Raw genomic sequence first — 144,179 nt, 5'->3', positions numbered from 1 at the left:
CAATGAGCACACATGTCAAGAACGCTATCACTCATTGTAGTCACACAATGAGGTACAAGCATCAAAGTAAGAGTACAGGTTCGTGATGCTTATCACTATCTGTTTGAGAACCTCAGTGAGAACTGTAATCAGTAAGTGGTGGAACTACAGTACATTTGGCAAAAGTAGACCTGTCAATCTTGATTTGAAGCTTTCATGACTCTTTGGTTCTTTCGGTAGAGTCACGTAGGTAGAAAAATAATAGATCACGACGTTTCGATAGCAACACAAGCAATCGTCCTCAGGGGAACAATGCAGCAAGCAGACTGCTGAGACAAGAGGACATGTCAAATCCAGATTTCATGACTGATACACATATCTCCCATTTGCAATTTCCCACATACGAAAAAAAAAAATTTTCTTCAGAGATATCCTTATGCTGAGTTTAATGGTGAGGGCAGTGGTGATAGTGAAAAGAAGATAATTTAAAAGCTGACAATGTATTTCTCAACTGGAGTTCCTTTAATAAATATTTTATTTCTAAAGGTTTGCAGAACGCAAATAATAACCTGAATGCAATTTAAGGCAGCCAAAATAAACTCGTTTAGTAGAATAGCAGACTACCCATTGTAGAGTTTACATTTTAAGTCCCAGCCACACTTCTAGCATGAGTAAAATATGCATCATCCTAGTGAGCACCATATCAAGTGTGGCACATTAGGAATGGACCACTCTTTTAGTGTGGTTTTGTGAAAGTCCTTATGTGCTGTGCAGTACATCAATGCACGTGTGCACACCAGCATGCGATAACTGAGTTGGGCCTGTGGGTGGCTGGCAGGGTTATTGAGTGACCTGACTTGTACACCAGTCACGTGGTTAACGGCGACTCGGTTGAGGATTGCTGTGTGTGACACACGTGCTGTTGCATTTTACAGATTTACCACAATAAATGTGTTTGCCCTCGATTTGGAGCACCTTCCCACGTCCTTCATTTCGAGTGTGCAACACAAGGACGGTGCAGAGTCCTATAGATACTGGTCCCTTGCAATGCAATGTGGAATGTATATAATTTACTCATAAATGCCAACGGAGGCGAACAAGTGTTATTACTGAAATGTAGGTATGCAAAATATATGATCGTGATTCTTTCTTGACTTTTTTACTATTTTATTAACCCAAGAAGCATGTGTGCTAATTAGCCAGCCTTTCTGAGATGACGCTTTTGGCTGCAGACATACAGCAATGGTACAGTGGTTGGGGTGCTGTTCTGTGAACCGGGTCGCCTGAGTTTTATTCCCAGCAATGATAAAAAGCAGACCTCCTTCAGAAATCCACACTGACCCGCATGGTGAATTTACAAAGGGTAGTAGAATGACATTCTTATTCGTATTAGTTCAAACGAAGTGTCAATGTTTATCTTGTGCTTCATAAAAAGCTATGAGCAGCATGGTTCAGCGCTAAGTTACAATAAAACTGTGAAAATTTGAAGACACTGAGCATGACCTCAAGACAGTGCATCGAAACTGTACTGTCTCACAAACTACTTTATTCCAATTATATTTCACCTTAGTTTACTTTGAAATAAATTAATTTATAATTGTTTATTTGAACATTTCTACATTTAATTTATTACAAAATCAGCTAAATTAAAATTACAATTACCATGATTTTAGATAAAAATTATGTTCATCATGAAATCGGATTGTTCTCGCTCTCTATTTGTATTAGCATTTTCATCTATTATAATGTCATGTTTGGAATCTATTTGAATGAAAACAATATGTACAGAATAACCTGTAATGAATTACTTGCAACTAGGTTACACATTTTTTTTGCAATATGTAAAAAAAAAGTGAATATTTACCAAAAATATAAACCAGAAGCTGTAAATAATACACATTCATATTTTAAGATAACGTTATTTGGTTATCTACAAAAATCTGTTGAATAAAATAGAAAACGTTTAACACCTTTCATAAATGAGGGGCATATCAAATATTGGTGTACAGGCATTTCCAATATTTTCTGGAAATGAGATGAGATAAAATATGACATATATGATTTGTCACTAACAATTTTATATTCATAATTACAGTTTCAAAATCATTACGGCGTTTGAGAGCAATGTTAGATTTTAATTTAAGCATAATTCCGTAAAATGTTTACACTAGGAGGATGCTTTTGTGGTTATTAAATTAGAATACCACTGTTAAAGTATTGTGTTAACAAACAACCACGATAATGCTTATATATATCAAACATTTGTTTGCAGGTTTATCTGAAATATGTTATTGATGTCATGTCATCAGGCGAAGGATTATTATGTAACTAATAATAATAATCTATACTTATAAAGCGTGTCTCACCCAGAGGTTTCAAGGCGCTGCACAGAGCTAAAAGCAATAAATAAATAAATTTCACAGAGCTGTAAATTACCGCATATTAGAAAATTGTCCCGCTGAAGGAGATATCACAGACCTGCTTCTGAAACCTCTTCTAGTGACCTCTCATCCACATCAAGGATCGGCACTTTGCCACCTACCCAACTACAGAATTAAAGGTTCAGCACATTATAATGAAACTGATTTGTGCAAAACCAAATTGTATGTGATTTTTTTTTGCACAGCCATTGGTGATGACTGAGAATATCAACTCACTATGTACACTTGAAAAACGAGTATGCACATTAGTTACAAAAAATGTGAACAGTAAATCAGATTATCCACATTGGCAAGTAATTAATATTCAACTGGAAGAGCTCTACATCGGGGTAAATATGGCCTTAACATTACCTAAGGCATTTTCATAGTCTGCCCTACTTTTTGCCTTCACTGTATTTGAAGTGATCACAGCCTGTATTGTTGTATGTGTATGTTCAACTATAAAATAGAGTGTACAGTAATCATTTTGAGGAACAAGCAGGATCTGAATAACCCCCCATTCACCAACTCATACTGACCAACATGGTGAAGTATGGTTAAACACCCCCGATGACTCACATGGCATGAAGAGGCTTTCATCCAACAACGGTGGATTGACAAATGCGCCGTAATACAGGATGAGAAACCCTATGCTGCAAGGAGCCTCATCTGTTTCCAATATAATTATATATTCCATTTCGTTATATTTCTGATCAAAAGTGATAACTCGTGGCCCCACAGATCATGGTGGGAAGATTGTTTTAGCCACATAGTGTGTGTCAAGAGGTCAGTATTTGAGAAACAGAACTCTCTCACGTGAATTTTGTGCAATCCCAAAAACATTTCAGATAACCCATTTATGTCACGGTGATAGCTGAAGCTATGTTTGTTTCTTTCCTCCAAGCTATTGTCAGATAGATGCACCACTGGGTGTTGACAAAGATTTTTTTGTGTTTTCGGGTTGTACCAGAATAGGCTTAAGAAGAAGCTTCGAGCACTCGGGGTGAATCACCAACACCATGCCGAACAATAACACACGCGGTGCACCGTGTAAGCACATCAGAGAGCCATTCATCATCTGCCATGGTCAATCCACTTGAGGTTGAAGGCCTCCCCAAACCGCAGCCATTTCTCATGATCCTGCCATGTGGGTGATCCACTTAGCACATCCGCTTGAGCTAATTTCATTGCTCCATCTCCTTTCTGGACATCCTCTCAGACACATTTTATAATCGTATACACAATATTGACATACAAAAATGCTAATTGCAATTAAGCATATTCATTTATTGTTGTGGTTTCATCCAGCTGACGTGTACACGTATTGGATCACGTGCGATAGTTTATTCGTAAAACGCTCGTGTAGTATGGGCTATTTCTCATGGAGTCTCAAGTGACCCCTAATATTGGATAGTTAATGCCACCCACAGCAGCAAACAAACAATAAATCGACTCCAAAGGACAGATTTGTGCAGATGTTTTTTGTTGTTGTGAGCCTCGTAACAAATCACCAGAAATGTGCACGATCTTTTACACCATTGGAACCTCCTTTGCCAGTAGCAAAATATGATAATTGGTTTTTTACCCTTTTATCTGGCAACAAAACTGACACATTTTTTGCGCCTTTTGGCGTCATCTGGTCCAACACCATGTGAGACGATGCTCTAAGAAAAGCTGTCTCGGGTGTGGACCAATCAATTTGAAGGACAGTGCATACATTATCAGAGTTATGTTTTTTGTTTGCATTCCGACCGCAGGTATTGTGGTCAATGCAAACATGACTCCTTGTAAAAAAAGGTGTCAGTTTTGCTGCCAGATAAAAGGGTAAAAAAAAATTATCGTGCACAATCTTGTCAGGTCTTGGAAGCTAAGCAGTTTTGAGCGTGCTTAGTGCGTGGATAGGAAAACCGCCAGGCACAATACATTTATAATAGGCTGCGAGACTATGTTGAGGACAGTGCAACAAAACCATTGTTGTACTGTACCTCTATCCTCCCATGTCTATGCTCCCCGCCCTCAACAACCTGCACTGATCAGTGTGGCAAAGTATGGTCAAACAAATCCTACAACTTGTAAAGTAAACATTTTTTTTATTTTACGAGGTAAGGCCCACTGAGCCACACAGCTTTTTTTCAGAATCAACCTGGCCACAAATGATAGGTCAACGAAGTGGTTTATGTGGAAATGTATAGCAAAAAAAAACCGCTAAAGGGCATGTTGATTCTAAATGTGGAGGGAAAAGCCAGAGGATCCGGAGAAACATCCACACCACCATGGGGAGAATATGCAAACTCCAAATATACAGACGTCAGGGTTGAGATCGAATCCACGACCTCATGTATAGCAGGCAAGGGAGTTAACATCTCGCCTCCGTGGGGTCCCTGCACGGTATGGGATTGAAAAATGGTTCGACATTTTTTTTGCGCATGTTTGCATATGCATTATGCTTTGTATTGTGCCGTGTGTTGTGTATCATGTGTATTGTGTTGTTGGAGCGGTCGTGTAGCAGTTAGCGCGCTGCTCTTCGAACTCAGCGACCAGAGTTCGATTCCCACTCATGGTCAACACCAGTGACGATTATCTGAACCGGTCCTGTGCCTCCCCTAGGTTGACTCAGCCTCAAATGAGTACTTGGTGCAGTGTGTAAACATCCCCACTGGGGAGACAAAGGCGGCCGTGCGTAGTGCTGGCCACCCACCCCTCTTGTGTGCCGTGCCGGCCTTCAAAGGTGCTCGCTAACAGCACTTGCCCCAACAGTCTATTAAAGCTATACGGGGGTCTCTGTCTTTGTCAATAAATGCATGTTTAAATAAAAACTTGATTTGAAGCTTTCGTGACTGCAGGAATTAATCTTTGGTTGTCTGTCTCTCAAATTTAGTTCGACCTGATGACGATTGCTTGTGTTGCAATCGAAACGTTGTATTCTATTATTGAATTTCTTTTCTTTCTACGTGGCTTTACCGAAAGAACCAAAGAGCATGCGTAAGTGGTTGAGGTGTCTGTTCATATTTTATGCAATCATTGCACGATTTTGATGTGTGTGTAGGTACATTTCCGGCTTCATGAGCCACATGAATATTGGGATTGAATGCCATTTAATATATATATTCAATGATGTTGGGATATTATGGCGGGTGGGGTGGAGAAAGGGAGCGGGGGTGCAAGTGGTTTGCACAATCCTCTCTGAACACGGTGGCCTGAGTTAAGATTCCCAGCCACCGTTACCATCATCAGTGGCGAGTGATATATGCACCGATTTTGCACTCCCCCCTTCACCTCCCCAAACCCCCCTCCCCTCCTGCCTCTCTCCTCCTGCCTCTCCCCCTCAACCAATCCACACTCCCATGACTGACACAGAGTTTACATAGTCGTGGAATGATGCAATAGGCTGAAATTTGTTTGGAGTGTCTAGACCAGGGGTCGGCAACCAAAATAACAAGAAGAGCCATTTCTTTCCAATTCGGTACAAAATTCAGTATTTCAAGAGCCGCAATGCATCTGAGTACATACGTACTCATCGTCAAGAAGCAGCCCGTAAAGAGCCGCATGCGGCTCCGGAGCCGTAGGTTGCCGACCCCTGGTCTAGACATGAACGTGTGCTCTTCTGATAACGCTTTTTTGTTGTCAAAATGTGATAACCACTGGCATGCTGCAGAGTCGCTTCAACTTGTCCTTTTACTCGGGCTTAAAACATAACTTTAAGTTGCAGTAGTCATGTTAGAAGGATATACTCTGGTGAACAATTTACATTGAAAATTAGTTACACGAAAAGTGCCATGCTTTCCTGAGCCCTCAAGTATACAGCAACCAACATAACCACTTACAGCGCTAACATGTATTTTTCTTTTGCAAGATGCTGTTTAGAGCAAAGTAGTTAGTCAAAACTAAAAGCCAACAAAATGCAATGTTTAATCAAAGCAAGACATACCGTTTTTGCGATCATTCATGAACCGTGATTGATTCTTTTTGGGATATCAAAGTCACTCAAAGCAGAAAATTGTGCTTGTGTTACTACATCAATTATATTAATGCTGAAGTAAAAAGTGAGAGGAATATTGAGATGTAAAGACTGCAGCTTTTAAGTTACTGCATTCTGGCTTGCAAGCAATTGGAAAAAACAATATCCTACCCTACGTTATGCATTTTCTCCTACATTAAAATGCACAAGGGAATGCAATGTTATCAAGTTCAAGTTAATTTATTAGGTATAGCCCTGTGAGCCGTTCAGCTCTTGAATCGGGTGCAACCGCAACAAACAAAAAACAAAAACATGAACAAGAAAACATCTTAAAGTGACTATGTGCAAACAGAAAATCCAAGAAAAGACAGCAAAATATTGCAGAAAAAGCACCGTACACCAACACTGTGTGCAAAAATCCCAGTGGGATGCAAGTCAAACAACAACAATCACAAGACAACTTAGATTAAGGCCATCAGTCTAACAGAGCATGTACACGTAAAATAGATTATATTTAAAGACATACAAGTTTTAATGTGTTCTGAATTTGGGAGATAATAACACGGCAAGTCTATTGGCATCCAAAAACATCTGGGGCTGACAACACAATGAGTTGCTCTGACATCTGCGGACCAGAGATCTTCTCCATCAGGCATTTCCAAGAGGGTTAGTAATGAATATTTCTGGTGTTTGTCTCTGAACTGTGATTCTTAAATGTGTTATTTTGTTCGTTTTTTTTTAGATAATTTTGGGCAGCTGGTTCAAAAACGTAATAAATAAATTCATTTGAAGAGGAAACGGTTTCCTATATTCACATTAGAATTGCTGCCCGTGCCTAGCGTAAAGAATTCACCAATCCCATGGAGAACCAATCTGTTTCAAAAACTTGGATTCTTCAGATGACCTGGGACAGCACACATTTCCATACTATACACATATATCGTTGAAAAAAAATCCATATATACAGTATATACAACAGCATTATGGAAATATATTTTTATATGGATCCATGTGAATAAAATGATAATGTTTTAAGCGACAAGCTTTTAAGGAACATATTTCATTTGAAATTTGTGCAACACAACGGACTTGGATTGATATCATTAATGTCCTTAGAATTCATCAGCAAATTGTAATTAATTACGTGGCATAGACATCGTTTTACAGCTAGGAAAATAAACTACAGTATGTAACACGATTTTTGGCCCTGGGTAGTAAGTGTTATTCTTTAATTGCTTATGCCTAAAAAATATAGAAAATGGCTATTATTCCCCACAAACTTTGCTTTTGTGACCAGGACTTTTAGTGAAGGAATGACACAAATGCACACCACGTTTTCTCATAGAAAATAAGTCAATTTCAAAATATCACTGTCCTGGTCACAAAAGCAAAGTTTGTGGGGAATAATAGCCATTTTCTGTACTTTTGAAGCATAAGCAATTAGGAAATAACACTTACTACCCAGGAACAACAAAGTTTTTGTTACACAGTGCTGTCAACGCGGGGATCGCGTTTACAAAAAGAAAATGAATCCGGTATACAGTATACGCTGTTGAATTTATTTTCTCGCAGTACATCTACAGTATATGAATATGTAATGCAATAAAAGATGCTGCCCTGGTGTGAAGGTCAGCGCACTGGACTTGCAATCCAGAGGTGGCCAGTTAAATTCGACCTCCTGGCACAGCAGTTGAAACAATGGGGCAATTTTTTGAAATACCCCCACCTCTGGTCCACCCAGCAGTATAAATAGATTCATCACAATTAGTCTACCGGCATGTCACGTGTGGTGGGGTAAAGTGAGGGTATCACACATCTTCAAAGACATTTGGCCAGCATTAAAACAAAATAGGCCAAACACCTTCTAGAGGGGCTCTCTAGAGAGCTACCCCTCTTGGAGGTTCTTTCGCCAGCAGTGGCATGCACAAGCAATTTCAGGGCAGGTCCTGTATCTAAAAAGTACAATCAAAATGCTCTTCTCTGTGGTCATCTTGGGTTGGGGGGTGCTATTGATGGAAACTATGTTCTCGGCACCCAGACGATTGTCCGAAGATAAACACAAATAATAAGATGAGTTTGTCACCTGCGTAGAAGGTTTGGATAATAATAGGATGAATTCAATACGTTTGGGTATAAGAGTAGTTTCACTGTTGTATCATAGCTAAATTATTTCATACATGAAGTATTATATATGTAGAGGAGAATTGTGGGTATTTCATGAGGGTTCGAACGGAAGGAGGTGCGAACAGGTTGAGAGTCATGTGGGGCCAAGGATGACGTAACGTTACGGGTTACGTAAGGGGCTTTCGGATGGAACTTGCGAGAAGGTGGGCGGTGCCAGGCTGGGGGGAGGAGCCGCCCAAAGGGGTTCTTAAGGGGGACCCCGTGACGGGGGTGGGGTCGTCGTGGGAAGCCAGGGTAAGGACTGGCTGAAAGAGGGACTCTCTCCTCGTCGCAGGAGCGGTGTTGGCTGATCCCCCGCTCCAGGCAGACGAGTGAGAGAGCCCAAGGGATAGCCGAGGGTATGATCCAAAGATACACTGGTGTGAGTGTCGGATGCCGAGTGTGAGAGTGTTTTAATAAACGGCAACAGCCCTTCTAGTATTCCTCGTCTCCACGTGGTTCTATTGCACAACATATAAAGTATGATATTATACAGTAGCTGGATTGTGGACTAATGTTCACGTCCTAGCAAAAATGTAAAGTGTCCTGCACAACTTTCAAAATTATTCACCTACGACCTTCTGTAAACCTGGTGAGGTAGTTAACATCTCACCACCATGGCACCACTGTGATATAATGACAAAGGCGTTATTTGATGTGTAAAATTGCCAATCCAAATGCACGACATTGTAGATCATAATCTATGGCATTTCGAACTGAAATTATGCCACAATAACCCTAAAGTGTGATTTTAAACAATCATGGAAGAACAACAAGGCATGGGGTAGGATAAATTCAATGCCCGTGGAAATTGTGCGAGGAAAAAATATATTTCTTCGATTCAAATTAAATCTTTAATTTTCCAAACCTTCGGCAAATATTATTATTATTGTGCGGATTTTGGTAAACTGCATAATGACATTAATTGTCTGTATTTACCAAAATAATCATCACTAGAGGTGTTAGCTCAGCCAATATAGGTCAGTAAATCAGTATACAATACTATGACGTATTTCCTTCTTCCATTTTTCTTCAAATTAACTTTAGTAATTCTAAATATAATACCACATAGACATGTCCAGTCGTCAGTGATGGATATCACACCATGCAGAACGGTGAAGTTATGAACAATCAAAGATTTTAGTGAGCAATTGAAATGAAACGTAAATGTTTTAACTGCATTTTTTTATATTCTTGGTTCTTTCGGTAGAGTCACGTAGAAGGGAAATAATAAAATAATATAAGTATAAAACCATAATTTTTACTTGGTGAACAAAATCGATACCGTGCCTTGTCTTGTATGTTTGTGTGTTTGCATGTGTCAAATGTGGAATGGCATTGCAATGTTGTGCATAAAGCAAACGTGTATGGTATTAGCGCGGGTTTCTAATCATTAGCAACAGTACACGTGTGCATGAAATAAAATTGTTTAAATAATTCCACATACACTGTGTATGTATGACGCAGTAGCTTAAAAGAGTGTTATGCTCACGTTGGTGAGAGGCAAGGGCATTCAAATTCCAGGCGTGGAGCTTTGCAGCCAGTAAAATGCTACGAGTTCCCACTTACACTGATACATTTTCACTATCTTGAGAGACATTTTATGTATGTGTCGCTTTATTCGAGATCTCGATCGAACCAATGCACCCGATTGGTGAAATACGTTTGCCCTATATACATTGTATATTATTTATAATTATTTGTGGATTGCGTTTGCTAATATTTCATTATTTCCGGTATAATCAAGTGCTTATTAAGCACATCAGAATATTCACGAAACAAAATTTGGATTTTTTTCGCGTGAAAACTAACCGATTCTAAGGCTTTTTTTGCTTGTTTTTGTTGAAGCAGGTACAAAATTGCCGCATTGCATCCAATTGGGTGAACGAGAATGTCCTCAATTCAACCCTTTTAATCCATCGTGAGCACGAGTAGGCCAGAAGGGATGAAAAGGCATTACCCTTGTTGTGCTAAATATGAATGCAATTTAAGCTTCAAATCTCTGTACGAAAAAAACATGTCTGAGTCTTCGGTATTCCTTGAGTGACAGCTATAAATGTGGAAATCCATATGAAACGTGATGAAAGGATTAAAGTACACTGGATTATTGCAGTCGGTAATGGATTAATTTGCCGTCCTTCAACTGATGTCAACTACTACAGCCTACACCAGAGATTCTCAACCTTTTTTGGCGACTGTGCCCCCTTGTTGAATTTTGTTTAAACCGAGTACCTCCTTGCTTGACCCAACGTGGTTCTGAGAAATAAATGTATGAACAATGAACATCAATATTTTAACCAACTGTCCATTTTGTGAGGTATCCTCACTTAGCGAGTAACTGCAAGCGAATAAAAACAAATTCAACGAACGCTCTCTGCGTGCGTGAGGTCATTTGTTCTCGCTCGCAGATCACTCTTGTATACCACATTATACACCATCAATGAGTTTAGAAAGGTATTTAATATCGTTCTAGGTTACCATATGGATGTAAATGTTATCGTAGTTAATTTATATTGGCAGAGTCGTACGTAACTATTCACCAATGGCTCTCAGTATGAAACAATTCCACACCTTACAAATCAGCTCCCATAACCGTCGTACATTGCAATATATCCTCGGTTGCGAACCACTGGCCTACACCATTTGCAGCAGCAACTAAAAGGTCGAATTTTAAATAGCAATTTTCATTATGGAATTTGTTTACTTAAATCTCACCATAACACATCTCTGAATATGCACCATTAAGATATATTCCATCCACAACGAAAAGGTGTATAGATTTTCTCGTGAACGATGCAACTTAAGATGTTTTCCCTCACCATGTGCTTATTCACGATCGAATTTGAACCAAGTATTTGGAAGAGCAAATTTAACAAGTGAAAAGTGTGCAAAAATGCGTGAAGAGGTGCATGATTGGGATAAAAACATGAAGAGATGTAAAGAGAAACACAAGGTTTAGAGACATGTGCAAATTAAAGACATCATTCGAACTGTTAATGAAAAGTAAGTATACTTGGGCCAGACATGTTACATGAAGGGGGCGAGATGTTAACTATCTCGCCTGGTATACAGGGGGTTGTGGGTTTCGATCCTGACCCTGACGCCTGCTGGTGTATATCTGGAGTTTGCGGTGTCTTTCTCCCTGTGGTCGCTTGGATTTTTCGCAGGGTTCGTCGGGTTTCTTCCTCCACATTTAAAAACATGCGTTGATAGTATTTGGTTGCTATAAATGTCCACGTGATAAGGCACTTCTCGTTTGTGGCCAGGTCACTTCTGAAACAAAGCTATACAGTATAGCCGCTCAGTGGGCCTAACCTGGTAAAATAAATAAAAAATAGTTCAATAGTTTCAAGAGTGGAAGAGTGGTAGCCAATGCGGTTTCCACCAAGGAGATTGGGTAATTATATCAGCTTGCAAGGTGGATTGTTACATCGCAGATGGCAACGACTTTGGGATGCCTTTACCCATCAGTAAATTGATTATGGCTGATGGTGGTGGTGGTGGTGATTGGAGGTAGCCCCTTTAGCGAGACACGTCAACACAAACAAAGTTGCGCGTTTGCACACAACCACTCAAGCCGTGCAGTGTGAAATATGCAGTACATTAATCTGTCCCCTTACACTCACACTACATGTATAAATAAGTACAGGAATTTTAACACTCAGGTTTTGTTGGCATGGTAGATGGTGTGGATTTGTCTGCAGAGCAAACAGCTGAACACATGTTGACCTTTTCGAATCTGCAACATGTACGGAAAAGCCCGTTTTTCTTTATCCACTGCTCGATGAGGTTCTTGCCCATGCTTTTCCAGCATTAAAGGAAACTTCAGCATGTTGGTCAGTAAGGGTTGGTGAAGGTGGGGGTGGAGTACAGATCCACCATGGATTTTGCGGCGATGCCTTCTACTGCCCACAACGCCCACTACACCCCTCTTTTGTGAATGGTGGTCACATCCATCCAGCCTAGCACTATCCAGGCTCAGCCCTGCTTAACTTCCCACGGTTTGACGAGATCGGAGGCATTCTGGTCGATTGGGTCATTGGCTACAATGGGGCATAGTCTCCAGAACAGCTCAAATTGAAGCACGCTGTCGTCTTAACTTTGTAACACGAGTTTAGTTTATCTGGATCATGAGGAAATATGCATGGCCGTTGTGTATATATTTGTCTTTGCAAATGTGTGTGCGCGTGTATGTATGTGAGCGGTGGCGTGGAGGTTAGTGTGCTGCGCGACCCTGGCTAGATTATCTGAAGTGGTCCTAGACCTCCCCTAGGTCGACTCAGCTTCAAATAAGTACCTGGTGCGGTGTGTAAACATCGCCATGAGGGAGACAAAGGCGGTCGGCCGCAGTGTTGACCACACACCCCCTCGTGTACCGTGCCGGCTTTCATAGGTGCTCTCCAACAGCACTTGCCCCCACAGTCTGTTAAGGCTATATGGGGGATATTTGTCTTTGTTTGCCCAAGTGTGCAAATCATATGCAGGAATTATGTTTTTGTCACACGTGCACATAAAAATGCAATAAAGACGTCAGCTTAATGCAAATGTATATTTCCTGCAATGTTAAGACTGACATTTCTGTTTAATGTTCTGAAATGCTGTGCTATAGATGGATGTCGTTAGCTCGGCTATAATCACCTGTTGTCAAAGAAAGGGAATGTGTGTGTGTGTACACGGCATTGCAAAAACAGTTTGAGAGGCAGCATTTGTTTTCGTTTACTATTCCATTATAGTGAGGCCCAACTATTACAGTGGTTACATTATCTTTAATATATTCTTATGAGTTCTACTGTTACCTACATTGCAACAATTTCAAGCGCTGCTCTGCTATACATCTCATTGCGTGACCATTTCTAGAATCAGAATGTTATACGATTTACAGCGTATGTGATATGCTAAACAATATGCCGCAATGCACTTGGATGACACAGCACAAAGCATTATAAGAAAATACATCTTCTTGGTTCTTTCGGTAAAGTCACGTAGAAGGGAAGTAATAAAATAATAAAAATAAAACATAATAAAATAAAATAATTCTCACGACGTTTCGGCTACAACGCAAGCAGCCGTCTTCAGGTGACTTTACCGAAAGAACCAATGGCGCTCACACACGCGCCCCCCTTGTCAGCGCGTACCGCCACTACATATGTATAGTATAGTGGTTCATAATCTACGTGACTTTACCGAAAGAACCAAGAAGATGAATCCCTGCAGTCACGAAAGCTTTAAATCGAAAAGAAAATACATATTACATAGATGTAGCACGCGTAAAGCTGGAACGATCAGTTGACTCAGTTGATTTATTTTAAATAATATAATATATCAATCGACGATTTTTATGTCATCGATTATTCGGAACCCTTTTAAAAACCCCAGACTGCTTCCCGAAGGTGGGAAACCCCCACACAAGGCACGCCCAGCGTGACATGGCCGATTATGCAAATGGCGTCATATAACATCGTGCCTATAACCTCACGTCCACCAGCACATGTGGGGAACAGAGATGATGCTTGTATATGTGTAATGTGGTAACTTGGCGGGAGACGACTTAACGGGTAACACACTTTTATTAACACCAAACTTATTTACACGTATGGCCAACTGTGACCTAAGCTGCGCGGTTCCCCCGGCTACACACCCACGGGCTCTTCCGCCCCGTAGCTTCTCGGGAACCCACCCCGGCTGGGGTATGAGTCTCCCACAGCCTTGCCCCACATGGACGTCAGACCGCGGGTCCCACAGTCTCGCCTCTGAGCCGCACAGGGCCCCGGCCCTTACAAAGACAGCGGGACTAGGGGTCTTCAGGGCCTATCTCTCCAACTCCGTCTTCGATCTTCACTGGTTAACAACTCCCCGAGTGCTCCTGCGCGTCCCCCTTTATAGTCCTCCGCTCCCGGGGAGGCGGAGCCAATGCGGACGTCGCTGAGAGCACCCACCCCAGTTGACCAATCACCACGCGCTGCCCCACGATCCTTTTTCCCATCTTGTGTCAGCGCACACAACCACGCACCACGCGCTGCCACGTGATCCATCACTGTCAGCGCGCGTCACCACTATACCACGCGATGTGGCCACACCCGGCGCGCTCACACACGCGCCCCCCTTGTCAGCGCGTACTGCCACTACATATGTATAGTATAGTGGTTCATAATCGATGTTTTTTTTGGGTTATATCGCGTAAATATGTGTCGTTAAAACCCACCACCACCCAACACAGCCAACTAGTAAGGGTTGTCACGTAAACAGAACATGCCAATTCGTCACTAGTACAGCACACTGGTGTGTTGGAGAGCCAAGCCACAACATTTACAATTTGAGTACGACGTTTCGCCAGTAATTACAACTAGCTTCATCAGGCGACAGCCAGATTTACTAGTTGGCTGTGTCGGATGGTGGCGGGTTTTAACGACACATTTATATATTTACGCGATCTAACCCACAAAAAAATCCTCTATTATGGATGATATTGGTCGCGAAAGCCTACTCCGTTTTAAACAGTATAGTGTTTCTCCACCGGGGTTACACGGACCCCTGGGGAAACGTGGCAATCTCCCAGGGAGGTACGTGATGTCATTGTTGAATAATAATGTATGAATCTGCCAATATAGAATAACTAAGAATTTTTTTTGCTCCACATGGTAACCTAGAACGATATAAATACCTTTCTAAAGTCATTGATCGTAAACAATGTGGTTTCCAAGAGTAACCAGCGAATGCGAACAAATTACATCAGGCATGCAGAGGCTCCGTTGAAAAAATGTATTCGTTTGCAGTTACACGCTCGTTAGGATACCTCACAAAATGGACAATTGGTTAAAATATTGATGTTCATTATTCATACATTGTTTTCTCAGAACCAGGCAAGGGGGGAGAGGGTACTCGGTTGAATCAAAATTTAACAAGGGGGTACAGGAGGAGCCAACAAAGGTTGAGAACCACGAGTATAGTACATACATGTAACAAGCAAAAGATTCTTGGTTCTTTCGGTAAAGTCACACAGAAGGGAAATAATAAAATAATTTAATTATATTATTATAATATACGTTTAATATAATTTTATTATATGATTATAATTATTATAATAAATTTATATTTTTATTATATTATAAAATTATAATAATATAATAAAATTATATAAAAATAATAAAATGTTATTATTATTTTATTATTTCCCTTCTACGTGACTTTACCTAAAGAACCAAGAATATGAATCCCTGCAGTCACGAAAGCTTTAAATCAAAAGCAAAAGGATAACAAGTGTATAAGATGAGGAAAACATCGAAGAGTTATCTGAATATGTAGCACGTTATGTAAATTTCAGGGCGAAATGAATGATGCGTAATTACAATCACTAATTAGAAATGCACGGCTATTACAAAAAATGCTCAAACCCACAATCCTGAAACAATTACTGCAATGATTACTTATCATGGTCAAATTCTTCTGTTTTTTACATCATTGGAGCAAAATCCTCCATTACATATTAGCGATGAACCTTTCCCATTTTTTTCAAAGTGCTTGATTTTAATTGGGCTATGCTAATAACAAAAAATACGAATAACATTTCATGTTGAGACACAATCTGGTTATTTTCATGCTGCTAACGAGAGCACTGTGCCACGCAGGCTGTTGCAGAGCATTCGCTTGCTGAGAATTCACTTGACAACATCACTGGCTAAATATTACATCGCATTTACATTTGCAAATTTCATACATTGTCTGTACAATTTAGTAAAGGTAATGGTGCAGCTGGTAAAAGGTTCAGAAGCTTATAAGCTTATATTTCGCCCCGCTCTTCTATGCTGGCCAGACGTTTTGGAAGATACATTTTAGTAATTTAAAGATGTATGAAAATTCATAAAAACACAATTTTGTGTAAATACATTCATAGAGCTGAATGGAAGAAGGGTAGTGGTGCTTCTTCTTGGTTCTTTCGGTAAAGTCACATAGAAGGGAAGTAATAGAAAGAAGAACCAAGAAGATAGAAAAAAGAACCAAGAAGATGAATCCCTGCAGTCACGAAAGCTTTAAATCGAAAGGTAGTGGTGCTGTTAATGCACTGCGCTATGAACCCAGAAGCCTGTGCTCTCTCTGTTTTGCACCTCCGATTAGCACGGTTGGCTATGTATGGTGCAAAAGAAGTTCAACATATGTAACAATATATCATAGACTTTCAACTTGTATTCACTCGCTCTCGTCGAGTGAAAACAACCCAGAAGTGTGACGAACCACATACAGGCAGGAAGACAGCCATGCGATGAGCCAGTGCCAACAGTTGCCCAAGTTCTGTGGTCCACTATATATTGCAACGTATTATCGGTCAACTAATGATTGTTTCACATCTTAACCTCGCCTGAGCACCCCTTCACTAACCTATGCTGACCATTGTGTGGTGAAGCATGATAAAATAAACTCAATGACCAACAGGTCATGGGAAGCCTTTATCTAGAAATGGTTTGACAAAGAGCTGGAAACTATTATTACGATATAGCTTCATGCATCCCACCTTATTGGCCATTTGAGATATTTTTATTTAATGACAGTGCAATTTTCTGCCACGTCCAGATGTAGATTATTTTAAACGTAATGTACATATTGTAACGGTTGCTATTTTAGTAAGAGATGCAAGGACTACAATCACATTTTAGAATTTTACTTATGTTTCAGGAAATAGCATGGATAATTTAACTTCCTTGGAAAATACAATGTCACATTGGAATATAACACAAGGCAGCAATGCCAAGGCAAACCGCCGAAAAGACTGAGTGTCCTTTCTGTTTATACTTTTTTTACAGTTCCTGCCACTTTGTATCCAGTGATCTCAAATGCAAAGGGAGTATTTTCTGAAAAGGGCACCGTATTTTAACTCAATGCATCAATGCATTTCTCTTTTGCCTTTTGGCAATACTACTATTATTACATGACATTTACACTTCTGTGTTTTGCCAAGTAAGAGATACTGATCCAACAATATACATTAATATTTTCCATAATAGGTCTTTACAAGTATTGGCCAAAACTGCCTACATATACTATACATTATTTAAATTAATAAGTGGAACGATATGCAAGGAAGAAAAAGCATGCATAAGCATACATTCTCTAAAGCTTTCGAACATGCATATGTGAAGCATTTCATTGTCACATCTGCTGGCTTTGGTATTCCTTGAAGACACTGGTATAACTATCAACCGTATGAGAACACCAACAAGCAGATGCACTCATCTCCTTCATGAATGGAAAATTTAAGTCAACCCACAGTGCTACTTGGGCCATGCATCCCAAACTACTGACCATAAAGTAAAAACACTTCAGTCTGCGTTCTTTCAATGGAGGATCAGCAAAACTACACAACATCTCTCCTGAAGCTCTCTCGTGGCTAGCAGACCTTAGTTCCTGAATATTTTGCCATTGGAAAGAATAGAATGTCGGAAAGATGTTACTTTCCGAGCCACTAACAAGATGGTACAGCAGGCCATGTGATGTGTAGCCGTTTCTATATAGGGCAAATACCTAATAGAAAAACTTCAGATTACAAATTAATTCATAATGCATTATCCTCCTGGGGTTTATAGTGGTCCCATTTTATAGACTGGCAGATGGACTGAGCTCATGCTTTCAACCTCGGATGAAAATTATTAATTAAAAAACAATAAATTAAGCACTTCAGTTGTATTGTGTATTACATTATTGTGCATTATACTTATAATAATCAACGGTAGTTATTAATACTAACGATAATTGGCACAGAAAACAATTACAATTATCAGTTATATATATCACAAAATACAGCCACATATATTACTTTCAGTGTATAGTACTAACATGTAGTACAGGTTAACTGTAATTTCAAATCATATTACCTCAAAAAATGTTCCAGTCTACCTGTAAAATAGTTATGGGGTAATAAAGTGTTTAATGGCCACACTAATTACTTTACGGCTGACTCTCCAGCTGGTGGAGGTATTTGGTTGCAGTCGGAGTAGATTGGTGCAAGCAGTGCCATGGCACAGTACGGAACTGCATGACATCCGATAATAAATGATGTGCTGAGATGGCGTCCAACGAAATTTATGGGCTGGGCACAAAATAGGTGATGTGAGCATCTGAATTATGACGCAAGGAGGTTATTGGACGGAACATTCTGTGCTCGACAATTGCGGTTGGACCAGGCAGTCAAGGCAGGCAAGGACAGCCTTGCTGGAATAACATTGATATCTGAAGCTCTGAAAAAAAATTTATGCACAAGGAGGCATTCATGATAAAACTGGAATTGTGTACCTTTTATTACAAACATATCTGATAATAGCTGCAGTGGTATGTGGCATTCCCTCGTCATTATTATTTCTGTAAGATGTATAACAAAATATTTACATGATTCGCAGACTTTATTCTGGTAAATGAAAAATACATGTTTTGTTCGAGGGGGAAATGTAAATTCACATTTACGTTAGACTCGCTACAATATGTATACGTAGATTAAATGCCTCTAAGAGATGTGTAAAACTGCTTAAGTATTACAAACATGAACACGTACCAGATTCCATTCGCCACGAATCACATTGTGTAAGTGAAAATATTCGTGGTTTTGTTGAATATGCATTATTATTATTATTACATAGGGAATCCTAAAAAAGTAATCTCAAAGGTTTACTCAAGGTAAAATAACAAATGCACACGGTGTACGGATCCTTGACATTTTAGTTGTATTAAGGCATAGATATCTGATCTTTTAAGATGTAACACTAAGATTATGGTTATTTACTGCCAGTGAGTATAACATCGGTCTTAGATGAAGGATCTGTACGGCTTGTATTGGTGCTGCCTTGATGTCTTGTCTGCCCTTGATACAACTGTACCTTACAATCTACGTGTGGCATTTTGATCAAAGATAAGAGACAAGAATTCGTGGTCTGGAGAAGTCACTGTAAAAATGTAATCTATGAGAAAATGAACACATCCAAAACCGTGGGTGTTTTTTTTGCATTTTAATGTTACTAATTAGATACTAAGTTGTTCTGTAATCACATATTTTTGGGGGGAAAAAACAATTGTCATTTTGTAATGATATCTTACAAATGTAAAAATTAAATAGCATGATTATTTTAAACATGTGAGCATATTGAATAAGTTACAAATGTCCACATTACTTAAAATAAACACAATGTTACGAATATTTGTAAAGGATCATGTTGGATAACATTTTTCATTAACAGTTTCACATACAGAGCATTAATTTAGAGGTTAATGGTAAAAACATATCCTGTATGTTACTACACAATAGCACAACAATTTACAAACAGTATGTTGTAAAACATATACATTCTTTAACGTACACCAAACTTTTTCAACATAAGCTCCCTCATTACTCTCTCAAAACAAGTTGTTCACTTGATGAATTTGCAGCGATTTCTTTATTGGCATATAAATCCGAGTGTCGGAGTTGGCGTCACTGACAATCCCGTGTGGAGTAAAGTCATGATATACACTGTGTTCGTTTCTGACGGGAACTACCATTTTAGGCACAAATTGCAGCCATTTGCTTTTGGTTTATGATAATTAAACATTCGTAGCATCAGTTCAGTATTTTATTTCTGCACGATAGATTATTTTTTCTATCACAATTTGTATGATTTCATATATACGGAGAACCGTGCTCTGTGTCGTCACATAAAAAAATAAAGATGTGTTTTTGCCCCTCAGCCTATTGGCTTTCCTCACAAATATTATCCAGCAGCATTTGCTTAAGCAAGCAAACTCTGGATCGGTTTGGAACCTCTGGGACAACTCAACACAATCAGGCTCGTTAAACAAAGGCAGTTTCCACATGTTATTGACAAAGCATTCCATCTAAACGACGTGGCCCTCCTGTATATTGGGAGCTTGCATGTTCTCCCCATGATCACGTGGATTTTTATCTGGGTCCTCCAGTTTTCCCTCCACATTTAGGAACATGCATTTAAAGCATTTTGCTGATATACATTTCCACATGGTAAGCCACTTCGTTGAGCTATCATTTGTGGCCAGGTCGTTTTAGAAAAAGAGCTCTATAGCTCAGTGGGCCTTACCTGGTAAAATAAAAAGTGTTATTTTAGTTTACCACAAAAAGCTATTCTTAAGTATAAAACTCAATAGTTCGTTGTTGTGGAGCATTATTGGTTGAAGCTTATATCGTACATGCGAAACTAAGTTCTGTCTCCGCATATAAATAACACATTGTTTTAGTCCATCAGCTTATTCACTTTAAGCAATCTTAAAGTCGCTACTTTGCAGCTATCACTTCACTCACAATCCAGGGGTCCCTGCTGTCAATATTCAAAGGAACCAAGCTGAGGGTAGACCGTGCCAGATTTGACTCTTCGTTCAGTCTGGAATTAAACATCTGTTGTATAAGACATGGCCCGCAATGGTGTAAGGGACCATCTGTGTTGATTACTCGTGCTTGTATGGCTTACAGTGTGCGAGCAGTTTCTGTGTGAGCAAGTGATACAGTAGATGTGTTTCCATTAAAAGTAAATGCCTAAATCAATAGCCGAATATATGTCCCTGCCGAATTTGTCGTTTGGTCGATTGTCCACTGACTAATGCATTCTTAGAGCACTTTCTCTCAAAACAAGTGAAAAAAAAGCCCGATCCTTCTTCTTTCTGCTTCATGTATGGCATTTTAAATATTACATTTCATGACATAAGAGAGGGTGAAATATTTATTACATTACATTGTTGGATCACTATAATTGGAAAAGTCTGTACAGTATTTAACTTTGGATTTTCTTTATCGTACTTGATAATAAAAGACCGTTTCATTAAACGAAAACTCATCACAGTATAGCCACAGCACTGCAGAAAAATACAGCCTCAGGAGAGCAATACATTTGGTGGGCTTATCCCAGTAGCCTGTGGACATTAGCTCACTGCATGAAATGCTCTTAGAGCGAGGGACTATAACTAAAACCCTAGTCTTCTTAAGGCTCTGAATTCAAATTGCAACGGTGTATTTTCTTCATAATCAACGTTTTTGGGTTTAGATCGCGTTTATTTATAAATGTGTCGTAACCCTCCACCACCCGACACGGCCAATCAGTAAAAATGTGTCACGTTGACAAAGACAAATAGTTCACTGCTTTAGCCCACCGGTGTGTTGAAGCCACAACATTTACAATTTGAGTACGACGTTTCGCTGGTAATTGCAACCAGCATCATCGGGCAATTCGCCAGAATGGTGAGGCTCTGCTGTGTCTCCCGTTCTTATATAGAGCAGCAGCAGGGTGACGTCATCATTAACTCATCAACTCATCAGGTGCAAAGATTCAAGGGGGGAGTGATTGTAATTATATACTAGATTATTTTCTCCAACAGAAACTCGTTTCTATTGGGATGTTTTAAGGCAGTGGAAGCTTCTGTAAATTCACTGCTTTAAAGCAGTTAAATGCACAAGCAACGCTTCTCTTTTTAGTTGGAAGTTTTTATTCTCGTTTTCCATGTAAATTGCATCCTCACATTCACGCTCGATGCAAAAACAAAATTTATGTTGATCACATTTTAAAGCTCCTGCTCCTTTGTGCTTAGCATTGCAGAATGAGTATACAATTTTCCTTGGGAAACAAAACGCATCTGATGGATGTTTCGTTGGTGAATAACCTGGTGTGTTGCAACTATTCAGGACATTAAAATAAAACCACTGAATTACCTTTTACCTTATTTTGAAAAACGCATACAGTGTATACAAAAACGTAAGTGTTAAACAATGATGTTTCATCATTTATTTAGTGATGTATATTGAATAATCATGTATTAAAGACCAGTGGTTCTGGTCAATTCTAGCTTCAAAGTGTAATATGATTAATTCATGCGAGGTTGCAACAGCAATATTTCTGGAATGACTATTTGAGTCAGCTTTGCTTTTTTTGGCAGGGGTCATTTGTTGAGCATGGATTCACTCCTAATTAATGAATATTTAACTGACTTGAGACCAGTTCTCAGATCAAAGGTGTGTGTGTGGGCTCTCGAGTAAATTCAGTTGGCAGAGCTTTTCCAAATGAGTGCCATTCAAATGTTTTATGTTCCCAATAATTACATGTGTGGTACACTTGATTTGACTTGATTTATTAGATAATTGAGACGTTCCCTCTGATGTTCCATATATTATTGCGTGAGCATGTTAAATTGTTAAACACATTACATAACAAAACATTTTAAAACTGAAATTACATTATCAGATATAATCTAATCTAAACACTACGGGATGAAGCAACGTAGAGCTATAGTGATGCAGTTAGCGTTCGTGTTATCCCAATCCAAGCGTTTCGTTAACTGTAACCATTAACTTGTCCAACTGGTGCCGTCTCGACCAAAGTTGTCGTAAAGCTCTCCTTCAGCTCTTCAAGTGCAGATTAGTTGCATTCTGTGAGTTCGTAAGGTCTGCAAACATGCCCCGAATGCTCATTTGTATTGGAGGAACATTTTCCAAGGTCACACACATCAATTTCTCATTGAACAGGATTGTCCTCACTGCACCGCAACCTATCCCAAATTATTTATTTCTGTTCACTGACTAATGTGACCCCATGGATCCCTCTATTTGGCATCATATAGACAGTCAACATAGCAACATTGCTATCACTGAATTAATGCACTAAGTGGCGTCTGTGTTGACCTATTGCAGAGTTCACTGTATGAAACATGGTCCTCCTATTTGATCTTTAAAACCCTACCAATACCCATGAGTAACAAGGCTTCTGATGCTTTTCATCTTCATGATTTGTAGCAAGTGGCCAATATTCTTCTACTACTGTACCACATCTTTAAAACTCTCAAACTATAGTTGCAGACTTTTATTAGTCTTAACACTAATGCACATATGCAGATGTCCACGGGCACTTACATTTTCAAGCCATTATAATTTGTTCCATTCCGTCAAAGCAAACTTTGCCATCTCATTATACATGTTGAATTTAATGTAGTCTTCCGAGCAAGAAGAACGTAGGGTTGCATTTAAATAATTTAGGATATACAAAACCATTGCTGCTCCAAGGAATCTATACTAAACTAAACTGTATTATTTAGCAGGTAAAATCCCATTGAGCTGTTAGCTATTTTTCAGAAATGACCTGGTCACACATGAGAGCTCATCAAAGTCCCTTATATCATATGTGGGTATTCATAATAGCAAAATAATCTAAACGCATGTTTCTAAATGTAGAGGGCAAATCCGGAGGACCTGGAGAAAAATCCATGCGATCACGGGGAGAAGAAAGTCCAAATATACAGCAGGCGTCAGGGTCAGGATCGAACCCACGTCCTCCTGCATACCAATCATATGACCAAATCACACAAAATACGATTGATATCATTCGACTCGGACGGTTATCAGAGTATGAGCCTAGATAGGGCTTGGATGGGCGAGCACCTTGCTCTTGATACAGATATTTTGGACATTGAGTAGAGGGCAGTGGAGCAAAATGCATTTCTGTTCTGCGCTCCCCCTTGCCACCTTCACCAACTCTAACTAACCAGCGTGGTGAAGTATAGTCAAACATCTATTACTGGTAGGAACCTCCTGGTTACACCAGCCCACAGGGGATTATTGTGTCCGTCCGTCCGTTGTGCATCCAAAAATGGGAGGGGTGGGGCTGGGTGGAGAGGGGAGGGTGGGGAGGGGCTGGGTGGGGAGGGTGGAGAGGGGCTGGGTGGGGAGAGGAGGGTGGGGAGGGGCTGGGTGGGGAAGGTATGGCTGGGTGGGGGGTGGGAGGGGTGGGGCTGGGTGGGGAGGGGCTGGTCACCCCGTGGTGCCCTTATAAAACTCAACGTTTAACCTACTCACGCTGGCTTGTGCCCACCCTCACAGTCGGCCATATTTGCGGAATACACCACGCTGCCGTTGACCCTGGCCATTGACCCTGGCCATTGACCGAGCAACCCAACGTTCCTACCAGCTCCCTCCGCAGGAATGTGTTAAGGCTCATACGGTATGGGGAGGCCATCATCCAGTAGTGGAGTGACAAAAACAGATGTCTATATAGCAATATGTTTCACCTACAGTATTGTGCTGACATAATCCAAAGATACATGCTGTCATATATTTGGACTTTGAGTGAATTTGTGAGCTTGTGCTCAGGCCCCTGACTGTTAAAGATCCACATAAACCCTTTGAGCCCGCACATGTATAAAATAAGAATGCCAGGTTAACCATGCATTTGAGATCCAGCCTTTGAAATGATGTTGGCGGTATAACTATGGTTGCCTCTTCTGAGGAACATAAAAAAACATCCCAGGAAATATCATGGGAAGAGGAATATCTCAGAATACCAGAAGAATAGAGAACTACGTGTAATTCAATTGTCTTGAGTGGTGTATTATTTTTACGCAAACTGAAAAAAACAGGACGTTTAATGTTCTGGGAAGATTTTACAGTTGCTTAGGACAGATAGATTAACAATAGGATGATCTTGGGAAAACCAGCACACGTGGCAACCCATAAACTAGCCGGTCTGTTGTTATTCTCCTCCACTGTAGTGCCCATACAATAAGTGAAACCTCGTTTTGTACAATGTAAAAAAAAAACTTTAATGTTATAAATATTACCACAATTTTCACATTGCTTTACATTTCGTGAATGTTTTTTAATGTTATAATTGCCATAAGAGTTATCATGAAAATGTTCCAACTTAACAGCTTTAAACAATCATTCGACAATGTTGATTATGGAATAAGAATATAAAGCACAGCCGAGTAACTGGCTGATTGATGTATTTTATGAACTCCATGCAGAACGGACTTATTAAATTATGACTCCAAGGTGATACGGGGAAAATAGAGGACAACAGTCCCCAACAACAGCAGCTGCCCCCATTATTTTTTTACATTGACCCAAGCCATATGCATAGGATGCCACTAAACCCCATGGGCCCCCTTAGCTCCTCGACATGGGTCCCGCGTGGCTACTTGCTGCATCAACTTAAAAAATGTTCCAGGAAACCACGACAGTCACTATCATAACCACCAGAAATATATCAGCCACTACTGCCACAACAACAACCACCATCTCCAACACCATCATATCCATCTCTTTGACCACCGCTATCACGTCACAACTGCCACCATCAGCACCACCATCCCCACAACCATCATCATTAGCACTACCTCCAGCAGCGCCACTATCCGGTGTGGTGAAAGGCTGGGGCCCCAGGTTCAATACTTTAAAGGCCATCAACAATCTTCAAGGAGCCCCTTTGGCTTCTTGACACGTGTTTACGTGGCTACTCACTCTGCAACTTCAAAGCCATTCCTAAAATAGATATCCAGATGGTTCAAGGATCGCATCACTGAACTAGGACTGCTGAAATCCAAGTTTCAAATCTAGACAGGCATCCTTGATTATACTAGATTCTCAAGTCTAGTAAATTGATGGTCTCAATCTTGTCACCAATGGCTACACAAACAATCCCATAACATTAAATGTGTTTTTTTTTTCATTTAATTTGGTTTAAAAAAAAGCTCAGCTCTGAGAGAGAAAAATAAAAGTGAGCTTGACTGTCAAGTGACGAACATCTTAACAACAGGGCGTGTAGCATCCCTCGTCTGGATAAAGGAATTCAGGAGTAGTTCTGTGATATCACCTTCCGTGGTCCATACCCTTAACATGGGGTGGAGCGCTGCTTCGCGAGAGCTCTAAATGAAAATGTCTTCGTCTCACGACAAACAGTTAGACACACAACTGCAATAAAATTTGGTGGAGAGACAAGCAAAACATTTTCCAAGCCTCTACGAAGGCGGGGCATGTGTAAGGAGGGGGGGGGGGTAAAATAAGGTTATAGTTTAAAAGAGAGGATGATGGTAAATTGTGCAACATTTTTTTATCCAAACCTTTTGTCTGTGGAGGACATTACTCAATAGGGAGTATGGGTAGTGATCAACCTCTTACCCGGCACACAGACAGCCAGGTAGATACCCGAAGCATCTTATAAACATTAATCTCTAAAACCTAGCCCCATGAAACATTCACCCAATGCAACACTAAGCTTGTTTTTCTTTCTCAGGCATAAATAATACACAGTACATAAGCTTTTCACGAAGGACATAAATTTAACCAACACTCTCCAAGCCAGGTCTTGCAGCCACTAAGCCTGCAAATATGTTTCCATGCGTCTTGTCTGAAGCAGCAATGCCAATGAGAATTTGACTCGTGTGAAAATAATCGACACCAGGGTTGGTGGGCAATTTGTCAGTCAATGTATAACCAAGTGTGCATAGAGATATCACAGGAGAAGAACATTTCCCTAGAGAGAAATAAAAGGACATTAATGCTGTGATTGCAACATTGAAGAGATACGCTATAAATATAAATTCAATATTGTGTAATTACGTTAAAATATGTAACCATTAGTGGATATGTGCTGTAAACGTAATGTGGAAAGAGAAATATTGGTCGCTCGGAGGCTTTTCAATTTGGGCATAAGCATAATTCAACTTGAATGCAATGATTGCAAGTTAAATTAGTGTAATTTGCAAACAGACTTTTTTTGGCTTTTTGAACACGAGAAAAAAACTCAGATGTGAAAATGTAAATAAAATCCTGTTAAGGTTTCTAGTTTCGATTTGATCTCCTGGTTAGCAGTTCAAACAACGGGTAAGTCTCAAATCCCCTAGCCTCTGTTGAAGCAGCAACATAAATTGGTACAGTACGTGAGGAAATGTATGAGTACGTGAGAAAATGTATGAGTACGTGAGAAAATGTATGAGTACGTGAGAAAATGTATGAGTACTCCCACTTCTTTTGAGATGTCTGGATCAGCGTGGAATAGTCCAAATGCCCTCTAGAGCAGATGGAGCTACTTCTTAGTGGAGAGCCTTCTTGGCAGGAGGGCCATGTATGAGCAGGTATTTTCAAGGCTGCACTTTTACTTTTTTCCCATTGTTAAGATGTTTTCCAGTACTAGTGTAATGTGAGGATATATCCGGCTCATTGACGTATCACAACTCGTCATGATGATTGGCTCTGCCGGTCCTGGTTTATAGCCAATGGAGGGAAGCATAGGGGCGTGGCCCTGACGTAATGACAAGGTGACAGCTGTAAGTAGGGGATTGGTTCTGCTGGCTTTGGTCACAGCCAATGGGGAGACGGGTCAGGGGCGTGGTCCCGGGAGCCTACGAGGGAGCCTGGAATATTCTATGGAGGCTAACCAGGATTGGTGGAAATGTACCACGTGACCCGGGTATTAAATAGGGGTGGAGATGAACGACACGTGGTCAGAACGGGAACGAACGGAGGAAGGGGCCACGCGTGAGCGGGGCTCCGGGTTGCCACGTGGCAGTGCGTCTCTCTCTATCCCTCTCACGCTGCCCGTCAGCAGCGTGAAGGAAAGCTGTAATGCAAGTTGAATAAAAGACCGGATTCCAGAAGTCGCCTCAACGACCTTTATTACACTAGAATAGACGTCTGCTTGTTGCTGATGGTGCTATGCCGCAGTGTTGCTCTCTCGTTCCTCTCTTCCCGTGTTTACACACCCCTGTGTAAATCCTTCTGCGATGTTGTTGCATTTATCGTTGTCAAGCTGTGCACCATATCTAATAGACCAATAACACATGTTAAAAGTTCCCAATAACCGCTAGCAGCGATGGTTTACTCAAATGAGTATAAACAAAATAAAAAGTGTCTTTATAAATTACTAATGCCGACTACATTTGTTGTAGATATCGCATGAATCATGTGACAACGCCAAACACGGTGCATGAGTGGAAATGCATTAGAAAATATGCATTCATAAAGTTCGTGCGAAAATAGTATAATCCTTGACAATAAAGTGAGAAGACATTCATTAAAGAATCCACTATTCAGTCTAAGCACAATTATACGTGTCTCCACAATTTTAGTTTTCATACAATTCATAGTGTTGCCAATAACCAAATGACCAGGAATGTGCCCCTGTCGCATATCAGACGCTAATCAGGGCTGTGTCCAGATAGTACTTGGATAGGTGACCATCGTGCGTAAAACAGGCTGCGTGCCTCGGTGATGGACAGTAATAGATGGTGCAGAATAATCCATTGCTGTACTTTACTTCTATTTTGCCACATCTATGCTCCCCACCTTCACCAACCCAAACCGACTAGCATGGTTAAAAGTATAGTCTAATAACCCCCACGACCCGCAAAAACAGTGGGAAGGCCCCCATCAAAAGAGGGTTCACAAAAATGGCTGTAGATGTGTTCTATCCACTGCTGGATGAATACATACCGAACATTGTCAACATCCCTTGTGTATGTATGTAGAATTTATTTTACACCGTACGCAGCCAGCCGTGCTAATATGAGTCAATGATGCCACAATCCATCTCACTTTTGCTCATGAGCTGATCTCATCACTATCACCGGTAGTGGTCCTCTGCCGCGTTTTCTCCTTTGGTTGGTGTTCCGTTACCACTCCTGCCCATCTATTATTCCTTCTAGCTGTGTGCATGGAATCTGCTTTTGTTCTTTGATCCGTGTCCCTCTTTCTCTCTGTGTCATTTCCCCCATGCTTCTTTGCATACTTTTCAGATTTAGAAAATGATCTTATTTAGGCACATTGATAAGTTGATATTCATTATTAAATATAACATTTCAACAAGCACCTCCGGCCTGCTCTCACTTCTGTATTCAGTAATCGCCCTTTGTATACATACAATACGGTGTTATGTTCCAGTTTTGTCCCTTCAAAAAGTGTATTTTTGTTCATAAATATTGTTGTATGCGACTGAAGTTGCCTAAATGTGTCCTTCGGATCCACGTTGCAGGTATTCTTTGTCACATTCTTCAATTTATTTATTTTCTGAAATTTGGATTGGAGAAATAAACGCATGAAGATACATGGTAAAGTATTTAAAATCAACAGACAATATAACATACAATGGTAATGAAGTATAAGAAATTATTAAATTACTTGGAAAAACGATAATATATTCCTAAAATTAGCAACATATACACTTTTACATCTAGATTAAAATCTAATTTATTTTAACTGCTTTTTCTATTTAGTTTGTTGTCCTCTCCCCACAGCTCCGATTAACATTGTTGACTACGTACGGTGCAAAAGTTCAACATACATACAAATATCCTATAGATATCCAAGTGCCAAATGCACTACTTGTTTTACTTATAGGAGCATGGGTTGAGGCCTTGGTGAAGTAAAAGGTTTTTGTGTCCTGGTGCTCACACATGCTTTGTCTGTTGGGTTGCAGACACAAGCTGCCTCTCGAGGGGGGCACCAACCCACACCTCAACCTGATGACTGATGACATCATTTGTTACCACCTGGAAAAAATAAGCCTAAACCTAAACCTCTTGTCCCATCCTATCCTGTTTTTACAAAAAAAAATGAATTTTTTAAAAGCTACATTTTGACTAATATTTTGATGTTTTGGAATTGCCGTTATTTTTATGACATGTCTTTCGGCAGTAGAAATATATTGAATGATAAACAAAATTAGGCTTTAATATCGGTGTTAAGAAGTGCAAATACCAAATAGACAACAATTCAAGGTATCGTCTGCATTGACCACATATACTGTACTAGTGTTGTGCATTTGAACATTTTAATACCTGTATTTACACCAGAATGGGTAAAGCTTTTTATCATTCAAGATGCATTCCTTTAATTGCTTTTTAAGCTGTCTGCAAACGCATGCATTTCCACGACCATTAAAATTGTGTCGATGACATTGCGTTTTTTAAATGCAGCAGTCAGGCTGATTGTACACACAGACTCTTGAGTACATCATCACAGACGTTGAGTGTCATCCAGCATTCTCAACAACTCAGATTAAATTGATAGCGAATATAAAAGCACCATAAATATAAGGTGGCGTATGGACCCTTTGAACTGTTATAGTGCAAATAGGAATTTTTACTTAGAGAGGTCAAGATGCAAACCACTGCCACAGGGGCTCACATCTGCAGAATTCTGCTGCCCGTCATGATCACTCCTAAGTATAACACTTTCCAATATTATTCTCCTTATTGCAGTGGTGAAGCAGTTGTCGGAAATTCCTGAAGGGTAGCGCTCATTTAGAACAGCTTTTGCGGTGGCACGCACACACACACTCCTGCATGCTACCACTCGTGCTACAAAATGGGAATACTGTGGTAGCGAGGTGCTTCAAAGAGAATATATCATGAGGGTCTGACAACCAACGTCAGTCGAGATTACTTAGGATAAGGTAGCACCACTTCCTGGCTGCTGGTGATGTTTGAGATATTCATGAATGACTGTTTTTGATCTCGATTTCTTTCATGGTTGAGATAGGCTATTTTTAGATAGCATTCCTAATGAGGCCAAACAGATGAAGACACAAGGACTATTCCAAAACAAACACAAATATATTTAGACACCATTAATCTAATTGCATTATTGTATTGTAGTATATAATAAAGAAGTGAAAATGTAATTCAAACTAAAATGCATGTTTTCAGAAATACTAATCTTGGTGTTAATATTTGTATTTGCTTCTTATATATTAAGCAATTACATTTTAGAACGTTTATAGTATCTAATCAGTGTGCATATATAAAATAATGTTTACATTCGCTTCAGAAATACTAATCTTGGTGTTAATATTTGTATTTGCTTCTTATATATTAAGCAATTACATTTTAGAACGTTTATAGTATCTAATCAGTGTGCATATATAAAATAATGTTTACATTCGCTCTGAAAATGTATAGAAAAATAAGCGTACACCTCTTGGAATAATTAAAAATCTGCTAAAACATCTAAGGCGTGTAAGCATTTCAATATACTGTATAATACACGATTTATGTATCAGCTTACAATACTTGGATGTCTGTAGCTTTGCCATAAGAGCACTGCAGGCCTCATCAGTAGTCACTGTATGATTGAGCCAGCCATCGTATCGAGGGATAATATCTTGACTTGTTTGCAATAAGCTCCCAAAGGTTTACCTACTTGGAATTGATATTCTGTGACCATGAAGACTAGTTTATCAAGCACATTCATTAATGTTTACCCAGACTGCAAGTATATTGTAGAAGTCTACATGCCAGGAAACATGACACACCGTTTCTAGGTAAACAAATTTGAGAAAGACAGTCTTCGTACATTTAAAAGGCCAATAGTACTCCTGCTTAAACAAGCAATGAAGCTGAATTTATCTACATTCATCCCTGAACCAGAAGCGGGCGGCTTCAGTATTTTCACAAATACTGAAGTCAATAGAAAAACATATTTAAGTATCTATAAACTTCCCAGTTATCGACAATCACATCCTAAGCCATTACTGAAAAAAATATGAATTACACAATTATAAATCTTACTGCCTTGACAAATTTATTTTTTTAAATCCATTTAAAATAATATTAAATTTTCAGATGACTGCAAATATTTGTATTTCCATATTGTGAAACACAATGAAGTGAATTTGTATTTTCCAAAGTAATCGATGTTCATATGTGTAGTGTTCACTGGGGGTGACGGTCGATACATATTTCAATCCTACATCTATTTGTGCTGGCATTATAGTCGACTATTTTAATGCTTAATCGTATTCTTTAAAAACAAGTGTTTAAATTTGACAAATATTGGAACGCACAGCTTCATTGAATATGCAAATTATTGCACTTTCAATAACGGCGTCAGTTTTCTGCATATTGTGTTGGCTACATAAAAGTTCAACAAATATAAATGTGGATAAACATGAAAAAAATGGTTTCAACCAAATTATACATTTCCCACTAAATCCTGGGTTAGGGTATACAGTAGTAAAACACTAAACTATCCCGGAAATATCTCTAAAAATATATATATATAATAGCATAATTTTTCAAACGGTAATTTTCATGTCACAACAAACTAAAATTGCGTTGAAAAACTATACAGACTGCACGTTCAGGGAAGTAGTTACATTAAATAAACAAAACATATCGATGTCGACTCGTATTTTAGAATCGAGCAGCTCTTATTTGCTTTCAACTATTATTTCAAATTGGCGATGAATGCACTCTGAAACCGCGTATGTCAGTGATGAGTTAATTGCTTAATCGTGCATGATGGAATATTTAAATTCTGCATTTGGAGCCACAAAGCCCTTCGGTGTCAGTGAATTGTGTCCTCATTTTCCAAAATTATAATAAACCTATTTCGGCATCCATCTGTGCAAAGTTGTTCCACTACAAAGCATTAGTAATTAGTTAATGGCTCAGATTGCATCTTTTAAGGTCGTGCAATTGCATCATCAGCCATGATCAATTCATGGTCTTGCAATGCAATATAATCCATGCACACAAGATAATTTTAGAATACCATCTCTATGGTGGTCTCTTGGATATGTTCCCTACCATCCCTTCTGACCAAAACCACTTTTTATTATTATTAATGTCTCTGGTTTGTATGTCCTGGAATTAATGTGTTCCTTTCTCTGTCATTCCAAGCAGTGTAATAAAATCAGTGTATATCCAAGCTGCACTTTTCAGGTATGTTCAATTGTATTTGTCAATGTCCATGCTTCTGTTCGATATGTCAAAAGCAGGTAATATACACTGATTAAACACTTCCTCGTGAGGCACATTGGTCTGTTTCTTTTTATTATTAAATTAGTAATCCAAAATAAATCCAACCTGCTCTTGTCCACTTTTATTTTGTTAAGGTGATGTTTGTGTGCCTTTAATAACCGTTCTAGATACCTGCCCAAGGCATAAATACTGTGATGCATTTACTTGCTGGTTATTGCTTTAGATATCTTCAATTGTTAAGCAAACGTGTACAACTGCTTAAAACTGAACCAACACTGTGTAAAAAAATTAAATTGCTAAATTATGTTATAGTAATACATGCAACTTTTCTTTAGATATTTAACTTTGAATTATAGTAATGATATTGCCATGGATTACACACACATCGTAAGCCCATTTTTATTTTTTACAGAAGATTGTTGTGGTAATGTGTGCTTTTAAATAAGCAACTTTTTTCCATCATCATATGGTAATAATCTACATTAAGACGACAATCACACGGAGAACTATGACATTAAAGCAATACATCTTACAAAAAACATTCTTTTAAAGATATGCTTTACTTGAAACCATAAATAAAGGAATCATGTAAAACTAAGATTTATGTAAACGTATATTTTATGCCGTAAAACTGTCAACATTCTCAGGGTGCCTTTACTAGCAAATACATTATTTAATAAATTGACAAATAAATATACGTTTGTTGGTTGTTATTGTCTTGTAATGGCTCTTCGGTGCACTGAATGGAAACGTGGACTTCCCTACAGATAAGTCTGTTGGGGACTAGAATGCTATAAACATTTCCCTATTGATCGTGTGCACTGTATTCTTCAGATTACCGCCAAACAAATGTTAATCTACAAATTATACAGTTGCTTTAAAAGGCAAGTGGGCGCATTTCCATAAGCTGCATGCTAACATCACTGAAAATACCTTAACCCCTTTTAAAGGGATTAAACCTAAACATCCGATTGTAATGTTTACAAAGTTTACCTGAAAAACTATAAAAACACGTAAAATTTCGATTGAAAGCTTTCGTGACTGCAGGGATTCATCTTCTTGGTTCTTTCGGTAAAGTCACGTAGAATGGAAATAATAAAATAATAAAAATAAAACATAACAAAATAATTCTCACGACGTTTCGGCCACAACGCAAGCACGTTTCACAAGTGTAAAATCTCATTTTGATTTTGTAAACGGGCAACTGACCCAATACTGTGCGCACTGAAACATATAATACAGCACATTGCCAACACTTTTACCTAATCTTAACTGTGTGAGAGTATGAAGTAATAACACTGTAGAATGTTCCACGTGCAATATAGCTGATTGCTCGTTTCAGATTTGATGTCTAAATTCTCATAGACTTAAACATACAAAATGTTGCTACAGTAGTCGTATGTTATTGTATGCACTGCACCATGACGAAGATTTTTCGATTTAAAGCTTTCGTGACTGCAGGGATTCATCTTCTTGGTTCTTTCGGTAAAGTCACGTAGAATGGAAATAATAAAAATAAAACATAATAATTATGTTTTATTATGTTTTATTTCTTTCGGTAAAGTCACGTAGAATGGAAATAATAAAATAATAAAAATAAAACATAATAATTGTTTTCTTTGTATTTTTTTTATTATTTCCATTCTACGTGACTTTACCGAAAGAACCAAGAACATGAAGAAGATGTTGTGCTAAATGCAATCAAAACAATCGGTTTCATGGTAGCAATGTGTAGTCAAAAACAACGACTGAAGAGAGGGGGATTGTTTAAAATAAAGTCCCCGATAATATTAGAGGAAATGTTGTTGACCGAAAATAGACAATGTTCATGATTGCTATTTACTTACAGGGTACTGCAAACTATATTGCAGTTTGCATTGTAAAAGTTAATGCGGACCATCATGGCATTCCCATTCATAAGGATATTTCTAAACCTAAACATTTGTTTCTATTTCCCCGGGTAAGGCCCACTGAGCTTTATAGCTATTTCGCAGAAGCGACCTCGCTATCACAAATGACAGCTCAACTTAGTGGCTTATCACCTGGAAATGTATGGCAGCTAATAACACTTGAAACGCAAGTTGATTTTAAATGTGGAGGGGAAAAACCACGCGACCACGGGGAGAGAAACACGCAAACTTCAAATATACAAGCGTCAGGGTCGGGATCGAACCCACACTCTCCTGTATACATCATTTTTGAAATGTCAATATACACAATGCAATGCTATAGGATAGTACACATAGCATACGGGTGACGGTGTGCCTGTAGCCTTTTAGAAATTCAGTACAGAAATCTTGACATATGCCACTACAATACAGTGCATCAACGTTTGCATAGCACTGTCACAGTATGCCACATTAAGTCGTGTGAAACATTTGACGTAGCAGCCACCCGATGACGGAGGCTTGTGTTGCCTTCAAAACGTCGTGATTTGTTTTAATTCAATTGTTTTCATTTTAATTAATTGTATTTAGTTTTTTACCTACGTGACTTTACCGAAAAAAACAAAGAGTATGGATCCTTGCAGTCACGAAAACTTCAAATCTAGAACTGACGTATAAAATATAATCGGAGTACAAACGTGTGGGTCTTCAGGCTAAGCCGCTAATGCGTTAACTGTAGCTGGTTTTAACACTGGATTCCCACATCGTACAAACAGCTAAAATAAGTCGTCAGTTTTTACAGACGTGCTCGCATTTTTTTAGACGCCAATCATAGCTGTGATATTTTAATATGATTATACAGATGTGCTAATCGGAGGATTTTTACTTCGGCGTGGCTGGGCTCTGCAGGCTGATGTTGTGCTCCATCTACTGTCAAAAGCAGTTACTGCGCTGCAATCAGGAACCGGCGCTCTTTAAAGAGTTTTACAGCACAAATCACAATGCAGAGCATCTGGTTATTTCCTTTTTATACACCGATCCGAGAATCCTAAACAAAATAGATTTACGACAATTACTAATAGAAAAATTGTATGTTTGAAAGAAACGCATTATTATGAAAAATATGTTCGAAGCAATAAATACAAAACACATGAACCGTGTCAAATGCGCTGTCGGAAATCATTCCATACTGTTTTATTTATGAACACAAATTGGAAATGCATCGTAGCAGTCCAACACACAGAGATGATGAATATTTCTGAGCTTCAGGTCAAGCTGAGCAGCAAAGTGTAAAATGAATGTTGCTTCTGACCAAAAAACTGGCATTTTATGAAACCTACCTGATGATCCTAAGTTAATCATTGATTACAATATAATTATTATTAATACAAAACTTTAGTATTAATGAGAATGTACATGCTAGACACTTTCATTCATCTAATTCGTTTATTTTAATGGAACTAGAATTATTTTCTCTATTTCCTTTGACTCCCATTTGAATAAATCCTTGTTACAATCATAAAATAAACCTGGCCAACAACGGTTCAATTATTATTAACCATAAGGAGACACTAGAGAGCAGATGGGAATAAACACAGTAACTTCCATTTGAGTACAACGCCCACAAATTCTTCAAGAGGCAAAGACAACATTTAAAAGTATCGTTACAAATTAATATAGATGTATGCACTGCACTCTTACAAACCTTAATATTTAACTTATTTCACGTAACTTTAACACGTAGGCTTTCGCGACCAATATCATCCATAAGAGGTTTTTGGGTGAGATCGCGTAAATGTGTCGTTAAAACCCGCCACCACCCGACACAGCCAACTAGTAAGGGTTGTCACGTAAACAGAACATGCCAATTCGTCACTAGTACAGCACACCGGTGTGTTGGAGAGCCAAGCCACAACATTTACAATCGGAGTACGACGTTTTGCCAGCTATTACAACTAGCTTCATCAAGCGACAGCCAGATTTGTGGTATTGTAAGTGGAATCGGTGAAAATCCATGCAGCATCCAAGCTCTTCTTTTTAATGTCAAAACATTGGCGCAAATAACATCTCCAAAGCTGTTTCTCAGTTCAAAATTAATCACGACATTAGCTAAAATTGGCGTTTCCTCAACATTTTCAAAGAGAGCTTAAAATATAAGAATTGTTCTGTATTACCCAAGACAAAACAGAATGATAACCATTAAGTCACATCTACTTGCTCCAGATAAGCCAAAGGACAATACATATTGACTCATGAGGGTTGCATAATATCACCCATTACAATCGGTTTAAGGAATATAACACTCTAACACATCGGGTGAATTATACAGGTAATCATGCATTTTTACAAGTGGGGATTTGACTGTTAGTGGTTGCATTTTCACCAATATATTTTACAATGAAATGACTTGCGCTTTCTTTTACCAGTTTTTCAGACAATTGACTCGTAAATAGTATGCATATTATAGATGAATTTATACCATAAAACAAAACTGTTCTTTTAATGTAAAACAAATTTAGACTGGCAGTTTTTCAAACTCAACATACATTACACGAAATAATATTACATGGGAAATGTATCATTTGCTATGATCAGGTTTCTTTGTTTTTATCTGAAATCAAATATGTTACATTAAAAGCATGGAGAGGTGCATGCTGGTATTTACAGAGAAAGGAAGCCGAAAGCCTGCACCAGTGAACATAGGCAGGTTAGACATCTTGACGGTAAAGAAAAACAAGGGCAATGCAAGAAGGAATGATGGCCAGTAGCCAAGACTCACAACGGAGTGGCAGCAAAAGCAAAAAACACGGCGGTGCAGATGACATCAGATCATGTGCAGGTGCTATATGGCATGCTGCGATTGTAGGACTATGAGAGATAGTGGTGGCTTGGGGAGAATTTAATCCAGTAGTGAAATGATAATGGCAGATGATGATGATAATGCATTACTATCATTCCTACTTCTACTGCATCTGTGCTTGACCAGCAATGGGCTTGTGGCACCCTCCACCCCAGCCAGTCACTTGCAACTGTTCCTGCCACCACAGCAGAGAGACCCGAGTCAATCTTGATCTGGCACAGCCAAGCATGACGAGGCTGGCCAGCATTCTTCTACCACTGTCTCACATCTTTTTGAACTTTTTACGTTGCCTTTGTCCAAACATAGGTGGAGATGCTGTTGCGATGCTGTCCGGTGTGGGACACAAGTGGCTGCCATCTGAAGCAGTGGTATTGGGTGTCAGTGCAATGCCACCTTCACTCAGAGCTGACATTGGCTCATCAAAGCCACCTTCACAGCCAACCAACATGCCTGGAGGAGGCTCATCTGACTCCTGAGGCTCTGCCTTCACCTGCACCAGGCTCCATATAGGCGACACATCCCCTCCACTGTCTGTGCCTGTTATGTAAAACAAAATATTACGGTAAGTTATTTTTGCAAGTACATTAATAAAAGATGTCAAATATGGAACGTATTCATGTGACAGGTACAAGGCGTTATGCTAAAAGTATTAAGGACAAAGTATGAAAACAACAACAATTTACTGAGTGACAATGATGAATGTCGATGCTCTTACCTGCATTGCTGCTGGATTGTTCTGGGCCCTCAATTTCTAACTGCAACGGCTGTTGATCAGTAGCTGTTTGCTCAGTTTCACTTTCTTCGCTCACAGGGAAACTGATCTGCTCTCCCAATGGTTCCTCCTTCACGCGTAGCATCGTGGACAATACCCTAACACCACCAAAAAAAAGCAGTTTATGAAATACCAGATTATTAACATTACATCGCAGGCATTTAAAGAATAACTAAATTAGATCATTGTTGTTTCAGGACTTCTTGTACAAAAATTAAAATATGGTGGTATACACCCATTTTAACCAATATTTGGTAGTCCGTACAGCACAACCAGTAATACCCTTATTTGATGATATAATGACAATGACTGCCAGTTGTACTGGAACTCACCTTTCAGGGTTAAGCAGCCTCTCATACTCCTCTGCCAAGTGCCTGCTCGCCGAGAGCACATAAGCGTGGTAGTCGACCACACGCTCCTGCCAGAACTCCTGGAGATCCAGAACGCTGCCCAGCCCCGTCTCCTGGAACACTTGCTCTATGGCATCGGGAAAGCCTGTCTGGCCCGTCTGTGCTTCCCGGTCCACTGTTACACGAAGCAGCTTCGTCAGTTTGAGCATAAATTCATGGGTAATGTCCGTCAGGGTCTCTAGTGTTGACTCCATAGCAGTATCAAAGCCAGCATGTGCCAGTGCCGTTACCACAGCTCTGTGCAGCAGCTGGCGATTCTCCGCAGAGCTCACCTCCATCACGGGTTCTCCACAGCCTCTGCACACACGCATTATATGTAAAATTAAAGACAGGGAATGCACAACTTGAACCATTCACTGTACTAAATGGCTCACCACTTCGCAAAGGCTATGACCACCAGCATACTGAGCTGCCAATGATGACACTTATTTCATAATAAAGATGCAATATAAAGAGTGAACGGACCTGTAGAAATCACCCGTCTCCATGTCCGGGTCACGGAGCCGCATTCTGAGCGTTGAGCCCCCCAGGTTGCTGCTGCCAAGCTCAGTGCCCATGGAAGCGAGCTCTTCGGGCAGCGGTGGGGGGCTGGGCAGTGGGGGCAGTGGTTCCACCTCCTCGCTCTTCACCACCTCACCTGCCCCCTGCTGCTGCTGGGCGCTACTGATAAGCCCACGCAGGCGCCGGTTGTACTGCAGCAGGCGGATGGTGTGCATGACGTGCAGTCCAGGGACCCCGGAGTCAGTGGTCCGGGCCGGGCTGACTGCGCAAGGCTGCAGCATTGCCGGCTCCCGCACCTCTGCCGCACGGGGCTCAGGCTGGAGCAGCTCCACGGCACTGCGCAGTGACTGACTGGGAGACACTGGGATCTCCCCCCAGTACCTCATCATCTTGTCCCTGCTGTTTTGCCTTTCGTTGTTACTGTTGTTTTTCTAACGTGATGGCATACAAAGCCCTGAAAGATTTACAAGAGTTTGCTTTGTTAATGACTTCATTCAGCACAGTGTTGAAAAAGCAATGACTAATTATGAAGCCTTATTCTTTTCACAGGTTTACACGTATCATAATTACGATTAACTGTTATGTCAAAAATATCACCCACAGTGCTATGTAAAATATTAGTGATCTATATGTCCAGAGGATTACAAAAATGTATATAAAGTAATATGTAAAGTATTTTGCCCAGTACAGGGTTGTGTTATTTAACAAAGTATTATATACCGAGGACTGGCTATTTTAATATGCACTTGGTAATGTGTATAAATTAAAAACATGCATATAGAGTATTTGAACATTAATAAGCAAACATATATGAATAAACAATAACACGGTTAAATTTCGATTTAAAGCTTTCGTGACTGCAGGGATTCATCTTCGTGACTTTACCGAAAGAACCAAGAAGAATAACACGGTTTATAATGTGAATGTGACTTTCAAACAAAAGTAGTTAAAATGACCAGACAAGAGAAGTATAGGTAAGATTTGTACTGCATTGGAGAAATCGGATTCCTTCAGTATAAATAAAGATTCTGATTCTGAAATGAAAGAGAATGGTGCTTAGAATTTGTAGCTAGCAGCATCTTGAAGATGATGAACATCGTTTTCAAAAAGAAGGAATCTTGGAAATGGACATGGAAGAGCCCACAATGAGAATTAAAACTTGATCATAATGGACGTACGCCAGGCTGTAAAATGTCAGTAATTTCAACATCGGAAGTGACTAGACTGATGAATTGCAAGGTACACTTCAGCAGAGAAGACAACACCGCCTGCATGCAGAAACAAGATTATTAATATCATGTGGTATAGTATAGGATGTATCTAAATATATACGATACGCAACAGATTAAAATACCACGAGAAGTAAAATTATTAAATGGATGTCAGCACTTTAAATCAAGAAACACCCACAGGAATGAACAGTGTACCACGTATTGAGGGCAAGGAAAAAAATGGCAGAGAACACATAATCTGAAACCACTCTGTAAATAGGAAAAGAATGAGAAATATCAGAGAACACAAATGCAATTGCAGACGTCATCAATAACTGGGAGCATAAAAGCAAGAAAGACCCATAAACACTGGATTAATAGAGAGATAGTTATAGCACATTAATATATTTGAGAAAACAATGTTCTAGATGCCACGCTTGAAGAAGAAAAACAACCGTTATTTATAATATGAAAAACATAAAGTTTCTGGACTAAATGGAATAACTGTGGCAACCAATAAAATATTGATAAATACAAAAAAAGAGAAATAACTAGTAAAGTCGAGGTGTATACACTATGTAGTAGGTGCACAATTAACAAATAAATCTCACGTTCATCAATAACACTGCGTTAAACAGATAGATATAAATATTTATGTATGTGCTATGAACGGGCCACTGTCCAAATCGTCGCCTATATATGGTTTTCCCTTTTAAGGCAATGTGTAATTTAAACGAAAGTGTTGCATTTTTTTGTACGCATAATCAGTACTTTACATTTAGTTTCGCATCAAAGATGTGCACATGAAGTATAAATTTACCCGCATACAGTACCGCATTAAACTATAGTTCTAACACTGTGGGGCACTCCCACCAAGACGTCTGGTCAGCGTGGAAGAGTAGACCAAATACCCTGGAGTGGAAGGGAATTCTATATTTGCCCTCCTGTAATGTTTGTTGTTGTTACTGTCTGACCCGCCCCTACTAAACATGTGTGAAAAAGCTTTATAGCTCATCGGATTCCTCCAGTCTATGCCAATATTACGATTCTGAGTTGCAGGGCTGCACCCTTTAACTGTTACGATCAGTGCACAGATTGAGGTTGGTGTGAGTAATACTGTAGGTACATAAACGTGCGTAAGTCAGTACACCAGTTCACACACCGTAATCGAGAGTAAGACCGCAGTGTAGTTATAAACTATACAACACAATTCATATACTATGCAATACTGTGGCACTCTAGTCGTGCTAGTACATGTTTACCTATACCACCATGTAATACAAAATAGAGTGCAGTACGTACATACATAGCTTGCTATGCTAAACGATTCCAAATCATTGCTAAACTTTACATTACATGAAACCACGATAGGCTAAGCGCTTCGACCTCGTCTTTGTCAGACGCGCAGTGCTACGATTGTCATTGCTTATCTTACTTTATTGCATACAAATGTTGCGCCTTTCAACGTGAGTGATAATGTATTACTCACGGCCCATCGCAGACTAGGAACTTGGGCCTTAGGCCCCGCACGCGTCCGCGCAGCGAAATCTTCCGGCGCGCCCCACCAGCGCGTGGAAAGGTTCCGGCCGATAACAGTCCGGAGGTCAGACGCACAGCAAAGAAATACTGTATCTTTGCAACCCCTTATCACTGCCCTACCTTATTACAGACCTATTCAGACCGTACTGGTCACCCCGTGCCCCTTTATGAATCTCAACGATCGTCCTACAAAGTCCCCCACAAGGGAGAAACACAAACAAATAAGACAACGATTGTGTTGTTCGTATTGAAACGACTTTACGCCGTGTGGACAAGAAAACTCAATTTCCCCGTACAAGGATACGGGTGAACCGTATGGGCTGACAGCTAATGTAATACAGGACCATAATTTATCCGGTTAAATGAAGAGTTAAATTTCGATTTAAAGCTTTCGCGACTGCAGGGATTCATATTATTAGTTATTTTGGTAAAGTCACATAGAAGGGAAATAATAAATAATAAAAATAAAACAATTAAAATTATCACGACGTTTCGATTGCAACACAATCAATCGTCATCAGGTGTGAAAATCACAGCAAGAATTTTTTTAAAAGTGGAGGTTTTTTTTTCTTGACGTTAGCCCCCCCCCCCCCCCATTCAGCACCCGTCCTCCTTGGCTCCTCCTCCTCTCCTTACCCAATATAACAATGTCTCACCACAAACAACTCTCGCTACAGTTATTTTGCCGTGCCCTTTTTTACACCTGATGAAGCTAGCTAGTGTTGCCTCCGAAACGTCGTGATTGAATTGATTTAATTTCATTTATTATTATTTTATTTTTATTCTTTTTTTCCTACGTGACTTTACCGATTAAAACCTAAGAGTATGTCAGCACCACGGACAGCGCGGTTGTTCAGACGGACGAGTTCATTCATCTATGCTCGCAACGGAGGAGGGGGGAGAGAAAGAACCAAGAATAAAAATGAAGAGTTCGTTGTGGTTTCCGGTGCATATTTCCAGATAGTTATAGAAATTGCACGTGCCTCTCATCCACTGTACACTAATAACGCGTTAAATTATACTACTTGTTTAATGTCTTCAGCGAGATGGCTTTACTGGTTGTTAAATTCGCCCTGTGCCGCTTACATTTGCGCTTTCATGCGTATTTTGTAAGCGTGCCTTAACGTGCACAATTAACAGAAACAACTTCAAAACATTCGTCAATAACGCTTCCTTTAATGGGAAAACATAAAATGTTATGTATGAGGGGATGTTGCCCAAAAACGTGGCCGTTTATATATTTGTTCCTTTTAAGGCATACTTACTGACAAAGTGTTTAGTTAACTGTGCCTTGTACACCACTGCCAACCCAGTACCTTCAAGTAATTTAATTTTGAAAGCGCATATACCACTCACGCTGTCAGACCAAATGGAAAACTCGGTGGTACTCGCTAAACCACCGAGTTATGCTAAAGAGTACAATATTATTGGATAAAAGTATTGTATACCATTATGTCATTAAAAAATCATTAATTGGAGCAGTTTTCAATCTGAAACTTGACCTGGGGTGTCAAGAGAAAGTGGACAAAGGAAATGTGACTGCATAGGTTGACCATTGTGTGGTCAGAAAATGCATATCTTAACGAAATTTATATAGCGCCTTAACTAAGGCACTTGGCACAGATTTAAGAACGGCACGACGTATGAATGTGACGGTGGAGATTAGGTGAATAAAATACACGAGAGAGAGTAAGCAATCGGGCGCGCAATCTGTGATGCGTGAATTCGGAAAAAATGCAACTGGTTGACAGTAAATGCCACCTGATGGCCTTCAATTTCAACACATTGTGCACGAACGTTTTTGTATAACCCCCGAGAAAACGCCTCTGCACGTTGAGAAATAAAAATTCAGTTTGGATTTTTTAAAGTTTCTTTTAACGAGTGACATTTCGTATTTGCAAATGCAAACGCTGTGCAAGTAAACGTATATTATGTAAAATGTTCTGCTTCTATTATCGTAAGTAATCGTATCGAAATACCAGATGGAATGCAGCCATTTATGTACGACCAATTAATCTATCAGATTTGTTGCCTTGACATAGAGAAATGCAGTAATCGTAATATTTCAAGCCAAGTACATCCAAAATCGACTTGAAATGCACGGTCACAAAAGCGTGTCATGTTACAAGCTTGTACTTATTTTGGAAGCAGGGGTGCATGTGATACAAGACTCCCAAGGTGCTTATCGATGATATACCTTACTCAAAATTGTAGTCGAGTTTAAAATGTAAAAATAAAATATTTAAAAATACTTTTTGCTAAAACACGCTTTAATGAAATGTACTGTCCGAGCTGCCCCTCCCCCTGCCCCCTTCCCCCATCGCCCCTCCCCTCCTTCAACATCACCAGCCCCTCGGCGTGGCTCCCCGAGGCTTGCTGTCACGTAAGGGACCACGTGGTGATTTACAGTTGAGCGTAGACAATTAGAGCCGTAAAAAATATCGTTTCAAATATTTATTTATAATTTTCAATGATAGAATATAGTATTGTCATCAGTATGACATACCTATACGAAGTTTGCAGTCGATAACACATTGGGAATACGGTTGAAATTGAGTTACAATATTTTTTGGATACAACACATACAGTAAGTTAAATAAAAGCGTGTAAAAAGTTTTAAAATACGTTTTGGATTTTTTTGATAGAATATCGTTTTGTCATCAGTATGACATACCTATACGAAGTTTGCAGTCGATAGCAGATTGGGAAGTGTGTAAAAATTGAGTTACAAGATTTATTTTTTGAAGATACAACAGACGAAGTGAGTTAAATAAAAGCGTTTAATAATAAAAAGACAAATTTTATTCACAAACTGGTGTATATGTACAGTTCATGTACATTTATCTCGACTGTATACTGATGACATCTGAACAATGCAATGCAATATGCGTACAATTATATAAAAATGGGTACATACCGCTCAGCACCTAAAAGCTTTCTATACCTTTATGACCTAAATATATGTTCGTATTCATGTTTTTCAGTTAAATTAAGACTCTCTTGCATTTTTATTTAAATAATCAAAGCGTTCTTACTCTCTTAGTAATTTAACACTGATTGGTTTAATAAAAAAAAAATTCCCATTCCATTTAATTTTTATATTTAAAGCTGGCTTATTTACGTCGACTTGCATTAAGTTATTCCCCATTTGCATTGCTGTAATATGCGCCAAAAAAAGCAAAATGCACGTCGAGTACTGTATTAAAGGTAAATTCAGTGCATGCAATTCCACCAATATATTTAAACTGCCATTTCAACCAGCAGTGAACATATGCCAGTATACTCCCATTTCCCTGTTGGCTCATGCCAAAAAATGTCACAGTAGGCAGTTTACAATGACAAAGCACTATTTCAATTAACTCGAGGTATGCCAGCAGCTGGTACTGTCATACCTATCCGATTTGCTGACATGGCCAAACACTGGGAATAAATCATATATTTGCAATATTTCATATCCAATTGCACTTACATCATATGGACCTGAAAGGGCTTTCACTGAAAATATGACATCAAGTTGTAGCCAGCACTTGAATATGTGTCAACAGCTTATTCACCCAAACTGCTTATTAATTTACAATACACTGACAGTTTGCACGATCTTGGAATTTCCTTTAATTCATGTAAAATGCAATGTGTCGTGAATAATTAAATACATGTCTAAAGCCGTTTGTTAACCTACTGCTGGATGAAGGCCACCACACATCATATGAGTTGTTTGACTATAATTTGCCACGATGGTCAGTGCAGGTTGATCAAGTGTGTGGTGGGGAACACATGACTAAGCTCACTCGACACTTATGTTAGCTATTGCAACAAATTAAACTCAGGTCACCGGGTACATAGCACTGACAACTGCACCCACCACTGTACCCGTACCATTCACCCCACAATAGAAATTAATGCAGTGAATTGTGTAGACAGCATAGCTAATTCACCAATACTGTTTCAGAAACGACAGGATATTTTTAGTGTAGAAAATATTTCCAGACTTTTGACGCAATTTTATTTGAACTCTTGTGGTACACAAACACACAAAGTTTATGTATACAGTAGAAACGCTCGTATCAAAACAAGGATGACATTTCCAGGTCGAACGTCAACGTTGCAGAGTTAAATTCTGGTAGAAAAATGTGAATCCTGATTCAATGATGACAAAATACTGTACAAGGGTTTTTGGAGAGTTGGTGAAATGTGTTTCATAACTAATTTTCAATATACCTGAAACGGCTCACATGTACCATGTTTTGAATTATTTTTTTTACATTGTATGTGCAATAAAACTACAAAAAACAAAATAACCCTTAACACAACTCGTCAACAAAAGATTATAAGTACATGGAAGTGTATACTGTAAATACGCACAATATGAAAGTATTTTTTTTTATTGGAGGTATAACTTATGACAGTGAAAACATTACCTTTCCAAAAACTTATTCTCAACACTCCATGAGTTCAGCAAATAGTACTAGCTACTCGGGTTATTTTAAATTAGTTTTATAATAAAAAAGCAAAATATAAATATTCAATCACTGGAAATATACATTCTTTAAAATTAGAAAGTAATAATTGCAGACAGTATTTACATAATCCAATTCATACCACTAAATATCAACAAGTGCTTTTCTCTAAATGAATATATCTTTTCCATTCTTTAATCTTAATATAATACTGTATTGCACTGTATTCCCACAAATACCAAAAATAACACACAAAAGTGCTGCTTTCATACAAATGATCGATATCTCATTATGCAAATAATGAAATTTAGTCTTTCGTCTCGACACTCTTTGGTAATCCAATCTGTTTTCTCAGTCCTGATAGATTTGGCTTGCACGGCTTCTGTCAAGATAAATAAATTGGTAAATGTTATTGATGTTAAAATGTACTTTTATGATGACTGCAGTTTTTTTTTATTTTAAATATACATGAGATTTGCCGACTATATTGTTTTTATGGGTTTTTTTTTAAAGGGGGATAATGTTGCAAAACTCATTACAGCAGTAAAGGCTGCCATCTGGTGGAATTTTAATATTGAGTTTATTCAACATAAAGTTACTGTTTTGGGTTAAATTATATTTTCAGTAAAAACACCATATGGATGACATCCATATTAAATGTAACGTGAATTTTTTTTTATTTTAATGGTAATTTCATGTAGATTTAACAGTACAGATGTCAGAAGTATGTGTCATAGAAAATGTATATTTGTATATATTTTTTATAAAAGATATAAACAGCAAACTTAAACATATGCAGAATTAAATCATCTTTGATAATCACCTGCATGTTGCACACTACAGGCAGATGGTGAAGATTGGCTAAGGGCATCATGGCTGGACGTCCATGGGCACACTGAAAGGGCAGCTGACACTTGGCTAGATCACGCATCAAACTTGCACACTCATCCCAGGAGAGCTTGTCCCCAAACTTCACAGCACCTGTCGACAACAGAAAATGTTATTTTTTTGCCCAATGGAGCAGGTTAATCTGTCAAAATTAATGACATCATGCCGGCGTATAAAAACACGTCAAAAAACAATCATCATGCAGGATTTTTTTAATATTATACACAGCCCTTTCAATTGTTTGTACAAGAGAGCAGGCTAGTATTTGTCTATTCTCACCATGACAGGCCTGGGAGTTGAGAATCCTGACAATGGCTCGAGGCAACGTTCCCCCGGCACCTCCAGTCTGCTGCAGCAGCTGAGCAGGACAGACACAGCCAAGAATTTTTATTCACAAACATTACTGAAATGTTAATCATATTCACTTTCTCGCATCAATGCATTTTTGTTTCAAACATCGCCATCCTGCATACTTTAATATCAGCTGAAATGTTACCAAAATATCTTCTGAGATCCATGGGTGGCAGATCACGAAAACTTGTACATGTCAAAGGAGCTAAATGTGTAACCATACTGGCTGTGCAAATTCGTGAAAATGCAGAAATTGGGATATTTTGGTCACGTCAAATTATTTAACGTGTGTGAGAAAGTCATCTTAGAATGAGGAAGATCAAACGAACGATAAAAGAAAATCACAAATGATCTACATGAATGAACGAGGCTGGAAAAGCTAGCATAAGATAGGATGTTTCTACGATATCAGCAGAGCTGCATTGTCATGATTAGTACGAGCAATTACTGATGACACCAATTGCCTTCTAAAATAAAACTAAAATAGGAAATCATCCAAATCAGATACTTTAGGTCTTATTTGGTGTTGAAAAGAAGCACCAGAATATGAAAAAACAGCCACAATACGCTTAAATAGTAATTTAATGAATACATTTCATGTAATTACAATTTTAATATTGATCAATTATATTTATAAGACATTTTTTTAATATCTAACACTCAATTTAAAGATTCACCAGATTGGGTTTGTCATGTAAAATGTGTAGGGCATTCTGGGAATTGTAATCATTCATCTTCAAAATTATTAAACCAAAGGAGTTTTTTTTTTAATCGCAAAATGCTAATTCTCCGGTGAGATTTTGTAACATTTTCCCACTAAACCACGTATGTGAAAGTAAATGCCACCTCAAGTTCTTCTCTAATCAGCTCCTGTAAAACATAAAAAAGATACAATTCCAGTTTTAATAAGAGTTTACAGAATTATTAAACCATATCATCACACTTAACTATTAATTTACAATGACGTTAAATCCCCTCATTTCTTGCCTAAATTTTTTCTTCTTTAGAGCCCTTTGCAAATGAAGCCCACCCTATGCCACGTCAGCCATGGGGGTTGTTTGACCATATGTCACCACACTTGTTATTCGCGGACGTACATTTAATTAAAAAAACATTAATAAAACACTATCCCCAATGGCGTTTTAAGCCATTTCACCGACAACAAATGCAGGCATTTTATATAGGGATGGGGGGACGGTGGGGGGGGGGGGAAACTCTTTCCAGTACATGAGTGATTTATAGTACAGGGCACCTCGAGAATGGTGCACGTGATGGGTGGCCGGCCACGACGAGCCTCTCCAGTCTCACGCTCCACCAGGCACACTGGCACTCCGGTCACATGCACCACGGCGGCCTCAGCTGGGAAAGCCAACTGCAGCCCATGCCTCTCCAAGTGCCCTTGGTATGACCTAAGAACCATGCCAAATGTGTATAAAAGATGGGAGTCAGGTGTGCAATAACCCCGAGCTGTACAGCTGTTTCCATCTTGCATGAAATCAGGGTGTCATTTTTAAAGTATATTCGATCACAAAATGTGAGCATAAAGCAATGCAAATTTTTATATATATATTTTTTGCAACATATTGGTGGGATTAACAACATATGCACACAAATAGTTGTTTTGCTTTATTTAGAAAAAAATGTTTCTGTAAACACATTGAATAACAGGTTGAAAATATGCTTCAAAGGTGTTTTAGGTGCAATAAAACATGTGGTATTAGCCAAGCTTAATTCTTTGTAGTATAATTAGAATCAAGTGCAATGTAAGTAATACCTTATGAGGTTGATCTCGTGACAATTAAACTCTAATGCCATGGGAGGCACAACCAGTGATGTTCTCATCACTCTTTTTCCAACATCAGCAGAATCCTCAGGCACTTCAAAGAGTTCTGTGACAGCAAATAAAATGTGTCAAAACATGATGAATTAGATGAGTAATTTTATAATTGCATAATCATCATTTTTCTTACCAAATTTAAATGTTCCACACACTTTTTAATGTACTTCTTTTGCTGTTTGCAACAAAATGGTTTAGATGTTGGTTCATATAGAAATTGAAGGCATTGATGAAAAACATTTTACTTATAGATCATTCATTGTAACGAAGAAATGCAATGGTGTTCAGTATTCACATGTTAGATGCTGCCATTGCTCATTACAGAAAATATATACATAAACACAAGGCGATCAAGGTATAGCAGAAGTTATTCTTGCGTAAATGCACTCATAAACACAGTTCAATTCTTGTGTATGGAAGAAATATGTTCAGGAGTTAAATGCCAATGTTGAGGTCTGCCAGCCACGAGAGGGGTTCAGGAGAGTTTGTGTAGGTATTTTCACATATCTGAATTATGTGTGGCTTGAACATCAGGCTTCTCTCCATGATAACTGCTCGATATTTTGGGAGTAGGGTAATTAGACACTGGAATACCACAGGATGATGCATCAACGGTGGCATCTGCTGCACGATTGTTCAGGTGGAAAGCACTTGTGGTAAAGCGAACAGCGTTGTCATTCTGTCTGTTCCCAGGGTTCAGATTGGTTGGAGGTCATGGACGCAGTAATTTCCCAGCAATATGATTGGCTGCAGCCCACATTCCGGCCAGCGTGTGGAAGGCGGGGGGCCCTTGGGAAGGGTGCACGAGGTGGGGTGGATGGTTGGTGAAGGAAGTGCCCAATCACAGTTCAGATATTCCTCGCCACAACATTTAAGCCAAGGCCTGGAATCGAACTCAGGTTGTCCAGTCTATAGCGCACGGTCCACACCAGTTCCGTGTAGTGTATTGTCATAATTTTTAATCGTAAGATATTAACTATTGCACAAGGCACATCCAAGTGGTAATGCACGGCAAAGTAATATAAGTGATGCTATATACCAGCTGTCAGTTGCTCTAGTCGTACTCTCTCATGGGCCGCATGCTGATCCACCAGAATGAGAATATTCAGATCTACATTACAAGACAATCTTTTAGAGCATGCACTTCAAAAGGCATTACATTTACACATCATTGCTACAATTAGCACAACACCAAGATTATACATTTTCGTAAATTATAATTCACAAGGTTGTGAAAAGAATACAAATCATTACTAAATTCATAACCTTAATTTAATTAAACACATGATGCGCCAATTAAATGGTGATTTAAAAAAATTCAAATGCATATTAAGGATCTGAATGGATTGCAGTGTGCAAAACAATTCAAGAATCCACCACATCTCCATGAACATTGCCTTATATTAACATATTAGCTAACTTTTCAGTCGATGACCCTTTTACCACTCATAAAGGCTCATTGTCCGATTGGGCGGGGCTAGAAGTGGGAAGCTGAATGTGGAACATGGGGGGAAAAATGATTCAGGGTTGTGATTCAATTCAAAAATGTTATTTCCTGTCTCGTTTTTACCATCTTACTTATATTATTAACCATTGTTTTGTCTCTCATTACTGACCACTCCATTAGCCTGCCCATAAGTAATCGAATGGTCCCACCCACAATTCTATACATGTCTTGTAAGAAATATACTTTGTTTTAATAATTGAATCAATTCATTTACAGTAATAAAACAGCGGTATGTAAATATACCTTACCTTTTTGTCTTTCAGGTCCCTTATCGGTACAGAGACAGACAATAAACTTCTTGTCAACTTGCTGAATCACCTGTTAAAATCAATGTGGCATAATCACACGATATATTTAACCCAGGCTTATACCTTTCGCTAATAAGAAGAGCCACTGCCTTGTTTCAGGACATGTTATTCATCACCGCTGCTTAATTTTGTCATGACAATGATACATAGTGGCCTTCTATGGCATAAAGTCTTGTGGGGTGGGGCAGATTTTAAGTTCAACCCCTGTTTTTTTACGAAAACTGTAAAGCACTGTAATAGGGTTTGATTGGTAGAAATGTTGAGCAAAGATAGGAAAGCTACCCAATAAAGTGACATTTCCACTAATTTCAAGTGTCAAACATCAACCCTTGTATTAATTTCAATTTGGTTGTCGTTATCTATACACTGTTTAGATATTTAAATGTGCTTGAAAAAAATGGTAAATGCACACAAGGGTAGCACAAACATCTATGCTGGAGTTTAGTTATGATATGAAATGTTATTATACTGTTCAGAAAGTTTTTCATTGTTTAAGGTGATAAGGTACACTCTTGTAATTAACGTCTTGCTAACATTATTTAAAGAGCAGAATCTATACATGACGAACATTTTCTTACCTGCAGAGAGGCAAACATGTCTTTTGTAAACTTGAATGGGTTCAGAATATTATGAACTTTGACAGCCTTTGCATTCATTGAATTTGCAATAGTATCCACTGCTACCTGCGAAATAGAAATATGTTTTTATACATTACTATAGTACATACTCAAAACTAAGGAAGCATTTAACTTTGGCAATGCAAATTAGGCTTTGAACTTACTTCTGGAGGTCGATAAAACACTGGATTTTCCCATTCGGAAAACAAGGCTTTAACTGAATTTATGCTGGAATCGTCACCTAAAAAACATAAAAGTGAATTATGGATTAACAAAATGATCTTACAGCATTGTTCTTAACATGACAAGATTTCCCATCCCTGCAATATTTGTGGCTTATCAACAATGAATGTGAATTGATCAAATGTAATTGTCATCAGCCATGATCAATCTCCTATTGATCCTGCAATGCAACAATCCATCCAGCACCTGCACATGAATTGACCTCATCGCTCCATCTCCACAGTGGATGACCTCATGGACACTTTCCATCTTGGGCTGCCATGCCACTTCATAATTATTCCTGTGCATCTTCCATCATCACTTCAAGTGACATTTCCTGCCCAAGGCCTACTTACTTTTATTAACAGTCAACATCACTATCATGAGTTATGGTTCCATCATTCTGCCTAAGTGTTTCCATTTGTGAATTGCCAATCATCAAACTCTTTTTTTTTGCTGTTAATGCTCCCATTGCTTGCTATGACGTCTGCAATGATATTTGTGTTCCGCCATCCGATTTCTTTTCTCATTATTTTCCATTTTCTCCTTTTCATCACCACGTATTATAATTAGAGTAAACAAAGGTTTAATGGGTGTATCCTGAGATGAGACACATTTTTCATGTCATATTTTGAACAAATGCGTTAAATACCCTTTGGTTTTTTCGGTAAATTACGTAGGTTAAAAAAGAAAACAAATAAATTAAATCACGACGTTTCGGAGGCAACACAAGCCTCCGTCTTCAGGTGGAACCGTCACAGCAAAATCACTGCATCAAGTGAAGAGACCTCCAAGAGACACGACCCTCTTGGAGGTCTCTTCACTTGATGCAGTGATTTTGCTGTGACGGTTCCACCAGAAGACGGAGGCTTGTGTTGCCTCCGAAACGTCCTGATTTAATGTATTTGTTTTCTTTTTGACCTACATGACTTTACCGAAAAAACCAAAGAGTATGTATCCTTGCAGTCACGAAAGCTTCAAATCTAAAATGCGTTAAAGGTAACGGTGAGAGCAGCCAAGGAAGAGTGTTACTCCTAGAGCAGCGGTCGGGAACCTATGGCTCGCGAGCCATATATGGCTCTTCCGGTGACGGCATATGGCTCCCAGACAATTTTGAGTTGAAAAAAATAATAATAAAAAAATAATAATAAAATCAGTTTGGAACTGATTTTAAAATACTTGTGATATTGCTTAATAATAGTGTGTCATTTTAAAGTAAACAGAAATTAGTTTTGAAGGTAAAATTTCTCGGGTCACGAGTTCCGTGACCAGAAGTCGCATTAAAAGTAAGACATATTTAATTTATTATACGTAAAAAATACTATATGGCTCTCAATGAAATATATTTAGAAATATTTCGCTTTTATGGCTCTCCCAGTCAAAAAGGTTCCCGACCCCTGTCCTAGAGGGACAAGAGAGTGGGAAAATTGTGCCCCCTACTGTGTGAACCAGAGGAAACTTGAAGCGATCTCAGAGAGAACTCTGCGCTATCCACTAACGTGGGAACGTTCTCAAAAACGAAGGGTCGCACTGCTCTCCGAGAGATTTGAATGGGACACTTTTTCTGATGACGTGACTCCGATAGCACACTCGGGATACAATTGGGGAAATGAACAAAGACTTTGAAAAGTAAAATGTACGCATGTTTAACTTCTTTCGCACAATACGTAGCCAACCGTGGTAAATCGGAGGTACGAACAGCAACTGAATGCAAAACAGAACTGAGGGACATTATCTTATGAAGATTTGAAAAACACCTTATGCCTCACCATGTTTTGTTTCTCCTTCCTTCCACTTGCTGCCGACCTCAGCGTTACAGTCTGCCACGTGCCGTTTCCATTCCTCCGTTAAAGTAGAGTCAGACCCGTTTCCGCCAGTGTGATTTTTGCCAAAGTTGCGTAACCGTTTCTCCTTGGGCCGCGGTAGAAACGGCTGCGCGCAGTCGGTGATAAATGGCTGACAGCTGGATGAACGCCCTTCACGCGCAAACACAGAGTGACGGCTTGCCACCTCAACACATAGCGTACACGATATTGGCACCAGTTGCAATGTATTATTTTATGTTAATAGTGGACTGCCCAGCTTCACCAGGTCACGCACCTTGTTAATTGTATAATATCCGTCCGCAACCAACACACACAGCTCCGATCTCCCATATTTTGCCCCCCCCCCACCTATTTCACACAACTTCACACCCCTCACATGTTCATTTTAACAAAAGAATGGCCAACTCTGTAAACTCCCAAAAATGAGCTGTGGAAATAGGGACGTGCATAACGTGTAGGCCATTGTCTAATCTTGGAATTTACCATGCGTAAGAAATGTGAAGAAAAAAATTGTTTAAAATAATGTTAATAGTATAAAACCAAAGTGCATTAACATAACAGTTTTTTTTAAGTAAAAAAAGGGACTAATGGTTGATATTACATGCTGCAGAGATATTACTAATACACATATCCATTTAGATAAGAAATGTTGTATTACGTTTACGATTCAACTCACCAGATGAGTTGACGACTAAAACATTCATGGTGCAGAATCCTTGGACGCATGCAACCTGAAGATCAGCTGAAGGTGGCGGCTTGTAGCTGCTTAATCCTGTTTTTAAATTCACGTAGACCCTTTTTTCCAACAAACTATCGTAATGGCTCACCCAATCGGATTTGATTTGCGCACCAGATGAAGATGATCCAATTTCCGTTTTTTTGTTTTCACGATTCAAATTGTCTCCGGTGACCTCTGTGTTCACGTTTTTGATTCTGTGATTGTTTACAGTTCCTTCATCTTCCAACGCAGCAGTTTTCTCACGTTCTGCACTTTCACAAATGTTTACAGTCTCTGAGATGGTAGGCTGAACGATACACCCTTGAACAGAATCAATTATACATTCTTCACTACAAGACTGTTTGCATACTTGATTGTCAAAGGGTTGTATATCACCTTTATCAGCCACATCAACATGTTTAGAATAACCTAAATAGTCTGCCATGCAATCCTTTAAAGGCACATGGCAGTGTTTTGTCAAGGACATGGCAGGTGCTGTGGTGTCAGTGTTTTCCATGATTACTTTTTCCTCTTTTTGTTCCTTTTCACCGTGGATTTGAATCACACTACGAGTTGTTTCACTGCAGTGAACCTGAATAATGTGTTTCTTTTTAACATCTTCTGATAAATTAATCTTCTCAAGTGAATGTATACCTGCTGAAGAATTTGAAATGGGTCTATGCTCTTTGGGATGAGTACAGCCTTTTAACTTTGAAAGCTTTTTTGACAAACTTATTGAAGATGTGTTATTTGTTACTGTATTCTTTTCAAAATATTTTGCTAGATTCAAATCTCTACTGTCTTTAATGTGTTCCTTTGCGGCAATTTCAGAAAAGCTATTGTGATGCAAAAACGTTCTTTCTGTTTTGGCATCACTGGAATGTAACGCCAATACCCTGGATGAAATGTGGGAACTTTTTGCTGACAAAAATTGCTGACATTTAATTGATATTGGTTTTATTTTATTTGCCAAGGTGTCAGGATTATCAGAACCTTCAGCAATGTTCTTACTCAGTGGTGGAAACAAAGGGTGTGAAATAGCCGAACCTCTGTTAGCATTTTCATGCTCGGAACTGCCCATTTTATTTTCAGAAAGCGCAATCTGTGTAGCACACTTTGCATCCGAAGTTCTTCTGAACTTTCCCAAAGAGTTTGTTATAGAAGAAATGTTGACGGGATAACTTGGTTTTTTAACTGTGCTGCTCGGTGGAAAGGGCAAAGCCAGCCTATATTTGTCAAAGTAGTCAGTGTGCAGCTTGCCGACAGCCGTTTGAAAGCACTGTCGGCGCATATCACCGTCAATTCGAATATCTTCCGTGAGCCTTCGTTTTAGACTCTCTGAAGTGGGCTGAGAGAGGCTATGATTCACACATGGTTTCTTTGGACAGAGTCTGATTTCCTTCCAACTTCTACTGATGCAATTGAGTTCGCCACCACTGGCCTCATGATCGGCTACATTTTGACCACCATCCATCCTTTCAGTGTTTGCTTTTAAAATTTCCCAAGCATTTCCTGGTCTCAATGGTTTTAAATGTAATTGATGACAAATGTTTGTAGTATGACATCCATCAGTAGAATCGTTTGATTTCATGTGTGCCTGTAAGTTGTTTCGACAAACTTGTTTTGCCTTATTTCCTTCAAAACGGTGCAGCATTTCACTTCTTGGCAAGTCACAACAATCCATATTTATATCCTGTGTAGACTTAGGACCCCATTGAGCAGAATTAAAATGAGTACTTCTCTCTTGATGAAAACCAGGATTTGAAATGTCCGATTGCTTTCCGGTACTACAAATAGGGTCAAACTTGGATTCTTCAGGTATGGTAGTGCTAATATGCTGTTGTACACCACATAATTGTAAAGTATGGTTATGGGAAGCAGTGTCTTTCACAGAAAAATGTTCAGCGTCCAGATGTCTTTTCTGCTTACAAAGTTGATGTGCCCATGTTTTATTCATGCAACTGCATGTGCCAATACAAGTTTCATTGTCAATATCCAATAAATGATTAAACCCTTCAACATTATTCGGCGTTGCAATGTCTGCAATGGATGATTCACTATTTGTATGTTCAGAAGACTTGTCAAGTATGACACTACAGACAATGGCATCTGTATTGGAACTAGATAAAGAAATTCCAACACTCCCTTGATCATCACAAATCACATTATCTTCATCCACTGTGTTATCAGTAGGCAAATTGCTTGTTGATTCCAATATTACACTGCCACTGTTTCCTGTGCTCGTTTCACCTAAGCTTTCTCTGTCAGGTGAATCGTGGTTGGACTCCTCATCTACAAATATGTCTCTTTCGGCAGGTGCGTTTATTTTACTGTTAATGTTTTTATCAGTTGTTGGTACTTGCTCTGCTGCAGTTTCCACCTCTGTCTGCTTGAAATTGTCCATGTTAAAGTCCACCACTGTTTCTTGACAATTACTTGGTACTTCACTAACAAATGTGCATTTCCTTTTCACACTGTGTGACTGAAGTTCAGGGCCATAGATCTCAAGAGAAGCAAAGCTTGGTCTAGCTGGAGATTCTCCGAGAACACCAAACTCTTTGGCATCTTCCGTTGAATTTTTTGTGCAAGAATGGCCTATGATAAAGTCGTTATCCAGCAACTCTTGCTTAATGTCTTCTCTCGAGATATCTTCCCGAGCGGAAAGATTTTCCCTCTCAAGAAATTCCTTCACTGACGTTTCCACACAGCCCAAAACATTTTCCCAATCTTGGAACTCAATTAATGTTTTCATAGGGTCCAAGCAGATGTCATAGTCAGACAAGGGACAAGTTATATTCAATACAAAAATCCCATGAAGCTCTGAATTTCGCAGACTACCTTCCTTCTTGCTTGGGCTTATAAGAGGGTCTTTCCATGCCCATTTTTGGCAGATTTTCTGCTTGCAAATAATGCTCAACTTCTTTATCAAGATGTTAACAAGTTTGTGCAGTTTTGTTTTGAGCACAAGCCTTCCATTGACATATATGAACTGCAGGTTCTTGTTGTGATGGCCTTCTCGACCAATATATCCAGCGATCTGAATTTTTTCAGACTGGTAGTTTATCTCTGAGAGTCTTTGTGCCTTGGTCTGCCCAAATATCTGTCCAAAGCGGGAAAGCATGCTGTTAGTACGCTGGCACTGAACAGAAACAGTGCCAGTGTTTTCGTTTTTCAATGTGAACGAAACTTGATGATGAACCAGAGCTATTGCCTCTATTTTCTGACGAATCTTTTCATATTCCAATATTGGTGGAATGCACTTCCTTCTAACTGGCAGGTTATAGAAGAAATTGTGTACAGTAACTGTCGTTCCATGGCTTGGTCTGATTTTTTCCGCTTCATGAACAATCACCGACTGCATGTCCTGAATGACTTTGGTGTAAGTTCTTGAGGAAGATGTTGCTCTGGAAGTAATCTCAACAACACTCGATACACTTGCAATGCTAGCAAGGGCCTCGCCCCTGTATCCATAATAGCGGAGGTTCTCAAGATCTTGTATTTCGTGGCACTTGCTTGTAAAGTAGCGATTTCCTAATACCTCAAGATCATTACTGGTAATTCCATTGCCATTGTCAACCACCTGTAAAATGACAAAAAAAATCGCATCTCAAAAGGTGAAAGCAATCAATTAGGCCTTACATTAGCCCCATGCATAAAGCGATCATCTAAAAATACAACTTGATAAAGGAACAAAGTATTGCTTTGGCTGTCAGAATGATATTGAAACCAAAAAAGTATGCTAAGTTCATAACATGATTTGTTCACACTAAATGCATCTACATATGCTACACATTTTCTAGGACTTGATTCATTGATTAATATTAACTTTTAAGCTCACATTACATGCATCGAATTCCATAATAATCAATGTTGTTCTATTCTAATAGGTTGATGGCAATGGGTCCAAGTGACCCACATGACAACCTTAGGTTGCTACATTTACCACAATGTAAATAAATGAAGAGTAATAATACAAATTATTTTTGAAGTGCAATGCAAAGTGAAACTATTATATGTAACATTTTGCTGGGTAGCCCATATCAGATAAGAACATTCATGAATAATAGTGTCCATCTCATTACCCACAAACATTATTCCTATTATCCACCATAAAAAAATCATGCATATTGGGATGAACTTAGCACTCGGTGCACTTCCGTAAATGTTATCCGTTATGGCCATGAATAAAATAATGAATGTTCCTTTCTGTACAGTTTTGTGTAATAAACCGTGGTATAGGGTGTTGTGTTTTGCAGTTGTGGCAGTGAATGGAAATGACAGCGTAGACTTAAGATAACATTATCACCACCCCTCATGAACAGACCTACCACTACCCCTTAACACATGTATGGAGTGCTAGGTTGCCTGTGCGTGACTCCTTGCTACTATTTGAGACATTCATGGACAGTCTGAGTGCCTATTTGCAGATAATGGGAAATAAGCATGGATAAGTCCAACCTAGGAGTCATGAATAAGAAGCCCGCAGAAAAAATGCATTTCACTAAATATATCACCTCCAACTATTATCAAGGGAAATGTACTACCTAGAAAAGGCTTCATATAGATAGCCATTGGTGCTTAATTATAGACTTTTTAACAGACAAAAGAAAGTATGTACCCCTACACATTATTATCAATTTTACCTGGAACATTACTCATTAATGAGTGGCATGGCGTATCCATGGCTGCGTTTTGTCACGATTGCCAGGCACAACATGTAAACAACTGCACGCACCTCATAAATAATGAAACATTTATCCGGCGAGTACAGATGAGACTCAACACCTCATTAACCAAGCGACCCTAGTGATGAAAAGGCATGTCATGTCAACATCGTCGTCGTAATGCTGGTGGGCATAAACGATCCACGATTGGACCAGTCGCCTGTGACCCCAAAAAGTGTTCCGATGCCAAGTATAGCAGTTCCACAATAATATTGGACAACGTTATTCAAAATCATCATAATAACACGTGGTGTTATTTAGAATGTAATTGTATATAGATTTAGTATAGAATATTAAAATCGTTAGACACGTGCATCATCAAAGTGTGGATGCAAACATGTTTTTTTCTGAGTACGCCCGTGTCTGATTAATGAATTACAGTGTTAATTGAATTACATAGTACACCCAATTAAAAAAAGCCACTTCAGGAGTGCGAGTAAAGCTTGTTACAAATGATCAATTACCACTCCTGTTGAAATCCACACCATATTCTGGTTTCTTGAATGATAATATAACATGTAAAAAAATAAAAAAAGCCACCTCATGATTACACCAACGCTTACCCATTCCTTCAAAAGCGTACGTTATGAGTGGAAACGCTCGGCAGCTTCCACAAACAAACCTGGAAGCGGAAGTCTTCCATGTGGAGCCGTGCCGCCACGCAGCTGGCACCCGCGTCCAGGCTGTTGAGCAGCAGCTCCTCCACACACTGACTGGCCGTGCTTAGGGCCACTCCTGAGCGCAACCTCGCCTGCACCTCTGGGGGCAGCTCCTGCAGCATGGGTGCACTGCAAACATGAGAGAGTCAAATACTGGTGAGCGACAAATTCCGCGCCTTTTTTCTGGGAACTTGTTCAGGCTTACACAAGGGGGGTGATTATTGTGCATCTCCTACGTGATAAAGACGTACCCATCGAATACCGCTAATTTTTTACTAGAAAGAACAAAAAAATTATTAACGTAATACTCTTAGGGGAAGCTCCTATGTTTGACCGTTTTTGAAATATTCAGATTTTAACATCATAAAATGTGCATGTTTTGTGGTTTAAACCGGCTTGAATCCAAAATATCTCAAAAACAATAAAAGATGGTTTTCGCTTTAATGTTATTTGCTGTTTAATGCTCTATCAAACGAAAAAACTTCGCGATATTATATTTTAATGGTTTGTGAATGACACGCACAAACGTGTTTATGGGGCACTTTAAAATCGAGATTTATGGGCCTTAAAATGAAAATCTCGGATTTTCAGATTTCCTGTTGTGTCATAAAAGCTACTGTGGTGCCACGACCACGGAGCAACTCCGCAAGCGCCGCAATTCCCCCCTACCCCCCACCCTGAGCACACGCACGCACCACACACACACACACGTAGTGTCCTGGCGGAGGATCGCCTGGCACAACGGGTTTTCATCCGAAGGGCCCCGAGGTGGGAAGTCCCGCGGGTTCCCGGTGCCAGGAGATTGGCCGACCCTCCCAGAACAAATCACATTGCGGCGCCCCTAAATTGGCTTAAAATTGCATGAGAGCACAAAGGTTCACCGGGCCAGCCGCAATGAGTCACGCACGACATCGGGGAGAGGGCTGGGGTAAAATATTAAGCGAAAGGAGGAACCCAGCGCTAGACCAATTACACACTAGCCAGGTGTGTATTCGCCAGCCGGACGCCCTCCCATATTAAACAGGGCGATCAGAGATTAATGAGTAAGGGAGCAGAGACAATGGGCCGAAAAATAACGTAACGCTCCACGTAAGGGCAGGATAGCGTAACCCCAGATGTTTTTTTTTATCAAGGGGTATAAAAAGGGGAGCCCGAAACGGTTCAAGTCAGTTCTCCTCTCCAACCTCTTGGCCGCTAAGACCGACTGTCTCCTCAAGCCGTTCGCAGCATCCGTGTGATGCCAGCGAGTGCTGCTACGAGGCAGTGATAGGCAAGGTTTTATCGTCATTTTCCCTCCGACTCTCACTGCGTCCGTGCGACGCCGTGAGTACATCTGCGAGGTACGTGATAGGGCGTGTGAATGTTTGGGGAATCGGATAGTAGTAGGACAAGCTCTGCTCACAAAATATTCCCTCGGGCAGTGCAGGGTTTACGCCGTGAATAAACGTTAGCACAGAGCCTCGGTGTGGTGCGAGTGATTTATGTGTGGAGAGCGAGAGCACGAGTGCTCGATGAGATAATCGCCTGCAGGAGCGCGCGCGTGTTCGCGCCGCCGCTGTAGCGCTAGTCTTTGTGCGGACGCGGATTTGGATGTAACCGCCTGCAGGAGCGCGTGCATTTGCGCAGTCACTAGCTGTAGTGTGTTAAGAGGAAACCGCTCGCAGGTTTGGGTGCGGTCGTACAGCTGTGCGCCGCGTTGGTGTGAGTGTTGGTGTGTGTGCGTGTGTGGAATAACCCCGTGCGGCGGTCAGCCAGCGATTTAGCTACGTCCCTTAGAGGGAGCCCGGCGGGGGCCGATCGACGCGGTGGAGAAGGGAGTGGAGGGGGCGGACATCGCACCCCACCTGCCCGGCGAGGGCGGGGGGTAGACGCCGCCCCCCACACTACCTATATACCACGTTTCAGATATCTACCTGGTCGGGAAGTACCCTATAGGTTTTTTGAGACAGATTAAGGTCTTTATTTATGCAGATAAGGACCAAATCCACCTCCGATTAGCACGGTTTGGCTGTGTACGGTGCGAAAGGTCAACGCACATGCATACACGCAGCCACTACGAGGCAACATTAAAAAAAAGGTTATACAAACCTCATGTTGATTGATCTGAAAACGCCATATTTTCTTACTGAATACAAGTTCCCAGATGTGAGTTACTATACATCTCAAGAATGGCAGAGTACTAAATAGACCCAGGGGTCAATAGATTGCGCAGTTGTTAAGCGGGCTGCCCTCTGAACCTGGCAACCTGAGTTTGAGTCCTGGCGACAGAGAAGGCTGCGATGAGCGATATGCGAACGGGCCATCTGGGCCCCCCTTCACCAACCCGTCAACCGACGCGGCGTGCAACAGGCCTCTAACAGCCAGCGGTGAATGGACATTGTTAAGGACGCGTACAATGTTAATATTCGACAAACGCAAGCCTGCGTGTTTTAAAGCATCTCGTCGCGCATCCTTTTGACCACCAGTAAACGCGAATCAAAAACACTGAACAACGTTTCAGTTTCCATGTATTAGGTATAGCCCTGTGAGCCATTCGGCTTTTGAATCGGGTGCAACTGCAACAAACAAAAAACATGAACAAGAAAACATCTTAAAGTGAACGTACGTTCCCACACGACAACAGCAGCAGCAGCAAGACCGCGTGGCCAACACACACACACACACGCCGCTTGAAATCGTCAATTTTTTAGTTTTTCAACGACTGGCGCGCGGAACTATTTCGTCGGCGCGTAGCGACACAGCGGCGACAGGGGGGGGGAGGGGGCGGGGGGTGAGAGGCGAAGGCGGGGCGAAGGCGGGGTGGGGGCGGGGCGAGACGGGCGGGGCGAAGGCGGGGTGGGGGCGGGGCGAAGGCGGGGTGGGGGCGGGGTGAGGCGGGGCGAATGCGGGGTGGGGGCGGGGCGAAGGCGGGGTGGGGGCGGGGCGAAGGCGGGGTGGGGGCGGGGCGAAGGCGGGGTGGGGGCGGGGCGAGGCAGGGTGGGGGCGGGGCCAGGCGGGGTGGGGGCGGGGCGAAGGCGGGGTGGGGGCGGGGCGAAGGCGGGGCGAAGGCGGGGCGGGGGCGGGGCGAAGGCGGGGTGGGGGCGGGGCGACGGCGTTGCTAGGCGTTGCTAGGGTGTGCAGCGGCAGCAGTGGCAGCGACCTCGCACCCAACATTGGGCAGATGTTTGGTGCGCGTTTGGCCAGTTTTTAAGTTCAAAGTTTTGACGCAACTTTTATAGAAGGCGTTTTTTGTTGTTGTTGCTGATGCTCATTTATATCGTCGTCGTCGTTATTAAAGTCCGTCTGTCTCGACGTCCAATCATTTCGTCGGCGTCTTTCCAAGTGAGTAACAATTGTTTGTTTGTTGTTACGATTCGTGTGATTGTCGGTTTAACACGTCGGCTTTCGCGACCAATATCATCCAGAATACAGGTTTACGTGACAAACCTTACTAATCGGCTGTCTGGTGGGTGACTGGTTTGACGACATGTTCACATGTACGCGATATATATAAAGAAAACATTGTGTGATTTGTAAGAAATGTCGCACTAACACGGCGGCGGTGGTGGTGGTTGTGGTGGGGGGGGTCGAACGTACGGTCGTGGTAACGATATGAACAGTGGGACAGTATAAAGAGCGGAGCAGCATACTCTTACACGTAGTTTTGTTACTGTTAACGTGTAGTTTGTTTTAAAGCGGTGTGAGTGTTATTTGTTCGAAGTCGGTCAGTGCCATAAACTTGCGGCGGGGTGGGGGGGGGAATTCGAATGTTATATTTCGGAAATAAAAGTTATATAGTGTACATTTAACATAAAGCCATTGACTTTATGGGCTTATTAATACACACCGCATGTATTGTCAAGACTGTTTCAAACATACACAGTGTAATTGGCGCAATAGGAACATAGATTGCCGGTACACAAACCTTTGGAGGGACACTCGTTTAATTTTCCATTCCCTTCCCGTCCAAAACGGAAAAATCTAAATGTAATTACAAATGTAATTTTACGTGAACGTTAACTACTGTAGTGACGATGTAGATTGCACTGCAGAAGTCGAAAACCATTGATTGTTTTACATTGATACAACTAAAATTATAACAAAATATCACCATTTCGCAGTTGTTTTTTTTAAGCACCACTCTGCCATGCTAATGGTGAGCACCAGCGTGGTAAAAAACAGCGTGCAGAGATGTTCATCCAGTAGTTATGCAAATCATTAATAAGTGCCAACATTTTGAAACGTGAAAACATCACGGAAATGTGAAGCAAGCTCATAAAAAACATGTAGTGGTGGTTTATGTGGAATACAATCTATTATTTGCAGAATAAAAAAAAGAACTTCAAAACTGCACAGTTAACTTGGGACATTTCAGTGCCACAAAGCATTGTGTACATTGACTCATGCCAAAATGCTGCCGACTCTGTTAATAATTCAGTAAATTCCCCGGCAGAGTTGTAATGCATGCTCTTGGAGTCAATGCACTCCGTAAGCCTCCCTTGGCAGCCAATATGCTTACCACATTCCATCAAAAAGCCATACATGTTAGGTGATAACTATTGCTGGTGGCAAGTTGAAAGCGCACACGGAGAGCATGTCCAATGGCCATTTAAGCGAAGTTTTACAACAGTGCCATTTGGCATGCATTGTTTATTTATTATTTGACTTCCAAGACAACACTGCCACTAAGCCATGCTGGAATGCAAATAACGCTGAGTAAATATTTGTCAAACTTTTTTTTTATGAAGTTCAAACTTGCATAACCCATGTATGCACTTAAACCTCGGTCAGGCCAATACGTTAAATGTATTTTCCTACAGACAATATGCCAAGCAATTATAATGTAAAGTTACATCCTTAATTTATTTCAACTACATTCGATAACCGCAGCAGAAACTAATGTATTTTATTCCAAATTACCCATTACTCGGGGGGTGCATTTTTGAATCCGGAGAATACGGTATTAAGAATTGCTTTTATCCTTGTAAAATTCTGCACATTGTTGAAACTGGACATCTGTGAAAAAGAGCTTCATTGGATTCCTCCAGTCTAAATACAGATTATTATTCTGATTTACAGAACTGAGTGAAGATCATGAAGCCGGCGGGTCAGCTTGGGTATCCCATGGCCAAAGAGCCTTCTCGGTTGCTCAAGCTTCAAAAAGAGTTCCAGGAGAGACTGCTAAGGGAGAAGGAGGCCACTCTTATAGCCATGCAAGGGGCCCAGTACCAGACTGCGTTCTTCAGCGACAATCAAAGAAACGTAAAAATGCAACGCATGCCTTCGGGGTGGAAATATCCTCACACGTTTCCCAGAATGCCATCAAACACACGACCACCACTGCAGTTTTTACCGCAGCCTCCTGCACAGCCTCCACCTTCTTATCTGCGACAGACACAGTATGGCATGCAGAAGCGAAGTGCTGGCATTGACAGAGCCAAGCCTCTGCCGCAAATAAAAAAGAAAAGCTCGAGCTTACACAATATATTTCAAACACCACAACCGGCATTCCCCCACTACAAGGCTGGAGATACATTAAAGGTGACCGACCGATATCCAAGTGGACTGTTAAAATTGCCACCAGTTGATGTGGACAAGTCCAAGCAACCATCCAACTGGACAACTCAAAACCAATGTCAGAACGATGTTGCTCACATTTCAAATATTGGTAAAGCAAAATACATAGAGACGACACCCAGCGTAGACGCTAATTCAGGTGCCACAAATACCTCTGACAACCTACCTCTACTGCCACAGTCTTACCAACAGCAGGTGATTGAATCTCACCAAGCACATGCTCCTTTAGAAAGGAGCAATCTAACTACTCCTCACTGGATGGTTCAGAAACAGAAAGATGATGAAGAAAGCATTGAAGAAGAAATTCAAAGAAAGGAACGTGAGATCTTGGCAAAACTCAATAAATTTCAGGAAGAGTTGCAGATTATTCAGAGAGAAAGACAAATGGCAGAAGAAGAAGAAAGGCATTTAGAGCCTGCAATCCAGGGCATTACAGAAACGCATTTCATGGACAGGCACAAGGTTATCCCTGCCATAACAAGGACTGGCGATTCCAAAAAACTACCATCACTACACGGGAATCAACATGACAATAAAAATCAACCAGGGATGGAAGAGGAACAATTTGAAAATAAAACTTCCAAAGAAACCCATCATGAGGAGGAATCTAATACACCACATTCAGTAGTAACTTCTAATAAGTCAAAAAACATGACCAACCACAAAAGTGGTAATGTTGAAGATGATGTCATTTCTATTATTGATGAAACACAGGACTATGAATATCAACAGAATTTCACAGATGAGACAGACTACCTTGCCGACCAAGAAACCCTCGATCTTGCCAAGTGCCACACTTGCGGACGGACATTTGCGAAGGACAGGCTTGAAAAGCATGCAAAGATCTGCTCCAAGACCACTCAGAAAAAGAGAAAAGTGTTTGACTTTTCAAAGATTCGAGTTGAAGGAACCGACATGGAACAATTCTGCAAAAAGAAAAGTAAAACCCCCGAACAGGTATGTGAAAAATATCTTTACGAGTTATTAAGTCAGCACAATTTAATCATTTGGTGTAGCAATGGTTCAGCGTTTAGTGCAGAGGGTCAATATATCCAGCAGCCCGGGGTCGATTCCCAGGTACAGCTAACATTGGTGCTCAGAGACATCTGAACTGGTCCTGGGTACCCTGCTTCAGGAACCCACAATATCCAGCGTGGTAAAATATGGTCAAACAATCCCGATGACCAGCAAAGCATGGGAAGGCTCTCATCCAGCAGTGGATTGCAAAAGGGCTACAAATACATATTAATATCCAAACAGTTTTTATTGGTCAGCCATTAAATTATAGCCTACAATATCAACTGAGAGTTTCAACACAGGTTTTAATTGACTGATACTGTTGTTCAATTGTTCTTTAAAAGTTAGTGGGTGTAAAAAAAGAATGCAATTGTTTCAGTAATAATGTGCAAACTATACCAAATAATATTACATAAAACATTTTTTAAATATTTGCTATAGAAGTGCTGTGTCATTTGTACCCTCTTGAAAATAAAACATTAAGTCCTCTCCAAAAAAGTTTCCACTCTCAAACGTCCACACCCACTACTTAATGGTAATGCACTGCCCATTTCACTGCTTAAGCTTTCAACTTTTTGTAACTACTCCAGGTTCATTTTAGCTGTCCAGATCAATTATGCTCAGTAACACAAAGATGAAGATAAAATGCAACTTAATATATTGGTTGTGATATTTAAACAAATTAATGCCGCCCATTCGTATGTAAACTTAATTCTTGTTAATTTGTATATCATTTTTTTTATCTAAAAAAATATGGTGACCATGAAGGTATCTTCCATTATTTAATCATTCTTACTAAGCAGTTTGAGCTAGGTTGATAAAACGACACACGTAGTAGTTAGAAGATTATATAATATGGGTTTCATCTCCCGACACCTCCCCATGTCGTCATGGTGTTGGCAACACACATTGTTTCGAGATTTCAGTTTGCCAACAACTCGACAGCGATTGTTTCGAATGAGTGCTATGTGCCCTTGAAAAATATAAAACTTTTCAGATTTTTTTGACACCTTATCTTTCGCACAACCCTTGACCTACAACCACATAATTAAAATTACTTGTCTAATTACAGTGCTTCGTAAAGTATGTCACCTGTACGTGTGCACAATTTATTTCTGTTCAGGCCAAAAAACCCAACTGGAGAGCCAAGTCTGAAGCTTTACAGAGGACGCTCCGGGAGGCGAGAATAGCGCAGCACGGTGGCAAGCTGAGTGACCGGCCACCTCCAGCACCCGCAGAAAACCCCGACTACGTGCCCTGCCCACATTGCCAGCGCCGCTTCGCGCCAGACGTGGCCGAGAGGCACGTGCCCAAGTGTCAGAACCTGAGAAGCAGGCCAGCACCTCCAAAAAGAAAATAATAAAAGCAGTATCAAACGTTGTACAACAACAAGAACAAAAAAACTACCTATATCAACAATGCTCAAAAACTGATTTGGTTTACGTTATTTCAATTAAGGAATATATTAAAAGTTCATGAAATAAAACCTATCCATGAAATTAATCGAGCTCAACCTTTAAAAAAAATATAGGAAGCAAAATAGCTACATATGTGAACTTACAAAGGTAGACCAACACAATTATATCCACATAGCATAAAGGCTGAGCCGAAGACAAACGCTAATAAAAGGGGCAGTCATCTTCAACTTATTTAGGCCCTTGCAACTCCCTCCCAGGCTGACTTTCAACAGCCCACTGGGTCGTCGCGTATAACCTGCCAGGTACCAGGGAAATATTTATAACGGTAGCCATTTTTACAAGGCAAACCAACAGCATGACAGCATATCCGTCAACTAAATTATAAGAGGCGTTCAGAAGGCTGAATCAAGAAGTTATAGAAAGCGGACCCTCCCCCCCCAGATGTGGGGGTAAAAAGTTGATCCAACAAGGTTTCTAAAAATTGTCGAACCCCTCAAATTATTTTGTAGTCATAGGGTGTGTAAGTATATATTACAACATGCTACATTCAATAGTATCTGCAGATGGGAGGGAAGAGGACATCTGTGGGGGCAAGGCATGAAGCACTGAGAAGCCCTCCGCAGGAGCTAGAATAAGGCCGCTGAAATTGTCGTAATCAAAAACTCCATGAAACCGTTTAATAATTATGCCGATGGTTTAGATGTATATTTGTTGACAAAAAAACACAATTCAAGAACGATCAACTTACACCAACAAACATAATGAAAACTTTCCTGCGATTGCAGTATATGAAATATTTATTCGACCACAAATGTTGGGGTTATACACAACCGCAACCGTGAATTAACATTAGTAATTTGTGTAGACGAGGAAAACATTTTAAATTAGAGCCTTAAATCATACCTACATAATGCAGATATGCATTAAGTGACTAAGCAATAAACGCAGTGTTTTTAATTGCATTTTTTATGGGAGCATGTTCTTTATCCTAATGCGTCTTTAATATTTTATTACCGTTTGAGAACTTGAGTATTTCTCCTGCTCAGGTCAGTTTCATAAGTATAATATATATCTCAGTGCCTCCATACAATTTTCAATAAGATAATTGATTGATTTTATTTATTAAAAGTGTTCAAACGGGACATTTGAAGTCAGGATCAGCATAAGATTGTATACTAAAATAAGAAGCCATCTGACTATTAAAACACCCATTTTAAAATTGAGTGTACCCTATACTTTTTCACGGATTTTAATTCTATGAAAAACTGCTTAATTTATCAAATGATATAAAAATCCTCAAATAGCTTTAATATGCCTAAGACGTAATAACTCACATAAATATATTGAAAGTGATTGTAAAAATGTAATTATAAATTCAGGGTGTAACATGGATTGATTGTGGTGCAGTGTTCATGTTGTATGGGATACATTTACTACGCTTTTTGAAATTCTATCTGTAGACTTAAATTGTTAATGTTATAAGATGCACATATGAATTGCATTCAATTGATATACAGAATGCTGTATTTAAAAAAAATGTACACTGCATTTTCAATGCTTGAATTATCAAAAATGTATGCACTTTCAAGTTTGGGTTTGTATTAAAGGGTAAATATGTATGCACTGTAAGTTATTTAATTGCCCATATATATTTCAGAACATAAAGAAAAAATGGACAATGCATTTCCCTCTGACAATATGTACTGTGTCTGCACGCCTAAACTTAGAGATATTAAACTATCACAAGGATTCTGCTCCACCGTACATTTTTGGGATTGTAAATGTTGCAATGGCATTTGACATTCAATGGATAACCATACGCACCGTGCACGAAATGTCAGCAGCTAAAATCAATACCATGAGGGCAAGAAAGTAATGAGTACATTTGAGTGAGGCTGAAACATCTCTTGCTCAGTTTTCTATAAAACGACCACAGCAAACCTGCAGTGATGAAGTGGCTGGGGATAACAGCTTTAGAAGTTCGAAAGCAACCCCATTGCCAGTCTGTCTTTGACATAAATTGTTTCAGTTGCATATTGCTCAGTGACAAATGAGGTACATTAGATGCACAGTTTTGTTTCATTGCTATTTGCTAACTTTGTACTAAAATGTAGGGGGATCTTTATTCAACTGAAAATGTATGGTTAAGGTATTTGCGTGAAAATAGATTTCAAGCTTGACATTTTAATTCTACAAAAATTACTTTTATATAAATGGGAATCACTTTTTAGTCATATGTGAATACATTGTGACTGTATAAATTGCATTATTAAAATATGAACTATTGTATATGTAAAAATACAACTGGTCTATGTACACTATACATACTTAATGCATTCGACATCACTGCAGCTACATAGAGAACTCGATGTATCTGCTGTATTACCCATGACTCCTATTATCCATGCCCTGCGTATTTATCCATCCTGAATTCTGGAACGGCTGCCAATTGTCCATATTTATTGTGGCTCAGCAAATAAATCCTATTATCCTTGTTCATCTGGAACAATCTTGAATCATGGGTTCCCTAAAATCCTATTATGAATGTTTTGTGGATAAGGGAAGTAGATCACATAATTAATCCTTTCATCGACTAGCAATTCATTATTCAAGGTGCTCTTATCCAGAAGTGGTGAACGTTTCTTATTTAACAAATCTACTTCATTCATGGGTAGAGCAGTGCCCATTCAAATGTCCATTAACATGCTCATGAATAATCCAAGGCAGGGCATTTATGCAGCATGCATGGCTGCACCTGTGCTACACCCACGTGCCCATCGGTCAGGGTATCATCGGTCTGTGCACGAGTGCAATCGCACAGGCAGCATAAACGAATAAGTGGAGCCCATCAGCAACTTCATCCAATTGTTCGTAGTGCTTGACCTGCGACACACGACCCGGCTCAACGCTGTGGGATGTCGGTGACGTCATCACAGATTTGCGCCGTGATGTCACCCACGCATCAGCTAGCAAAACTTTTTTTTCTTATAATAAACTATTGTTTTGCACGTGGGATGAAACAGGAGTACCCGGTGAAAACCCACGATCATCGAGGCGATAACGCTCGTTCTGCGTCCTGCCATGCACTCACACAGTCCCCTGCTTTTGACGTTCATGTCGTCTCCTGCTGTGTAAGCGTGTGGTCTCCCGCCATGCATTAGCACAGTCTTCTAGTGTTCGTGTGGTCTCCTGCTGTGCACTCCCGCAGTCACGCATTTTGCATTAGCGCAGTCTCCCATCGTGCGCTTGAGCACGGACGAGAATGGTGAAAAGAGATTGCATGAGGAGAGGACAACCACCATGGGAGAAAGAATGGCAAGATCAATGTGCGTGCATTTCGGGACCATGAGTGATAACGACGGCAAAGAAAGGCCTTCAGCATTAATAGACCATGTGTGATAAGATACCAAAGATGACCACAATTTGATGCTGCCACTGTCTTGTCACTGCTAATGCCACCGCAGCCACAAGGTAAAGGACACATTGCACCACTTCCGCATTCAAGACACATTTTCAGATAATGACAAATTCCCAAAAAGGGCTACCCAGAATTTGCCTACGAGAAGTGCACCATTAATCTATTCGCAGTTTTTTTCTTTCTGAAGAGTCACATGGCACTTATTATATTGTGTGCACTAATCCTGACTTTCTGTCCAAGATAATGGAATTATTTTAATGGATAGTCAATGTGAAAGTGAGATCTTGTTCAAATAATCAATGAGGCATATTCGTCTCGTGCCAATAGCCCTATTTTAACCAAATTAAATTAGGGCTGAAGAGCACAGCCGAAGTGATCCTAACCTAACATTAAAACTAACAATATTCCCGAGACTGGTGGAAATTCTACATTCCCATGTCGACGGTGGTTGTCCATAAGCTTAAACCTTATTGTGAGCTGCTCGCTCTCACGCTGGGCCACCAGGCCAAAGTTGAAGATAATAAGTTCTGCCAATAGCGCCCCCCCAAATCATTGCGGAAAAGGAGCTCAAGCATGGGTGGAGTTTGGAGGGGGGGGGGGGCACGCAGGGTGAAGCGCCCGCCCCCCAAACTGAGCACCTTTATGAACTTATTTTCAGTAGTTTACTATTATATTAAAAAGTAATTATATGCACCTGCGATTCCTAATGTGAGGGACAAAACGAACCCCTGCCCCCCCCAAATATAAAAGTATAACTCCGCCTTTGAGCTCAACCGAATGTAACGATTTGACGTAATATTTAGAAAAAAAACATAGTTCATGAAACTGTTAGGCATAAATCACAAATATTTCTGTTATATGACAAAATTCTGCTTTTAAAAAGGGCAATGTTTATAAAATTACGAACAATAGATTGTCAAAGTGTGCTGTGTTAATTATCATAGGTAAGTTTAAGTTGTGTTTGGAATCAATTATGCTTAATATTACAAAATGTCTTAAGATTGGTTGTATCATTTACTGTAATTTGTTACATTTAGTAAATTCCTAAATAAAGGCCATAATTAAATATCAGCAAAAACTGTATACCACAATGTTAGCCATTAAGACATCAAGTTCAACAACATAACAATAAATATTATATTCGTTTATCACCGTAAACTTGTGCAAAAAAACGTCATGCCTGCACTTCATAAGTTTTTCAATTTACACGACTTCCACTGGTTCATAAAACAGATTATTTTCCAATGGGCTCTCTGCAAACTGCAGCAGAAGCCACCCCGATTATGATGCAGTATGTCCGATCAGGAGGGTCACTGTAGCATATTAATGGCGCTATGAACCAAAAACAACTCGTTTCCCCAGAGATCCATGGCATAACTTAGATATTTTTTCAGCCAGTTATCCAGTACATTTTCCGACGGTGCATACAAACACGCATTTTCATACTTTCACATTTTTTTATGTGTTGCATATGAAATATTATTTACCATCTTGCATATAGATGAATAGAGCTTTTGATACTAACGTAACTGTATTTAATAGAAAACAATTATCAGTATTCAGTCATGGATTTTAACAAAATATGACCGAAGCATATTTTTTTAAAGAGACAAAACTACAGCAATATTCACTTGCCAAAATCAATCACTGAACTTCGTATAAGATAAATATTGGCTTAGAAACTTCAACATAAAGGAAGTAAACGCAACATGACATTCAAGGCTTGCTTTGATATGAAGCAGATCATTGAAACATTAAAATCTCCCCCTTCTGCTCCGAGGCAAGGGTATTAACTACTGTAGGTGGCGTGAGAAGAATGTTTTAAACATGCAGGCAATATCATTTTTTCCTTGCAATTAGCAGGATGGCGTAAAATTGCAGCACACCATCATTAACATTGCGACTCTTTAATGACACTTAATGGGATCCTGAGAATTAAGCATTTTTCCTCCTACATTTTCTAAGTTTAACAAAAGAACTGCATTTTAGGACAAATTCGCTGCACATTACCCCAATGGCATTCGAAAAGCCCACCAAACAATGTACAATGAAATCAATGCATGTACTTAACATGAGCAGAAGACGAAAATGGTACCTCTTAATTGGTTTGGGGATTGGATTTTTAAATGCAAAACCTATGCATATGGGTTGGGGATTGTATTTTTTTGTATGTTAAAACTATGCATATGAGGAATAAATCTTAAAATGACTTGTTAATTTGGTCATACCACAACCATCATACACAACGACCTACTCTTGCCAAGGGTATCATGGGATATTTAACATTCACCAGCAGATGCAGCCAACAGCTGAACATCCCCTTTAAATGAGGGGTCTCCGTGAGGTCTCAAAAAAATCAGGCATCTTCAGGTTGCCATCTGTTGTTGCAGATTTAATGCCAGGTCTCTCTGGTTCAATGTAGTTTATCTGCATGTCATGGCCCATGCACATTGTAAAAAATTGGTCCTGCAGATATTTGTCTAATTCACATTTCATGCAAGTGTCTCTGATTTAGGTGTGTATACTGAATGGTGGCACAGTGGTTAACATGCTGAGTCCGAGTTCGATTCCCGCTCACGACCAATAACAGTGGCCTTCCCTAGGTCGATTCAGCCTAAATAGAGTATTTGGTGCAGTGTATAAATATCAGCACTGGAGAGACAAAGGTGGCCGGGTATGATGTTAGCCACTCACCCCCTTGTGGCATACTGGCCTGAATAGGTGCTTGCCAACAGAACTTAAAGTCTGTTCAAGGATATCTGGGGGGATAATTATGTAGTTGTTTATATACAGAGAAGGGGTTATGCACAAGTAATATCACGAAATGTGTTTGTTGGAAACTATAGTAACCAGAGGTATAAATGACGTGATTGGGAGACTGCATATTTACCCACATACACTCTTATTTTTCGGCACACTGAACCACATGATTGAAACAGCATCACCGACTGCAAACGCGGGTGGCAAATCTGGTGCAGGAAAACTCCTGTGGTTCTACTGCCAGCCAAAGACGGACACTTCACTGCACTGTTTCATCCCGTGGGAAATGTCTTCTGCAAAAGAGAGTGCTTCATAGGTCCAAAAAGAAAGAAATGGCAGGGGGGCACAGTAGGTGATGTACAGCTGATGCAGTATTGTTGTCAATTCCAACTGTGTGATGGCTGCAGTTGTTGAATGGCAAACATACGGTCTCACATTATCATTGGGCAGGAAAACATCTTTGATATTCTTCAATGGCAGCCTCTGCCTGAACGTGTGTGTAAACCTCTGCAGGGTGTCAACGTAACTAGTTGCACTCTCCGTTTCATCCTTTAGAAGAAGGCTATTATTGATGACACCGTCAGCATCTCCAAATACAGCAGCAATGACCTTCCATACAGGTGGAACGGTCTTGGTTTTCTTGGTTGATCGGGATGAAGCGAGACATCCACCACATACTTTAGCATTTTGTTTTGAGGTCGCAAAGGTGCACCCACACCTTGTCACATATAACGAGACTCTTGCCAGAAATGTCTCATGGCGTTCCTGGAATTCCGGTGGGTCTCTGGAAACTTCCAGGCATGTGGTTTTGTAGATGGTAACAGAGACACGATGGTAAAAGAGGCACTCAATATGCACACACACTATCAAAATGCAGTTCATCCACCACCATTTGTTGCTGAGAAGCAACCAAACTTGAATTCTTGTGCAATATTATCCAGTGCTTTGCAGCAATTGTCTATGATGAAGTTTTCGATGCTCACATAATTCCTGGTTTACATGACAGAGAATGGTCAGCCTTAGCATGGCTTGTCATTAATGCGTGTGGCACCAGATGATTAACCCAATACATGCATTCATTGATTTATGTGCAAGACAACTTCCTTCAGGAAGAATTTGATTACAACAAATTGAGCTTGACATCACTTTTGGCAAGATTACACGAGACCATAACACAATTCAGCACCAAATCAAAGCTGTACAGGGCAGTGTAAAGGTATTAATTATTATCAGTGTCAACATTACAAAACAATATGAAACACGAAGCCTGTGTACAAACACCAGAAATATTTAAGGCATAATCCTAATTCCGGTTCTTACAAGCAGTACGGTACAAATATTTCTGAATTCAGCCTCCCAAAGAAAATATTCATGCAGCGTGCCTTGTTTGGCATTTTAAACCAAACTTATAATAGGGTATTATTTTATATTTATATGATATATTTGTAATCGCGGAGGTAATTACACAATACAAGTATACAAAATTGCTAAAATATCCTTAAACTATATTTCATATTCATAAAAAAAATTGAGATACCAATATACTGCACATCTACAATATAAACATGACTTGTATAACCCCACAAACATTACAAAACACAATCCAAGATACCAATAAACAATGTTTTTTTTAGCCTCAGAATAACGGTCCCTTCTGTAATATTTTAATAATAGTAACGGTCAAGTAAACATTATAAAACATTAAGACTAACAATTTAAACATAAGCTACTTTGTTGTGATAAACCTTTCCAAATAACATTTCACAAAAAGTACTGTATTGTATTCTTTGGCCTGTATTAATGTATGCCTGACCTAAGGGAAGATCAGCGTCTTGTGCTTGTGTGGGCTATTATTCTTTTAAGGGCTAATGCTTCGTGAAATGGCAGCGTGGGAATTAGATGCTTTGCATAGCCCTAAAGATCAGAACCATCTTGCAAAAAATGTCCCTTCAGGTCCAATACATAGCCAAGGTCATGACACGAGGCGTGAATTTTATCTTGGCTCAGTCAAGGCAGAGGCCTCCTGAGTAATCAATAGAAGTTGCCTCTGCACCTGTTCTCCCAACTGTGTTATCCTCTCCCCTCGATTTGGGGGTTATGGTCTACGCTATTTGATCACCCACCAAAAAAATATAAATTCCGTCTTTCTGCATGTTCTAAGGAGCCACAGTTTAATACAGCATACAAAAACAGCTCAAAGGATTGATGAGCACTCTGGATAAATATTTCTCTTTTACAATAATGTTAAAAAGGAACATCGAAAACACACTGCATTTTAGAATCTCTGCAAAATACACAATGTAGATATCAGAGAGACGAGTAGGCTTTTAATAAAACACTGGAAAAACTGGATGTGCTACTTTCACATTTGCAGGTATGACAATGTTAGCATGCTATAATCGGTGCGATGTTACAATTATTTTGTACACAGCTACGAACTGCAGCATGCATTGAGAGAATGGCACGTGTACATCATAAATGGTTAAAATATGACGTTCCGCACAGAGCTGTATAAACGCTATCATTACTCAATAAAAATGAAAAACTGGTACAGTGAGGGAAGCCACTGTATATTTGTTCCTCATGAGGTGAATGACCGTCATGGTTAAGGTGACACGACCGTCAGCATACTGATTCGTGTGCCGAAGCTTGGAGATCACACGTAGATATGTATTCGTATAAGCAAAGCTTCGTGTCCAAATGGTGAAAATGAACTCATTGTGCCTGCCCAGGCTTGTCCTTCCCAACACGTAATACACGTCTCCTCACTTCGTGGAGACTCAAGTGCACGCAAACATTCCGCTCCCAGTGCGCCACTCAACCCTAACATCTCCAACATGAGATATTTGGTTTGCTCGCGATATTCACACTGCGTGTTCCTTGTATACTGCGGGGCATTATGTAGTGTTATTATACTGGTAGGAACCTCCTGGTTACACCAGCCCACAGGGGATTATTGTGTCCGTCGTGCAGGGAGGGGCTGGGTGGGGAGGGAGGGGCTGGGTGGGGAGGGTGGGGAGGGGCTGGGTGGGGAGGGGCTGGGTGGGGGGTGGGGAGGGTGGGGCTGGGTGGGGGGTGGGAGGGGCTGGGTGGGGGGTGGGAGGGGCTGGGTGGGGGGTGGGAGGGGCTGGGTGGGGAGGGGCTGGTCACCCCGTGGTGCCCTTATAAAACTCAACGTTTAACCTACTCACGCCGGCTTGTGCCCGCCCTCACAGTCGGGCATATTTGCGGAATACACCACGCCGCCGTTGACCCTGCAGGCCATTGACCGAGCAACCCAACGTTCCTACCAGCTCCCTCCTTAGGAATGTGTTACTGTAAACGCATACATACATACGGACATGAATGGTTCAGTTTCTGAAGCTCCCAGCACGTGGAGGAAAACGTCAGACATCACACCCAATACACGGTACAACCCAGAAAAACACATCGGAACGCTTATACAGCACATCCACAAAGCTACACAATACATCCACAAAGCTACACAGTAGAGTTGCATCTGCTCTTTAACATTCAACAGGCAGGCTGGACGATGCAAAAACACTTGCCTGTTTTGTACACACACACACATATATGAAGGCTCCTCATGATGTTGGGGTTTTTTAGCATACTTCACCATGCTGAGAAGTTAATGTTGAATGGGGAGGTGACCATGACAGGTTCAGAGATCTCTCTACACTTAAGTTACTTATGACTGGAAATTAAATTCAGGTAACAAACTAAATGGCGAAGTGCATTAACTACAGTACTATTCCACCGGTCAACCTCACTCACATTTCACCTACCAAAAACGAACCACCATTGCAATTAAGTTGAGCCAACGCACTTGATCCTTGGTTGGGTACACAAGGAATGATGGACGGAAACAAATTGTCCAAAGGTTTTAATGACCAAAATCAGGTAAAAAAAAAACCTGATACCACATTACTGTATTATTAGTTTGGCTCTACATCTTCTACAGCACTACAACAAAGACAGAGATCCCCCGTATAGCCTTAACAGACTTTTGAGGCAAGTGCTGTTAGCGAGCACCTATGAAGGCCGGCACGGCACACGAGGGGGTTGGGTAGCCAGCACCACGCCCAGCCGTCTTTGTCTCCCGAGTGGTGATAATTGTACAATGCACCAGTAACGCATTTTAGGCTAAATAAACCTAGGGGAAACCCAGGACCGGTTCAGATAATTGTCACCGGTGTTGGCCGTGAGTGGGAATCAAACTCGGGCGGCCGGGTTCGTGGCCCAGGGCACGAACTGCTACATGACCGCTCCTCAGTACTACAATACACACACACACACATGCAGGCTCTAAACAGAACCATGTACAGGGTAAAGTCACGTAGCAGGGAAGTAATACAATAATAAAAAATAAAATGACGCTGTCTCCCCGACAGACCTGGTCTTCACCTGAGGACGGCTGCTTGCGTTGTGGCCGAAACGTCGTGAGAATTATTTTTTAATTATGTTTTATTTTTATTATTTTATTACTTCCCTTCTACGTGACTTTACCGAAAGAACCAAGAAGATGAATCCCTGCAGTTGCAAAAGCTTTAAATCGAAACATGTACAGTCTCAATGTCTCTTCCTCTTCCCTCGCCCCTCCACTCCTTCCCCTCCCTCCCCTAGCCTTTCGTGGTCCCCAATTACCCTCTATCACGGGCATCCATTCCCCAACCCTTGCACACCCCTGCCATCAAAATAATTATACTCTCTGACTTTTTTTTATCATGTTCAGCACCTTGAGCGAAGGCGCTCTATAAATATAAAATTAGATTAGATTATATACACATCTCAACATGCACTGTAAATAAGGGATTTTTTTTTATCATTCACCATAATGTGTAATAAAAACTGGAATATGTGAATTGATCACACAGAGCCTGTGTGCCTGTCCTTTCATTGTAATTGAGAATGTGCACTGTAGAGTACCTTGGGGGTTTTCATATGCCCTGGTCCCTGCAGGCAACATTGTCTGTTTCTGTTTTTTTAAAGGATAACCCTTCTGTGTCTAAAAGCAGTTATAAGGTGACAGCACAAATTAATTTTATCTTTGGCACATACAAAAACTGAAAAGCTCGACCTCTCGTATTGTTTATAAATCTAATGTATACTTAATGGCACCAAATATTGCGACTCAAGAATCTGTTTAGTTACAATGCTGTGGAAAAACGTAAGATTCTATGTTTAACAACCAACACAAATAAGTCCCCGTTTAATCATTATTGGTCGGAGTAGTGGTGCAGTAGTTAGCGCACTGTGCCATGGCCTCCACTGAAGTTTGTTATGACTGGAGTTCAATTAATTGCCAAAGCTAATAGCAGTGGTAATATCTGAACCGGTCCTGCCACCCCCTTAATCAACCTGCAATGAGCATTCCCTCCATTACTGATATGGCATAGTTGTGTCCTTAATCGAGCCCAGTATTGATAAAGGACCACAACGCATGAACTATTAATGCAAGTTATTGTATTGTAGTAACGTCAAAAATGATCTACAAAACAATGTCAAATGTTGATCTACATGATCTCTATTTTTGAAAAACATGTATTTTAAAACAAATGTAATCATTTTAGTAAAATCTATTTCCAGCTTTCCAATACTATATTTGAAAGTAATTTACGAAAAGTAGAATTATTAAGCAAAATATTTTATTTTATTAAAATTGCACAAGACATACGAATATAGTTAACTACCAAAATCATGAACGCTATAATACGATGCAAATAAAGCCATTGAGTTGTTTAATTTTGGATTCCTGCAGTCACGAAAGCTTCAAATCAAGATTAGGCTCGTGACAAACTCAATGATAATAACCATGGAAATGTCTATCTATGACAACTTTTCAAGACAGACTATGAACCACGGTGATGAAATAAAAATGAAAATCAAAGCGACTTGGGAGTGCAAAAAACAAAATGCTTCTGCATTTGAAGATTGTGGCCTTCGATCAATTCGCACCGCCAACCAACCATGACGTATGGATGACAAACATGATCAATGGCAATAACATTGTTACAAAAATAGGGCACCAAAAGGGCATGTGAAACGCATCCTAAGAATAACGCAATTGAAAAAAAACACACACACATGAGTCATAGAACCCAGCAATAAATGAAGAAAGACAAAATATTTATATGGAACACGATGCGGGAAAAGTCTACCAAAAGACAACGCTAATGGCGAAAAGGCAAAGAAGGGAAGATTATGGAGGGGGCGACCTTGTTTAAATCGACTGGAAGATTCACCACTACTTAATTGCTTTCCTGTAAATTATCTGCTTTTACTTGCCGATTGTACATCAATTTTTTGTTACTATGCATGCTCCTTGCATCACCATACACTGTATTTAAAAATCAGTTTAAGTTAAATAATTATAATCATTGATGCTCTTGGAAACGTACTGTATTCGTGTACAATTGTACATGGATATAGATTTCATGCAAATTGAACAAAATGAGAGCACGATTTCCCTTCCACCGTATGGATAGGAAAAGTGCTGCGATGGAGTACCTATTAAGACCAACTCCACGCAAGGTTGTTAATTCAACAAGTTTGCATGCAATGGCATGAACCATCTTCATTCATATACATGATGAAGGCCTTTGGAATACCGTGTCAGTCAATGGGGGTTTGACCATAATTTGTCATACCGGTCAGTGCAGGTTGGTGAACAGTGGAGGTGGCGGGGGAGACTAGGACCAGTTCAGACACCGCTATCCAATCATGTTAGCCGTGGCCAGGAGTAGAACTTAGGTTAAGTGACACAGGACAATGCGCTAACCCCACCACGACCACGAATAATACCGCTGCATGCAATCCGGTTATGTGGTGAAGGACCAATATATGACCAAGTGACTTTCCCGGTTGGTGAAAGTCGCTCCACTTTGTGAGTGCTCTTGGGAACGCCTCAAAAGTATCGCCTCAAAAGTATCCCCGTGCTTAAATAAACAATGGGTCAGCACTCGTTGCACGCTGTCACCGCTAAAGTTTCAGTTTTCAGCTTCATGTATTAGGTATAGCCCTGTGAGCCATGCGGCTCTTGACTCGGGTGCAACCGCAACAAACAAAAACTTGAACAAGGAAAAAACATGATAATTGTTTTTTTACCCTTTTATCTGGCAACAAAACTGACACCTTTTTTTTACAAGGAGTCATGTTTGCATAGACCACAATACCTGCAGTCGGAATGCAAACAAAAAACATAACTCTGATAATGTATGCACTGTCCTTGAAATTGATTGGTCCACACAAGAGACAGCTTTCCTTAGAGCCTAGTCTCACATGGTGTTGGACCAGATGACGCCAAAAGGCGCACAACTCAAAGACGATGGACCATCAGAGTATGAGAGCTCGGGGTAAGCATTTACACCATTGTTGCCAGATAAAAGAGTAAAAAAACAATTATCATATTTTCTACTGGCAAATGAGGTTCCAATGAAGGAAAAAACAGAAAAATCTTCCAGAAAAAGCCACCGTATACCAACGCTGTGTGCAAAAATCCCAGTGGGATGCAAGTCAAACAATAACAACTATGAGACAAAATTTTGATATAAAGCTTTCGTGACTGCAGGGATTCATATTTTTGGTTCTTTCGGTAAAGTCAAGCAGAAGTGAAATAATAAAATAATAAAATATAAAACAATACAAATTCTCACGACGTGACTTTACCGAAAGAACCAATAATATGAAACCAGAGACAATTTAGATGAAAGTTATCAGGAAATCACCAAAAATAAAGCCATAAAAGCAATGCAACGGTGATCATAGGAAAGGAGAACCGGCCAACTCTTTGAACTCCCACAAATGACCTCCCAATACGTTCCATTCATTGGCTACCACATTCTGATAAGCTCCTCCCTTCCCCCTCAACTTGTATTTAAGAACTTGCATCTTGGAATCCCTGCCTCACTTGATACAGCAAATCTGGCTGTGACGGTCCCACCTGATGACAAGAGACTTGTGTTGCCTCCGAAACGTCGTGATTTTTATTATTTTATTTTTATTAATTTTAATTTCATTTTTTACCTACGTGACTTTACCGGAAAAAAACTAAGAGTATATACGTCCCCGAGTTTTATCGAACCGGATTCTCGTAATTTCAATACCATCCAGAGTCTATCCACTGCTGGACAGCGGCCAGCCTCATCCCGCTAGGGACTGACAAATGCTCCGAGCTCACCGATGCGCACGCTTTTTTATATTATTCGGTATCGTTCCCAATGATGTTACCGCTACACGGCAGATAATTTATAACGCGAATATTACGCGGTGCTCTTAAAAAAACAACGTGTTTACACTGTACGGCAATGTACAGTGCAATCCGCGTGCTGTATTGCATTAGCACGGCACTTTCGCTTGAGTTAGCGAAATGTTGTGGGAAATAACAGCATCGATTAATGCATTGTATTGCTGAGAATGTGCCATTTGCTCCCGAGTCCGCGCCTACCGAAACATCGACTTGTTAAACGAAGCGCACGCTCGTTTGTACCGTTTGATGGCGACACTTGGCCGAGCAGATGAGAAGCTTCGATTCGATTCTCATAACTGGCGATCGATTCGCGGACGCTGAGTTGCGGTGCAGCTTTGCTCACAGCGGTCGATTCAGGTATTAGATTCGAGAATCGACTGGCTTTTAAACAAAAAAAACCTCACCCCACAACGTTGAATCCGATGTCGATTTTTTTTGTTTTGGTTTTAATCGTTGGAATCGATTATGCCCCAAACCTTTGAATTGCTCTTCGGGTTCAATTTGTGGTCTCAAAACAATTCTAGATTTGAAGTTTTCGTGACTGCAAAGATTCATACTCTTAGGTTTTTTCGGTAAAGTCACGTAGGTAAAAAATAAATATTAAAAATAATAGAAGAAATAATAGAATAATAGAAATTATATAATATTTTATTTCTATTATTTTTTTTATTAACTTTGGCGTTCCTAGCCAATACACTGACCCACGCTTGCGTTTGGGGTTTGGCCACGTGCCGATCAGAGTAGTCAAATTTACGAGGGTGAACCCGGGTCATCAAAAACGACAGCTTTCCACTATGATGTGACATTACTATTTTTTTTTCAAAAGTGCAACATTAAAATACGAATCGTAACAGAATGGGGTGATTTTTTGGAAAGCTGAACTTGATCATAAGGGGCCGACCATAAATGACGTCACGCAATTTTGGACGATTTTTGACCCCCCCCCCCCTCGTCACACGGCGTCACAAAAAGTCAGACCCCCCTCAAATATGACGTCACAAAGCTCTGCGCCCCCTCCCCCCCCCAAAATATAAAACATGCTTCAAATCGCGTTAAACTATTGTCATTGTAGTGCGTATTTAATGTGCCGCTGCACTCTGATGTTGAAAGAGAAAACATTTATTCAAAAGTCAATTTAATTAAATAGAACATGTCTATATTTAAAGTTGCGCATTTTGATGTGACGTCACATTTCTCACCCCCCCCCCCTCGTCACACATCGTCACAAATGTCTGACCCCCCCCCCCCCCACTAGGTGCGTGACGTCATTTATGGACGGCCCCTAAGCAGAGCAATGGGCCCAAAGAATAAAGTTTTAAATGTATTCCCGCTCCTGGCTCTGTGATATGATGGTGCAGAGAGACGAGGTCATCAACTCAAAAGAAATGGAACGACTGTAAAGTGCATGCAAAAAATAGAGATGCATGCTTAGAATGATACTGAGAGATAATGAGGAACACTTGGATTAGAAAACATGTGCAAGTTAATGACGCGATTCAACCTGTTTAGATAAAGCAATGGCTGACGGTTAAGAATAAGGGCAGAGTGGCAGCCGAGGGATGAAATGTGAAAAATAAATAAATAAAAATATTACAATAAATACATTTGAGTTATTTTCATCTTTATTTCATTTTTAGGTTTTTTTTTCACCTAATTGACTTTACCGACAGAACCAAAGAGTATGGATCCTTGCAGTCACGAAAACTTCAAATCTAGAATGAAATTTGTCCGAGAGAATGTCCACACCTAAGATTGAGCAGTGAAATCAGCTTGTGTTTAGTTTCTAAGTAGATTATTACAGTGCAGGATCGTGCAAGATGACAACAGATTGGGGATGCCTTTATCCAGCAGTGGATTGATCATGGATGATGATGATGATGATTATTAAAAATGCAGCTGCATCACACTCCAAAATTTGCATGATGAAAGAAATGTATAGTGAAAATTACACAGTAATGTAATGAAACATCACTTAACGATAATAAAACTATAAAATGTATGACTTGCGCAGACTTGTAGCAAATGCAGATTTCACTTTGTAATGGGATCATTAACTAAACGCATGGCCGTGAAGCATAACACTACAAAACAGTAATAATGAGATCAAAACGGAAGAAATTATCATTTCTGAAATTACGGAATGCCTCCTTACCAAAGGGCACATGAACAAAGATTCCCCATTACAGTATATACTGATAAATGCCACTGATAGTCACAATGCATGCTGGGGATGGAACCTTCACATATATATGTGAAACAGTGCAGAAGCTCTCATGCAAATTTGAAGAGTAGGTGGTCATTTTTCACAAGCGTAAATGATTAATGAGACATTTCCCCGCGCTGTTAAGTTGTTGCGGATATGGAGGTGTACCGGGTTAGATGTCAGCCAGGGGCTGAATGGTGGACAACCTATAGTAAGCTAACCCCCATAGAAAGAAGACACCTAAGCACAACACCACGCAGCAACGCAGGATGCATTGTTCTGTGATGCGTAGAAAAATGAGACATTATCTTGCTATAATCCTGGCCAGGTGTGGCTCGTAGAATTGTATGCCTTTATAGTGCTGTCACTGTGGGCATCCTTTTCATTCCATACGTGTAATGGGCGCTCAGAGAATGCATAACAAATGAAGGCCCTTCCAAATGGTTGGAGTGCCTACGCTCCTATCATCGGTGAATTGTGAGTATGGGTATTAGTTTGCTGAGCCATAGTTCCCAAGGCATATCCCTTGCAGGCTTTAATGGGGAGGATATTTTATTATACTCCAGTAGTCTTAAAAGCCAATTACATAACGCATAAAAGATGAATGTTAAAATTTGATTAATGCCTTACTAAATTCAAATTATAGGAGCAAGACCGTTAGTACTGGGAATTTTTTTTTTAAAGAGCTGTTTAAAACTATTTTATCAGTACTACAGCTGGACTGCTTTCATGAAGTGATGATGCAGCAAAGAAAAACTTTGCCTTCCAAGACCTTAAGATTATCTCTCTGTAAACCTCTATATCCTGAAAAGGCCAGTCAGTTGAAACATCGACATCTTCCTTTCCTCTCAGTGACAGTATTCATAAACTTTTAAGTTTGTAATTAATATGTTGATTTACACAAGGAAAATTTCAATAAAACATGTTTCAAATTCACTGTTCTGCGTCTATGTATTTATTGGTCATACTCGGTCAATTGGGTAAGGAGACAAAAGGGTTACAGTCATTTCAAATAATCTATTGATGTCTGTTGCATACTCTTTGAAGAACTAATAATATGTTTTCATTATGCAAATAATGCAATGCAATAAATGTCAACATGGGTGCAAAAGCAATTATAAATGAAAAATGGCCAATTGTTATTTTTTATTGCTCTTTTCATGCATAATGTTATTTGTTCGGAGAAAATAACACTTTGTTTAGATTTATTAATATATTTGTACTAAACAGGGCACAGTTGCCCATATTTTCCATTTCAAAAGCACAAACATGCGCCCGTAATCAATTAACTAATGTACATCTAAAGCCGACATCATTGGTTGTGCCAATTGTTTAAATAATGAATACTGTAATGCCGAAATCTTGCTGTATATTCCAATAATATTGTAATTGACTTCTATAGAGCTGAATAACAACATTTCTTGAAAGCTACTTTTTTAAAGGTTGCTGGGGAGCAGTGAGTTATCAATATATTTGGCAAAGAATCAAATTAACTCGGTTGTTATACAATTAATTTCATTTTGATGGATTTCATTTGACCTAAGGAGTTTCATTATTGCTTCGCAAGCAATACCTGTTTTGCATATGAATCTAAACTTCTTTTTTGTACTTTCTCTTCGCAGGGCTACTATTTAATGATTTATTTCCTTTGATTAATACTGTACTCTGCTTTCTTGGATTTAAGGTAGCATCGTAGATGATTCAATGGTTCGAATCCTACCTCAACACTTAATTTCTGCAGAGCATTCTCAGATCCCAACATGCTGTGGTGTGGGTATGAAATATAATATGCTCTTACATCATTGGCAAATGTAGGTCATTTTCGTCTTGGTGCCATATGGTCTAATTGTATTGAATTTGAAAAGTGCAATTAAAATGTTTTATTACTCCAACGAATGTAAAACAACACTCCACGGGCTACGAGGGTTCCGTTCTTGGCTGAACTGCATTTTCAATCCGTGTCAATCTAAACACATGCAAAACACATGGCTTGTATACTACATTATGAGGCCTCTAAACACCTTGTGACCCATCAAAGAACTGGAGGTACACCAGTGAGATATTTTTGCAGCAATGGACAAATATGCCGGCTTTAAACAGTAGGGACTAATTTGTAAAGGTTAGTGTTGTCTGAAACAATGAAGCCAATTCAGGCCACTGGATTATGTTAGACACTTTAGGTCAACTCATCCAAGGAATGTTGCATACATTATCTACGATGCAATACACACCAATTACACTGGAAAGAAACAATGGATATTTCAATAATATGGCAAATTACACAAAAAATATTTAAACCAGATTAAAAGACATTAAATATACTGCTCCACTTCCAGTAAAAAATGATCATTGTACTCAATATTTAAGTTTTTAATTCATTATGAGAATTCAGGTTGTGAGGTCTGCCCAAAAGCAAGACTTGCTTACACATCTCAAAACATAAAATGTGCTGAATGTGAAAATCATTGTCATAAAAGTGGACATCCTTGTTGCTTGTATAGTTAAGGTTTCTCTGAAATGTTACAATATGCAATCTTATATCCTGACATGGGATGCTTTGTTTTATAGATACTCTGCATTATTATATTGTCTGAAATAGATATGGATAGTCTAATTAACAATGATACATAATGGAACTACTTACTGTCAATATACAGTAAACTGAAAGAGCAAATTATTTATGCAATTAAGCTAAGTTAGCTGTGGAACAAAAGTAGAAAAGTGCACAAGGAGGTATGGAGAAATGGATGCTTGGAATTACACTGAGAGATTGAAAAAAATATAATCACATTGATCAGGGAAGACACGCAATTCAAAGACATCACGTTGACAAGAAAAGGAAATGGATTTGAGAGCCATTCGTAACCACCGCATATCGAGTAAAGAATTAGACTTTTGTTATTTTCATATGTATCCGAGTTGTATTTGCACGTACATAGTGCACCATCGAATGACATATGGTATCGACTGTGAAGGAGTAAGCATAGAAGCATTTCTATTATTGGGTCATACAAGTGATTTTGTTTCCCTTTGAATAGTTAACCACGCTTCATCTTATTTTTAATTCACATTCCTGAAATATTCCTGGAAATGCCAACCAATGTTAGATCAACGCCCATGCCACCCACACTGATTGTGTTGATAGACTCAAATGGCCAAGGGAAATGCCTACCAATTGACGTAACCACTAGATGGCGGAATGAGAAGCCTTAGTTTTTAAGACACCGAGCTAATGGTACCACACTACATAATGGAAAGGTAAACATTCAAGGACATGACAGTAGTTTTCAGAGAATATTAGCACAAGCCTTTACCTCGGAAGCAAACACAATTTTAAACACTTGTTTAAATGTAAAAAATGCTACTGAAATCTGCGTTTATATAATGAGAGTTCTGTTTACTGTACTGTACATAACATCTTATGAGATAAAACGCCAACGCCTCCTACGTTTGCCAGATACCAGTTGCTGTGTATACAGAAATATTTAATGACGACGCTGAACAGGGTCTAATCCGTGAAATGAAATGACAAGTGCTGTGGAAAAGCACTTCTCTGACTTACCATCGGGTGAGGCTGTTTCTCATTAGTGAAGTCACTGAGTACAAATCTATAATTAAAAATGTCCTGGTTGCTTGGCGAAGAGAAGCCCCTATTTAACACTGCCGCAAACATCACAAAGCCCCTGGTTTGTAAAAACCTTTTTTTACGTTTGTAGCCTATTGCCTCAAGCAAATAAACATTTGCATGTAAATTGCATGATTATATTACACAGTTATTCAAAGGAATTATTGTATGCCATTCCTCATATATAAATGACACGCTCTGACATGGGCAATACCGCTTCAATGAAAGTTTGTATGAAAAGCTAAAGCGCTGGAAACCCTGAGGTGTTAACTGTTTACCACTCTTCAAGCATGAATAACTCAAAACTGAACATGCAGGTTTTTTTCCAAAAGGAAACTTTTCATTTGTATTCGAGTTTTTATTGTAAGTACAGTACTTCAACCCTTGTAAATGCAGTACACTGCAATCCATGGATATGCATTGCAATCACCTCTTACAAAATGTCTGGCCAGAATGAAAGAGTAGGCCAAATACCCTCTAAAGGTGTTGTCCAGCGCTTCCTCCAGTAGTTCCACCAGCAGTGGCATAAATAATCGCAGGTCTCCACGTTTACTTTTTAACTTTACTACAAAATCAAAAAAATATTCAACTTAAAATGTATGCAACAAAAACATGGCATGGATACATTATCTTACAGGAGGTACAGAGGATATTCACATTATTATTGAGGAGCCTATACATATTCTATTTTCTTTGAGATCTTCACACTTTCCAGGCCAGTTCCTTTGCTTAAAATTTACGACACCATAGTTAAGCTATGAACATGCATTAACGAAGCATTAATATGAATATTTATATGATATCAGGACACCTATAGCTAAGTTTAAACATTTTGAATATGATTGAAATGTCACAGGGTAAGACACCTTAAGTGAAATGTTGTAATTACATTTCAGGAGCTTAACATTCTCATATAATCCCCCAAATAATGTGAATTAATGTATTCCAGACATAAATTGATGCCTGTAATCTTCAGAATGAGAGTTATCGTTTAAGAATAATAGTAATTCCAGTTACAAAATAACAGTATTGAATAAGACTTGAAAACTGCGGTAGCACTACAAGGAATTCCTATTTTCAAACATTGTATGTATGTATGTTGAACTTGTTTTGCACCAGATGTAGCCAACCGTGCTAATTGGAGGTTATGGTTTATATTTGCGTCCACATTCATTGCCATAGATTACTTATTTTACTAAAATAGCAACGCATTTGCATGAAGAATTGGTCATGACACTCAAATGGAGTGTGAAACTATTTTCTGTATTCATTTATGTTGCATTGACAACTTTTTTCCAAGGACATCAACCACAATGCTCGACAACTTAAAGAGAGTAGCATAAGATCTTTAGTTTCCACAAATGAACTATTTAAAATGTCCTTTGTGAAGGGCATTGCTCCATGGTGCTCGGCATACAAGTCTAGGCCAAATCTATGAAGTACTGTATACACAAAAATGCAGTGGTCTGCTATAAATAAGACTTTATTTGTGCGACTGTTCACTTGTTTTATGTGATCTTGTAAAAACCAGCATGACATTTTAATCAAATGAAAGCCAAAGATCGGTAAATTCTGGTGTCCTATCTGTCAGGCATTCCATAAGTTGGTGATAGATCATTTATTATCAGAAAATCAAAATTTTTAATAAAATGTTTTTTAATGGAATTCCATAATACGAAAAAAATGATATATTGTGGATTGATTCAATAATGATTCGTGATGGTTTGTTAAAGAAATCATATAACAGGTTAAATGTAAGTAGGATAGCAATAGTAACAAAAAATCAATGCTTTGTCGAATCCCTCTGAATGTTTTTACATTGCCAAATGTACACAATAACTTTAAAATCCCTTTTAGACTATTCTGTATTTCCTGGACTGACAGTGAAAATTTAGATGCTTTGAATCCTTACTGCTTTGAACTAAAACATTTAGCCTCTTCCTGAAATGGACCTGACATATAATTACACCAAATAATGATAATGTTGTGTTATGCCTTACTGATGTAAGATCAGAAATAGTGATTGCATTAATGAGGAACAATTACAACATTTATAGTACTCAAAATGTGGGTAGTTAATGAAAATCAAATCCGCAGGACTGCAGCTGTCAAATTGCACATGCATAAGTTATGCTGTCAATTAATGCTGGAGACCTACACCTAATTGAGCTTCCCATTGAAAAGGTAATGCAATGCACAAATAAAACTGTCTGCTCAGGCGAAAACATTTGTGGGAGGATCAGGTGTAGCGGTTGCAGCCTCAGTTTCCTTTTCATCTAAAGAGCCTTTGCACCATACTCAACCAGAATATGTCGTTTGATCACCACGTGCAAAATATAGTCAGGGCCTGCAATTTTCAAATCAGGGCTCTACAACACATTTGACCACTATTGAGTTGTAACATAGCCAACACGTGTAGCACAGCATCGACAAGGCTTGATTATTGTAACTCACTATTCTACAGGACGTCGGGCAAAAAGACATTACCAAGATGCAAAATTATCCGACCATGCCTGTCCAGTGTTCGCCGAACTGCACTGGCTTCCGGTTGCCGAGCGAATACGTTATAAGGTCGCAATCACTACACAACACATTCCTGCGGAGGGAGCTCGTAGGAACGTTGGGTTGCTCGGTCAATGGCCAGGGTCAACGGCGGCGTGGTATATTCCGCAAATATTCCCGACTGTGAGGGCGGGCAAAAGCCGGCGTGAGTAGGTTAAACGTTGAGTTTTATAAGGGCACCACGGGGTGACCAGACCCTCCCCACCCAGCCCCACCCCTCCCACCCCCCACCCAGCTCCACCCTCCCCACCCCACCCCACCCAGCCCCTCCCCACCCTTCCCTCCCCACCCGGCCCCTCCCCACCCAGCCCCTCCCCACCCTCCCCTCTCCACCTAGCCCCACGCCTCCCATTTTTGGATGCACGACGGACGGACACAATAATCCCCTGTGGGCTGGTGTAACCAGGAGGTTCCTACCAGTATAAAGTGGTTGCCACAAATGAACCATAATACCTCGCTGCTCTTGTCAAGGAGCATAAACCATGACTTCTTCTCCGAATAAAATCTTCTCAAAAAACGCATTTTCAACACTATTGGACATATGTGTGTTAGTGGAAGTCGCAAGGGTTATTCTCTCTCTACAAACACAAATATGCAACGGCTCATTTGCACATTTCTCCTACAATGCTGATCAAAGTAAAAATAGAAATTCCGTTCATGGCAACCACCCATATTTATATAATGGTTCTTTGAGGGGCTAGAGGATCTAAAAGCACTTGGAAGCTAAATTGTTCAAAAGGCAGACTGCACAGCATGCATTCCATTAGGAAACAATATTGAGAATATTCACCGTTGAAAAACTGCCATTGGACAATCATCACAATAAAGAAAATAGCCCTGATAAGCAACTGTGATATTAAGATATCCGTGATCTGCCTTTAGTTATATACATTGCAAATATATAATAATCGTGTACTATGACAACCACATCTGTGTTATATATACACAGTACAATATAGAAACGGGAAGAATACAGAAATTAACGAGAATTATTATTGAAATGTGTTAGGCACGTTGGAACACTTCCACAGCTGTTGCAAATTACGTTAAAATAATGCCATGTTACAGTAGGAATTAATAGCATTTGTTGTTTTTAAAAGAGTTTACCGGAATTAACTTAGATCGGAACACAAAATACTCTTATAGTGTTACGTCACACAATAAGTGTATCTGCGTGCTCAACAGAGCTCAATTTGGATGTAAGGGGCCTTGGCACTTTGCCTTTTAAGTGGCCCTAATGACTAATTGCCAATATATAAACAGCTCTATAGTGAGCTGTATAAACATATTTGTTGCCTGACCATCACTGAGCGTGTAGAGTGCTACCAATGGTTGACACGGACGTCTTGAACACCATGTGCCCTCTGGTACGTGCCAGATTTTATTTTATGAATTATAACAGCTCGTGTTTCTGACCCACATGCTATCGCATGTATTATGCACTGATTTCAACTTTCTTTAGGCACACAGGCATGTTTTTTCTCTCCTGTATTAAATTAGTTTAGAAGTGAAATGAAGGCTGAAAAACATGAAAAGAAGCCATGGGAATATGCTTTGAATTGCACAGAGGGACAGAAAGAAGAGCATATGAATAAGAGGACACACGCAAGTTAGAGACATCGTATTAATGTCAGTGGTAAGCAAAGTAAATGGACATGGGCAATGCACGTCACTATTAGGGTCGATGGCCAGGAATCGAGACTAGTGACAGAGTGGCAGCCAAAGCAGGGAAACACCTGAGAGGAGAACCACCATGGAGATGGAGCAATGAAATCGGCTCACGTGCTAAAGATAGACGAATGTTTTCATTATGTGACTATGAGGGATGGCAACCGAGGATAGATTGAAACTGCTGCTGCTGATGATAATCATAAGAATTATGGTGGAAATATCTCCTAAACGTACCCTGCCTGTTATACGAGAAAATGCAGTATCCGCACAAGGTCCTTTCTTCTAGCCACACCGTATATTAGACTTTAAGAAGAAAAAAATTATAGTAATTTGTGCCAGCATGTCGTACTCCCATGAGTCATAAAATTAATACTAAACACGTCGAGTGTACGGCATTTATATTATTCTTTTATTATCATTGTTCATTTGATATTTCTCTGACAGCTCTACTAGAGAAGGCAGTTGCAGGTAATGTTTTGTGAAGAAGCTGAATGTAAAAGTAGTGGTTTGATTTACACTAAGTTTTAAACTTTGAAATGTATGATATACTTTTCATATGTTGGTAAGAAATGGAACATTCACCTCTTAAACACTTAATTCATATTTTTATGGATTTCATCCATACTTTAAAGGAATATTTTAAAAATGCCAGTTATTTCATAAATATGTTTCACATTTTACTATGGTATATATGCAGTATATATATTTTTATGTCATTCTTAATATATTATCCCACAGTCACGTGCTCATGTTGATAGCATGCCACATACACACATGTACACAAAGTCATGAGTGTAGGGGAGGGCTTCTGAAAAAGATGTTTTCTTTCCCTTTCAATAAATTTCGCCCGAAACAACTGCCTATGCCACCCACACAGCATATTCTATTTGATTTGCATATGTCAATATGTTCAGGAGCTAAATGCCAATGTCGAGGTCTGCTCACCACAAGAGGGCTTCAGGAGAGAGACTTTGTGTAATTTTACTATTTCTCCTCCGCTGAAGGAGTGCAGACGACAATGGTTTACTACCATTATGAAAGAGATGTGCTCAACGCCCTGTTGATATTCTGATGCGGTTAATGATTTGGGTTATACCGGTGTCGTTCGAGGTATGTCAAAGCCAGGAGGTCCGATGCGTGGGTTTCAAATGAGGTGTTATTTCTAGACATCTGTGTTGTTCCAGTGGCAGTGTTCGTCCGGGTCTCGGTGAGATTCTAGAATGGTGACAGCGCGAGCCGAGAAGGGGGATCGGGACTTGAGTCATTGGCGAGGTACATCGTTGAGGTGTTGTTTGATGGATAGGATGTTGTTGACAAGCAAACGTGTAAACTGGCATGCAGTGTCTGCATGTCTCTGCAGATATTTGCTGGCAGAATGTACGTCAGATTGAGGAGCCATGGGATTGGTGTCGGTTTCAGTGTTTTGGTTATGATGCACATTGCATTATTTAAGTGTACATCTAGAAGTGTTGTGTACGAGCTACCGGACCAGGTTGGAGGCGCAGTTCCTTGCCACTGAGTAGATTAGCGAGGGGGCAGCAGCTGAAGTGCCCCAGGGTGTTACTGAAAGTTTTGGTAGCAATGTGATTCTTGATTTGGTATGGCAATTAAATATCATATTAGATAATGCAATATAACTACGAATATCCTGATAATTGGTTCTTTACCCTTCTATCTGGCAACAAAACTGACACCTTTTTACAAGGAGTCATGTTTGCATAGACCGCAATACCTGCAGTCATAATACAAACACAAGAACATAACTCTGATAATGTGCACTGTCTTTTGTTTGTATTATGACTGCAGGTATTGCGGTCTATGCAAACATGACTCCTTGTAAAAAGGTGTCAGTTTTGTTGCCAGATAGAAGGGTAAAGAACCAATTATCATATTTTTACTGGCAAATGAGGTTCCCATAGTACGAATATCCTAATCAATAGTTCAATACACTGTATCTGAAAATGTGATGAACAGGTATTCTGTTCGATCAAATTGTGAATGATGATACATCTGTCTGTGGAATGTATTTAAAGGAAAGTATTCTGAGGTGTCAGATATATATATGAAAATATCGATTTTAATTTGTTTTAGCTCAAACAAGAAAACAAGCAGTTTTTTTAATAACTATAATTGCAATGTTGCCTTACAATAACAGCAACAAACACAGCACACTGTTATCACACATTCTAATATAGCCCCGAACAATAATTTATTTTTACTAACATGTAATAAACGTTACTATACAATCACATACATAAACGAAATGTAAATACGTAGCACACATGTTATTATACTTCAGCTGAAGAATGATGGAACTGTTAGTGCGTACATATTCGTCTGATGTGTTATATGTTCGCATATTTCCATATAAAATGGTTGGTCTTAAGAAGAAAACATTTACAGAATTATATAATAATGTATAGTCCTATGCAAACAAGATACTCCAAATGTGTCTACATCACAACGTTTTTTTTGATGGATTAACATAGGCATGGTACAAGTATTATGGAGTGGAACATGTCTTTAACGGTTGTTGTTTTTCTAGAATACACTCAGTCGTGTTTCCTTTGGTATCGTTTATAACTCCCCAAGCATATGACCACTTATCAATCTTCAAGGGCAGCCATTCTTTCGTGAGCTTTTCTGTGTAAATTATACATTGAATATCATAAAATATCTACCTAAAACATCACACAATGCATACTTAGTTATACATCGACAAACACCATCAAGAAAGAATAGGAAATAAACCATAATCGACTCAAAGTTTAGGCCCACGGGTTGCAATATTTCGTGAATAAATACCACGTTCGCATTAGCATGTTTATATTAAGCACCTCGTTTATATATGCATATTACCTTTAAATTCAATGATTTATTTAGGAAAGTGGTTTTTAAATTAGATTCATTTGTTGAGCACTATGTTTTCGTGATTATATTGTGATGTTTTTGCCGTAATGTCATACCCCCTTCACTATTGCACATTGAAAATTGTACAAGTATTACTGTTAGGTATAACAGAAAATATGAGGTTATATGTCAAAAGGAATCAGCCTTCGTTGTAATGTTTGAAACAATTATCCGAGTATGTATTTTTTCATACACAAAAAATGCATGATTTGAATTTTAGCGTCTTACTTTGTCATTTATTAACTAAGAATATACAATTCGTTACTATTTCCTTTGGATTACAATTTTTGACACTGTGCTTATTTTATAAAAAGAACACAAATGTTTAGTGATGTGTTGCCAATATGAGAGTTCTTGTTATGAGTGCATGCTGTTGTGCTACTATCATTATAGGAATGGAAAGGCCACTTCAGCATGCTTGAAAGTGAGCCACGTTAGAAAAACAAAATCCGTCTTAAAGAGTATGGGATGACATATACGATAAGGCGATGAAAGCAATCGTGCAGGTACCCTTCATGCATTGTGCTTAATTATTATTTGTTATGCCCAAATGGAAAAATTGGAAACATATAATCGACTTTATTCTCACAGATATACCCCATATTGTTAAAGATGTCTCTTACCCTCGGCAAATTCGACACGGGAAGTCATCGCAGGTTGGCGTAATGCCAGTTACTCTTCAAAATCCTAAAAAAGAGAACAAAGCTGAATACAGGCAAAAAAAACACAACAGTTAACATCAGATGTCTAATTCCGGACATAGAGTCGTTAAGACCGATTCTAAGTCACAGATTCAAATGCATAGAGAATCCAAATGATGAAATATAGGTAACCATTTTAAATCACAAGATGACAAATCTTGTCACACTAAAAGTGTGGGAAAGAAATAAAATAAAAATGTAGAAGAAGTTATCAGAAGGAAAATTGTTTAAAAAAGGAGACGCATCAAAGGGGATAACATGGTAAACAAACATGTAATACACAGAAACCATGAAGAAAAATAATTACAGCCCATTGTCAATACATTCTCTGAATGGATGCCTCACTACAGCAGGTAATATAATATGCTTTTCATTCTTAAGTTCGGTTTTACAAAAGCACTCCAACCTGCCCTAATCTGGCTCTCTATTTCATCATTGTGATCTCAATCCACCTTCAATAACTGCCGTTCTCAACCGCTGACCATATAATTACAATCAATCAGATTCTGGAAGGGCCTATTGATATCAGACGCTATGATGCCCGGCATTTGCAGACTATGAAAAGGCACGTGACTCGGTCATCCGAGCTCTCACAAACCGAGGCATACATTAAAAGTATATATTAAAAAAACAATAAAACCACGTATAAAAAACGTGAACAGATACACTGAGAGAGCATAAATACATTTAGAAATACAATACTTGTTTGAAATGCAGTCAGACGAGGAGACATGCATTCACCAATGTTTTTTTCACAGCTACATTTAAAAAAAATCCGAAAAAGGAATTGGAATAAAGGTATAAGCATAAGTGGGAAAATATTAACCATCGCCAATTTGCCAGAAGCATAGTGATTACACTATGTAACACAATTTTTGTTCCTGGGTACTAAGTGTTATGTTTTAATTGCTTATGCCTAAAAAGTATAAAAAATGGCTATTATTCCCCACAAACTTTGCTTTTGAGACCAGGACTCTATGTGAAAGAAATGCACAAATGCACACGTTTTCTCATTGAAAATAGGTAAATTTAAAAATATCACTGTCCTGGTCACAAAAGCAAAGTTTGTGGGGAATAATAGCCATTTTCTGTACTTTTGAGGCATAAGCAATTAGGAAATAACACTTACTACCCAAGAACACATTTTTTTTTATCTTTGTTACACAGTGTTATAAAAATCGACGTGAATTATCCACGAGACATTATTTAAGAAGGTAATAAAGAAGACAATGGAGAAGTGTCCAGGCACCACAATCCTCCCCCAAATGAGTAAAACAAAAGTGACATTCAATTAGTTGGCAAAACACATTCAAGATGGCTGTTGAAAGGCCACGACTAGAAAGCATATCAGATTCTGCTAAATTACACCCCTAAGGTACAAGTGCATTGTATGCAGAGCAACGAAAGAGATATACAGGCCATTGAGTCACAACGGAGGTGTGAGCAATGCATCACCTTTCCCAAATGGTGCAATTACAAATCTGCTGTTCACGTTCTCTCGTGGTGTAAGACAAGTAGGAAAATAGCCCAATGCCACTGATAATTCTGCCTGTGAAAGAGTCGGTGAGCTTGATAACGCCTTCATAAATAGCTTGAAGTAAGATCATGTGTCAGATTAAACAAGACTAGAAGATTGGGTGCTCTAGAGGTAGCATATGGTGGGTTTTTTTATTATAATCTCTGAACACAAGCTTTTGTGGATCCGACGCTCATCCCACCTGCAATGCAATGTGTTTCAAGCACACAGCAAAGAGCAAAGTGACATATGTTCCACCATAACTTTTCAAGATTAAACCATCTCTTATAGGAATTATCAAAAGCAAAATCCTACTGCCAACTGTGTCCAAAAGAAAATAGTTGTATAATTTCATAGCAGTTATATACTTCCACCGCTGTGGATATGATGTATAAGAGGGTCAAGTGAGTGAGAGTACCTTTGCACAATGTCTACCACGCGGCTCTAGTAACCCAGCTACCTGGGTTTGAATTCCCGGCGGCCAGCTTCAGTGGCGAGTGGTGTCTGTACCAGTCCTGGGCACCCACCCAGAGCCGCAACGACCTATTTCAACACGGGGGTTTGCAAGATACAACTGTGCCCCCCCCCCCCCTCTTATTCTCCCGACTCACTTTTACTGAAATAGCTAGAGATGTTTTTAAACCGTATGCAATAACACATTTTAATTGCACCGTGTATTGGATTTAGAGGAAGACAATCTCACAGTGACAGTAGTAATAAAAAAAATATTTAAAGGTACAATACCCACAATTAAGTTATCATGCCAGCCCATCGGTCTAGGATTTCCTCAAAAGGGGTGGATCGCGCATATTTATGCTCTGTTGATATGATAGCCAGATGCGTTTATCGGGCTTGGTCCATAATAGACCGCAGGTAATTTTGAATCAATATTTCTTTTGAATATTTTTTTCTTAACATTATTTGTATTTGTTTATCTGTTGATTCGGGCCCCCCTTGTGGCCGACTGGGCCCCTATGCGTTGTATAACGCTGCCATGTACCCCCCTCCCCACCGTAGTTATGCCCCTGCACCCACTCCATCTCTCGTCTGCACTTATTAGCATCATGAAGCATGGTCATACAGCCCCCCCCGCCCTTCCCAATGACCAACTAGTAGCCGACTGACAAAGGGCTGCCAATTATTATGTATTGTGTTTGCTTGAGTGCAAAATGGCACTCCTAAGAGTATACAACTTACCTCAAGTTTAATTTATTTGGTATAGCCCTGTGAGCCATGCGACTCTTGAGTCGGGTGCAACCGCAACAAACAAAGATATATTTTTTCATTTTGAAATATATGGATTTTTGGCAGCTTATTGATGCTGCCCTCAATAGCTCTCGTAGACATATAATGCGGTATATATTTGATACTTGTGTTTGGTATTTTCCGTAAGTTTAGAATGTTGAATGTGTTTAATGTGTCTGCCAATTGCCCAAAAAATTATGTTCACTTGGAAAATACATTTGTACATTACCCAATTTACTTACAATTGTAACGTAGCTGTAGCGTTAACAGAGCAGATCTTATTTGCATTTTTGTTTGTGTACTGTCCTGTGGTGAATCATATTTAATACACCTTCATTGCCCCATAGCCATATTAGCATAGACAAATCAAGAAACATAAAGACAGTGTGACAGACACACGTAAATTAACTATTTAACGTACACTTTCCTACAAAATATATCTGCAATACAGTAATGTTTTATTTTCCCCACACAAATACACACAGCAGCACTTTCCATTTTTTATTTGCTGCAAATGGAAGTTCATCACAGGATTAGAGAGCAAGAGGAATTAATGAAATTCACATTATAAATTCAGCGCCAGATGTATTACTCATCTAAAGAGTTTTGAGTGCTGTAAAGGATTACAAATTAGGCTGGTCATTAAAGATTGAAATTTAATATGTAAATACGTGACATTAACATTTTCTTTCAATTTACTTTTCCAGAATGTAAATGAACCCCAGCTCGTAGTAAGAAACGGTGTTCTCAAAGAGGAGAGTTGGTATAAATGCAATTCTCTCGGGAGAAGGAAGCATTTTTAGTTTTGCAGAGAACCTTCAGTATCTCACAATTGCCCCTCCCCGTCCCTCACACCACCTGCTTCCTGAGACAACAAATTCACACAATATGTTTGACAATTCCATGAAAGGACTTGCTCGAAATGTTCTTTCCTCCCGGGACTCCTCCTGAACTCTATTGAACTTGAATTTAGTTTGTGAGCATGACAAAAAAAATTAAAGAGCATAATACGCATATGCAAAAATAGAATAATATTAATAATGATACTACAAATAAAAAAACATACCAATACATTGTAGCTAACAAGCCAGTTGGGTTACATTATTTATTTTATCTGTAAAACGTCAGCGCTGGTGGTATATTTTAATAGCTTTGCATCATTTCACCAGTGTGTGGAATTAACATAACACTCAGTAAGAAAAGTGTGATCAAATAAGATAGTATCATTAATAGCTGTCCGGCCTGTTAAAATAAGCACTGTAATTGCTGCGTGGAATATAGTAATGATATCAAATCTAATACATTGACGTTCAGACATATTTATGCGCATTCATACCATGTGAATAAAATGCCTACGTAAAATATATATATACTATCATTCTATTCATAGGCTGTATTTTAATGCATTAGAACATAGCATGTCTTGCAGTTACAGCAGTGCAATAGGGTAGGGACACTGTTACTACAAGTAATGTGAACATAATCCCATGTTAATTATGACCTGGCTACAGCTCAATAGGTATTTGTAACACTTAACATTCGTGTTAAAAATACACACGTACATTTAACGATACTTGAATACAGCTGTGCGAGTAGTGACGGATGAGCATCACATTTCACACGTCTTGTGCATTCAGCACGTTCTCATGGGAAGCAAGGGTTGAAGTGGGAAGGTGTGCAAATTGACACCCCGTGGCAGGCGACTGCAAGTGTGTAAAGCGCTTGAGAAGGACGAAACGAATTGTGTGTGCCGCGCAAAAATGTCATATTTTTAAAGTGAAAATTTTCTCACCATTTTACATTTAAGAGTGATTTTCACAACAAGTACGATGATATACGATGCGGATTCACAGATGTAAATTTACGAAATTGCAATTTACATATTCAAATGAGTTCATATCCCAAAAAAGAAATAATTTGGTAGAATAATGTGCGTAAAGCTGCGATATTAAATTTGGATCCGTAATTCAAAACGTGTTTAAATATTATGCTGCTACCTACATAAATTAACTAGGCCAATTAGTGTATGCAAATGTGTTACCCTAACGAAATACAATTCAAATGAGAGTTAATGTACACAGGCATATGTTTGAATACACCTTAATTTAAAATTTGTTTATCATGTTCAATTGTGTGCATATTTAAAAGTTAGAAATTCCGCCTTGTAGAGGTTAATAGTTTAAATGGAACATTTTTAAACGATTAGAAGTGATGAGACATTGTTAACTGGATCCTATGAACCTGGCAACCTGAGTTTGATTCCTGGCCAATGTCGAGTTATATTTGAACCAGCCAAGGGTCCCTCTTCACCAAGTATGGTCAAACAATCTCCATGTATGATGACTCATCCAGCAGTGAATTAACAAAGGGCTTAAAATTATTTTTCTTATTATATCAACTACCAGCATAAATATTTAAATTTTAAAATTCATGCTATCATTCACTAAGGTGTGTAATTAAAAATACTGTTCTTAAATGTGTGCGTTATACATTATATTAAGGCCTGCACTGGACAATATTCACATATGCATCAAACAATTTAATGTGTCCTCGTCGCTTCGAAAGCAAAGCGTGGAAACCAATCTCTGAAAATTGTTGATGTGCTGCAAGGAACTGATTTATTATTATTGTGTGTGTGTGTGCTTATGTACGTGTGTGTTGTGCAGTGTGTGAACATCAGCACTGGGGAAACAAACGTGGCCCGGTGTGGCGATGGCCACCCACCTCCTCAGGTGTCATGCCGATCTTCATCAGTGCTCACTAACAGCACTTGCCCCAACAGTCTGTTATAGACTCTGATTAGCACTGTTGGTTACGTACGGTGCGAAATAAGTTCAACATATATACAGAGGCTATACAGGGGGGCATGTCTGTGTGTGTACATGAATGCTTACTTTCATGCGTGTTTGTGTCAGTGCGTTAGTGGGTCAGATAAGATGTGTGGGTTTTTCGTGCTTTTACAAAAAACTGATTACAATGCTTTGCAGCTTATCTACCTTCAACCCAACTGCAAGATAACGCAGCTGCGCTTTGTGTCTCGTTCTTATGGTTCATCACCCTGTCAAGTCAACAAGTCGTTTTGATGGCAGTTGTTTTTCCTTTGAATGTCAACCAAGAAAACTTTTCAAGTCCTGTTGAAGCCTTATCGCTATCTGCTAAAGTAAAAGCACTCAACAATCTCCCTATATGGCTTAGCAAATGCGCCGAAACTTAACCTACCTCCACGTTGCTAGTGTTATGACGACAATCTTATACAGACAATGTCTTAAGGTAATCCTAATATGTTGTTTTTAACATGGCTGATAATGGGGGAAAAAATACTGGAGTATATCTGAAGGGGAGGGGTAGGAGCTTCACTCCGTGTGTGGGTCTCTGTGCGTGTATGTGGGTCTCTCTATTTGTCTAGAGGTCTATGATTCCTTCCGGATCTCAGTCGAGTTCAAATTGTCACTCCCACCACGGCGTTGCGGCCTATTTCCACCACTGGTTATTAGCATAATGGTAGTTATTTTCTTGGGTCTTTCGGTAAAGTCACGTAGATCGGTCCAAAGAAAATAACAAAAAACTACGACGTTTCGATCGCAACACAAGCGGTCGTCTTCAGGGAAAAGGGGGATAGCTTCCAAGGCAAACTGTTTATAAGGGTTTGAAATGGACGTAGCCCAAATGTCAGCAGCCAATGAAAATGTAAGTGGTGGGCAGCCAACCAGACAGTGGTTGGTTTTCCACCAAAGGGCTGCCAGGTGAATTCCTACAATCACGAAAGCTTTAAGTCAAGATATAATGGTAGTTACATTTAGTTAAACTCATAATTTTATTGGAACAGTGGAGCAGTGGGTGTTAGCGCACTGTGCCTTGAAGTTGGAAACTTAAGTTCCATTCCCAGCCATGGCCAACCCCAGTGGGGAGTGATATCTCAACTGGTCATGGGCCCCACCTCCTTCACCAACCCACACTGAGCGGTGTGGTAAAGTACGGTTAAACTTTCCCCCATGACCAAATGTGGCATGGGGGAAGCCTTCATCGTGGTATGGATTGCTTTAAAATACGATAATACAATATTATGTGGTTACCTTAATACAATATATGATAATTACATTATTTGAGTGTCATTCAAGACACATGATGAATTTGCACAAGTATTTACGATTATTTTTTCCAGGTAAGGCCCACTGAGCTATATAGCTCTTTTTCAGAAGTGACCTGGCCACAAATGATAGCTCAACGAAGTTGCTTATCACGTGGTAGTTTATAGCTGCCAAATATTCTAAAACGCATGGTGATTCGAAATGTGGCGGGGAAAACTGGAGGACCCGGAGAAAAATCTACGCGATCACGGGGAGAGAGAGAGAGAGCACATGCAAACTCCAAATATACAGCAGGCGTCACGGTTGGTGTTTAACCCATGACCTCCTGCATACCAGGCAAGGTAGTTAACATCGCCACCACAGCGCCCTATGTATAATGTTTAACTCAGTTCAACAATGGGATTCAGATCTCTTTTGCAGGAATGGTTTCAATGTTTATTGTACAATATTATGAACAATCCATCGCATTTTAACTTAAGATATTGTGATTGCTATATTTACCTCAATGTAATGTGATAATCCTCAGAGGATCCAGAAAGTAGACTTTTACTAGTAGATGAGAATAAATTATTAAGTTAATTGTATCACCATATGTGGGGAGATGATACAATAAACATTAAATTGTATTATTACAATGGCTTGTGAAGAGTTCTAATCACGTTAGAGTGGATTATATCCAACTTTTCACAGTTTTTTCAGGTCACCCCTTAATTAATGATATAACAATTAAAATGTTACAGGAGTTTAATAAATGAGTTTAATAAACATAATATATCAATCCATAAATTATTTAGAAAGTGAGTGAGTCGTATGTGTAAAGAATTGTTTTTAAATCGTGTTGATATTACTGAACTGTTTATGGCAAGGTCAATGCTCCCTTCTCGGCTATCACGCAAACTGTGACGTTTGCCCAAATTTGACCCTCATTTTGTGGTCACGATGACTGCGTTGCCCACTGGCAGCTGGGAAGCAAATGCGCACTCCACATCAGATGACGACTTCCTCCATCCTTGACGGAGGGTTCGCCTGCGCATTCACGTGGCCATTTTACTGGTAGGAACCTCCTGGTTCCACCAGCCCACAGGGGATTATTGTGTCCGTCCGTCCGTCGTGAATCCAAAAATGGGAGGGGTGGGGCTGGGTGGAGAGGGGAGGGTAGGGAGGGTGGGGAGGGGCTGGGTGGGGAGAGGAGGGTGGGGAGGGTGGGGCTGGGTGGGGGGTGGGAGGGGTGGGGCTGGGTGGGGAGTGGCTGGTCACCCCGTGGTGCCCTTATAAAACTCAACGTTTTACCTACTCACGCCGGCTTGTGCCCGCCCTCAAAGTCGACCATATTTGCGGAATACACCACGCCGCCGTTGACCCTGGCCATTGAACGAGCAACCCAACGTTCCTACCAGCTCCCTCCTCAGGAATGTGTTAACCGTCAGCATGACATTAACGTTGCCTGTTTGTATGGTCAGATCCCTATCAGAATATTTATAATGGAGGAATCCGATGAGCTATGAAGTTATTTATCACAGATTTCCAAAGCATTTTCATGAAAACTCATATACAATCCCTAGAAAACTTAGTATCAATAATTTAGGATTCATTAACTGCCTTACACGTTTTATTTACGAGTCAAATTAAACACGTGTCTAAGCCACGTATTTGACTTTCTGAACATGCATTTTTTGGTGATGATTTAAATGATCGAACTGAGTGTACATAGTGCTGGCCAGTTGATCAATGATTTTTTTATTACAATGTGAGCTTTATTAAATAATATACCGTTGCTTAATTAGGTTAGAGGTGGAGCCGTGCAATGGTGGCAAACACCACTTCTGCAGGAAGCAGTCAAGAGAGTCCCTCCAGAGGATGTTTGTTCCACTATTCCTTTATGGCCAGATGTCTTGGAAAGGTTGGGAGTACCCACAATTTACCACACACACACGGCCTGCTGATTCACTAACTGTGATGTATTCATTGATATAGCTGGGTGGACAGAGGCAGGGGTGAAGCTTACCCCACTGTTTCAACTACTTCGCCAAAAGGTTGCATTGGTGACCTCTGGATTGCAGAATCCAGTGTGCTAACCATTACACCATTGCTTCACTTAAATATCTTTACTGAATAGTGCTGTCACAGTGCATGTGGTGTCACCGAAAATGCAAACAGCAGCGTAAAGTCAGTGAACAACTATTATGATCTCACACCTCGAGGAGCAAAAGACAAGTCATCATTCGTGGACATTTCCCTTCCGCTGTCATTCATCAACGCAGTGCGGTGGACCAACCCCTGCATCCATCACGCTTTCTAATTATCCCTGGGCCCATTTATACAGTTGGGATGCATTCGTGCTTAATGACAAGTTTGTGCAAAAACTTAAATTGGCTCAATGTATCCCTAACACTCTCTGCCATATCGCATTTAAATTTGCATTTAAATAACAACGGAACATTTTAATGCATGTATTATATTTGTATGGATTTGGATAACACCACTATTTAAATGGTTATTCTTGCTCAGTTATTGCATTCAAGAATGCTCGTGTTAAAGGAGAATGCAAATCTATGTGAAGAAAATTATCATGCAGCAAGATTAGCAGTTTCATTCAGTGGGTAGAGGTTAATGACAAATATGCAAATAGGCAGAAATGCAAATTGCTACCGAACAAGGCCTTTTTGTTATATTTCATCACATTAATTATTAAAGTCATGGGTTAAGAGAAGTAGTTTTCCAACAGTAAACGACTTTAATTTGTCTATAGATTAAGTTTCTTAATTCCTAATAGTGTTTAAGGGGCAATATATCATTATCCAAGACTTGTATGCTTACTGTGTATACATTCATCACAGACCCAGCAAAGCTAGGAAGTACTTTTAATAATATATTAAAAACACTGTGGAGAAGTAACCATGGAAAATAATGAGAAATTGAAGATTTCCACGCTTGTTGGTTCAAGTGTTGAAGATATAGAACCTGACTTCAAATTTCAAATATTTGTTGCTACCAAGTATTGTTTTACATATTCCAAAATTGGTGACAAAAATGCTGATTGCGTAAAAAAAACCATGTATACTCGTATTATTGGGCAATTTACGTAAAAATGTGGTATTACATTGCGTATAATGGAAACAAAAGTTTATCTTAGTGTTGATAATATGGGAGAGCAGTGGTTCACTCACTCTATGATGAACCTGCCAATTTGAGTTTGATTTCCAGACGTGGCTACCATCAGTGGCAAATTATATGCGTGTATGTTGAACCTCTTTCGCACCGTACATAGCCAACCGTGTTAATCGGAGGTGCGGGGAAGGGACAACAAACTAAACACAAAAAGCAGTTCTCAAGAAATTAATTTTCAACCTAGATTTAAAAGTGGCTTCCTAATATTGGAAGGAAGAGCGTTCCAGACGGTCGCAGAACTGCATCTGCAAGTGGGCGATGCAGTGAACGTTTTTGTTTGATGGTTAGCGAAAAGCCACTGCGAGGTTGACTGGAGTTTGCGTGATGGTTTATGCTCCTTGGCAAGATCAGGAAGGTATTGTGGTTAAATTGTGGCAAGCACTTTGTGTGTAATGAGCGTGACCTTATAGTGAATTCGTTCAGCAACTGGTCCTGGCTTCCTCCTTTCCCGGTCCCCATAACTGATACAAATTGGCGAGGTCTTCATCCAGCAGTGGATGGACAAAGGGCTGTGCAGTATGATTTTACTATACTTATATAGGGTTGATATCAATTATAGCATAACCAAGGTCTTTATCTATTACGTACTGTGGCAGCATCGGATTACTCAATCCATCACCACGACATTTACTTTTATTAAACCATTGATTGCCATTATCATAGTTGTTTATGGTGTTTCAACGCCCCTGATTTTAGCACTGGATGCTGTAAACGTAGGAAGTGGAGCAATTTTGTTAAAATTTTATGAAAATGTACAGCAGCAAGGTATTGGTCCCGTACACTGGACTGACTTCTATCGTCCTGGTGCCCAACAACTCAAACCGAAAGGGATCAGCAGACCTTCAGCAACCTGGGGGAATTGACGCTGAGACACGAGCCATGAGCTAACAGGTGTCGTGTTTTCAAGCCGGCTTTTATGACAGCCTGGAAATAGGTCTGGTGGAGCCATCGACCCACGTGTCAATTAGGATTCCCTGCTGTCCATCGACCTGGCGGAAGATGATCTCACGAGGTGTGTCATCTCTGACCTTGAATGCGACATCACAGCCTCCTACTGCCACAACTTCGAACTGCCAGGCAATCATCCCTTATCCAACCAGCATCCATCTCCCCGTCAGCCTCTTGTCAACTTTGCTGCCATTCCGACCCCAAGTGTGCAAGGGAGGATTTTTTTATGCAAGGCCAATCATAATATGTGGAGGCACTACATTGCAAACAACACATGCCATTCGCCAACTAAGTGACGCTGATGTCACAATGGCGTCTGGTGCACTTTGAGGCCACGTGAAATATAGAAGGCTCGCTGACAGTAGGTCATGCGACAGACCCAGATGCCATAGGTTGACTGACTGAGATGACTGGCAGATGCATCAGCTGTGCCCCGTACTGTTCCAACTTGTATTTTATCCACGTGGCGCTCCGCTCGTTGTTGTGAGCGTCGCATCTCTGCCCTCCGTTGTTGTTGGAGGGTGACTGCCTCCAACTGACCAGTAGCATCCTTCACGATCCTCCTCCATAGAGGCCAATTTTGACACCACTGGTACCAGTCTTTGACAAGTCCAATCAGCTTCTTGGTTCTTTCGGTAAAGTCACGTAGAAGGACAATAATAAAATAATAAATATAAAACATAATAAAATAATTCTCACGACGTTTCGGCCTTCTCGACAGACCTGTTCTCCACCTGAAGACGGCTGCTTGCGTTGTGGCCGAAACGTCGTGAGAATTATTTTGTTATGTTTTTTTTTATTATTTTCCTTCTACGTGACTTTACCGAAAGAACCAAGAAGATGAATCCCTGTAGTCACGAAAGCTTTAAATCGAAAGTCCAATCAGCTCCACATCCTCCCATACTGCATCAGTCCATTTCTTCTCCAGCCCGTGTCATGCCCGTTTAGCCCCCTCTGTCCAGCCAAACAGAAGCTGCTTTGGCATGCAGTGGCTGGGCATGCGGGCTACATAAGAAAAGCCAACACAGCGTTGCTTATCGAAGGAGCTCACAGATGGAAATGTGTCCAGATCTTTCCAGGATTTGTGAGCTCCTCACACAATCCAGCCTGGTTATACCCAGGATGGATTGTAGGCAGGCCAGCCTGAATGTTTATAACCAGTGCAGATGTTCCATTAGAGGGGTCCACGTTTTACAAACATAGAGAAGGGAGGGCATAACTGTATCTGATAAGACCCGAGGCTTTGTGTGGAGCGACAGACCAGGTAGCTTCCACAAAGCATTCCGTAACCGCTAAAAAGATAATGCCGCCCGACTGATTCAAACTAACATATATTAACATTAATTTGGAAGTACAATATGAGTTTCATAAAATGTGACTATGCATGCTTTCCTGAAATAATGATTTTCAACTTTACACATTCCTTTCTTACTGAAAATATATAAATCAATAATCAAGTTTATGCATTTACAGATTTTTACTGACAAAGGGTCAGCTGTATTCATGGTGCCCTTGTGACTGAACCTTGCAAATGCCACCTACATTTACTGTGATGTCAATAACATAAAATGTGATTTCCATACTTCTATGTATGTGCTTTATGGCCACATAATGTCCATAAAAAATAGTATTTTAAAATTATATAATGTGGAGTAACATCCATTCGAAATAAATGTATTAACAAGGGCATTGATTCATTTGAATTGCATTACGTTTTTTGTTTGTTCTAAATTAATATATGAATCGCTCACCAATTCAGGAAGTATGGATAAGAAGAACGAGATGAATCAGCCGTGTGAGTTTTACCCTGGAAATTCACACAAAGCCGTTCATGTCACAGAGCGGTGTTACCAAAAAACAGGTACAAGAAAACAAATAACTACGAAGTTTCGTAGAGTAGCGTGTGATCTCGTACGTAGCACTGTGCCGTTTCGTAATTGCACAGAAAGAAGAGTGAACAGAAATATTTACAGCGCGGTGAAATGGGGTTGACACGATTTCTCTGCGTGCCGATCCAACGTGGGTTGTTGTCTTCACATAAAGCCACTCGGAGTTACGGTGATTGATAAAGCTTAAATCAGTTTGAGACGGGGAAATAAGTGTAACCAAAGGGCCATTTTGTTCCACTCAAATACTGTACTCTTATGCTTTTCAACATCAATTATTGGGGGGGAAAACTGTAAATGTTTGTTTTTCTGTTTTCCTGAAGGACCGTGGTATCATTATGTTAGCACTGTCCTAATTTATTGTGTTTTTTAAGAGTTCATCGAGTAAGTAATGTGCTCCTAAATGATTCATCCTCTTAAATCAGTTACATCTCTCGAATGTGTCTTGTTATGCCATCAGTTACTTCAAAGACCGTTCAGTCTTTTCACATGCAAACGCCACCTTCCGTTATAACCTCAACGCACGACTTTAAGTGTAATCAAGCAATAACGTGTCTAATGAAAAAAAAAGTTTATTTACATAATACTCGCAGTCGTATGAATTTTTCACCTTAGCCTCGCTGTAAGCATAAATGTACATGTAAGCTTACCGTGTATATTGGGACTGTGAGCGCAGCCTGTGCGTACACTCCGTCTACCCGAAAGCGATTTGGAGGACCCGAGGCAAGGGATGCATTGTCAAGATAATTTAATTTGTGGCTCTCTTGATTGAGGAGAGGTGCATATGGCAATTCCCAGCGGGTGTGGCTCAGGGCTTTGTGTTCGGACTAGCCGTCTGTCAGCCTGTCCGTCTGACTGGACACGCGGGCATCAACCCATGTGTGCACAAAGCCGTCAACAGCGACAGGACTCTGGGAGAAAACCAGCTCGCCGAAGCATACCTTTTTTATCATTACGCGCACTGTATTTTTTAATGACAACCCCTGGTGCAAATAAATTGGTCATTTCAATTAAAAATGGCAATTAACTTCAGTTATTAAATTCAGGTTTTTACTTTCTGTCCCAGCAGGACTTTTGCCCTATAAAATGAGGTCAATTAGGAAATTTGAGGTTACGTGTCAATGGCAGCAAAAGCAACGTCCCGTGGTTTTCGCTTAAACTTTTGGTTATTAACGGAGCATAATCCAGAACGCGTTCATGATTTTAGGCATTAAATTAAAACATGTATTGTTCATCTGGAGACGTGAAGTACACAGTAAACGTTGATCCATATTTGAGAGTATTTATAGGTAGTGGTTATAAAACTGATTAAATTCACAAGATATACAGGTGACTTTAGGAAGGGTAAAGCGAGTGGCTAATGTTTCAGACATAGGTTTGTCTCATTAATACATTCAGCCTAAAACTCTCAATAGGGCACTTTCAACAATGACACGGTGAAAGTTGGTAGATTTGTGTGCGTGGAAAACGCATAATAAATCTACTGCATATAACGCAGTGTATTTGATTTACTTACAACAAACGGTTGATTAATGCAATTACGGTTGTACAATGGTCCTTGACTGTATTTGCATTGGAACTGTTCTGTCAATTGTTATTGTACCAGTATGAATATAGATTTGTTTTTTACAAGAATACAAGGTACATTTGTTGCATACGAGTAGTGATAAAAACGTTTTGAGAACGAGGTACGTAATATGTCAACATAAAAGAGGAGACAGTGGTGCATTGGCGCAGTCGTTAGCTTACTGTGATTTAAACCCAGCCACTTGAGTTCAATTTCCAGCAAACAGCTAACATCAAATGCGAGTGATATCGGGACCTGTCCTGGAGCCTGCTTCACAAAACCCTCAATGACCAGTGTGGTGAAGTATGGTTAACACAAATCCTTCCATGACTGGTATGGCATGAGGACACCTTCATCAAGCATTGAACATTTTTTTTAGATTTTGTTTCATAATAACACTCATTATTCTTTGAAGTACAATATTTATGAACGCACCATGCAACTTTGGTTTTGCCCAAGTAACCAGTTTGGGTCACAAACTACGACAGTACCTGGATAATGCTTTTTTTTATTATCGCTGTGGCTGTCCATCTGGCCTCTGCCCTCTCTTATCCACGGAGCAATAGTTTTATATATTTCCCATGTAAATAAAAATGCGTGTTATACCCCTCAGTGTATTGACATAATCTGTGGTCCTTAGTGGGACCAGGATAGATAACAACACAGAAAAATAAGCTCTCAATTTAGCACATTGATGACAATACATGCAGAGTACATTATAAGTCCATGATTGTTTTTACGACTCAGTGATCTTATTCACACATTTTAATATAATGATTGTGGCATGGATATATTCCCATGCTGATTCTGCCTGTATATTTTAAAACGAATACGTTGGAAAAATCTTAGCCTTGTATTTCATCCATTAGCATAGACCCGGTGGTCTTGAAAGGCAAGGGTACAGGGACTGTTCTGTGGTCATCTGTCAATACATGTGAATGTTGTAGGCTTCCGATACATTTTTGGATAATTGATCATATTAAAAGTATACACAAGGACCCACCCAATCAGAAGAAATTACAAATAACATGCAACTATGTAGAGTTAATTCAAGATTGTATTAAGGTCTTGACAAAATGTCAATAAATAAGTATTCATACAGTGTTTTAAACTGATGAGTATACAACCAAGGAGATAAAGGTATGGGCACGAAAAGTTAAATACTGTTGCAGACAACTGGAGTGCCAGAGAAGATACATATATGGAGGGTAGAACACTCAAGATCAAAGATCTATTTACATTACACTGACTTCTAAAGCCACTTATAAATGTGCCTGCGGGTCAGTGTTTGTATGCATATAACTCTGGTCAACAACAAAAAAAAAGCATTTTTTTCTGACCTGGACTTTTGCAGCTGTTTTAGACTAATTTCAGGGTGCCAATTCCAAATCTGATCTCAGATTTGCTCTATCACATCTCAATTTATGCTATCGGCATACCCCATTTTCATTGATTTTACCCGAAATTAACTCTGTCACTTATGATTGCAACTTGTTGCGAGTCAGTGACTGCTTTAGTGTTAAAATATGGTGCTGTAGTTTTAGGATATTGTGTTTATAATATCATTTTATGTAGATATCCACATTTATTTAATATTTTTCTTCTGCAGTTTTTATTGAAAATGCAATATTTGATATCTCAAAAACCTGGTGTGATAGACAAAAACTGATGCCAGATTTGGAATCAGCACCCCAAAATTACCTTAAAACCGTTGGAATACCTTATGCCAGAAAAAGTGTGTTGACCAGTGTTATCCATGCGGTACACCAACCTTGTCTCTCAGTAGCTGGATAATAGGTGAGTCCAAACACACCTGCCCAGATGATAAGGAATGTAAAAGAGTATTAATAATATTCCATGTGAATATCTAATCCCAGCGGCATCTCTGTACTTAGCAACACATCAAGACCAACAAATAGATCAGTTTTTCTGTGAAGCTTCTTGTTAGTCCTTGTGAAAAGTCAAAATTTTCATGGGCCAGAGAAAGAACAATAAATGAAACTATTATTAGTTTTACCAGGTAAGGCCCACTGAGCTATGTAGCTCTTTTTCAGAAGCCACCTGGCCACAAATGATAGCTCAACTAAGTGGCTTATCGTGTGCAAATGTATAACAGGAAAATACTCTGAACGCATGTTTCTAAATGTAGAGGGGAAAACCGAAGGTCCCGGAGAAAAATCCACGCGACCACGTGGAGAACACATAAGCTCCTTAATATGCAGGTATCAGGGTCGGGATCGAAACCACGATCTCCTGCATATCAGGTGAGATAGTTAAGGATACCAAATGACAAACGGCATCGGCAGATTTGTCGTGAAATACCTCCAGACTCTCAGTAGCCATACTTTGTTGATAAGTGGATCAGACAGGAGTGATAAACCTAATGGTTACATGATCTGGACTAAATATTCCACCCAAATTGGTCAAACCCAGAACTGTCAGAAAAATCGTATGGAATTTCATTATACCTAGCTTGTGTGTGATTTTATTCATGAATTTGTATATTAATTTACAAAGTAAGCAAAATTGTTGCTACTTTGGCAATTGTACATACATTTTTAAAATAAGTAATGCTAACTTTAAAAAAACAAAAACACTTAAATAAATCCACGTAGAATAAAAACTTTGCAGGTCTTGTCAATACTTTAAGCATCCAAGTTCATCTTGCTATAAGAGATATAAAGCATTCATATTGTAGGAGCAAAAAAATATGAAAAAGCACACATTGAAGAGAAACACTACATCAACTTTAACAATGAAATATAGAAACTGATGTATCAGTGATATGTTTCCTTGATAAAAAAAAAAGCTGGGGACACAACTGTCAGAATAGCCCTGATAGATTCTCCCCAGAAAGCCATAATAAATTTCAAGAGTCCCGGAAAGGAATTAAGAAGATTGGGGCTGGAAATTGCATTTTCTGACAGATCTGTGCCACAACATAAAACCTTCATTTAATGTAATCAGAAGTCCAGACTGTGAGTTCAAAGGGTTTAGCCACGGATACGAAATTGGTACTCTTCTCTGTCCGGCATTACCAACACTAATCGTAGCCATGTGGAGGAAATCACTTTTCTAGGGAAACCAGATAAATGTTTAATTAAAGTATGTAATTTGAGCCCAAAAAATTACCAATAACAGATTTTTGTGACGACTGTATAAACAAGTCTCTTATTTCAGGATTTTCACAAAAGTCACAAACTCAAAACAATTGGTCGTACAAACTGTCCCAAAGAATATATTCAGATCAGGATTTATATCAGTGTCTATTGAGGCGTTCTGGGTAAGAAATTAAGTACTTTAAATATTATTGTTGAACAAAATGTCTCAAAGAGAAATATGACTTTGCATCTTTTTACTGAATTACAGTCGGTGCACAATCCAGCTTATATCCAGGACATAAATTATGCATGGAGAAAGGCTCCAATATTACTGTTAAACATGTCAGTGGGGATTGATATGCTGTAAGCCATTTGTAGAGAGATCGTCAGCCACACGGTGAGCATGCATTTAAAAATAGCACAAACGAGATTATATGACATGTAAAATAAATAACTATGTAAATGAATAAGCAATACTGTTTTTGAACCTTTCATTTTAAAGTTGTTACAAAATTATTTTCAACTGGGAATTGTGCTTTTATGAATAAGAATTTAAGAAAAGATGACAAAATTAGTTTGACTGCGATGACCATCATCAGTGTTTAGAAAATAACACTCGGACTTTGTTGAAATCGAGGTCTCAAGGGACAGAGCCTGGAGACCTTGACTCTGACATTTCCAGGGGACTCCAGGGGCTTCTGAGAGCAGTCACATCTGTTTGAAACAACGGGACACGTGACCCTCAGTGACCCTTAACGGATACGCAGCGACAATGTTACATTATCATTCTCGCCAGGCTTTAAACTAATGGTTTGTAAAATGCAGGCCTATGCATTCATCTTTTAAAATAACCCAGGGGGGAATGGCATAACTCGAACCCTTTATTCCGAGCAAATTAAAATATCACAATAAAGTGATTGAGAAAATGAGGATATAAGAATACCCATTTGGTTTCCAGGTGATTTTCACGAATGAAAAAACATATCCACCATGAAGTCAACACTTTTGAAAGTATATACAACTACCATTTCTAAAGCCAACCCTGACATTCTATGAAAATGTCTGTTTGACCATAATAAGACTCAGCTGCGCTCTATCCAATAAGAATCATGAAGCATTTATGAGTGTGTCCTGTCGCGCAATCCAGAACGAGAGGTCAGAGAGTGCACAGATGGGCGCTTTGGCCTTTCCATTTATTTAAAATAAAACTAAGAGCCCAGTTCAGTAATAATGATGATGGAAATTGTAATGCATCTCACAATTTTTGGTGTAATTTTTTGTCTATTTTTGAAAAGCCACAAGAGTAAGGTGCCATATAAAAGACGATGGTATTGGAGGGGGGTAATCTATTTGGAATGAAAAAAAACGCAGTACATTTATAAGACGAAGAAAGAAATTGGATTCTACGAAAAGGCTTTATATATTGGTTTATTTATTTACCCATTAAATATGAAACTGTCAGTGTTTTTGTCAGTCTCATTTTATGCATTTCCATTTCACTTGGATTTTCAGTATCAATTCCCAAACATCTTAGGTTTGTTTAGTGAGATGTTAAAGTTGAAATGTGCAAAATAGCATTAACATTTGTAATAACTACTTAATTAACACACTGGCAATTTTGTGAACAACCATTTATACTGCTGAATGATCGCCTGCCCACACTGTCACCATCCCACATGGCCTTGCGATGCCACAATTCAAATCACTCTTTTGCACGAACCGATCTCGTCGCTCAATCTCTGAAGTGATCATTCCCCTCGGGTGTGCTTTCTACTGTGGCTGCCATTCCGTCTTTAGTCTTGACCACTGGTCATCATCTCTTCGAGTGATAATGTCCTGCCCAAGGCCACTGACTTGTCTTAGCAGAAAATGCAGCGACTGATTGATGTCTAAAATGCCGCATGCATGTGCATTGAATAGGAAAACTGCTCTCAGGTGCATGCGAAGCGATGCATGTCCCGAGGAAAAAGCGTACGATGCCGCAGCTGTTTGATGATTCCAGTACCGAAGCCAAATTGACGGAAATTCCAAACAATGGGAGAAACTGTCTTTATCATAATCAGAATCGTGATTTAGACTGGAGGAATCCGATGAGCTAAGAAGCTCTTTTTGGCAGCAAGTTAAAACGATACCTGAAACCCTTCTTTCACGCATGAATTACTACTGAAAAGCACCGGAAAATATTGTATTGACTCTCTTTTGATGCCGAGCCTAAAGTGAGTTACATACATATCATTAGGGAATCTCAGATGGATTTAAGTTTTGTTTAAAAAATCAAACTGTAATTTCCATTCTTAAAATTCGAAAAGCATATTCACTTTTACAGATTACAGATTGGAACACGCCGTCAAATGTATCGTAATAAAAATACTCACCACGTTCATCGATAACACTGCCTTGAGAATAATAAAAGGTGACGTTTCAGGCAATGGGCCCTGCTTCACAGCACGTAGAGAGGAGGCCGGTTAAGTGGAGTACTTCCACTGCCAAATGCGTGTCACCAAATAATTTGTCAAATTAACAGCTTCAATTTTCTCACTTTCATTAATTTGTCCCTTGTGAACACTAACCACGGACCTTGTAGGACTATTGTTCGCTCACCTATTAAATCCAGCTTGAACTGTATCGGTTACTAAATGCAATACAGTATAGGCGTTCTTGAACTTTTGACCCATTCCAGGAAGACTTGCGAAGGCACGCGTGGATGTGCACGTGCACACACGTGAGCACATTAAAAGCATGATCCCAGGGGCCATACACATGACTCAAGCAACTTGAACTTGAATCCTTGCGTCCATAATAACCAAATGAATGCAATATTAATATATGAAAAATACGCAATTATTTAGGGTTCATGCCACCACCTGCAAATGTGCAAAACAATGTAGAAGTTTTCATTAATTCAGTATAAAGAAGAATGTTACGATTTGGCTATGCATGAGAGCAAGTATTTAACATCCTTAAGGATGTATTTTAAAACATTCAACAAATACATTACTTTGCATACAATACCCCATGAACGTATAGCATTTTTTTTTACCATATGTAACAATCATGGTATACCATTTTATGATGATATCCTATTTGTATAATTAAAATACCATTTGTTATCATGTATACCATTAGCCAATTATTTACCACAAACTGTTATACATGTGAAATGATACCCCAAATACCACTTACCACGTACGCAATTTTACGACACTTTCTACACAAACACTGCAAGGAGTAAATATATTTGCTGTGAAACTCTTATCTCATATACTCTTAACGTTACGTTGTTATGATTTACACTGTCAAAAACACGTTTAGAAATGTATTCATAATAAAGTAAAACAGACCATTAAAGTATCTTTAAAATTAGCCTTTTTAAATATTCATGACATGAATATTTTTTTATAATTGTGATACTGCCTTTAGTAAATACACATCTTGCATTAAATTGGACCTTTGAATGTTCATTCATCAATAAACAATGGAGCACTATTCACTTTAAATTACCTGCTTCATAACCTCCACGCTATTTGGATTATAAAGTTGTCACGGCATAAGCACGTCCCCCCCCACCCCCCATACTTTAATAAAAATGCCAGAAGTAAAGCGCGGAGGACAATTTTTCATGAGCGGCGGACTAAGTTCGAGTATTGCCCCATCACCGAAACCACCACCATCAAAGGTGTCATTGCAACGCACGAGGCTCAAGTAAATATATTAATGCAGGACTATGCCATTCTCGTAAAAAAAACATGCGAATTACTTAAGTAGAAACTAATGTTATAAAAATATGCAGTCACAATGCCAGGAAAGGTAGGTAACGAAGAATAAATATAAATTTTATGCGATGTATAAATAACTATGTAGATTCTAGAATTGAAGCTTTCGTGACTGCAAGGATTCATATTCTTAGGTTTTTTCGGTAAAGTCACGTAGGTAAAAAATTAAAATTAAAATGTGTTGCTATTTCATTTATACCTGATGATGATTGCTTGTGTTGCAATCGTAACGTCGTGATTTTTATTTTATTTTACTTTTATTAATTTTATTTTTTTACCTACGTGACTTTACCGAAAAAACCTAAGAATATGAACTATGTAGATGCAATGTGTGAATGTTTAAAGTTATTGAGGGGAGTAGTAGTGCACAATCTAGATTTGATTGCCATTGTTGCTGCAGTGGCGTTGTTGTTGCGTCACCCCCCGCATCCCCAGCTCTCTCAGCCTCCCACTTCCAGCCCCGCCCACTTCCCCCCGCCCCCCCCCCCCGTCCAGCTTCACGTCCCTCTCCGAGCGTCCACGCAACGCCCCCCCCACCCTTGCCCCTCCCCCCTCCCTTGCCCCTCCCCCCACCCTTGCCCCTCCCTCCTATCTTGCCCCTCCCCCCACCCTTGCCCCTCCCCCTCCCTTGCCCCTCCCCCCTCCCTTGCCCCTCCCCCCTCCCTTGCCCCTCCCCCCTCCCTTGCCCCTCCCTCCTACCTTGCCCCTCCCCCCTCCCTTGCCCCTCCCCCCTCTCTTACCTATATAACCTCTTACCACGGCATCTCTCTCCCACTTCAGCAAAACATTTTCTTGCTGTGGTTTTCCCACCTGATGATGATTGCTTGTGTTGCTATCGAAACGTCGTGATTTATTTGTATTTTATTTCATACCTACGTGACTTTACCGAAAGATATTTTTAGGTTTTTTCGGTAAAGTCACGTAAGTAATAAATTAAAAGTTAATAAAAGTAAAATAAAAATAAAATAAAAATCACGACGTTTCCGAAAAAACCTAAGAATATGAATCCTTGCAGTCACGAAAGCTTCAAATCTAGAATTTACCGAAAGAACCAGAGAGTATGGCGGTGGTGCACACGTTGGTCATTGCTCTGCGCTTCGAGCACAACAACTGATCCCTGGACCGATCCTGCGTGCCCAACCTCACCCTTTCACCAAATGTCATGGACCACGACGGTGAAGTTTGGTCATAACAACTCCCCCCCCCTCCCCATGATGACTGACACGGCACGGGGAAGCCTTTTTTCCAGCAGTGGATTGAAAAAGGGCTGAATCCTGAATTTCTCAAAGTTTAAATATTCCCATTATATAAATGGATAACTGTGTAATGTATTTCCTGTTATTCATTGATAACTGCACATGAAAAAATAGTATTTACCGGGTTTCATGAAAATAAAAATAAATGTGATTTGAAATAATGCTTGTATATATCATTGTAAAATTGTACCTACTAATTTCATAGAAAGTTAATGCAATTACACTAATGTACACCTTCATCAGTTTATACAGAAAATGGAATTATCAGCTTTAATGGACCTTTGGATTTTATTGATTTACTGTCCTTGCATGAATAATTAACCTTGGACATGCAACAAAACCTTTATGAAGATAGAATAGAAATACAGTATGATACGATCTACTTGACTTTAAATGAGAATACACGCACATGTCACTACAAAGTACTCTACACTAATTCCAATGTTAGCTCATACTAAAACAACGCTTATCCTTGGTCTACTACTTTTGATATGACTATATTGAAATGTTAATTTCAACATCGTATATACAGCTACACAATTCTAAACAGTAGTGCATGGCAAAAAGTTTAAGTTAATGAAAAAAGCTTGAGAGATAAAACCCACAACTGCATAAAAGGACCCGCTGAATTAAATGCGCTCCTGAAATTCGGACAAAATTTTTAATTGTTATAATGTATTGGGAGTAACGTCTCTACAGCAGGGCGCATGGAAAAGTGCAGCAACCCAAGTGTAAATGGATCTCAAATGTAGTTGTGTAATATAATCTTCAGTGGGCCGTTCAGTAACACAGGGTGATGCATTGCTCTGCACGAGTTCTGAATGGACAGTCTCCTAGCATGGAACGAATATCACAACTAAAATAATTTTGTGAAGAATACTATATATATTAATGTGTTTACTATCTTTATTTGAAGCTTTCGTGACTGCAGGAATCCATATTCTTTGGTTCTTTCGATAAAGTCACGTCGGTATCAAATAAAATAAATCACGACGTTTCGGGCACAACACAAGCGTCCATCATCAGGTGGGAAAGCATGGTCTGCTGCTGAGATGGATGCTTGTGTTACGCCCGAACCATCGTGATTTACTTTATTTTATACCTACGTGACTTTACCGAAAGAACCAAAGAGTATATAAGCTTTATGACTATTGATGTTCTAAATGTTTCATAGAAGGACCAGGGTGGCTGCATATAGCTTCATGAAATCAACGCCACGGAATATATCCATACTCCCCATTGTTACACCGTCTTGACTGAAACCTTGCTTCCAGAGTTCCTTGTGCATATGAACTTGGTTGTGATTTCCTTTGAGAGGTCCTTGAATGAAAGACCTCAGCTCAACCGAGCAGTGTCCTCTAAGAGTAATCAGTTTCAGTGGCACATTCACAACAAAGACACCAAACTGAATCAATATACTCACTGCCTTGCCATTCTCCATCCCAAGCAGTCGCCAATTAAAAATAAAGGTTAAATGGAAAGGCCTGGGATAATCTGTGAACAAAATCAATGCAGGCTACTTGAATGTGTTAAATATGTAAAAGTGAAAGGCTAAATTATGATGCATCATAACTATGCAGAAAATAATGCTGTCTTTAATCATGACATTGCATTGTGTGAGTTTTATTAATTAATGAAGTCCTGTACTGCAATTTCCCAACAGTGCAACCTTTGGCCCAAGATGATTTACTGCAATTATGCCCATAATAATACCGTCAGCATGTGCTTTGCACATAAATGATCTCTTTCACCAATGTAAAAATGTACGTAACATTTCCTCAAATCTCTTCTTTACACGGTATACAGTAACAAAGATATTTACTCAATTGAATTTCTGTTAAAATACGCAGCGCTAACTAAATTACATTTTACATCATGTCTCCACGAAATAGCCGCACTCCAAATCATTAATGAGTTAAATATTGTAGAGTCAATTTTGGGGGGGGGGGGGGAAAGATATTTCTTAAGTTTAAACCTACATTGGTCATATGGAAAATAATAATAAAATAATCTATTTTAGCCGGCTGTGTAACCACAAGGGGAAGAATGTTTCCTCACGCCATGTTGGTTATGGGGGTTATTTGACCGTGGGGGTATGGTCATACGGGGCAGTGCAAATTGTGAAAAAAGAACAACCAGGTGTGGTTCACATATCACGAGCCGCTGCCGATAGCCATAGCAAAGAGTCGAACTCAGGTCATAGTGCAGTTCACCAACCACTGCGTATCTACCTCCACCGACGTAAAAACAATGTATGGGGACAATTATTTGCTTCTTGTGCTAAATACTACTTCCTGAAATAATTTGTAAATCATAACCTTCGTATCACAAACTTCATAAGCGTCAAAACAATACCATTGAAGTAAAATCAACATCATTTTGGAAAATAACAAAGAAAGCACGCAGTTTAGTGTAGTATAAAAACGCACATCAACACTTGCTCTGAAAACATAATCCAATAGAAAAACAAATAATTATCTTTTTTTTACATGTTAACTATTTGTTTAAAAAAATGCTGCCGTACAACACATAACGCAGACTCCTTTGTCACCACAGCTGTATGAGCAACCCCCAGCGTGCGGAGAGATTAAAATACAGCAGCCTGCGGAGAAACCGCCAGTTTGTGAAAATGGAAACATGCTGGGGCAATGATGGAAACACAGTCATGTGCAAAGGGCATAAAACATTGTTGTGCATTGCTTTAGCATATACCTTGCAAATTCTAAAATGAAAAACAATATTTCTTTTTTGCAAGCATGTTGCCTGCTCCCCACGGAGGTCGAGAATAAATATGTCTACTGAGTGGCACTCTCAAGGCCAACTGTTGTTGCCAATTATTTTGGTGCCCTTTAAGATGTGGACATTGTCCATTAAAATATCATTCGCTGTAATTGTTAAATTTAAGTTGGAAATTTATTAATAACCCAGGTGAGATAAATCGTGCAGTGTAGGTTAGACACCATGAGTAAGGTTTGTATTTCCACCTTTTTTATGAATGTGTAGTGATGTTAAATGGATCACGACTGCGCGTAGCGCCAAGTGCCGTTGAAATTGACGCAGAGGCTAACACACCGTGCAGTACCATTCAGTGGGCCACTAGGGGCATGGTACTGGGTGCCAGCAGGAGGAATTCTGATGAGTCCTACCGACAGAGTGGGGGATTGCACCCTCCACCAGCGCTACAGGGAATCACCACAGAGCGGGCCACTGGGAGAGTGTGGTGGGGGGCGGCTGGTGGTAGAGGCTATGTGAGGACGAGTCACCCCGGCACCGGGTTAAGCACGTGATGGGCCGGGGTGACTAATGTGGGCCAAAGGTGAACGAGGGGGCACGGGGGGAGTAGCTGAGAACGTCGAGAGAGTTCCCGGAAGAGGCGTGGTTAAGGGCGGAGCCAGAGAGGGAACAGGTGCGGTGTAGCCTGGGGCCGTCGGGAACATTCTGGACGGAGGGCGCGGCCGAGGGTGGAGCCAGGCCGCGCCGAGAGAGATAAAAGGGAAGCCCCGATCACAGATCCGGGCTGTCTGCAGGTGAAGGGGAACCCAAGTGCTACGTCTACGTCTTCGACATCGTGGGTCAGGCAGCACGTTGGCTGCTCTGACCCGATTATAGTTATCCCGTATGCAAGAGAAATAGGTGTATTGTGATCCTATGCGTAACAAGAGTGAGAATAGGTGTATTTCGTCCCGTGGGTAACGGTGTTGTTTAATGTGTAGAATTTGCGTTGTTGCCTCCTAAATAGTGTTTCTGAATGACTCACTACAAATGTATGCCCTGTATTTCTGTAACTTAAACAATTCTAGCCAGAGCTCTTCATCAGGTCTCAAAACACGCCAAGTAAAACATGTCACTCAACCATGGCAAATTGATCGACCAGCTTGGTAGTGAAACCAGATTGAAAGCCCCGCTAAGGGAAGTGGACCATAGTCACCATAATAATTTCACAAAACCAAAAGAGATGTCGCACAGGTCAACAAGGTCCAATTGCTATAAGGGGAAACCCAGAGTGAGCAGCCCAATGAGTGAACGCAGCTAAGATGTACTCCTGTTGGCTACATTTAAGGGTGTGTGAGGGGATTTAAAAGGTAGTAATGGCTCATGACACTATTAGAGCAGAAGTGGTAGAAGTGATTGTATGCTTTTTTCTTTAAAAAAAATTTTGAATTGTCGTTCGTACGCACTATCACTGAAACAATGAAGATGGTCCACAGAGGCCGAATTGTGGCATGGGAAAACGGAGCGTGTATAGAGAGACATAGAAAAGGAAATTGGATCATTTAGCGATAATCCACAAACCACATGAGTTGAAGTAAAAAAATAATCAGATTAATTTATAGACACCATTGGCATTAACGTGTTTACTTTTTTAATCTGCAATAAGGTACGGGTAAATATTCATGAGAGTCAGTTTACATCTGTGAAGGACATCAAAAGGTGATTTTAGAGAATGAAAAAAAAATGGTTAGAGAGCAGTAAATGCTTATTAAATGTAGATAATTACAGGAGGCTTAATCATCATAATTAACAATATTGAGGATGACTGATAATGAACGATGATAAATGAGATAGATCCTGATACGGCCTCATCAACAAACTAAACTGCGCTGGACAAAAGCACCACACTGGTCAGATAACTGAACAGAATATTAAGTGAGCTCACTTGTGGCCACAGATCAGCAGCCCTCAAATGTGTATTGATAGAGCTGCAACCTCTTGGTGAAAGACTCATTTATCTGCATCAGTTGATCCCTTGCGCCTCCATACACTGAAGGGCGAGGGTGAGATTCATCCGTCCCTTCTATTCCCCTGACATGCCTTGCAACTAACCTTGATCTTTTCTCACACAGGGCAGGAGTGTTGCTTTAGATAAGGCTCAGGTGTTCATTGATCACACTGGCTTTCAGCAAAAGTTATTTGTTATTTTATTTTCCTTTGATGATATTCGGTAACTTTATGAAAATTAACGACCAAGATGTAAAGACTAACTAACAGAGTGAGAGGCAATGCAGTGGTTAGTCAACTCCTCTATTAACCCAGCTGGATTTTCGATCATGGCTAACACCAATGATGAGCGATATTAGAACTGGTCCTGGGCACCCCATTCACCAACCCTTATTGACCAACGTGGTGAAGTATGGTAAAAAAAAATCCCCATGCCTTTCAGTCATGGGGAGCCCATTATCCCCGTGTGAGTATATCACCCGCTGTAAATTACATTATTTATTATAAAGGGTAACATGTTCCCTTTAATATATACATTTACAGCTGCTCATTGATCTTTAGAATCAATATCTTCAATTGAAATGTTAAATAAAATAAATGATAAGCTGCCATGCAAGTAAAACATATCGAATGTAACGATTATAATGTAACAGTGCCTGAGCCATTGTTAAGGAGCATAAACCATCACGCAAACTCCGGTCATCCTCACAGCAGCTTTTGGCTAACTATCGAACAAAGACGGTCACCACATCGCTCACTTTCAGATGCACTTCTGCAGCCGTCTGGAACGTTCTTCCTTCCAATATTAGGAAACCACTAGAGCTACGCACTTTAAAATCGATATTGAAAACTCATTTCTTCAAAACTGCTTTTTTGTGTTTAAATAGTTGTCCTTTCACCGCGCCTCCTCTTAGCACGGTTGGCAATTTACGGTGCGAAAGAAGTTCAACATACATATACATACGTAGCTGATTGCACGTAATCTCGTAGCTTTTTAAACGAGCGTCGGATTTTAACAAATACGATCGGAAATCGAAAATTTGACAATATTTATTCAGTCATATATAATTTCTGTGATTTCAATGCTAAACCCACTTTTATGACCCCTCACGTGGCAGTCAAAGAGTGCCTCCGAGGCTTTTATGGTATTCACTGTCATTTTCGCACGTGTCATTTTGCACAGAGAGCACTGCAGATGCAGACGTAAGTGACAGGGCAACATTTTGCAGCACTCTTCTCTGTGAGATAAGCTGCATTGTATGACATTCCACAGCCAACATAACTATACTCTTAGGTTTTTTCGGTTAAGTCACGTAGGTAAAAATAATATTAAAATAATAATAAATGAAAATAAATCTATTAAATCAGTGATTTAATTGATTTATTTTAATTTATTATAAATCAGTTATTTAATAGATTTATTTTCATGTATTATTATTTTATTTTATTATTATTATTTTTCCTACGTGACTTTACCGAAAAAACCTAAGAGCATAAATCCTTGCAGTCACGAAAGCTTCAAATCTAGAATTAGAGCCAACATAACTCCTTTTTGTGAGCTCAAGATGGGGATGGATTTGTGAGCACAATTCCCCATCAGTTTAGTAACAATATACAAGACGCTTGAAAAGCAGCCGAGCCTTTGGCATAATGTAAAGAATTAAGGCAAAGCTTCAGGAACAAATAGCACAGTGAATCACGTGCGATCAATGAGGCGTGCTGGCTGACATGCGGTTCGCGAGCGAACATGGACATGAGAAATATTTAGTGCATTAAGAAATATTTATTGTGTTTCAATATTCTTGATTAAGATTGTTGGTCAATGAAAATGTATTTTGTTAAAGAAGCACTGTTATTTGTTTTGACCGGTTGTTCTTTGTAGTGTGTTAGTTCACATTAAGTGTAAACAATGTTTATGCAAGTGTAAATAATTTAGATTGTACAAATTATCGTTGTTTGTTTTTATGGGTATTACAGTAATGTTTATCATTATTATTACGTATAATTAATCACTCATTAACGGAGTTGGTCAAAATGTCAACTTAGGACCGCAGAGCTTAGATAATTCCTGGGCAGGAGTGATGTGGCTGCCTTGCCCGTGGATATCCACACTTCTGAATCTAATGATTTGTGACTTTAAAATTGTAATTTTATCATCGTGTTAGAGTGCAAAAACACGTGGCTTGGTTAATTTTTGCATTCTCTGTAATACTCATAAATGTTTTATCTTTCGTGGGCGAATTCCTTTGAAGGCGTCTCAAAGTATAATTATTATAAGTAGTGAGGTGGATAAGCAATGTATGGCGAATGGGAGCACGGCCACATGACCTGCCATAGCTCATTCTCACCAAACCCACTCATCACCACAGCCACACACAGGCTCGTGCCCTACAAGATCGACATTGTGCAACGACGAGATGGATTGTATCCTTGACAATTTCCAGTGGCCACTGTGCCCCTGAGCGCTGCTGCTGTCCTGGGTAACATCCACCCCAAAAGCTATTTTTGTCATTTGTGCCTCACGCTGAATGGATAAATCCAAATAGGTCACCCCAAGATGCACAGAGCCTGTGCACTTCCCAGTCGGCTCTTACCGAAGCGAGGCATCAAATAATTCCCAAATGGCCACCCACCTGCCCAGGGTGCTGCATAAAAAAAGACGGTCGCCCTTTGTCTCAAGTCCATCTGACAATGGGTCCACACATCACTTCGTCTGTGAAACTACACGTTGCGGCGGCGCACTCAAGTTATTCAATTTGGGTGTTGAAAATATGGCACAGGCTTGCACTCTAGGCCACCGTGCTGGTCACATCAGTCAGGAGCATCCTCTAAGTTGATCTGTGTGGTACATCATGCCTGTCACTGCATGAGAGTGCAGAATGAGCTTTGACTGGGTGATCTAGCAGCTTTGTTTTGAAATAGAAAATGGGATTGAAAGAAAGTAATATGACCGTGTGTTTGTAGCTGTTTCCTGATGAAGGGCACTTACCTTGACATTCAATGGTATTTCTCATAGCGACCATTGCCTAATATAACTAATAATTATTTGAAGAAAGCTTTCAGCTTAGATTTGTAAATGTATAGTTTGCACAACATAATGTTCCTAAACTATTCTGCTGTAATGTGGGGAACAAAAATGAGCAGACTTTTAAGTTTATAATCATCAGCCAGGGTCTAACCAGTGCCAGTTGAAGGCCTCCCTAAGCTGCCACCACCTCTCACAACCCTGCGATGTAACAATCCACCTAAATGATTGAATTACTCAATACTCTCGGTTGCCACCCTCTCGGACACGTTCCGCTCCTTGGCTTTTCAACACACACGTAGGTCTAGAAATGTTACAAAATGTCTAAGCTGCCATTTATTTATATTGTATGTAATATTCATACCTAAAATATTAGGTTACCCCCATCACCCCCAAACCCTCTCCTCCAAAAAGTTTTGCTGGCTGGCTGGCTGGCACGCGGGCGAGAAAATGCGTGTGGTGACGTCACTGCGTACATCTGCGTGGTGACGTCATCCGCATCCCACAGCGTTGAGCCGGATTCGTGGTGCCAACGTCACGCCTACCCACCACCCTCCTAAAATTCGTGGAATAATATAATCTCGATTTAAAGCTTTCGTGACTGCAGGGATTCATCTTCTTGGTTCTTTCGGTAAAGTCACGTAGAAGGGAAGTAATAAAATAATAAAATAAAACATAATAAAATAATTCTCACGACGGCTGCTTGTGTTGTGGCCGAAACGTCGTGATAATTAATTTATTATGTTTTATTTTTATTATTTTATTACTTCCCTTCTACGTGACTTTACCGAAAGAACCAATAAGATAATATAATCTATCATACTGTCATAGCATATATATATAAACAATCTGGCTGAAAAACGTGAATAAAGAAAATGATGTCCATAAAAATAGGTTATCCGTTGAGTATAAACCGTTCACAGGTTTACATTGCAATTGTTAATCTTTCAGTGCCAAAACACAAACTCAGTTGACCTTAAAATAGCTTTGATATTAAAGAAGCGCAAGATACAAGTGGAGGACAATAGCTGGTGGTGCCCTGGCCTGACCTGCAGAGCTCCTTCTTAGAGCTCGTTCTTAAATGCTCAAGTGGATTCGGGCTTGTTCACATCTTGTCATTTCCTAAGGGGGGACATGCAGCCATTATGAAATCTCCAATGTTTTGTGCTTCATAAAATATCACTGTTGACAATAAAAATGAATCCTATAATCAGGTTCAGATGAGGTGAGGCATTTCACTCTCACATAGGCTGTATTATGTCTGCCCTAAATTAAACAAGCAGGCTGTGGACTAAGGATGAGCAGGTGTATGACACGTGCCTTTTAATGAGATGTTCTATGTTGTGAGCTTTTCGAACTCAGTCAGCTTCCCGTGTACAGCCGAAAGATTTCCCAAAAGCGGGGTATTATCCATTAAAAAGTATTTTTCCAATTGCGACTAATTGTTTGCACATAATTGCCTAAATAGCCGATTGGACAAACAGATACGTGGGCACTATTATCTGCAAATGAATCAGTCCATTGTGCCTCTTTTGCCATCCTTTTAAATGATAAGCATGAATGATAAGCTTTACCTCCCAATCAAACTTGTGCACAGCGTTCACAGCCGCGGAAATGTACAAACCTCAGAGAGCACAGGCTTTCCTTGAGTATACGCTTTTTCTTGGGCATAATGCCAAATGCAGTCTCTTTCTGATGCCCTTATAAGAGCTCTCCATTTCATAGACTAAATTGGATAAGTGTCAAACTTAAGAAATGTAGGGCAAACTTGAATGCTTGGCAAAATATATATATCTTGGCCGAGTGTCTTCCACCATGCCAGTGGCAAATGTTTAGATGGAATGAATTGATTTTGGTAGGCTCTGGCACAGGTTTTCCAAGAACATCTGACTCATGACATCGCTACTGTTAATCATTTTTGTTGACTTAGCTGATATAACATACTTGACTAGGAATGGAGCAGGAAAATGTAATATTGTATTTATCACAAAATTGTGCACTTGTGGATGAATAATAGCACACCTTATTATGAGGTGTCACATGTGCCCCAACACAACGTAAAATTAGTCATCTGGAATTTCCATAATATTTATGAAATGCTGTCTACACTCGAGAAATAAAGCAATAGACATATGAAAACTAAATTTGAGGTGCAAACTTTGTGAGTATACTTTGAGCTGGAATTACCCCCCTTATCTCTCCAGTAGCTCTAGAAAACCATTAATAAATTATTCACCATTTAAAAGTCCACAAAGTGTATTAGTAGCAGTCGCTAAGCCTTCAATGGGCCGTTTCGAATGTTTCTCCAGGTCTCGCAATCCATCACCCCGAGCCGGGCCTTCTGGATAGGCACGAACTCCACATAGCGTTATGATCCCTGATCACCTGTTTGGACGTGAGCGTCCCGTTGGACGAACCCAAGTATGTTCAGGCTTTGTTCCAAATCTGATTTCAAAACTCAAACGCACGGCGAGGCGAGCCAGAACGTCTTGTTGAAAATGAGCTACGCGCCTGAATAGACCCAGATGGTGGTGTCGGATGAGGTCCTCTATATTGGGGACGCCAGTGTGGGATGTTCACGGTGACATATGCGACGAAGTCAGACCATCTAAATCCAAATATGCTCCTTTGACAGCGCGTATGAAAAGGCTCCAGATGCTTGATGTTGGACGCGAGCAGTGTGCAGGTCTCTGAGCAATAGAGCGCAAACGGCAGGGGATGCGAGCAATGTAGATGCGTAGGTTTGTTTCGAGGCTGTTGTTGAGAGAGGTGAAGTGGCAGGAGGCAATACCGATTCTTCTCTGGATTTCTGTATCGCATCGACCACAGGAGCACGGTGCACTGGTGAGGTAGAGGAACTTGTCAACCCCCTCGTATTACACTGGTCAACACACTTTTTCTGGCATAAGGTATTCCAACGTTTTATGGTAATTTTGGGGTGCTGATTCCAAATCTAGCATCAGTTTTTGTCTATCACATCAGGTTTTTGAGATATCAAATATTGCATTTTCAATCAAAATTGCAGAACAAAAATATTAAATAAGTGTGGATATATACATAAAATTATATTATAAACACACTATCCTAAAAATACAGCACCATATTTTAACACTAAAGCAGTCACTGACTCGAAACAACTTGCAATCATAAGTGACCGAGTTAATTTAGGGTAAAATCAATGAAAATGGGGTATGCCGATAGCATAAAAAATGAGATGTGATAGAGCAAATCTGAGATCAGATTTGGAATCAGCACCCTGAAATTAGTCTAAAACAGCTGCAAAAGTCCAGGCCTGAAAAAAATGTTTTTTTTTTGTTGACCAGTGTTATTGACCAGGCTGTGTCTGGGTCATTTTGGCTGTACTGTACCAAATCACTTTGGGTGTACTGTATCAAAATCACTTTGGGTTGAGTTCTGAGGAAGAGTACTGAGTTTTCCTCACTCATAAAGCTTTCCGCATCAACCAAAGTCGTTGCAACACTGAAACAGTTGTGAGAATAAAGGTAAAGAATAGCTGAAATAGCTGCAGCTTGCTTAATCGAGTATCATTTTAATGCATTCAAGAAATGTTTTGTGCGAATGGCCAAAGAGTTGTATATATTGTAAATATTTTCACATCGTGTCGGACTGTTATTCACACATTCTCAGTTTCTGTGTGGTTTATATTGCTTCACACATTCCAAGTTGCCTCATAACACGAAACGCGTTCATGGTTAGACTGTGAAACCTCATGTTTAAAATGCGAATTATAATTATTGGCAGTAGATTTATGAAATCACAAAGAACGTTAAAATTACCTACTGCGTTAAATTCATCATCTGGGCAACAGTTCAGGCTTGTGCCCAGGGTTCGATTCCCAACTCTGGCACCTTTCCGTGTGAAATTGTTATATTCTCCCCCTGATCTGTTTCGGGTTTCCTCAAGTTTCTGTGTTGCTTCTTCTCATAGCTAAATAGAACAAAAACATACAATATAACTGGCAGTGGCCAAACATCTCAATGCTGATACGTTACCCAAACATTTTTTCTATTGGGATTAGGCGTTCCAGCATCATTGCCTCTGTGATGATGCTCCTAAAAAGAGTGTTGAGACTCAAAAAAAGGCTTTCTTGAATAAACAAGTTTAGTAATAATAATACTAATTTATATAAAAAATGCGTTTTACTTCAATAAATGTGTATATCAAATTGTTAAATTATTCTTAACACATGTTGGTACAAAATTACTACTTTTGTTTTAGCTCATGCTGCTTAAAAAAAAAACACTGATGTAATATTTTCTTCATTAGAATAACAAGGTCTGTAAATAATCATTTGGGAACACCGCATTAAATGTTTTTTTTAATACATTTCTATTACATTTCTGTCCAGAAAGAGTAATTATGGAAAGACCCTACATGAATGATTTTATCTCAGTACATTAATGCGGTACTATAACTGCACTAATCACAAATAATGGTCGTGAAACTTCTACGAAAACAGGATAATTGGCTGCCAAGACTCCGAAGAGGTGCTAAAGGGATCTTGGCAGTAAAATCACACCTCGAGTCCAATGGTAATTATCATGCTGTTAGATTTTTGGCAATCCAATATGGGGACGTCCAACAAGACATCAGCTTTACGTTAGGAAATAAAATGCTAGTATTTTTTAAAAATGAAGCCAAATTATTGTTATCTTGAAATTTCTTTACTAACGATGCAAAATACGAGTTTTTGGAATCAAAACAATATACTACTGCGACTGTACAAATACAAAATATGTTAATATGGTGTAAATATGTACTTTCTGTGTAAAAGGTGCAATGGCTTTATCAATGCATTCATATCGTAAATACCACGTTAGTAATGCTATTTAATTCTAATAAATATGACAGAGGTCCCATCAAAACATGCCAGTGGGCACCCCTGTAAACCCTTGTACTGTACAAGTAGCATTTTATTTTAATCTAGCAAAGAAAAAAATTCAGCATTGGTGTCCTAATATTTATTGGTGAAATTATTTTATGTCCAAACAAAGTTCTTACCTAGGTATAAACGTGTTTTTTTTAATAAGCACACCCTTGGAAAATACAAGAGTTATACAGTTTTATTAGATGCCCATATGATTTCTCTCTCACTCTCTTATCTCACACAAACACACAAAATAAAATGCATTTTCTTTCCAGACCTGAATTGCTTTTAGGTCATGTTTCAAAGCTTTAAGCATGCTTAGCCACAGTATTTATTGTGCCATTTAAACGTGGTTTGGTGGGTATACACTCTTAATTTTCTAATTTAAAAAACCCGACCACAACACGGTTGTAGGGTTTTTCTTTCTCATGAGGCCTAAGAAGAAAAAAGTAGCCAATCTAAAAAAAAATGCTTACTTGTATTTAAGGTAATCTTCGGAATCCAGGCTTAGAGTAACACATCTTGTATTGTAAAGGGTTATACCACCATTACACTATTTAATGGCCACCAGGGCCATCAGTGGCAATTTATTGACCTTCTGCTGTCCGTTAGGTGAGCTGTTTGGCTATCTCACCTTAGAGTCGAGGGACAATAAGGACAGAGCAATAGCTTGACAAGCATTCAATTGGGCTAATAAAAGAGCCCAATCTCATTTTCTCCTTTAGGGGCTGTTAGAAAAATGCCTTTTCAGGAGGAAACAACCTCTGGAGAATACCAGCAGATAACCATATGCAGATGAAAAACTTAACCGCGATATTAAACAACACCAATTTAAATCCTTCTAAAATAGGACCGTGGAAGGCCTCAGCATTCAAGAACCATATTCTAACGAATCGAGCATGTGGCCTAAAATGAGCCTGATGCATCATTCTGTTAGCTACGGGCTGTGTGGAGGTGACGCCAGTAATTGGAGCTCTAGCCCTGCTGGAGTGCTTTATTGAGCGTTCAAGACAGTGCTCAGAAGCGATGCTAATGCTGCCATACACCCGTACAAATGGACCAAATAGGGCCATTAGCACAAACATATCTTCAGTGCATTGAAAGGATACTCAATAAAGCGAGCTGCAGCTATGTCAGCTATTCTTTACCGTTCTTCATTCTTACAACTGTTCACGCATTGAAACGACTTTGGTAAATGCGGCGGGCTTCATAACTGGGTTAAATGCCGTATTCGCTTTCAGAACTCAAGCTAAAGGGATTTGGTGCAGTATAACCAAAAACAAAGCTATATATTTGGAAAGGGGAAATCTTTTATGACTTTTGGCATGTCGCACAACCTTTTCTTTTTATTCTTGCGTCATAAGCAGCAGTACAAACATATTTCAATACATCAACAGTACGTATTGCAGTATTATTATTATTATCAGAGAGGTTATGGAAAGGAGTGGATGGCAACGGGTTGAAACATATTATTCACATTACACTGTATTATTCAACTGGGAGACCGTATCTAGATTGTTTTATGACATTCAGTTGTTAAGTTAGGATGTTAGCACACTGGTACACAATGGGTCGGATGCTGCCATGTTAGCATTCTGGATGTACTATCCAGAGATTTCCAAATCAGTCTCCCTGCACGGCAGTTGAAATAAGGGTTCAAACTCTTTGGTTCTTTCGGTAAAGTCACGTAGGTGAAAATAAAAATAATAATAAAATGAAAATAACTAAATTAAATCACGACGTTTTCGGAAGCAACACAAGTCTCCGTCATCAGGTAGGACAGCCATGACGGAGGCTTGTGTTGCTTCCAAAACGTCGTGATTTAATTTAGTTATTTTCATTTTTATTGTATTGCATTATTTATTATTTTTATTATCATTTTTATTTTCACCTACGTGACTTTACCGAAAGAACCAAAGAGTATGGATCCTTGCAGTCACGAAAACTTCAAATCTAGAAATAAGAGATCAAGTTTCGTAAATCCCTCTGCCTCTCTTCAACCACAAGTTTACATGGGCACACCACAATTAGTCGACCAATAGATCACGCGTGGTGGAGTGAAGTTTGGGTACTCCCCACTTCATGCAAGAGTCGACCAAATACCCTCCAGATGGGGGTCTCGAGATCTCACTCTAGTGATGGCCCTACCACCAGCAGTGGAATAAGCAAGCACTTGCAGGGATGTGCCTCTACCTTACCTTTATACAATGGCTAATCTTCTGAAAGCTTCCCGGTGCATTTTGTACGAACTTGAGCACACTTTCTTTACAATCCAACTGCCTATTCCATGCTCAATGACCAGAGTGCTGACTGACCATTGTGTCACTCGACCACCAAATGCATATTTAAAAAAAAAATTTTTTACCCAATGCAAGAGAAGTTATATTAGTCTTTTGAATATAATTTTTATGGGCTGAACATTATTTAAATGTCCATCACATTTTCCGTGCAAAAATGGTCACACTTTTTAATGCAAGCCTGCATTTTAAAAAAAACAGTTGAGCAGCACAAAAATATATGCCACATAGGTTATTTTCATGTGCATAGAGCAGAACACGGGAGAGGCCATAAAAGTATAGAGCAGCGGTAAAATTACAGCACGAGCACAGAGACGGGCCAAGGGAGGAACCTTATTGTCACATGCAGACAAAGAGAGCCTTTCAGGAAACGTGCGCATGGTGATATTTTGGTGGCTAACGATGATCGTATTGGCAGCCTCGCCTCCCTTTTGGGTAGCTGATGCTAAGCCGTGGTGACAGATAGCGTAGCAGGGAAAAAAAAATCCTAATTTGCACTTTAAATAGGAGACTTTCCACAATAAATGGGTGGGTGAAGTTAGGGCAGCTATGGTTCGGGGGGGGGGGATAAAACGCCGCAAAAATAATGTGCATAGTACATTTATAACTCCGTCAATATCACTCTTTGAATGAAAATGCAATAAGGGAAGTACAAATTGACAAGTGTAATAAATGGCCAAAGAATGCGACTGACAGGCAAGCATTACAATATATTTCAGTCTCCTTTGTGGACTGAATCGTTTTATATGGCAGTTTCAATGAATTGTGTGTATTTATGAAAGTTGATGTTTCTTTATATAGAAACTTTGTAATACTGCAATTGCAAAATGATTACATTGGAAAGCATTGTGACGATCAACATCATGAGCCATGATCAATCCACTGCTAAATGAACACCTCTTCATCACTCATGATTCAGCAATGTAACACTTCTTTGTCATTTTGTAAGAAAAAAAAGCAGCGGTGTGCTGCTAGTAAATTATAATAGTTTAAAAAATGTTATGGCAAGGGGTCGACAACCAAAATAACAATAAGAGCCATTTTTTTCAAATTCGGTACAAAAAAAGCCTCAATATTTAAAGAGCCACAATGCATGTGAATATGAGACGGTGTTCCTGAATAAATAACGTCATGAAGCAGTCCTTAAAAAGCCTCATGCTGCTCCAAAGCCCCAGTTTGCCGACCCCAGGTTATGGCCATTACATAGAACCAATACATGTATTAAGCATGTTAAGCACATTGCTTCTGAACGTTCTTTGCAACTTATTACACTCACAGCTTTAAAGATACATATTTTCAACGTGATGGGGAGTGGCAGAATATTGGTCCATGCTCTGCACTATGAACCCAGCGATCTGCGTGTGATTCCTCGCCATGGAGAAAACAGCAGTGAGTGATATCTACCCACTCCTGCGCACCCCCTTCACCAACCAGCACTAACCAGCATATTGAAGAATGGCAAACTATAGACCGCGCAACTACACGGCATGGGCAAGCCTTCATGCAGGACTGTAGTGACAAATGGGTGAATATGTTGTATTTATTTTTCATATTTAGGTATTTCAGTAAATGCTGTATTTGAAGATATTTTGATCATATGAAGAGATGTTCCATTCCATTCATTGTTTTCCCAACATGTGTTAATGTTAAGGTCTTGCCTTTAAGTGTTAATATATGAACCACGTTTTACAGTTGCAAATATTGGCATGCCAATATTATATTGCAGAAACACATTAATCACAGTTAGATTGGGTGCCCGATCTGGTTTCAGATGACAAAGGTGTGCTAATACTGTTCTTTATGATGATAAATTGGCTGAGCTGCTCTGTTCGTTAGACTGGCATGCATTATCGCATCCGAACGCTCATTGGTCAGTTGTTTTAGCATAATAGATCCATCGCATTTACGAAACTGAAAGGCCACTCGTTTAATAGTAATACATTTGTAGAAAACACTGCATTGGTAATTGCAGTTGATTGCAATTTAAAAACACACCATATTTCAAGTTCAATTAACCCTTACGAAAAGCAGGTTGTATCTCCGTCATTTGCAGAATCTCTGTAAAGGATTGCTCCAATTAAATAAATGAGTTGTGTACACTTTTTCTAAAGTGGCTTATTACTCCTTTTGACCTCTTGACAGAACTTGATGTCGCTGCCACACGGACTGCCTCTGAAGTTCTGGATGGTCTTATTTGGAGGGGGAGAAGGGTGCCACAAACACACGCTAGTGGATAAAAAAACATTTTCAGTGTTAGAACGGTTTCAAAGTGCCCTGTGCTCCACTGTTACTAGAAGCTCATGGCCTCACGATCCATGCTGAGTTATGCGTGAGGAACCTATGACACAGCACCACCTCACTAGCTCCCCTCGTGCTGTATGTGAAACACAATATCGTAACGAATGCCGGGCTCGCGTAACATTAATTTTACTTTGTACCCTTGGATGTTTGTGATTTCATGTCAGTGGCTTCGGACGCTCAGTAAAATTAATGGCCTGTTTTGAGAATTCCCCTCCCATGGCAATATGCGGTGGGATCTATTTTATATGAGTTCTTTTGGATTTACCAATTTTACAGATATCCAATGTGAATCATAGCACGCATTCGGTGTTGGTTGCATACTAAGCTTTGCATCCTTATGACCTTAAAAATTTATTTTTATTTATTTATTAATATCATGTCAGTTGCAGCGTAGGTTTTTACAATTGTGCTGTATAGCTCTGAGACGTGTTTTTGGGTGGCACTGCAACACACGTCGGAGAGCAATACACATCAGTTTACACAAAATATATACCTTTGTCCTGAGCACAAAATGATCACATATTACAGGTGACATTTTTACAACATCAAGAATCATTTGACAAACCTTTAATGGTGTAGCTGTTACATATGAAGGTAGAGAGCTACACAATCCATAAGTTGTGAGGAGGCATTGATTTTTTTAGCAGGGAATGTCGGTGAAAAATTAATGCTCTAAAATGTCAAGATAAACATACTGTACGTATTTATTTTATTTTATTTACAACTCAGTGCCTCACTGTGGCATGCTTCCTCAAGGATGCTGCTGTGGTTGAATGGTTATAAGGATACTGGATTTCCAGGGGTCATCGGTTCAATCTCACAGTGTGAACGACGTGGGCACATTTGTGAAATTGGCACTTTCTGTAACGCCCAGCAGTGCACATGGGTAGAGTGAGTTCGTCGAACAGGAGGTCCCGTGTGGCAGGCTAAAACGCTGCTAACCATTCAGCAAGATGCCTAGCCAGCTTGCGAGAATGTCAAATACGCCCTCAATGGTGTATGGAGGCCCGTCTACCACGGATGATGTGAACGAAGCATTTGCAGGGCTGCCCCTTGTACCTGCCACCTTCATGTACGTCATAAATGCTCCCATTTAAGACACTCAAAGTACTTGTTTTGTGAGCAATACCAATCTCCCATGTGGACTGACCCAGTGACTGATGTTAAAGCTCTCAATGTTAAAAGTATGTTTAAACCTAGTTGTTGTACGTATGTTTGTTCATAAAATAGCCGAGGCAAAGGCTCATACACATTTTGAGGAAAATAGACCAACACATTGGCACCATATTACATTTCCGGTTTTAAAAAATACACATTTTGTATATATGTATACTGTAAGATTGTGGGGTTTTTTTCATGTTGACCCCTCTTTTCTCAACCGTGCTCCCTTCAGCAGACAACATGATGGCCTCTCACGACAGCTAGACATATTTTCTGTTCTTCCAAACAGAATTGAAAACCGAACGGTCGGCAGTAATGGCAGTCAGGTGGCTTAGTAGGTTAATCTGCCACACAGAACCGGCCCTAGACCTTTGGGGGCCCTAAGCAAAATTTGGTTGGAGGCCCCTTTGATGTATGATTTTTTTCACCCACTCGCTAGCAGTGACTCTAGGGGGCCCTCTGCTGGCCACGGGGCCCTTTGCAATTGCAAGGGTCGCTTAGTGGCTGGGCCGGCTCTGCTGCCACATCAGCATCGAGTGCCTGCGTATGGCGTGGACGTGGAATGGCGTGTCGGGGCTAGAGGAGTTGAGGAGTCACGTCGTGGCAGAGTGGTTTGCGCACTGCACTTTGAACCCAGCGACTGTCAGAGGTTGTAACCGGGTAACCGATACCCGTACCCTACCCGATACCCGGCTACCCGTACCCGGCCAGGTACGGGTACCCGTTTGCGACCCTGGTGCGGCCGGGTACGGGTACGGGTAGGCCGTGAGTCACTGGTGAGTAACCGTTTGTCACTCATTTCGGGTAGGGTACGGGTAGGGAACGGGTACGGGTAGGGAACGGGTACCCATACCCAGCCGGGTACGGGTACGGGGTACCCATTTGCGACCCTGGTGCGGCCGGGTACGGTTACGGGTAAGGAATCAAAACCCGTTTGCGACCTCTGGTGACTGTGTTTTGATTCCTCCGAAGCCACGAGTAACAACAGTGGTGAGTGATATCTGAACTGGTCCTCGACACGCCCTTCATCAACCCACACTGACCAGCGTGGCGAAGTATGGTAAAAAAAAAACAACGTGACCGACACGGTTTAGAAAGCCCTCGACACATTTCTCGGAATGTATTTCTTTAGGTGATTGACAAACATGTTCTGCAACATTGACAGTGTCATCTTCTTGGTTCTTTCGGTAAAGTCACGTAGAAGGGAAGTAATAAAATAATAAAAATAAAACATAATAAAACAATTCTCACGACGTTTCGGCCACAACGCAAGCAGCCGTCCTCAGGTGAAAACCAGGTCCGTCGAGGCGACAGAGTCTGAATGAAACAGCACACGGGCTTGGAGCATATATATAAGCTGGGCGCATTGACAAAGGAATTTGCATATCAACAGGAATTTAGCATATTTATGGGAAATGCAGGAATGTAATTAGTACTGCATATGCATGTGCATTATGCAGGATTAACAGCATCAAAGGGAGCTGCAGTTACTGCTGCTGCAGCAGTTGCTGCTGCTGCTGCAGTGTCTGCTGCTGCTGCAGTTGCTGCTGCTGCTGCAGTTGCTGCTGCTGCTGCACTTGCTGCTGCTGCTGCACTTGCTGCTGCTGCTGCACTTGCTGCTGCTGCTGCACTTGCTGCTGCTGCACTTGCTGCTGCTGCTGCACTTGCTGCTGCTGCTGCACTTGCTGCTGCTGCTGCAGTTGCTGCCTTATCCATTTTAATATAACACTATGTATTATTCTACCCACCCTAATGTGTATCATACTGCTATATGTTTACTGTACAATTACGACACCATACATTACTCTGCACACTGCACCATGCCAGTGAGTGGAACGCGGTCTGAAAGTCACCGTTAACGTGAACACAATCAGTTAAGATCCGAAATGGTTTATTACGTCCTTCCAATGATTGCTAAGCCAGAATCCATCTTCTCGGTTGAAATTGTCTCTGTGTTTGTATATGTGGATCGCCTCATGAACGAATCTCTCATGATAGCCAGATGGCTTGCAGAGAACCTCTGTCTTGGAGAAGTCAATGTCATGTGAGCCCACTGAATTGTAACAGTGATCTGCCACGGCTGAGGTGTTTGTCCTACCGTGTTTCAGGTCTGCCTTATGTTCACGGATGCGGTCCGAGACATGTCGTTTGGTTTCTCCAATGTAACTGCTACCACAGAGGCAACTTAGTTTGTAGACGCCAGGGTACTGTATGTCTGGAACCACATCTTTTACAGACGGGACCAGATCACGGATTTTATGTACTGTGTTGAATCGGACCTGGATCTTGTGTTTAATCAGGATTTTGGAGATCTTTTTTGTGACCCCAGCAATGTAGGGTAAGGTGATGGTCTTGACCATCACCTTACCATCACCTTACCCTACATTGCTGGGGTCACAAAAAAGATCTCCAAAATCCTGATTAAACACAAGATCCAGGTCCGATTCAACACAGTACATAAAATCCGTGATCTGGTCCCGTCTGTAAAAGATGTGGTTCCAGACATACAGTACCCTGGCGTCTACAAACTAAGTTGCCTCTGTGGTAGCAGTTACATTGGAGAAACCAAACGACATGTCTCGGACCGCATCCGTGAACATAAGGCAGACCTGAAACACGGTAGGACAAACACCTCAGCCGTGGCAGATCACTGTTACAATTCAGTGGGCTCACATGACATTGACTTCTCCAAGACAGAGGTTCTCTGCAAGCCATCTGGCTATCATGAGAGATTCGTTCATGAGGCGATCCACATATACAAACACAGAGACAATTTCAACCGAGAAGATGGATTCTGGCTTAGCAATCATTGGAAGGACGTAATAAACCATTTTGGATCTTAACTGATTGTGTTCATGTTAACGGTGACTTTCAGACCGCGTTCCACTCACTGGCATGGTGCAGTGTGCAGAGTAATGTATGGTGTCGTAATTGTACAGTAAACATATAGCAGTATGATACACATTAGGGTGGGTAGAATAATACATAGTGTTATATTAAAATGGATAAGGCAGCAACTGCAGCAGCAGCAGCAAGTGCAGCAGCAGCAGCAAGTGCAGCAGCAGCAGCAAGTGCAGCAGCAGCAGCAACTGCAGCAGCAGCAGCAACTGCAGCAGCAGCAGAAACTGCAGCAGCAGCAGCAACTGCTGCAGCAGCAGTAACTGCAGCTCCCTTTGATGCTGTTAATCCTGCATAATGCACATGCATATGCAGTACTAATTACATTCCTGCATTTCCCATAAATATGCTAAATTCCTGTTGATATGCAAATTCCTTTGTCAATGCGCCCAGCTTATATATATGCTCCAAGCCCGTGTGCTGTTTCATTCAGACTCTGTCGCCTCGACGGACCTGGTTTTCACCTGAGGACGGCTGCTTGCGTTGTGGCCGAAACGTCGTGAGAATTGTTTTATTATGTTTTATTTTTATTATTTTATTACTTCCCTTCTACGTGACTTTACCGAAAGAACCAAGAAGATGAATCCCTGCAGTCACGAAAGCTTTAAATCGAAAAAAAAAAAATTGACAGTGTCATTCAACTTATCCTTGTCCAATGTTTGCAGCAATGATAGTTATGAGTTTGCCGTCTTGAACTCCAACAAGTTACCGAGTAAAAGAGAGGCAGTGTAAATGTTGTATTTTTCTAGCAAATAGTAGTATCTCATCACCCAGTTCAGGGATTTTCAAACAGCGCAGGTGTCATGTTATTCATCATCAAGCATATACTGCACGCATGTTAATTCCAGCAGTATTAAAGACATCATGTGTGGTGGGTTAAAGTGTGGGTAACTCCCACCTTTTAGCTCCCTTTATTGGAGGCCCTTCCATAAGCAGTGGCATGAGCAGGAAATTGCATGCCTGCAATTTTACCTCTTTACATTAATCATAGCTCAATTTGTAGTCGATGTTTGAGGTTTGTATTTGCAGAAAAGCTCGCCGTGGTGGTCATGAGAAATGGAGTTGACATACGTCACGGCTCTTGGATGGCTCAGTTCATTTTCATAAATTGCTTTTTTAAAGTTACTCCACTGGAATATATTATGGTAGAGAGATCAAATGTTAAATATTTATTTTAATAAAAAGCACCTTTTATAAAAAGAGCAAATGCCTATGTCAGAGCACGGAGCCAAACATAACCAAGATGCTTGGATTTTAAACACAGGTGGCCACCTGAGCTAAAATGCATGTTTAGGTTGAGCGAGTTTGATGTCTAAGCTCAATAATGGCTCCTAATAATAAATTACAGTCCTTTGCCAACGCAGTGCTGGATGAAGGCATCCCCATGCTGTGTTGATCGTGGCGGGGTTGTGTGACCATACTTCACCATATTGGTCAGTGCAGTTGGTGGAAGGGGGGCCCAGGACCCGTTCAGGTATTCACTTGTCGGTTATGTTAGCCATGGAATCAAACGCCACTTTCAGAGAGCAGCGGGCTAACCACTGTGCCATTGCTAGACTCTTAATTGGTTGAAGAAAAACACGAATTCGTTTTTTCACCCATTATATTTTGAAGGGTGTCAATAAAGTTAAATACAGCGTAAACTGTTGATGTAACATGCACATGACTAAGTTACGTGTTATTGTTATGGTTGTTTACCATAATAGCCTCACTGCATCTCAATAAAAAAATTTTAAGGTTCGACCAAGTTTTAGCAATCGGGGGCAACGATTGCTATTTAGATTCCAATCGAGTAATTTCAGGTTTTTATTTGGACCATGACACCAGCACACAGTGACCCACTCTTTGCGATTATTGTCATATAATCTTTAACGTCCCACCGTGAATCATACGACACGTATTATTACGGTTATTGCACAGTATTAATCATCGCGGCTGCTGGATTCGAACGGTGAACTTCTGCAACAAGTGGCGAATGCACTACCGCTTTGGCCGCATCACCACCCCAAAATAAAGTGCTTTGTGGTGCCTGGTATGAGTGTTTCATTGACAGGGTTTGATCCCGACCCTCGTGGTCGTCTGCATTTTTCTCCGGGTCCTCCGGTTTTTCGCTCGACATTTAACAACATGCTTTTGAAGTATTTGGCTGTTATAAATTTCCACGTGATAAGCGACTTCGTTGAGCTATCATTTATGGCCAGGTCGCTTCTGAAAAAGCTATATAGCTCAGTAGGCCTTACCAGGTAAAATAAAATAAAAAGTTGAGTTTGTATTCCATGGATTATTGTAAGTTCTTTGATAAAAAGGGTTACGGTTCAATGATATTTTAAAAAATGTTCAGAACAATTTTAGAGCCTATAACTTGCCTCTGTTTAGCAATTCAATTATGTAGCAATTAATATAAATACAATGAACATTCGATAGATATCTCATTCGGAATTCTTGCAACACAATAGCGGCTTTGTACAATGTAACTCCCCTTGATGCGGTTGGCTCCAATTACGTGCATTCCCAGCCATGATTCTGTGCGAAACTTTGCGCTGTTCCACCTATCTTGTTGTAGACACAAGGGGAAGAAATCCACACTGAGCCTGCCTGGGATTTATTTAGTAGTTTATGCAAAGCAGGCAATTGCATCATGACACAATATCTTTTGTCGCACATGTGATTGTGTTTTAAATCTGTGTTTTCTTAACGCGTCAGTATTATTCCAGGATAAAATTAATGGGGTTATTTCCAAACTTTTGTAATCATGCCAAAATAACATGACTCCACTGATATTTTTCATAATGCGTGCATGTGCCATATGTAACACCACCTGCTGTTTACTGCATTTGATGTGTTTTTTCCCCACTTTAGTGAATGTTGTGTGTTACATAGGGAGGTCACATTGCATTGAAAATGTGATCAAAACATATTTGAGATATATTTCTAATGTATCTCACATTTTATTGGAATTGTATTACATCCAAGTTAATTAAGAAAGATATGTTATTTGACAATTTACTTATTTTATAATTGCAAAGAATACATCTAGAGAACAGACACATTACTGAACAGATGTTGTAGATGACAACATGAAATGTAAAAAAAAGACAGTTTAAAACATGTTTTTCTGAATACTGATAATAAAATATGAAAAATATATATATATTGGTGCCTTGTTTATGCATCAAAGTGCATTACTCCACGACAAAAAAATTATTGAATACACCATTAAAACAAACTGTGATATAATACTACTATCGTATGAAGAAAATAAAGCATTTTAAGTAAAAACACATAATTACCCATCTATGAGATATTGTAGAATATAAAAAATGAATATAGGCCCTTGTTTTTCTAAATATAATAATAACAAAGACCATGTATATGACACTTAAATTCCTCAACAATAAAAAAAATCTCACATCACATGTCATCCCAAACAATGAAAAGACACACCCAGTGGTACTGTCTTTGTGTGGCACAATATGTCTCACCTGCTGGCCTGCAAGTATGCATAAGTCTATCAGTAGGTGGCGATTATTGCTATGAGTAATCCTAATTGGGAAATGTTCACGGTAATTTTCTGATATTTGAAAAATTTGCACACAGGCAACACAATAGCCTACTAATTTCCATTGATGTTAGGGGATCTTTCACGTCTAATGTGAATCGGAAGGCATGTATTTAATTGTTCATATACCCACAGTAATTACCAGGGCGTCCTGCCAGATACGAACTGTGAACCTTTGCAACAGGCGGTGAAAGCGCTACCACTGGGCCACATCAACATGTGAAATCTTTAACAAAATGAGCGTGTTCCTGTTATCAAACATATTCGGTTCATACCGACACCATCTATTATTCATTTAATGGATTCGAGATACCTGAAGTGGGCTCTGTTAAAATCCTGAGAATGCTCTGTGATAAAGACTTTTCCAAAATATCACACCCGTG

At 39.7% G+C, this 144,179-nt stretch overlaps 3 protein-coding genes across 10 annotated transcripts; 1 reads left to right on the top strand and 2 right to left on the bottom strand.

The window, feature by feature from the left end:
• Nucleotides 1-36,072: 36,072 nt before the first annotated feature.
• On the bottom strand, nucleotides 36,073-42,185 carry SUPT7L (SPT7 like, STAGA complex subunit gamma). Of its 6 annotated transcripts, none has more exons than XM_061559235.1 (5): nucleotides 42,151-42,185; nucleotides 39,415-39,904; nucleotides 38,872-39,246; nucleotides 38,483-38,637; nucleotides 36,073-38,304 (listed from the first exon to the last, which is right to left on the bottom strand). In XM_061559235.1, exons 2-5 carry the CDS (start codon nucleotides 39,837-39,839, stop codon nucleotides 38,030-38,032), a joined length of 1,230 nt encoding a protein of 409 aa, XP_061415219.1. In that variant the 5' UTR covers nucleotides 39,840-39,904; nucleotides 42,151-42,185; the 3' UTR covers nucleotides 36,073-38,029. The 6 variants fall into 6 exon arrangements, with proteins under 6 accessions (XP_061415219.1, XP_061415216.1, XP_061415214.1 ...); XM_061559232.1 differs by lacking the exon at nucleotides 42,151-42,185 and adding an exon at nucleotides 42,097-42,147; XM_061559230.1 differs by lacking the exon at nucleotides 42,151-42,185 and adding an exon at nucleotides 40,629-42,079.
• Nucleotides 42,186-46,189: 4,004 nt separating this feature from the next.
• Nucleotides 46,190-83,018, bottom strand: MLH3 (mutL homolog 3). Of its 3 annotated transcripts, none has more exons than XM_061559226.1 (14): nucleotides 82,969-83,018; nucleotides 60,278-60,443; nucleotides 54,890-58,511; nucleotides 54,157-54,363; nucleotides 52,330-52,406; nucleotides 52,127-52,231; nucleotides 51,489-51,558; nucleotides 50,773-50,844; nucleotides 49,671-49,785; nucleotides 49,149-49,305; nucleotides 48,743-48,766; nucleotides 47,825-47,903; nucleotides 47,481-47,638; nucleotides 46,190-47,039 (listed from the first exon to the last, which is right to left on the bottom strand). In XM_061559226.1, exons 2-14 carry the CDS (start codon nucleotides 60,434-60,436, stop codon nucleotides 46,965-46,967), a joined length of 4,920 nt encoding a protein of 1,639 aa, XP_061415210.1. In that variant the 5' UTR covers nucleotides 60,437-60,443; nucleotides 82,969-83,018; the 3' UTR covers nucleotides 46,190-46,964. The 3 variants fall into 3 exon arrangements, with proteins under 3 accessions (XP_061415210.1, XP_061415212.1, XP_061415211.1); XM_061559228.1 differs by having other exon boundaries at nucleotides 46,190-47,036; XM_061559227.1 differs by lacking the exon at nucleotides 82,969-83,018 and adding an exon at nucleotides 62,920-63,003.
• LOC133347177 (zinc finger C2HC domain-containing protein 1C-like) lies at nucleotides 63,423-70,733 on the top strand. The gene is made up of 3 exons (XM_061559225.1): nucleotides 63,423-63,635; nucleotides 65,373-66,827; nucleotides 68,011-70,733. Exons 2-3 carry the CDS (start codon nucleotides 65,388-65,390, stop codon nucleotides 68,245-68,247), a joined length of 1,677 nt encoding a protein of 558 aa, XP_061415209.1. The 5' UTR covers nucleotides 63,423-63,635; nucleotides 65,373-65,387; the 3' UTR covers nucleotides 68,248-70,733.
• Nucleotides 83,019-144,179: the final 61,161 nt, after the last annotated feature.

The sequence above is a fragment of the Lethenteron reissneri genome, chromosome 25, assembly GCF_015708825.2.
Source record: "Lethenteron reissneri isolate LAM-NWPU_2019-01 chromosome 25, ASM1570882v1, whole genome shotgun sequence".
In the NCBI taxonomy this organism is placed as follows: Eukaryota; Metazoa; Chordata; class Hyperoartia; order Petromyzontiformes; family Petromyzontidae; genus Lethenteron; species Lethenteron reissneri.
The sequence above is the reverse complement of the archived record's forward strand: the minus strand, read 5'-3'. Positions and strand labels throughout refer to the sequence as shown.

Coding starts and splice junctions, on each gene's coding strand:
- SUPT7L (XM_061559235.1), bottom strand. CDS start 39,839: ATGATGAGGTACTGGGGGGAGATCCCAGTGTCTCCCAGTCAGTCACTG. Junction 39,247..39,414: donor GAGACGGGTGATTTCTACAG/GTCCGTTCACTC, acceptor GCGTGTGTGCAG/AGGCTGTGGAGAACCCGTGA. Junction 38,305..38,482: donor ACAATCCAGCAGCAATGCAG/GTAAGAGCATCG, acceptor TTTACATAACAG/GCACAGACAGTGGAGGGGAT.
- MLH3 (XM_061559226.1), bottom strand. CDS start 60,436: ATGCTGCAGGAGCTGCCCCCAGAGGTGCAGGCGAGGTTGCGCTCAGGA. Junction 52,232..52,329: donor TGTTTTATCGACCTCCAGAA/GTAAGTTCAAAG, acceptor TCTATTTCGCAG/GTAGCAGTGGATACTATTGC. Junction 51,559..52,126: donor ACATGTTTGCCTCTCTGCAG/GTAAGAAAATGT, acceptor TGATTTTAACAG/GTGATTCAGCAAGTTGACAA.
- LOC133347177 (XM_061559225.1), top strand. CDS start 65,388: ATGAAGCCGGCGGGTCAGCTTGGGTATCCCATGGCCAAAGAGCCTTCT. Junction 66,828..68,010: donor AAAGTAAAACCCCCGAACAG/GTATGTGAAAAA, acceptor ATTTCTGTTCAG/GCCAAAAAACCCAACTGGAG.